This window comes from Coenobita brevimanus, chromosome 8, assembly GCF_032717465.1.
Source record: "Coenobita brevimanus isolate Jiangsu-jjx chromosome 8, ASM3271746v2, whole genome shotgun sequence".
NCBI classification, from domain to species: Eukaryota; Metazoa; Arthropoda; class Malacostraca; order Decapoda; family Coenobitidae; genus Coenobita; species Coenobita brevimanus.
The window spans coordinates 26901353-27045531 of record NC_136961.1 but is presented as its reverse complement, the minus strand read 5'-3'; the positions used below and the strand labels follow the sequence as shown (position 1 = coordinate 27045531).

Genomic DNA, 144179 nt, shown 5'->3' with positions numbered 1-144179 from the left:
CTAACTATCGTTCAATTGCTTTAACATCCTGTATCTCAAAAGTTTTTGAGTCAATTCTTATTAGAAAAATTTTAAAGCATTTTTACTATCACAAACTTCTTTCTGATCATCAGTATGGGTTCCGTCAGGGACGCTCGACTGGTGATCTTCTCACCTACCTTTCAGAATCCTGGTCATCCTCCTTCCGGGACTTTGGCGAAAGCTTTGCCATTGGACTTGACATCTCTAAGGCTTTCAATCGAGTCTGGCATAAATCTTTAATTTCCAAACTGCCCTCTTACGGTTTCTATCCATCTATTTATGCCTTAATCTCTAGCTTCCTTTCTGATCGTTCTATAACCGCTTTTGTAGACGTCCATCGTTCTTCTCCTCAATCTATCAACAGTGGTGTTCCTCAGGGCTCTGTTCTACCACCAATTCTCTTCATTTTATTCATCAATGACCTTCTAAGCTGTACATCTAACCCTATCCACTCATACACTGATGACTCCACCCTTCACCTTTTCATTCGGTTCCCGAATCCCGCAACGTCCATCTCAGCAATTACTTCAGCAAACGAGGGATTAGGCTATGGCACACCTAATGTCTGACTTTGCTCGTATCCCTGACTGGGGTAAAAATAATCTGGTTGTTTTTTATGCATCAAAGACTCAGTTTTTACACCTATCAACCCGACAAAATCTTCCACAGATATACCCACTAACGTTTAATAATATTCAGCTTAATCCTGCATCATCCTTGAACATGCTTGGGGTTTCATTTACTCGGGACTTATCTTGGAAAGATCATATTAAATCTCTTGTAAAATCTGCTTCCAAGAGATTAGGTGTGCTAAGCCGACTCCATTCCTTCTTTACCCCTGCACAATTGTTGGCTTTATACAGGAGTTTTATCCGCCCTTGTGTGGAGTGCAACTCTCATGTGTAGGGAGGCTCCCCACATACAGCTCTTCTCAATAGGGTGGATTCAAAGGCTTTTCGTCTCATTAACTCTCCTCCTCTTACTGACTCCCTACAACCTCTGTCTCTTCGCTACACTGTTGCATCTTTGTCTCTTTTCTATTGCTACTTCAATGTTCACAGCTCCTCTGAACTGTCTGCATGCATTCCTCCACCTCTATGATGGGCGCATAACACCCTTCTAGCAGCAAACTCTCATCCCTTGTCTGTTCAACTCTCTAATGCAAGAGTTAACCGTTACTCCTAGTCCCTCGTTTATGCAACAGCTCAGCTCTGGAACTGTGTTTGTCTGTATTTTCTGCTTCCTATGATCTCCAGTCTTTCAAATGCAGTGTGTCCAGGCATCTCGAAATGATCGGTTCTTGAATTTAGCTCTCTCTTGTATTTTGTTTTTCCCTTGCAAGGAACAATAATAGCGGGCCCACAGCCTATGGTTCCTTCTTCCTCATGTAAAAAAGAAAAAAAAAGAAAAAAAAAGTAGGGGTCAGTCCAGGCATGTCAGGCGCAGAGTATACATTAGTGAAAGCTCCTTTTTCTTTGGACCAACTAACAAACTGTGTGACATCTTTTAATGCAAAATGCCCAATACTTGTGCAGTCTTTGGCTGCCACTCTGTTTATGTAAAAAGAGGAAATTACTACTATAGCCAGTACAGTATTGTAGTTATAATTTATTATTATTATTATTATTATTATTATTATTATTGTTATTACTACTACTACTACTCTTACTATAGCTATTATTGTAGTTATTATTCATTGGGTTATTATTATTGTTATTATTATTATTATTATTATTATTATTATATCTATATACCAAGGCTGCTTCCCCCTACCTATTCTATCATACGCTTTCTCTAAATCCATGAATGCCCAAAACACATCCTTGCCTTTCGCTAAATGCTTTTCAAACTCTTGTCTCATAGCACACACCTGATCCACTCATCCCCTCCCTCTCCTAAAGCCACACTGCTCATCACCAATCACTCTCTCTGTGCCCTCTCTAACTCTCTTAACCCGCGGCGTTCCGTCGACGTACTTCCACGTCCTCACGTTATGTCACTGCCAATCCCGTCGATGTACTTCAACGTCCTGCAATTGCAAGGTTCATAATTTCCACAATTTTCAAAATTCGCGCGAGATTTTCGATTTGCCCACGTACCCAAGCCTCCCCTACCTGCCGCCAGGCGGTCAGCGTCCCAGACCCCGCGTGACCCGCGCTCGCCCTTGTCTCGGTCACTCACCTGCTAGCAGTGACCCAGGTCAGACATGGCGCGGAAAGGTCTCTCAGACGAGGAAATTGCATCCGCCCTGGAAGCCTTCACTGGAGATAGTGATTCTCCACTCGACGATGATGTGGTAGATCACGATTACGTCCAGCCAGAGGAAGAAATAAGTAGCAGTGATGAGGAGGTCCCTTCGCCCCGAAAAACGCGGTATGTGACATACCGTAAGGCAAGGGAAGGCCAGCCTGCTCCCCAACCACGAGCACGGCTATCTCTCCATCCCGAATCTGATGAGGACGAGGATGAGGACGATGAGGATGACGGCGGCTTAGGACGTGATATCGCCGCGTGGTTGGGAAAAGAAAAAATATCACCACGAGGATCAGAAGGTGGGGCGAGAAGACATATAAGGTATGGTGAAAGTCTTTTGTCTGGGGAAGTGGAAAGTGGTGTGGTGGGATTGCTGGGTGAAAGGGAAAGCGTTGTGGCGGCAGCGCGGGGTGAAAGTGAGAGTGGTGTGGGGGTAGTGCGGGGTGAAGGGGCAAGTGATGTGAGGGAGGTAGCACGAGCACGTGGTGCACGTAGGCCTAGGGGAGAGGAGGTGGAGCCACTCCCCAGCACTTCTTTCGCCCCAGAATATTCCCAAACTTCCTCCCCACAGCCCCAGGATGTGGGGAAAGGAAAGAAAGGGAAGGGAAAGGGTAAAGGAAAAGGGAGAGGGAAGAGAAGTGCGAGTGATGAGAGGCGCCGCTCTCCACCTCCCCAACCTCCCCCACCACCCTCACCTCCCCACCCTGACGAAGGGGACGATGGGGACCTGGCTGGAGACGGTGGGGTCACGTGGAACTGGGAAGGTGGGAGTAATTTTACTCCCATCATTCACCCTTTCACTGAGGAGTGGCGGTCTGGTTGCACGGCTCCAGGTGTGCATGCAGGTTCGTCTAGGGTGGATTTTTTCCACTTGTTCTTTGGTGAGGCGTTTGTGGGGCACATAGTTGAACAGACTAATATCTTTTCACAATCACAGCGCCGTGAAAGTGAACATTTGGGAACCACGAGCAGGCATTCCCAACAGTATGACTATCCCGTTACAATTTCAGAGATGTTCCTATTTTTGGCCCTGGTTCTCTTGATGGGTGTGGTAAGGAAAAACCAAATTCCTGCCTACTGGACAACTGACCCAATCATCCTCACACCTTTCTTTGGAAAGGTGATGAGTCGTAACCGATTTCAGTATATTCTCGGCCGCCTCCACTTTTTTGACGCAGAAGATCCAGCCAATGCAAATAACACATATAAAATGAGGAGAATTAGGCTGGTATTTGATCATTTACGGGAAATGTTCCGCTCCTCATTTTATCCCTACAGAGACCTCGTCATAGACGAGAGTCTTGTGTTGTGGAGAGGCAATATTTCCTTTAGGCAGTACATAACCAGCAAGAGACACCGTTTCGGGTTCAAGATCTTTGTTATGTGTGACTGTAAGACTGGTTATGTGCAAGACATAGTCTTGTACACGGGCGCACAGACAGATATAACAGAAGATCGGAGTATAGGACTCTCTGGGGCCGTGGTGAAGACAATGATAGAAGAATACCTTCATCGTGGTCATGTGTTATACCTGGACAACTGGTACACTAGCCCTCTTCTCGCTAGGTTCATCCACCAACACGACACCGGAGTCTGTGGTACAGTCAAGAGAAACCGTCGCCATATGGTCAAGATAGGGAGGAAACTTGACAAGAACGAGGTGGTTTTCTTCCAAGCCAATAACATCCTTGCCACCCTGTGGAACCACAACAGGGAAGTTTGCCTCCTATCAACTGTTCACAGCCCCCTGATGCACCGCACAGACTCCGTGGATCACCGTAGCGAGAGGAGGCGCAACGTATGGAAACCCGAGTCTGTACTGGACTATAATCTGAACATGAGGCAAGTTGATCAGTCAGACTCGATGATTTCAAGTGTTGACTGTGCCAGGACCAAGATGAAGTGGTACAAGAAACTCTTTTTTCCACTTGCTCGACATCACGGTCCTGAACGCCCACTACCTGCATGCAATGACCACCGGAGTATCCGAGACCTTTGAGGGGTTTGTGAGGAAGCTGGCACGTGAAATAATCGCCAAGCATGCCCAGGACAGACCCACACACCGCACCCGCACCCCCATGGCTGCTCAGACTCCCCTACGTCTTGCAGGACGCCACTATCCCAGCGCAATCCCTTCCAACCCAAACCATCGTAAACCTCAGCGTCGCTGCCATGTATGTAAGCACTCGACAGTCAGACCATCCACTCAGAGAAAAGACACAAGGTACGAGTGTGTCGAGTGCAATGTTGCGTTGTGCCTTCAGCCTTGTTTCAAGGAGTATCATAATTTCGTACACTACTGAAACTGTGTGGGAAGGCGAAATGACGCTCATTATATTGGTAAGGCCAGTCAGTAGGTGCTAAGTCAAATATAAAGTTGAAACGGGTGTTATGTTTTCAGGAAAGTAATGTATAAGTTGAGAATTAGTGTAAGTTGAAAGAATTGATATCAAAACTACACCCACTGTGTAAATCTGCGAAAATATGACGCTCAGTATAACACTCTGGTCAGTAAATATGTGATAGCAAGGAAATAAAGTGGAAACGGGTGTAATGTTAGCATGAATAAAACGTATAAGTTGAACAATAGTGTAAGTTGTAATAATTGATGTCACGAGTACACCCACACTCTGGTCAGTAAGTATGTGATAGGAATTATATAATGTGGAATTTGTTGTAATGTTAGTAGTAAGGTATTTTATAAGTTGAATACTAGTGTAAGATGAAACAAATGATATCGCGATAACACTCCCTGTGTAAGTACGCGCTAATATGATGCTCAGTTCCATCGTAAGTTCTGAAATTATGTGATATCAATGATATCAAGTGTAAACATGTGCAATGCTAGTGGAGAATTATTATATAAGTACAAAAATAGGTTGTAAGTTGAAATAGTTGTCATAGCGACTTCACCATGTGTGTTATTATGCGCTATTATTACGCTATATATTTACGTAAGGCCTAAAATAATCTCAAAACAGTTCTTTAAAGTTGAAAAGTGTATAATAATATTAGAAAAGTATTATGTAAGTAGAAAAAACACAATACGAGTTGAAACAACAGTCACGGCGAGTTCACTCACTACGTAAATAAGCGCTAACATTACGCTAAATGTTATCAAAAGGCCTGTGAATACGTAAAAACAGTTCAATAAAATGTAAAATGGTATAATGTTATTGTAGAAGTATTATGTAAGTAAAAAAAATGATATGTATCATGATTTTAGAATGTTAGCGATTCATCGTGACCAAGTTGCCCGATTTTGCTCGTTTCGCACGATGGTACAATGCTTATTTCTGCTCTATTTTTGTATAAAATCCAATATACTCTTTTATCACATGTTTTTATGTTTGTAATAAATACATATCTACTTACTTTCATTGGTTTCCCAGACTTATAATACCATAGAAAACGTTAGAAGCTCAGACCGCCTACGGAGAACACGGGGCCAGGTGGGACCAAGGCATACCTGGTTAGGGTAATTATGGACCCCGGGGAACAATTTCTTTGTCACTGACCATTGTTTCTGACCAAAAGCGAAAGTTTTAGCAAAAAAAAAAAAAAAAAGGGTCGAAAAATGGTCAGGATTGGGGGGTACCAGTGGTCAAAAAGTGGTCGGGACGGGGCGGGTTAATTAACACTCTACCATACACCTTACCTACAACACTCAAAAGACTTATACCTCTAAAGCTAGTACATTCATACTTATCACCCTTGCCTTTATACAATGGGATCACACAAGCACTTGCCCAGTCAATTGGCACCATACCTTTCACAAAGCACACATTCAACAATCTTACTGACCAGTCAACAATAGTCGCTCCACCACCCTTCAGGCATTCCACAGCACACCCATCCATACCTGCAGCTTTCCCTGTTTTGATCTTCTTTACTGCCTCCTGCACTTCCCCCTTCGTGATCAAAGAATCATTCAACTCTCCCAACACATATATTCCTTGCAACCTTCCATCTGCGACAATCTCAGCCACCCTTTCCTCCTCATACATATAACAATCTTTCAAAATACTCGGCCCATCTCTTCCTTACTGCATCCACATCAATTAACATCCTTCCATCCTCTGCTTTCACTCGCTCTTCCTTCCCAGACTCTCCCTTTCACACCCTTTTCACCTCCTTCTAAAACATTTTCTTATTCTGTTGAAAATTCTCAGTCAACTGCCTACCCCACCTCTAGTCTACTGCCACTTTAGCATCATGCACAGCCCTTCTCGCCCTATTCCTCTTTTCCTTATATCTCTCATATGACACCTCATCCTTCCTCTGCAGCCACACTTCATATGCACGTCTCTTCTCAGCCACGGCCATACTTACTTCCTCGCACCACCATTCACTTCCTTTTCTTACACCACCACCCACATATCTCACACCACACACCTCTTCTGCATGCCCCACCACAGCACTCTTAAACAACTGCCATTCCTCCTCCACGCTGCCATTTTCCTGATCTTTCAGTGCGTTCCACTCATCTTTCAATTTCTCCTGATACTCTATCATTTTCTCTCTTTTATCCAACTCACTCACTTTCAAAGCCCCCCTGCCACACCTGACTCTCTTAGCTCTCACCCATCTCTTACCTACTCTTAACTTTCCCTCCACCAGGTAGCGGTCAGACATACCTCCACCCTCCCCTTTCAGAACTCTAACATCCAACAATCTTCCTATTACATTCCTGGACACAACCACATAGTCCATCAATGCTCTATCAAGAACCCTTCCACCCTCCTGTCTCACCCATGTACAGTATACTTATAAATATCTTTCTTCTCAAACAGGGTCTTTCCAATCACCATCTCTCGCTTAAAGCACATCCCTATCATTCGTTTCCCATTTTCATTTCTTCCAGGCGCACCATGCATACCAGCTACACCTTCAACTGCTACCTTTCCCACTCTAGCATTCAGATCTCCTATCATTACCACATTCACATTCGCTCCAAAACTCTGCAGGCACTCATCAACATCATTCCAGAAAGACTCCCTCTCTTCTTCATCCCTTTCACTACCAGGCCCATATGCACTCACAAAGACCCACACTCACATTCAAATTTCGCTTTCATCCACATCAGTCTCGATGACACCTCCTTCCATTCAATCACACACTGCTGTACTTCCGGACTCACTAACAAGGCCACACATTCTATTGCCTTTCCTCTATCAACGCCTGACAATCTTCCATTCACACTTCCAAACATAGACTCATCCTTACCTTTCATATTCGTTCACTCAGAGCTGACACATCCAACTTTCTTCTCACAAACATTCTCCCAATCTCCTCCCTTTTAGCCTCAATCGTACGACATCGACGCACATTCATAGATCCAGTCATCAGGGTACGGGTATAACTCAGTCCCTCTCCCTTTCTCTGGCCTGTCTCTTTTTAGAAACTAAAAACCAGAGGAGGGGATCCTTAGTCCCCTCACCCCGCCCCTTTTAGTTGCCTTTTACGACACGCAAGGAATACGGTGGCAGTATTTTTCCTAACACAACCTGGCCACAGAGTAGTAGTACCACCCCATAGTGCGGCCAGATTGTGTTCTCCCCGCCACAGGGGCGGGTGGATTAGATGCATTCGTGATATGCATTTCAATTTGAGAGAGAGAGAGAGAGAGAGAGAGAGAGAGAGAGAGAGGAAAGATAAGTAATTCTGGCCTTGACCTCAGCACTAATCCTTACACTGTTGCCAACATAATGTTCCTACTCAAATAATGTGTTAGTTTTGGTCCAGTTAAAATGAACTGGCGGATATGCATTTTAAGTTATGCTCTTTTCTTATGTTCTTAACACAGAGAATTTGAAGAATTTTAAAGGCAGTTTACATACATACACATTCACTAAATGATATACTTAACTGGCACCTGTTGTCAGGGATTCATTGTTTCTTTTCCTCCCCCCACACCCTCTCTCTTTTTGTTCCAATCCTTCTCTTCTCCACATAATCCAGTAAATACAGAGAGAGAGAGAGAGAGAGAGAAAGAGAGAGATGTGGTGACATCTGGATACGCTTAAGGCCACGAGAAAGAGAGAGAGAGAGAGAGAGAGAGAGATGCGGTGGCATCTGGACACGCTTAAGGCCATGAGAGAGAGAGAAATCTGGACCACCCGAATCCTACCTGATACGTCACCCCAAGCCTTCCCCAAGCCCCATCTACCTGCTTACACGGGCTGGTTCTCTAACTTTTCTTCTCTGGGGCCTGGGCCTTGGGTAGTTGTAGCTGAGAATGGATGGAGGGAGGAGGAGGGGAGGGGATTTTATGTTGTGTCTGAACACCAAAACATTTTTGGTTTCCTGGTCATGGCATCGGCAAGGCATGGTTACTTTCTTTGGATCCTGAGTATACCTTGCATACAGTATGTTCGGGATAAATCATTCATTTATACAAATCATGTTTCTTTAGATCCCAAACAATTTTTTTGTTTTACATTAGTCTCCCTACTACAGGCACAACAGTTTTTTCATTAAGATAGGAAGTAAATAAACTGCTTAATGCAGTTTACCCACAGGTTTCATTAAGACTCACCTTTGCAAATTCATATACTATTGGATCCTTTTTTAGGTATAAGGATTGAATCACAGAAGCTTTATGCTTTAACACTGGGTAAAAGTTTAATCGGTCCTACTGTAATGCGGAATATATTGGGAGTTCTTTTCGAGCCCTGAATATTAGGATGTTCAAACACAAAGGCGTGTCATATAGAACCATTTTGCCACCATCAAACCCTCCCTTCTCGAAAATGAGGGAACATTCATTACTTTCAGATCATAGTTTTGATCTGGATGATTTAGAGGTTTTAATGACAAATAACGTTAAAACTAGTCTTAGAACAGCGGAAACATTGTTTACATACGACTTAAAGCCTTCACTGAATACCTATGACTCTTAAATCATTTACCCACTGACTCATAGTGATTCGATTCAGCATTTTCATACTGCTCAACCAAGTTTACTTTTTCATTGACATTTGTGTACTAAAAAGATCGACATTTTTACGTCCAGAGTATTGACCTGACCATGCCGGTTCCTTCAGTAGACTGATAACACCCTTACAGTCGCATTACTGATATTGACTATATGAAGGTGTTGGCATGTCCCTGGTTATGGTGCTCCGTTTCAAAGCTACATTGAAGACAGGAAATAGGTACACTACATTTTTGCGTACGGGAGCATCCCTGGGATCCACTGACTGTTCGGTAGTCACTTGCTAACGATTTTCAAAAACTAAGCGCTCAACTCTCGTGGAATATACCCAAGGTCCCGTATGTGGTATTTTGGTACTTCTGTAGAAATGAAGCAGTGACGTCAAGCATATTATTCTTTCCAGTACGCTACACACTTTCCAGTAGTGTCAGATACAGGGGATATGCTTTTCCCCTTGCGGCCTGTTACATTAATTTGGCCTTTAAACCTAGGACGACAGGTGTTCCCTTGTGACAAGTAAAATAGACTGTAATAAGCCAAGGTAATTAGAAAATTAAGTAATTTATCAGTCGCTATAAGGAGCCAAGGTGTCGGTTAGGCCAAGGATGTGAGAGAATCGAGATCATTATGTTAGTATGTGAATGGAACAGTTAACCTTCTCTTATACAGATGTAAAGGAAATTCTCACTACTTTGGACACAATGGTTACCCACAAATTTGACAGCGAAAGGACCTCGTGGACAGAGATGGTTTTTGCCGAATTAACGCAGAACTTCGGCAGAGGCTTTGCAAATCTCAATTATTTGTCAAAAAGCTCAGCCTCCACCAACCAAGCTGTCCTGAAACGAAAGATAGTAAAATCAGCCAGGGTGTTTTGTGGTTTCTTGATTAGATGGTCCCATCCTAGCCTACATTAGGTTCAGTCTTAAGAGGTAGCTGATGGTTTATGGATAATGTAATACAAAAGAGAAAAAAATGCATTTCCAACGACCCTACCTAAGTCTACTAATACCAAATCGGTTCACTTTCCGTCAGTGCGCAGGGAGGCGTGGCTTGTGTGACGTCAGCTGGATTAAGTACCAGAAAACGTATAAAAGGGCAGACTCAAATTAAACATTAATGATAAGGGAAAATGAAGAAGGGGAAGAAGTGCAGACTCGTTTAACCCTATAATATAGCAGTAGGTTCCTTCACACCCCTACACCTTCCCTCACACATTTCAGTCCCTTCCCTCACTTCAGACTGAAAATGTGTCATGGTCTGATGAGTGGAGCAAACATACTGTACACTCACTATCATGGTCAGGAGTCAACTGAGCACTGGGGTTTCATGCCAGAGCCAGTTGACGTCACTCCGATGCTCCGCCCCCTGCCCGAGCTTGGAGCTGTTTTGGAAGGAAGTGATCCAACTTGGGATTAGTAGACTTAGGACTCTACAGTGTGAAGGATTATGTCTACCGTAACTTAGGGCTGTAGACCTCGATTGCAGAAGTAGTATTTGTACCAGCAGCAGCAGCAGCAGTAGTAGTAGCAGTGTAACAATTTCTGTTCCTTTATGTTACCATTTTATTTATTCTTACTTTCGACATAATTAGGATGTAAAAAAGTGTCATGTATGATACTAGTAGAATTTGATTTCAGTTTAATAACATTCTTTATTTGCATAATCCTTCCAAGTCTTCTGTTTTACTGCAGTGATTCTGAATATGTGTTTACATGTCCAATAAATGCCAGACAATTCAATGAGGACTTTACATCGTTTCTTACAATTGGTGACCCTGAAACTACTGTCTACCGTACCACCATAACCAGTCTACAATACAAGGACGTCCCTTTTGGAGACAGTGGCCTTAACATCCTCTGTGATGTCAGCATGGGGCTTCCCTCATCATTTTCATCCCGAAGCCTTTTCGCCAAAAAATTTTTAACCTCATCCACGGCTTGTCGCACCTGTCAGGATGCTTGACTGCAAAGCTAATGAAGCAAAGAATTGTCTGGCATGGCATGAATAAGGACGTCAGCCTGTGAGCCCAATGCTGCATTACCTGCCAACCAGCATGAGAGGATGGCACACGGAGTCAGGGAAAGGAGAGTTTCCCCAACCTAAGTGCCATTTTGGACACTTCCATTTCGACGTTGTTGGTCCCCTGCCACCATCACACAGCTCCTAGTACCTCTTCACCACTACTGAGCGCTCCACATGCAGGCCTGAAGCCATTCCTATTAGGCAAGTCACAGCCCAAGATTGTGCAGCGGCTCTTCTGCATGGCTGGATCAGCCACTTTGGTGTTCCAGACGATATCACCTCTGACTGGAGCCCCATGTTCGTATCCCAGCTATGGACATCTTTAGGAGAGCTAATGGGAACAAACATCCATCACACCACTGCTTACAACCCGGGTGCCAATGGTATGGTTGAACGAACCCATCATATCCTGAAGGCTGCACTGAAGGCACAATGTGTCGGACCTGAGTGGAGGGCTTGGCTCCCCTGGGTCCTACTTGGCATGCGAACATCACCCAAAGAGGAACTTAACGTTTCCCCTGCTGAAATGGTGTTTGGAGAGACTTGCTGTCCCTGGCGAATTTTTTCCACCCACAATCCCTCATATGATGCCTGCCTCGCCGGACTACATTGCACCATTGGCAAATATACACCTTACACACAGGTGTATAGTCAGCCAAAAAAGTCGTGTCTTCTTTCCAAACCCCGCAAATACTTGAACAGGTAAGTCGAAGCAGAAAGGATAGCTTCACAAGTCTGGCAACTGTGTCAGACCAGACGGTGGTGGGGGTGAGTGGTTTGGGGGTGGAGGTAGGGTAATGAAGGATGTGTGTGCTGTAGTTGTTGGCAGTGTAGTCTAGCATTACACCTCACAGTAAAGGTGCTAAATGTGATATTACACGTGATTTAATTCCTGTTAATAATGAAATGTATCGTCAACCAGAAATAATGCCTAGATCGTGTTGCCAACCAAACGTTAAATGAAACGACGAGGTGCAACCCCACCCCCTCTCCACTTTCTTGCCACACCCCCTCCGAAAGGTATCAAGCCACATGACATCGGAATAAAGGACAGAAAGTTGTGTTTTTACAGTATGTTTACCTTCTGAACATGACAGGATATACTGTATATATACCATGTGTGGTGTGGCAGATGTATGCGGTGCCTTCACAGTAATAACAAGAAAAATATTTCGTAAGTGGTTAGTGTTTTGGTAAAGGGGTGAAAGAAACCCATAGATATAAATAAGTCTAATTGCCGCATGGCACTACTTGAGATGCGTTTGCTCGGCTGCCATCTTGGAACGGTCGAGGCAGACGATGTCGCGTTCCTGACAATGGGTAAAGTTGACCATCATTTACCTAGAAATCCTGAACACTGTGCTGCTTTTGAGTATAGAAAGCATCGGAATATATCAAGAGTGACACCGATAGCATGAGCGGCTCAACTGTCTGGTTATGCAAACGTCCCACAGCTGCATCCCTATCCCCCGAAAGGAGGATGGTGGGTTGCAGAAGGGAAATTTAAACCTGCAGTCCACCGAGTTCACGTTTCAGATGAACCAGGAACCACAACCATTACCACCACAACAACAAGCACCACCACAACAACAACCACCACCACAACAACAAACCCCACCACCACCACCACCTCCACCACCACAACAACAACAACCTCCACCACCACAACAACAACAACCTCCACCACCACAACAACAACAACCACCTCCACCACCACAACAACAACAACCTCCACCACCACAACCACCACCACCACCACACCACCACCACCACAACAACAACAACAACAACAACCACCACCACCATCACAACCACCACCACCACCACCACCATAACAACCACCACCACAACAACCACCACCACCACCATAACAACCACCACAACAACAACCACCACCACCACCATAACAACCACCACCACAACAACCACCACCACCACCATAACAACCACCACCACCACCACCACCATAACAACCACCACCACTACCACCACCATAACAACCACCACCACCACCATCACCATCACCACCACCATAACAACAACAGCAACAACAACAACAACCATAACAACAACAACAACCATAATAACAACAACAACTACCACCACAACAGTAACCACCACCACCACCATAACAACCTCCATCACAACAACAGCAACAACCACCACCACCACCAGAACAAACTCCACCACAGCAACAGCAACAACCGCCACCACCACCAGAACAACCTCCACCACAACAGTCACCACTACAACGACAACTACCACCACCACCACCAAAATAACAACCACCACCACCACAACACCACCACCACCACAACAACAATAACAACAACAACAACTACCACCACAACAACATCCACAACCACCACCACCACAACCACCACCACCACATCCACCACCACAACAGCAACAACAACCACAACCATCACAACAACAATCACCACGACAACAACAATCACCATGACAACAACAACCACCACCACCACAACAACAACCACCACCATCACCACAACCACCACCACATCAACCAATACTATCACAATAACCACCACAACAACAACCACAAAAGCAACCACCTCCATCACAACAACCATCACCACAACAACCACCACAATAACAACCACTGTTATACCCACCACCACAACAACCGCCACCACAACAACCACCACCACAACAACCACCACCACAACAACCACCACCACAACAACCACCACCACAACAACCACCACAACAACAACCACCACAACAACAACCACCACCACAACAACCACCACCACAACAAACACCACCACAACCACCACCACCACAACCACCACCACCACCACAACCACCACCACCACCACAACAATGACCACCAACAAAACAATGACCACCAACACATCAGTTACCATCACCACTACAACAACAACAAAAACCACCATCACCATCACCACCACCACAACAAAAATCACCAATATCACCACCACCACCACAACAACAATAACCACCGTCACCACCACCACAACAATAACCACCATCACCAACTTCACCACAACAACATTCATTCTCATAGTCTGAATTCACTCTAAAACAAGCCCCACTATTACATGCTTGACCGTTCAAAGATGGCGGCCGCACAGACGCACCGCTGCTGCACTGAAGAATGGGAGATGCGGCATCTAGTCTTATTTATGTCTATATGGAAACCCAGCCACAGGTGTTACGCAAGGTTATGAAACCAAGATATACACCCACCAACATATAGTCATATCTTCACAGTCATTCAGTTATCTATACTGGGCGACGGGAAATAGAGGGGAGATTCTAGTTATCACTAACAAACGTTGTTTTATATCATAATCGTGGCGTTTCATTATATTCTAAAGATTTGTTATGAAACGTATTCCACCGTTATTCCATCCTCTGAAGTATTCCAAATATCAAAGATGAATTAGACATGACAACCCATGTATATGAAACTGCAGCATATTTTGATTGCATGTAAACTCATGATGATGCATACGTATGTAGACATTTATTGACAAAATAGTGATATAAGCTGACGAAACCCTATTACCCAGTATGTTACGCCCAACAATTTCCACCCGACAGTAATACAGGGCACCCCAAAGCACTCTGACACAGTTGCCAGACTTATGAAGCTATCACTGCTGCTCCGACTTATCTGTTCGAATATTTACGGGGTTCGGAACGAAGACACGACTTTTTTGGCTGACTATACAAGAATTTCCCTACTCGACACCTTCCCAAGTTGTTGCACTCCTGCAAGTATGTCTTTGTAAGAAACGGTGCCCACAAATCACCCCTCACCCGCCCTTACCGCGGCCCGTATGCGGTCTTAGAATATAACACCAAAGCATGTATCTATCTATCTATCTATATATATATACATTTCGTGAGTGAAACAATGCTTATATTGCCTATATTACTGTGTGAAAACCAATATACTCTCGTACTACATATAAATTCGCACCAAATAAATAAATAAATACCGTTTATGAGTGATGTGGAATAGTTAACCTCCAATATAACTCGTTTTCTTTGCATCAAGCTTGATAGAAAACACAGAGAGGTAAGGAGCACTGCTACCTGGATCGAGTATTTTAAACCTCAGTTAAGCGATTTCCCTATGAATTTTCAATGTTTCACACCAAAAGCGGAGGTTTGAGCAAAAAAATTTTTCCCCAAAATTGGTTGGGATTGGGGGGAGTCAGTGGTAAAAATATATATATATATCACCATCATCATCAGCCTTTTGAGTATCCATTGCTGGACTGGCCTATCCCGACCGAAGTCGCGACAATACAGCCAATGTATCTCTACCAAGTGGCTTAGGCTGTCTGACAGAGATAGTATGTAGGGTGGGAAGTCCTTGTAAGTGTAACTGTAGTGTTGGAGTGGCTTTGGATGTGTGTGTAGTCTGTGAACCAAGCGTAATTGGCCAGTGCAAGCTGACTGGGTGCAAGCATACTTTACAGTAAGCGACACTGGTTCAACCACAGCACCCCTTGTGTCCGCCAATGCAGTGTGTGGCCGGGTGAACACACCCATAGTTTATTACCCTAGTGGGGCGCAAACCCTGGTTAACCCGTGTACGAAACGCACACTCTGCCACTGTACCACAGGCTCCATATATATATATATATATATATATATATATATATATATATATATTACAGTATATATATATATATATATATATATATATATATGTATCTATACTGTAAAAAAATATATATATATATATATATATATATATATATATATGTATGTATGTATCTATACTGTAAAATATATATATATATATATATATATATATATATATATATATATATATATATATATATATATATACAGAGAAAGAGAGAGAGGGAGAGAGAGAGAGAGAGAGAGAGAGAGAGAGAGAGAGAGACTGTAGCACCAGTCGAGCAGGGCAGTACTCCCAAGGTGGATGGAAAGCTGATGGCAGGGACAGCGGAAGTTCCCATTTCATCAGCCCTCGGGACTAGGTCCTGACCATCCCCCTTTCCTGAGCTTTTCCAGTGTCTCAGTAACACAGAGAGTAGGCCAGCATGCTCTCCAATACGTTTCTCTATCTACATCGAACTACATGCACAGTACACACCACACTTCCTTTTCAAAATTTGGAAAAAAAAAAAATGGCGTCGAATAACATAGCCTCGGAGTCCCCGGGGGGGGGGGACCATAAATGTCCCCCACCTTCTGACCCTCTCCCAGTGATGACTTAAGATGCCTGGAACCACTGTCTGACTCTCTTCTTCATTTCTGTAAAATTCGTGGCCTTTCCTCTAACTTTCTCTCTGTCAAACACCACCTCTCCTTTAAACCTCACCTTCTTTTCTAACTGAGACTCAGCTGTCTGAGACAACTGACAGAAGACTCTTTTCTGTATCCTCCTACTTTATCTATACTCATTTTAAAGCCAAAGGTGGCTGTTGTGTATATATACGCAACAACTTATCTTGCTCTTGTGTCCCTGAACTCGATTCTTCTGAATTCTCTACACTCTGGCTTCAGCTTTCCTGTCATTCTCTGACTAAATATATCTGTGCTGTTTACTTATCTCCTAACTCTACTGACTATCAAAAATTCTTTGACTATCTTACTTCTACGATGGAACACATTCTACCTATTTCTCCTTTCTCTGAAATCTCCATTTTAGGAGATTTCAATGTTCAAACACTACCTTTGGCTCTCCTCTCCTTTCACTGATCCACCTGCTGAACAAGCCTACACATTTTCTATCTTTAATGACCTAGAGCAGCTTGTACAGCACCCTACCAGTATCCCTGACCGCCTTGGAGAGAACTCCAACATACTAAACCTCTTCCTTACAACTAATCCTTCTGCATACATTGTTAATCTTTTCTCTCTGTTGGGCTCCTCCGATCACAACCTTATCACCTTAACCTGTCCTGTCACTCCGGTACGGCCTGCGGACCCTCCAAAGAAATGTCATCTGTGGCACTTTTGAGCTGCAGATTGGGAGGCCCTCAGGCAGTACGTGTTTCATTTTCCCTGATGATTATTGCTTCCATGGCCGGGAGCCATCTGTGTGTGCATCGCGCACTACGGAGGTTATTCTTTCGGGCATGGAAGCATAGATTCCTTTCTCATATCCTTTGACTAATGCAAGAAAGCCTTGGTTTAATCACACTTGTTCTAATGCTACCCGCTACAAGGAGAGGGCCTATAAAAGGCACCGGAGCCAACTCACCCCTGAATCACATCTTTTATACGTTTCTGCCTGGAATCATGCTAAGGCTGTTCTTCGCTCCGCTAAAAATAATTTAATCCGTACTAAATGCTCTCAACTCTCTAACTCGAATTCTTCCCACTCCTTCTGGCACCTTGCCAAAAACCTTTCTAACAACATTACCTCATCATCCTTCCCTCCTCTTCTCTACTCCGATGTCTCTGTAGCTATTTCTTCTACTGATGAAACAGATCTCTTCGCTCAGACTTTCTCCTCCAATTCCACCTTAGACGATTCCGGTGCTGTTCCTCCATCACTTCCCCCCTCTGACTTCCTAATGGCTGACATTAAAATTTCTTCAGCTGATGTATTTTCTGCCATCACAGACCTTAATATTAATAAGGCATATGGGCCTGAAGGAGTCCCTCACTTTGTTCTCAAGAACTGTGCGTCTGTGCTTACACCCTGCCTAGGTAAACTTTTTTGTCTTTGTCTATCGACTTGCACCTTTCCTTCTTGCTGGAAGTTTACTCTCATCCAGTCAGTCCTAAAGAAGGGTGACCATTCCCAACCCTCTAACTATCGTCCAATTGCTTTAACATCCTGTATCTCAAAAGTGTTTGAGTCTATTCTTAAGAGAAAAATTTTAAAGCATCTTTCCTATCACAACCTTCTTTCTGATCGTCAGTATGGGTTCCGTCAGGGACGCTCCACAGGCTATCTTCTCACCTACCTTTCACACTCCTGATCATCCTCCTTTCGGGGCTTTGGCCAAAGCTTTGTCATTGCGCTTGACATCTCAAAGGCTTTCGATTGAGTCTAGCATAAATCATTAATTTCCAAACTGCCCTCTTATGGTTTCTCTCCTTCTATCTGTGCCTTTATCTCTAGCTTCCTTTCTGGTCGTTCTACTCGTATAGCCTCTGTTGTAGACGGCCATCGTTCTTCTAGGTCTATTTACAGTGGTGTTCCTCAGGGTTCTGAGGCTGTGGCACACCTAATGTCTGACTTGGCTCGTATCCCTGACTGGGTTAAAAATAATCTTGTTGTTTTTAATGCATCAAAGACTCAGTTTTTGCACCTATCAACCCAACAAAATCTTCAACAGATATACCCACTAATGTTTAATAATATTCAGCTTAATCCTGCATCATCCTTGAACATGCTTGGGGCTTCATTCACTCGGAACTTATCTTGGGAAGATCATATTGCACTGAGGTGGTTTGGCCATGTGGAGAGGATGGGGGGTGAAAGACTGACGAAGAGAGTGTATGTGAGTGAGGTGGAGGGGGGAAGAGGGAGGGGGAGGCCGAGGATGAGATGGAGGGATGGGGTGGAGAGGCATGTGAGAGAGGGGGGTGTGAGTTGGGAGCAGGGCAGTGAAATGGCGGGGGACAGGGCGACTTGGAGGCGATTTGTTTGTGGCCACCCCAAACGGGATTGAGGCGTCTGGCAATAGATAGATAGATAGATATTGCATCTCTTGTTAAATCTGCTTCCAAGAGATTGGGTGTGCTGAGCCGACTCCGTTCCTTCTTTACCCCTGCAGAATTCTTGACTCTATGCAGGGGTTTTATCCGCCCATGCTTGGAGTACAACTCTCATATGTGGGGAGGCTCTGCATTTACAGCTCTTCTCAATAGAGTGGAGTCAAAGGTTTTTTGCCTCATTAACTCTCCTCCTCTTACTGACTCCCTTCAACCTCCGTCTCTTCGCCGCACACTTGCATCTTTATCTCTTTTCTATCGCTACTTCAATGGTTACTGCTCCTCTGAACTGTCTGCATGCATTCCTCCACCTCTACGACAAGCCATAGCACCCGTCTAGCAGCAAACTCTCATTCCTTTTCTGTCCAACACTCTAATGCAAGAGTTAACCGTTACTCCCAGTCCTTCATTAATGCAACAAGTCATCTGTGGAACTGTCTCCCTCTGTCTGTATTTCCTACTTCCTATGATCTCCAATCTTTTAGACACAGTGTGTCCAGGCATCTGGAAATGATGGGATCTTGAATTTGGCTCTCTCTTGTACTTTGTTTTTCTCTTCGAAGGAACAGTTTTGCAGGCTCGTTGCTTTTGGTTCCTTCTTCCTCACACACGATATATATATATATATATATATATATATATATATATATATATATATATATATAAAAACATCATCATCATGAGCCGTTTGAGTATCCACTGTAGGACCGGCCCATCCCGACCGAAGTAGGGATGATATAGCCAATGTATCTCTACCAAGTGGTTTAGGCTGTCTAGCAGAGAATGTATGTAGGGTGAGAAGTACTTGTAAGTGTGATTGTAGTGTTGTTGTGGTTTTGGATGTGTGTGTAGTCTGTGAACCAAGTGTAATCGGCTTGCCCAAGCCAACTGGGTGCAAGTATACTTTACAGTATGTGACACTGGTTCAACCACAACACCCCTGGTGTTTTGCAATGCAGTACATGGCCAGGAGAATGCTTCCAAAGTTTAGTACCCTGGCGGAGCGCGAACCCTCGCTCTCCAGTGTACGAGAAAACACACACTTTACCGCTGTACCAAAGAGGCTCCATATATATATATATATATATATATATATATATATATATATATATATATGTGTGTGTGTGTGTGTGTGTCTATATATATATATATATATATATATATATATATATATATATATATATATATATATATCCGGTGTAATAGAGCCAAAGGCATGTCCGGATAGTGGTCCTGTCCGGATATTGGGTCCCAGCCTCCTAGACTTGTACTTATGGACCCTAAATCAGAAAAACACCTATACAACTCCCTCTGGACATGCATTGCACCTTTTTGAGACCCAAATCACACCAATAAGTGACATAAAAGACTGAAATAAATGCAATAGAACCATAAAATGAGGTTTTAGAGGTGAGTTTATACAATATTAAACATTCTGTGTACTTAAAACAAGTCCCTGGCTCCTGGACTGGTAGTTATGGACCCTAACCTAGCCTAACTCAGAAAAACACCTCCCTACTGCACATGCATAGTACCTAAGACACTATTCACACCAATAAGGGACATAAAAGAGTGAAATGAGGTGTTAAAGGTAAGTATGGAAAATACAGTACAATATGAAACATTCTGGGTACTTACAGCAAGTCCCTGGCCATCTCAGTGAATAACCCGCCTCCTCTCAGACTCCGACAGTAAGAAGGAGTTTCTGAAGCACTTGCAGTACACTGTTTATGAAGTCTTGCACTGAACTTAGTCATTTGCACTAAGAATTCCATTCTCTTAACACTGCGCACTCTTGTCTTACTTGCGCTCCATTGTACCTTAATGAAATAAGTGTTGCACTCTGCACTTAAAGTCTTTCCACTCATAAAACCATTTTCGAAACATAACACACTCTAGTTAATTTACGTTACATTGAAAGTCAATTAAATCTTTGTCTTTTCACTCAGAACTCAAATTCCTTAACACTATGCACTGTTTTTTTTTTTTCACTGTACAACACTGTAAATTCCCGTGTGGTCTAATGGAGAAGTTCTAGGCATCTAATCACTGTCAGAGTCTGAGAGTAACTCATGCAGGTGACCTAGGGGTGCATCGCTGAGTCGTAGTGATGGCGTACCCACTGCAGACGACTCTGAAGAGAGGCGCAAAGTCACGTCGAGTGGTGACTCCACCGTGCCTGATGTGCTGGGCTGTGGCTTGGAGCATGAGGGCCTGTCTTGGGGAGGCAATGGAGTGGAGCCAGGGCTGGGCACAGTGGGGGTCACGGGCCTGAAAAAGCTGTCAGTGGTTGACTGACGCAAGGAACGATGATTTTGACGATTAACCCCTTAACCGCGGGGCGTCACTTTCGTGACGCTCGGCTACAATGGATCATACCGCGGGGCGTCACTTTTGTGATTCTGTGTTATTTTGAATTATCCCGGGCTCTCAAGTGGTGGCTTGTATCATATATCAGTACTGCCAATGTTCAACACTAGTCAGCACTCCAAATCTCATCTGTACTCCCATCCATTGTTGACATTTTAGCTATTTTAACCCCTTCCTGACTCCCCTCCCTACCTGCCCTCCATTACCCTCTCCTCTCACCTCCCACGCCGCGCTGCGCTACGGAAATTTCCCCTTCTCTTTCCACAGATTTCATCCATTGAAATAAGGCCTATGCCCTATATTTTTACCCAATAATATATACCAAAAAAAAACAGGTAAGTGATAGTGTTATACTCCAGAAATTGCCTAATTATCACCTGACAACACCTCACGTGCATTCATTCGCTACATTACCACGGTAATTTCCCCTTTGATTTATGCCTTGTAATCGATGTCTGTAATAAAAATATATATCAGAAAGGAAGGGAGAATCCTAATTGACATTTACAGTCACCTGGAACTACCTATTTCTATATTTATTGCCGAGATTTTCTACCTATAAAAAATTAGCATGTAAGTTAGCAGCAGTAAGCCTAAAGTGTCATTGTCAACCCTTCCCTTCTCAGATAATTTACCCCCTTCTTGACTCCCCTCCCTACTTGCCCTCCATTACCCTCTCCTCTCACCTCCCACGCCGCGCTGCGCTACGGAAATTTCCCTCTTCTTTTTCCACAGATTTCATCCATTGAAATAAGCCCTATGCCCAATATTTTTACCCAATAATATATACCAAAAAAAAAACAGGTAAGTGATAGTGTTATACTCCTGAAATTGCCCAATTATCACCTGACAAAACCTCACGTGCATTCATTCGCTACATTACCACGGTAATTTCCCCTTTGATTTATGCCTTGTAATCGATGTCTGTAATAAAAATATATATCAGAAAGGAAGGGAGAATCCTAATTGACATTTACATTCACCTGGAAGTACCTATTTCTTTATTTATTGCCGAGATTTTCTACCTATAAAAAATTAGCCTGTAAGTTAGCAGCAGTCAGCCTAAAGTGTCATTGTCAACCCTTCCCTTCTCAGATAAGCCGCGGCATTTAGTTCCTTGTCCTCCACTGCAGAGACAACATGTCGCACTCGCGCCCCGCCATTCCTGCCGCTTCTGCGCCCATTGCAAAGGGCCCCGTGACCTCTACCCCCAAGAAAAGTGTTGAGGCAAGCAGGAAAGGCCTCAGTGACTCTGCAGTGGCACGAGAACTTGCTGAATTGTCGATGATAATAATGGACAGCGATTTTGACGATTCCGGTGAATCGTGTGATGAGCCGGGTGAACTTATCGCGCCAGAAACAGCGACAACAAGTGCTCCTACCAGTGAATCTGTGTGTAGCTCCAAGGGAAAGGAGCCTTTAGTGCAGGAAGGAAAAGAATTTGGGAAGGGAGTGAAAAGGCGGCGTGTTAGCCCCAGAACAATGCCCCCACGTGACCCAGCCCGCCATGAGTCACGAGATCATTCACCTCCCCGTTCCCCAAGCCCCGCTTTACTCATCTCGTCATCATCGTCGGCTGAGTTATCTCCGGAGTCTTCGTCGTCGGAGTCACCACCAGCATCAACAGTGAAGGCCGGCCGTAGAGGTAGAGGTAGATCTAAGAGAGTGAGAAGTAGTGTAGCTAGTAGGGTAAGGGCTGCTAGTGCTGTACGGCAACCTAGGGTCAGTGCGAGTGACCTTGACCGTGATAAGCCTCCCTCTCAGCCAACCTCCACCACCACCACCACCACCATCCCTCCACCGCCACGCCAGGGAATCCTGGACGCCTTCGCATGGACGGAAGGGTCAGATTTTGTCCCCGAAAACCTGGTTTTCGATGAGAGCTCGTCAGGAGTTCAGCCTGCCTTCACTATGGACGAAAATGCTGAGTGTGTCGACTACCTTTTGGCCTTCCTAGATGACGAAGTCATGCAGCACATATGTGATGAGACTAACAGGTTCGAATCACAACGTGCTGCTAGTGGTACAGGTGCAGCCAAGATGCAACAGTGGACCATGCTGGGAGTGCAGGAGCTGTATGTGTTCTTTGCCCTCATGCTTCTTATGCCACACTCCAAGAAGCATGAGTTGGAAGAATACTGGTCCATGGACCCCTTACTACCCTCACCGACCTTCAACAAGTACATGGCCAGAGATCGCTTCCGGAACATCATGGGAAACCTGCACTTTGCCGACAACGATGTACCTTCCCAAACCAACCCACTCTGGAAGATCCGGGAGATTCTGAACAGAATGAAGGATAAGTTCATGTCATTCTTCCACCCATTTCAGAAGGTTGTCATTGATGAGTCCTTGGTTCTGTTCAGAGGACGTCTTCGGTTTGTCCAGTACATTCCAAGCAAACGCCATCGCTTTGGAATTAAGTTCTTTGTACTGTGCGACTGTAAGACGGGGTACATCCTTGACTTCGTCATATATTCAGCCAGCACTGTCGATCTCGATAAAACACACCCCCTTGGCTTCTCAGGCTGTGTAGTGAAAGTGCTCCTAGAAAAGTATTTTGGTGCGAATCATGTGCTGTATACAGACAACTACTATACAGCACCGAAACTTGCCAAATACCTTTCTGAGCACGGCATTGGCTCCTGCGGCACTGTCAAAAGTAATCGTGCCAACTTCCCCAAATTCCCAGAGGCAGGAAACTTCGCAGCGAGGAGACGTGCACCTACGCAAGTCTGAGAAGATGCTGGCAATACGGTGGCATGACAAGAGAGTCGTGCACATGCTCACCACCGTACATAAGGGGAGATGAGAGACAGTGGGAAGGTCAGACCGTAGGACAGGCGAACCTGTGATGAAACCTGATGCTGTGTTGGACTATAATATAAACATGCGGCTGGTGGACAAGTCCGACATGATGATTGGTGAGATCGACTGCCTCAGGAAGAATACTAGGTGGTACAGGAAAGTTTTTCTGCATCTCATAGATATGACGATGCTGAACGCCTTCATCCTGTACAAGATGAAGGTAAAGCCACCCAAGTCCTTCTCCCTGAGGTTGTTCGCCAGGACTTGTGTCCAGCAGCTGCTGGAAAAATATGGTAAGGTGCAAGCAGCAACTCCAAGGCGCCATCCAGTTACACTTCCCGACCGACTTGAGCAGAGGGCGTATATGGAGCGGCACAGACTTGAGCTAATGCCTGCCACAGGGAAAAGGAAGGCTGCGATTCGCAGGTGTCAGGTATGTGCGCATACCACACGCCGCACACCTGAGCATAAACGCACCTCTTGGCAGTGCGCTGAATGCCAGGTTCCCCTCTGTGTAACCTGCTTCTTCGATTATCACAGCCAGAAGCAGTTCTAACAGTGCAAGTGTGGAAGCAGAATTATTTGGAAATAATGTGTAAATAATGTGTAAATAATGTGTAAATAGCAAGGTGAAAGCAATGGATGTTCAGTTCATATGATTGAACAGTGTACTATAGTTTCATCTTACTGAAAGTGACAGTGAATAACATATTGTAAGTAAAATAGAAGGGTAAATATTGAAAATAGAATAGAAAATGTAAATAGTAATGTAAGTAATTAGTAATATAAGAATATGAGTACAAATAATTTATGTTATAACAGTGAGAGTGAATCCGTTGCTCTCTACGTATTTTACTGACTGAAAAATAGAATGACTTCAGTGACAATAAAATAATACGACTGAATGAAACTTATGGAGAAAGACTCCAGATATATATAAGTGTGATATAGTAATAGAAATATAAAGTGTGAGGGGTTTTATGAATAATAAATGACAGAGTGCCTAGAGCGAACTAGCGCAAGTGCGGCGATCAGACGCGCTCGTAATTTCCATTGCTTTCACACTGTTTTTTTTTTTAGTATGGATCCCAAACTACTTGAAAATGGTAGAATAGTGTTTATAGTGTTTGTATCTGGCTGTGGTAATCATATAACGGGTTGTCGGGAAGTGTAAAGTGGAGACTTAGTTACCCTACTTCAGAGGTCTCCACAAGTCCTACGGAAACTGACGAAGGCTCAACAATCATTCCAGGAGAAAGCTGAAGGTATGTGCTATAAGCATATATAATTTTATTATTCTAGGACTAATAACTGATTTTTAGCAAATATTTTTTGAGAGTCTCTCGGAGCCCAAATAACCCCGCGGGACACGCAAGTAATTGGTAAACAAGCCCGCGGTGTAGGGGTTAATGATGCGCTGCCTGAAAGCGCGCACTTCCTCCATAAGTCCCAAGGGCCCCATCTCATCGCAGTCTGGGTGCTCCAGGTAGTCCAGAATGAACTCTAGGTGTTCCCGGAGTGCGCTCAGCCATGGGATGGCTGGAATAGTGTCACGCTGAGAGGAGTCCGCATCATAGTCGCTGTCCTCGTCAGAATCTTCAAGCTGGGTACTGACACCTGCAACGGAAGCTGTGATCTCGATATCAGACAATGTCTGATACCCAGGATCGCCCTCGTCGTCATCCAACCACTCACGCACTTTGTCCACATCAACATCATCCCCATGCCCACGTAGACGTGCATGGAAGTCATCCACATCAAAACCTAGGAAATCGTGCTCCACATCCGTTCCGAGAAGCAGACAAGACCAACCATTTTCTAGAGTATTGACAGGGATTTCCTTCCATGCACTGGCCCGGTTGTAGATGGCAGACTTGATGTTGTAGCGACGAAGGTTTTCCAAAGTCCTCTCGCCTTGCGTGTCCCGTCCCTCCCTGCACTCATCCTCGTCCTCGAGAACAACCATCACCTCGTCCAGGAACTTCCGGTGGTACAGCCTCTTCATTGCCACGATCACTCCTTGGTCCATTGGTTGGATGAGAGCAGTGGTATTAGGTGGCAGAAATATGCACCTAATGCGGCCATTCTCAGCCACCAAGTCCTTGTTGCATAGGTGGGCAGGTGCACTGTCGAGGAGAAGGAGGGCCTATACCTGGTTGCATGGGATTCCAAGTTTCTCCGTCTGATAATGGATGACCTCCTTGACGAAATGGCGGTGGAACCAATCTTTGAAGATCTGGGCTGTGAACCATGCCTTCAAGGAATGGTACCAAATGACAGGAAGGACATCCATCACCCCACGAAGACACTGGGGCTGCTTTGCACGGCCAACAATAAAGGGCTTGAGCTGGTGCATGCCGTTAGCATTGGCACAACACAAAGCAGATATCCGTTGCTTGCAGAGCTTGCAGCCAGGTACATGCTTCTCCGTCTCCTCGGCCAGAGTGTTCATAGGCAAAGAGTGATAGAATAAGCCAGTTTTGTCAGTGTTGTAGACTTGACTGAGAGTGAGGCCCTCCCTGTCGATCAAGCGCTTCACCTTGTGCGAAAATTCGTCTACTCCATCCTCGTTGGCGTCCAAAGCTTCGCCATGAGACTTATGGTTGGTAAGGCCATGATGTAATTTGAACGCGAAGAGCCAACCTGCAGATGCATTGAAGTCTAGGGCGTCGTGAAGCCTTGCGAACTTCTCAGCAGCAGCCTTCAGCTCCGTGCCACGCACCATCACACCAGCAGCACGTTGCTGTCGATACCAAATCAACGTGGAGCGGTCAACTTCTGCATACTTGGGAGTATACATCACCTTCCTCTCCACGTTGCATTTGCTTTTCGACGAGATATCAGCCGTGTACTGCATGAGTTTGTCGCGGGATCTCTTGATATCAAACAAAGTAGACCGGGCCATGTTGAATTCACGAAGGATGCATGAGGAAGACCATCCCACATCCACCTTGTTCAATATCTCCCTCTTCTTCTCCAGAGTCAGAACAACTCTCTTCCTCTTCTCAGGCGGTCGGGCTATCATCACACATGAGAGCAGCAGGAGAGGCACGAGAGCAGCAGGAGAGCCTGCAGCAGGTAAGGCACCACCACAAAAGTGAGCACGTGGGCGGCCATGACGATGAGTGTGCACACACAACAAGAGACAGGCGGTAAGTGGGGAGGATGCAGGGGCGCTCTAGTGGACGTCGGCGGAATAATGCACCAAAACACAGCTGGCCTGCGCCGCGTGCGCCAATTTCAAATTATGGGCGGGAAAAAGTCAGATTTTTTTTTTAATTTTTGCAGTTTTTGGCCCATTTTGGGAATATTGGATCCCAGGAAGAAAATGTCCGGTTATTGGGGATGTCCGGAAATTGGGCATCCGGATATTACAGGGATTACAGTATATATAATGTGTGTGTGTGTATATATATATCTGCGTACATATCATCATCATCATCATCATTATCAGCCATAACTAGTCCACTGCTGAACAAAGGCCTCCCATAACCTTTTCCACAAATTCCTTGACTGAACCAATCTTTGCCACGTTTTCCCTGCAAATTTCTGTATCTCACCTCTCCATCTCCTGTCTGGCCTTTTTCTACTGCGCTTACATTCTCTTGGTGTCCAGTCAGTCAGCCTCTTGCTCCATTGGTTATCCCTTATTCTTGCTATCTGGCCTGCCCACCTCCATTTCTGTTCTTTTATAACTTCTATAATATCTTTGATTTTAGTCTGCTCTCTCACCCAAGTTGATCTTTTCCTGTTTCTTAAAGATATTCCCAAAATTGATCTTTCGATTGCTCTCTGAGAACGGATTAATTTATTTTCTATTGATTTTGTCAGTTTCCAAGTCTCACAACCATACGTCATAGCTGGAATTATACATTCGTTATATATTTTTCGTTTTATACAAACTGGCAAGCTACTTTTCATAATGTCTATGTTTACCGAAGGCTTTCCATCCAATTGTAATGCGTCTTTTTATTTCGCTATCATGATCTTTCGTTAATTTTAGTATTTGTCCCAAGTAGTTGTACTCCTCAACTTCTTCAAGAATTTCATCACTTATTCTGATGACGCTCTTTGGTGTTTGTTGATTAAACATTAGTTTTACTCCGGTTCATCTTCAGTTCTACTTTCAGACTTTCTCTATTCAGGTCATTTAACATATCTTGTAATGTCTCTGCTGTTTCTGAGATTAGGACAATGTCATCTGCAAATCTTAAATGGTTTAGCTTTTCTCCATCAATGTTCACTCCTTTGTTTTCCCAGTCTAGCTTTCTGAAAATATATTCTAGGCATGCTGTAAATAATTTTGGTGAAATTGTATCTCTCTGACACAGGCCCTTCTCAATCTTAATTTTTTCCGAGTCCTTATGAAATTTAACTGTACCAGTTCCATCTTTATATATGTTTTTCAGCAGGTTTACAATGTTCTCATTCACTCCTTGTTCTCACAATTAATTTATAATTGCTATGTGCTCCACTGAATCAAAAGTCTTTTCGTAATCAACAAAACCAGCACAGTGGTTTATTATATTCTGTAGTTTTCTCAATTAACTGATTCATTGTATGTAGATGATCAATGGTCGAATACCCGCTCGGAATCCTGCCTGTTCATGAGGTTGGTTTTCCTCCAAAATCGTTGTTATTCTGTTCGTAAGGCTGTCTCGTGGAGACTATATATATATATATATATATATATATATATATATATATATATATATATATATATGAGAAGTAAACTGTAGCACCACCTCTCCTCCTCTAAACCTCACCTTCTCTTTCAAATTGAGACTGAGCTGTCTGAGGCAACTGACAGCAAACCCTTTTCTGTGCCCTCCAACTTTCTCTATACTCATTTCAAAGCCAAAGGTGGCTGTTGTGTATATATACGCAATGACTTATCTTGCTCTCGTGTTCCTGAACTTGATTCTTCTGAATTCTCTACACTCTAGCTTCGGCTATCCTGTCATTCTCTGACTAAATATATCTGTCCTGTTAACGTATCACCTAATTCTACTATCAAAAATTCTTCGACTATCTTACTCCTACGATGGAACACATTCTATCCACTTGTCCTTTCTCTGAAATCTCCATTTTAGGAGATTTCAATGTTCACCACCGCCTTTGGCTCTCCTCTCCTTTCACTGATCCACCTGCTGAACAAGCCTACATCTTTTCTATCCTTAATGACCTAGTGCAGCTTGTACAGCACCCTACCCATATCCCTGACCACCTTGGAGAGAGCTCCAACATACTTGACCCCTTCCTAACAACTAATCCTTCTTCTTACACAGTTAATCTTTTTTCTCCGTTGGGCTCCCCCGATCACAGCCTTATCACCATAACCTGTCTTATCGCTCTGGTACGGCCTGCGGACCCTCCAAAGAAATGTCATCTGTGGCACTTTGAAGCTGCAGGTTGGGAGGCCCTCAGGCAGTACGTGTTTCATTTTCCCTGATGATTACTGCTTCCATGGCCGGGAGCCATCTGAGTGTGCATCGCACACTACGGAGGTTATTCTTTCGGGCATGGAAGCATAGATTCCTTTCTCATATCCTTTGACTAATGCAAGAAAGCCTTGGTTTAATCACGCTTGTTCTAATGCTACCCGCTACAAGGAGAGGGCCTATAAAAGGTACCGGAGCCAACTCACCCCTGAATCACATCTTTTATACGTTTCTGCCTGGAATCGTGCTAAGGCTGTTCTTCGATCCGCTAAAAATAATTTCATCCATACTAAATGCTCTCAAATCTCCAACTCGAATTCCTCCCGCTCCTTCTGGCACTTTGCCAGAAATCTTTCTATCAACTTTACCTCATCATCCTTCCATCCTCTTTTCTATGCTGATGTCTCTGTAGCTATTTCTTCTACTGATAAAGCAGATCTCTCCGCTCAGACTTTCTCCTCCATTTCCTCCTTAGACGATTTCGGTGCTGTTCCTCCTTCATTTCCCCCCTCTGACTTCCTCATGGCTGACATTAATATTTCTTCAGTTGATGTATTTACTGCCATCATAGGCATCAATACTAACAAGGCATATGGGCCTGATATAGCCCCTCCCATTGTTCTCAAGAACTGTTGTTCTGTGCTTACACCCTGCCTAGGCAAACTCTTTCGTCTTTGGCTATCAACTTGTACCTTTCCTTCTTGCTGGATGTTTGCTCTCATTCAGCCAGTCCCAAAGAAGGGTGACCATTCCCAACCCTCTAACTATCGTCCAATTGCTTTAACATCCTGTATCTCAAAAGTTTTCGAGTCAATTCTTCATAGAAAAATTTTAAAATATCTTTCTTATCACAACCTTCTTTCTGATCATCAGTATGGGTTCCATGAGGGACGCTCCACAGGCGATCTTCTCACCTACCTTTCAGACTCTTGGTCATCCTCCTTTCGGGACTTTGGTGAAAGCTTTGCCATTGCACTTGACATCTCAAAGGCTTTCGACCGAGTCTGGCACGATTCTTAAATTTCCAGACTGCCCTCTTACAGTTTCTATTCTTCTATCTGTGCCTTCATCTCTAGCTTCCTTTCTGGTCGTTCTATAGCCGCTGTTGTAGACAGCCATTATTCTTCTCCTAGATCTATTAACAGTGGTGTTCCGCAGGGCTCTGTTCTATCAGGAACTCTCTTCCTTTTATTCATCAATGACCTTCTAAGCTGTACATCTAACTCTATCCACTCGTACGCTGATAACTCCACCCTTCACCTGTCCATTCGGTTCCCACAACGTCCATCTCAGCAGTTACTTCAACAAACAAGGGATGAGGCTATGGCACACCTAATGTCTGACTTGGCTCGTATCTCTGACTGGGGTAGAAATAATCTTGTTGTTTTTAATGCATCAAAGACTAAGTTCTAAAACCTATCAACTCGTCAAAATCTTCCACATGTGTACCCACTAACGTTTAATAATACTCAGCTTAATCCTGCATCATCCTTGAACATGCTTGGGGTTTCATTCACTCGGAACTTATCTTGGATAGATCATATTACATCTCTTGTAAAATCTGTGTCTGAGAGATTAGGTGTGCAATGCCGACTCCGTTCCTTTTTACCCTTGTGCAATTGATGACTCAATACATGGGTTTTATCCACCCCTGTGTGGAGTACAACTCTCATGTGTGGGGAGGCTCTCCACATACAGCTCTTCTCAATAAGATGGAGTCAAAGGCTTTTCGTCTTATTAACTCTCCTCCTCTTACTGGCTCCCTTCAATCTCTGTCTCTTCGTGGCACTGTTTCATTTTTATCTCTTTTCTATCGCTACTTCAAAGGTCGCTGCTCCTCAGAACTGTCTGCATGCATTCCTCCACCTCTACGACGGGCACGTAGCACCCGTCAAGCAGCAAACTCTCATCCCTTTTCTGTCCAACTCTCTAATGCAAGAGAACCGTTACCCCAAGTCCTTCATTTTGGAAATGTCTCCGTCTGTCTGTATTTCCTGCTTCCTATGATCTCCAGTCTTTCAAACGCAGTGTTTCTAGGCATATCGAAATGATTGTATCCTGAATTTAGCTCTCTCTTGTATTTTCTTCTCTTAGAAGGAACAGCTTTTGCTGGCTTGTGACCTTTGGTTCCTTCTTCCTAGGATAATATATATATATATATATATATATATATATATATATATATATATATATATATATACAGTATATATATATATATATATATATATATATATATATATATATATATATATATATATATATATATATATATATATATATATATATATATATATATATATATAGAGAGAGAGAGAGAGAGAGAGAGAGAGAGAGAGAGAGAGAGAGAGAGAGTAGACTGTAGCACCAGTCGAGCAGGGCAGTACTCCTGAGGTGGATGGAAAGCTGAAGACAGGGAGAGCTGGAGCTCCCCTTTCATCAGACCTCAGGACTAGTTCCTGAGCATTCCCCTTTGCTGAACTTTATCAGTGTCTCAGTAACACAGAGAGAAGACCATCATGCTCTTCAGTACAAGCTTCTCTAACTATCTACACCAAATTACATGCACAATACACACTACACTTCCTTTTCCAAAATTCAAAAATAAATTATGGTGACCGAACACCCAGCCTGAGAGTCCCTGGGGGGGGGGAACATAAATGCCCCCACCTTCCGCCCCTCTCCCGGTGACGACTGGAACCACTATCTGATTCACTTCTTCATTTCTGCAATATTTGTGGCCTTTCTTCTAACTATTGATCTGTCGAGCACCGCCTCTCCTCCTCTAAACCTCACCTTCTCTTTCTAACTGAGACTGAGCTGTCTGAGGGAACTGACAGCAAACCCTTTTCTGTACCCTCCTACTTTCTCTATACTCATTTCAAAGTCAAAGGTGGCTGTTTTGTATATATACCTAATGACTTATCATACTCTCGTGTTCCTGAACTTAATTCTTCTGAATTCTCTACACTCTGGCTTCGGCTATCCTGTCATTCTCTGACTAAATATATCTGCCCTGTTAACCTATCCCCTAATTCTACAGATTATCGAAAAAATCTTCGACAATCTTTCTTCTACGATGGAATACATTCTATCCATTTCTCCTTTCTCTGAAATCTCCATTCTAGGAGATTTCAGTGTTCACCACCACCTTTGGCTCTCCTCTCCTTTCACTGATCCACCTGGTGAACAAGCCTACGTCTTTTCTATCCTTAATGACCTAGAGCAGCTTGTACAGCACACTACCCGTATCCCTGATCGCCTTGGAAAGAGCTCCAACATAATTGACCAATTCCTTACAACTAATGCTTCTGCTTACACTGTTATTCTTTTCTCTACGTTGGGCTCCTCAGATCATAACCTTATCATCATAACCTGTCCTATCGTTCCGGTACGGCCTGTGGATCCTTCAAAGAAACGTTGTCTGTGGCACTTTGAAGCTGCGGATTGGGAGGCCCTCAGGCAGTACGTCTTTGATTTTCCCTGGAATGATTATTGCTTCCATGGCTGGGAGCCATCTGAGTGTGGATCGCGCATTACGGAGGTTATTCTCTCGGGCATGGAAGCATACATTCCTTTCTCATATCCTTTGACTAATGCAAGAAAGCCTCGGTTTAATCACGCTTGTTCTAATGCTGTCCCTAACAAGGAGATGGCATATAAAAGGTACTAGAGCCAACGCACCCCTGAATCACTTCTTACTTACATTTCTGCCCGGAATCGTGCTAAGTCTGTTCTCCGCTCTGCTAAAAATAATTTCATCCGTACTAAATGCTCTTAACTCTCCAACTCAGATTCCTCCCGCTCCTTCTGGCACCCTGCCAAAAACCTTTCTAACAACTTTACTTCATCATCCTTCCCTCCTCTTTTCTACTCTGATGGTTTTGTAGCCATCTCTTCTGCTGATAAAGCAGATCTCTTCACTCAGACTTTCTCCTCCAATTCCACCTTAGACGATTCCGGTGCTGTTCCTCCTTCACTTCCCCCCTCTGACTTCCTCATGGCTGACATTAAAATTTCTTCAGCTGATGTATTTTCTGCCATCACAGGCCTTAATACTAACAAGGCATATGGGCCTGATGGAGTCCCTCCTGTTGTTCTCAAGAACTGTGCTTCTGTGCTTACACCCTTCCTAGGCAAACTCTTTCGTCTCTATCTATCAACTATGGTCCTTTCGCAGCAAGAAGTCCGTTCAGGGTGTGGCAGAAGTTGGGATTTCCCTGAGTGAGACGTTGCCAATTTGACCACCAATTATCGGATTATCACTCTGTCTCCCTACCTACCCCCATCACACCTGTTTCTCTCTCTCTCTCTCTCTCTCTCTCTCTCTCTCTCTATATATATATATATATATATATATATATATATATATATATTGTATATATTTATTATTTATTTTCATTTTTTTTCCACGCCACTTATGAGGTAAAAGTCTAGGCGCGTTTTATTTTTAAGAGGTTTCCCCTGTAGGCCTAATCCTCTCTCTGATCTTTAATCATAATCTTCTTCGTCATCAGAACTTTCTGTTATATTGACGAGAGAGAGAGAGAGAGAGAACAGGTGGGATGGGGGTAGGTAGGGGCCCAGTGATAATCCGATAATTGGTGGTCAAATTGACAACTCTACGGCGTGGCAACATGGGAAAAAAGCACTGCCATGTGTCATAGAATTCATTCAAATCGTTGTTATAATTCTAAAAAGTGATACTCAATGTACTATATAGCTTCCTTTTCTATATACAGAATATAAAAAAACAATTTCAAATAGCACATAGATGGGAAATAAGAGAGAGAGAGGCATGTACTACGGTTGATTTGGCAGCATCGCTAGAGGTGATTCACCAGGTGGGCCCCACCCTGAACGGACTTCTTGCGGTGAAAGGACCATAGTACCTTTCCTTCTTGCTGGAAGTTTGCTCTCATTCAGCCAGTCCCAAAGAAGGGTGACCATTCCCAACCCTCTAACTAACGTCCAATTGCTTTAAAATCCTGTATCTCAAAAATTTTCGAGTCAATTCCTAATAGAAAAATTTTAAAACATCTTCCCTATCACAACCTTCTTTCTGATCGTCAGTATGGGTTCCGTCAGGGAAGCTCAATTGGCGATCTTTTCACCTACCTTTCAGACGGTCATCCCCCTTTCGGGGCTTTGGCGAAAGCTTTGCCATTGCACTTGACATCTCAAGGGCTTTCGATCGAATCTGGCACAAATCTTTAATTCCAAACTGACCTATTACGGTTTCTATCCTTCTATCTGTGCCTTCATCTCTAGCTTCCTTTCTGGTCGTTCTATAGCCGCTGTTGTAGACGGCCATCGTTGTTCTCCTAGATCTATCAACGAGTGTGTGTGTGTGTGTGTGTATATATATATATATATATATATATATATATATATATATATATATATATACATATATATATATATATATATATATATATATATATATATATATATATATATATATATATATATATGCCATTTTGAAGCTACAAGAAAGACACATACCACTTTCGAAATCGCACAAAAATCCTCAATTATTTTAATTTCATACAGATTCCATGGTTCCCAGTAGTTTTTCTGTAAATCGAGGAAACGATTTTTTATAAGGCAGATTAGTGTAACAGCAGGCTGCGGAAGAAGTAACTGTCTAATGTTGTGCAGTATATTTTGACGATTGCTGAGAGCATCCAAGTTTTGCTTTTTCAAAACAAAGAATACCTTCCTTTTTGCCTTTTTTTTTTTTTTTTTATCTTTTTGACTGAATCCGAGTCAGGCTAATACAATATCCTGATCAAAGAAAGAAACTTTGAATTTCTGATTTCTGATTCGAATCAGAGTGCACAGAGAGATTTGGTGAGAGTAAATTTTGTGAATGAACAAAATGCAAAGTCATTATTAACCTGCTAGGTCCCAAGCCCTATACCTAAAAGTATTACATGAGGAGTATTGGTTCTAGGAAGTGTGAGGGAAAATTTTTGGTGTAATCTAATAAGTTCTTTTTAGTATTTTTAGGTCAGGAAATCAGAGGAAGATGGTGAGCCACATGAGAAAATATTCAACATCGCCTGACTTGCTCGCTCACTCGCTCGAACACGTTCCACACTTTCAGTATAGATATCTATTACATGTTAATCATCTGAATGTAGCAAGAATAACAATAAACCAAGTTATGTGACTGAAGGGATTCGCAAACTGTATTGGGACCAGATATATACCTTACATTACACAGCATTTATAAACATTCATGCTTCTTTGACTCACTCTCAGTTGAATAAAATCGTACAGCATTAGCTAAAACAGAAATCAAGAACTGACCCGACCATAAAAATATTGTCAATTACAGCAGTTTCACATTAATCTTGAACTAGATTTTCGTCCTTTCTTACGACACTTCACATTGCTCAGATACAGAAAAAGACGATGCTAAAGTTCTACCTCCTATCCATAACACTTCTTCGTGACTAGTTTTACTCATATGCCCTTGAAACTGTAGATACGGCACTTTTAGTCTAAGCTAGAGTTGTTGTTATTGTTGTTGTTGATCAAGCCCGCTCTATTTAGCCGAGCAGATCCATCAATGGCAGGCAAGTAGCCGCCCCTGCAAGTCTGACCCATGGAGGGGAAAAAAAATGTGGAAGTTTGCTTCCTGGATGAAGCCACATTTGCGTTTCACCGGCCAGTTAATAGGGAAGCATAGTAAGCTCCACCTTTTTTTTTTTTTTTAGTCATGTGGTTACTAATCAACTATATCAATGGTTTCTTGGGTTACAGGAAGCCATTAGGCTTATCAGTCAGTGTATAGTCACCTGCAGTGGAAAGAAATGCAATAAAAAGGAAAGAAACAGAGAAGTAGAAAGAAAGGAAGGCAGGCAAAGAAATGGAATGATAGACATGAAGAAAGGTATAGGCAGCACTGCATCAAGTGAGTGGATAATGGGCGCCCCTCCTGTACCACCATCCAAGTTAGAGTAAATAGGGTATACCAGTATTATCACTCGCAGGCTCCTATATTCACGCATCTGATTAAAATCGTCTTGTATGAGATGGAATGGAATACTTGAGTTTTTCCAACCATTAAAAAGGGGTACAAAGAAAAGCAAATAGCAAGAGACCTGTTGTTCCTTCCGTGGCTGTTTGGTATAGAGAATGCTATACCTAACATACACTATTATGTCAGTTAAAAAGTTAAAGCCATGGATAGAAAAGCAGGGATACACCCCCTCTCCACCCACCAAACCCTCCAGCTGGAAATAGTGAGAAGTATCACCATGCAGCATAGAAAAGTTGTCATGGAAATTTCATTGGAAATGGGAAAGAAAATCTTGTTCTGTACTATCTACCTGAAAACGAAAATAACATTAAGTCAACAGTATTTACCGTTGTTGTTCTGTGGGTTGTATTATCCAGTCTTTGAAAAAGGGGAAAAAAAGGTTTATATATACAGAAATATTTCATTTAAGAGTTAACACACAAAGGTAAGAATTAGAAGAAAGATACTTACCTAACCAACCTTTAAAGGTTAGTACTGTATAACGGTTTACTACAGTGCAGGGGAATTTGTTCTATATATTGACCATCTGTCTATTTCCAGATGCCTTAATCCTATAAGGAGTGGCCAAAAACAAATCGCCTCCATGTCGCCCTGTTCCCCGCCATTTCACTGGTCTCCTGCCAGCTCACACCTCCTTCTCTCATATATACCTCAAGTCCATCTCTCCAACTCTTCCTTGGCCTCCCCCTCCCTCTCCCAACCTCCACCTCACTCACATATACTCTCCTCATTAGTCTCTTGCTCTTCATCCTCACCACATGGCCAAACCACCTCAGTCTATTTCTCAAACACTTTCCATCATAATCACATTCACAGCACAAAAGCTTCTTAACCTGTCCCATCCCTTTGACATGGTACATATGTGCCCAAATGTTTTGTTACTGTGACTCCCATTGACGTTTATAAATGCCCTGCAATTGCAAGGTCCGTCATTTGCATATTTTTCAAATTTCATGTGTGATTTTTGGTACATATACACAGGACACCTTCCTCTACCTGAGGCCAGATGGGAACAATGCCTTACCCTGCGTGACCCCCCCCCCCGCACACCACTGTCTTGGCAACTCACCTGTTACCAGTGACCTGGCCAGTAAAGACATGTTGCACCACAGTAAGAAGTTCAAAGCGAGAGTGATTCCCCAATCGATGACAATGTGGAGGACAAAGTTTATGTGGTGCCAGAGGAAGAAACGATCACAAATGATGAGGAGGTAACGTCGCCAAGGAAGGTGCGGTATGTTGATGTGTTTGGTGAGTGAAACAATGTTTATATTGCCTATATTACTGTGTGAAAACTAATATACTCCTGTATTACAAATATATTCGTGCCAAACAAATAAATATCTACCTATTCTGAGTGGTTTGGAATAGTTACCTCTCCCATAGAAAACGTTTGCTCTGGAGCTGGGCCCAATAGAAGACAGTACCAGGTGAGGGGAAGGTCACCTGTAACGGGTATTTATAAGCTCAGGTGAGCACTTTCTCTCTGAATTTGCAATGTTTCTCATAAAAAGCAGAGGTTTTAGCCAAAAAAAAAAAACTTTTCGAAAATCTGCCGGGACTGGGGGGAATCAATGGTGAAAAATCTGCCGAGACGCGGTGGGTTAACTTTATCTTTTGTCAGTTTGTCTCTCTGTGTAACTCCACGTGCTCCTCTCAAATAACTCATTTCCACCGCCCTCACTCTTGACTTGTCTACTTCCAACAAGGTTCAAGTTTCACATCTTTTACTTTCATGCTCACTTCCTTGTTTCTTATCACTGCTTTTAAAGAACCAGCAACCTTTCCTTCTTGTTGTACTCTTTCAACCACTTCACCCTTACTTCATCATTTTTTCCTTATGTTTACTTAGCTTCTTCTTAATTTCATTGACTTCCATGTGAAAAGTTCTCTCTAGACTATTTGCTTTTTCAACCAACTTGTAAATTTCCCTTTCAACCAGGTCTGGGTAGAAGTCTTCATCCTGTTTTTTACCTTTGTCTCTACTCTTATCACCTTTTAAAGGCACCTTTCCAAAATATGAATCCATCTTAAAGAAAAGATAATCACTACTTACAGTTGTTGCATCATTTTGTCGTCTGCTCGCATTGGCGTTGTCTAGGTGACATAAGGAATCAGAGCACATTCCTGGATATTGATTTATAGATGTTTACTTACTTTAGGCTACACTTTTTTGCTATTTGCTAGTTATTTTACAATGCTGGATCATCACTTATATTGGCCTAAACAAGCTTGACCCATATATAGATACAGCATAGGTATTCCCAGGGCAGAACTCGGTGATATACGTCCGATTCGTCTGCTCTCTCTCTCTCTCTCTCTCTCTCTCTCTCTCTCTCTCTCTCTCGTGTGTGTGTGTGTGTGTGTGTGTGTGTGTGTGTGTGTGTGTGTATGTGATGTGTGTGTGTGTGTGTGTGTGTGTGTGTGTGTGTGTGTGTGTGAATTCCTTCTAGGCTATTTGATGGATTTGAATGAAACTTCCCAGGTGAGTCTGTTTGGTTACTGGGAAGGTCTGCCACTATATAAAATTTTTCAACCACGGCTTTTAGAGGTGGGGATCAGCTAACTTCATGAAATTGAAAAAAAAAAATCAGAAATACTGAAAGGAGGGCAGACATAACTTTTATATTATAGTAAATGTTGTTCATTGGACTCTAATCCGTAATGTGATATTTGGGGAACATGACCCCTCAATGATTCATGGGGGGGGTCAGCCCCTCTTTCCAAAATAAAAACAATTAGCAATAGAGAAAAGTGAACACAGGGATTTCAACGAAATTTCTCAGCTTAGCTCATCTGGTTCCATGTTTTTTTCACAATTTTAGGAGGGGGGGAGAGCCAGCCTCCAAAACTCATCCGTAATGCACTATTTGAGGAGTATGACCCAGGAATCTCAATCCCCAGTAATTCTTAGGGGGTCAGCACCCCACCCCCCAAAAAAAAAAATAATCAGAATTAGATGAAAGAATTGGATAGAACTTCCCAAGTCAGTTGGTATGGTTACCTTCCATTATGTGCAGTTTTCCAACCATGATTTTTCGGAGGGTCAGCCCTCACATGTAATCAAAAATACCTGTAAAGTGAAAGGATGGTAGATATGGCTTTGATATCTTAGCAGATGTTGTACATTTAACTCTTATTTTTAATGTGATATTCAGGGAGCACAACCCTCCCAGTGGTTCATGGTGGTCAGACTCCTCTCCAAAACTAAAACGACAGGGAATAAGGGAAAAACTTGAATGCCCTCATTTGCTCATCAGATACCTCTTATATTCAATAAATACACGTTATTCACCCACCAAATACTCTTACATAATCTTCCATTCACTTCACCTTATCACCCAATCACCCTAACTAACATATACGATACACTGAACACCACATATCAGAGCCGACTACCGTGTGGGGTGAATGACTCTGGGTCCGTCCTGAATATCCTGAATTATGCCAGTAAATAGGATTGATTAGTCGCTCATTACCATACCACAATGGCCACAGGATTCTAGTTTTACCACAGTTAACCCACCCCATCCCGACCACTTTTCCACCACTGACTCCCCCCAATCCCGACCATTTTTGGAAAAAATTTTTTTGGGCTCAAACCTCCACTTTTGGTGAGAAACATCGAAAATTCATAGAGAAATCGCTCACCTGAGGTTTAAAATATTCGATCCAGGTAGCAATACCTCCTTACCTTACTGGGTTTTCTAACAGGCTGGCACCAAAGAAAACGAGTTCTATGGGAGGGTAACTATTTCACACCATTCATTAACGGTATTTATTTATTTACTTGGTACGAATTTATATTTAGTATGAGAGTATATTGGTTTTCAAACAGTAATATAGGCATTATAAGCATTGTTTCACTCCCTAACTCATCACCATACCTGACCTTTTTTCGCCACATTACCTGATCATCATTTCTGACTGTTTCTTCCTCTAATGCTATGCAAAGTTTGTCCTCCACATTGTCATCGATTGAGGAATCACTCTGGCCCTGAATTTCGTACCGTGGCATGACATGGCTTTACTGGCCAGGTCACTGATAACAGGTGAATTGCTGAGACAGTGGCATGCAGGGGGGGGGAGGAGGTTATGCTTGGTAAGGCATTGTCCCTGCCTGGCATCTTGTAGAGGAAGGTGTCCCGTGTATACGTACCAAAAATCACTCGCAAAAATTGAAAATTGTGCAAATTAGGGACCTTGCAATTTATTCGTGTTTATGTACGTCGACGGGATTGGCAGTGACAAAACGTGTGGACGTTAATTCACGTCGACGGGACGCCGCGGGTTAAAAAGGATACACTGATTGGGTGCCACAATTTGATGATGGATGGAAAGATGAATCTCTCTCTCTCTCTCTCTCTGTCTCTCTCTCTCTCCCTCCCTCTCTCTCTCTCTCTCCAACATTTAAATTTAAACATATAAGTAATACTTCCCTCACAGTACCCTCAAAATCCCTGTGCTGTGCCATAGAATGTGAGATGCACCTAGTGCTGACTTCTAGCAACGAAGGGTCACAGGAGAGTTGGGATGGCCTCAACATGTGTGCAGGTGTAAGTGGGGTACGAGTCTTGCCTGGCAATGCCTGATTTTTGTATGAACCATGGCTTAAAGGTCTGAAGAAGAGGGTGAATTCATCCATAATCAGGGGCACAGCCAGGATTTGTCCAAAGGGGGGGGGGGAACCTGCCCATCTCACTAGTCACCGCATGCTAAAAATTATTCTATATTCGTCTTTCGTTCTAGTATGCGCATAACATTCACTGTTGACACAAGGAAGTGTATAAAATAATATCACTGATATTTCCATGTTATTTCCACGAATGTGCGGAAACAGTGATGGTTGCCCAAGATGCTAGGCGTTTTTTGGAATTTCGACCTCAGAGTCAAAGGGAGGGGGGGGTGGCGTTGTGCCCCCCTCCCCCCCGCCTACGCCACTGCCATAAGTGCTCTGAGGTAGGATGTGACTATGAAGTATGGCTCTCAGGTAACTCTTGATTGTAGAGTAAGTTAGAACGAGGACATTAGTCCATTTCCGATTCTCTTCATTTCGAAAGTCACTCATCTTCCTGAGTTTTAGAGGGAACCTCAGGCATGCTGCTCTAATAAGGTTCTGCTGGAGGATTGTTCCCTGTACATCACCCTTCTAAAACTGTCTGCTTGTATCCCTCCTCCCTTATGGCGTGTTCGGAGCACCCATCTAACCCCACACTCACTCCTTTTTAATCCAGTTCTCTAAAGCAAGAGTTAACCGTTACTCAGTTATTCATGTGTACGATATGAATCAATCCTGGAACTGTCTTCCTTAGTGAGGAATATTTTCGTCTGCCTGTCTTTTAAACTCCTGTGTCAAGATTATCTCGAAATGAGCCAATCTTGAATATGGTTCTTTTGTTAGTGTTGTGTGTTAAGAGAATTGAATATTATCCATTTTCCTGTTGGCATATTGAAATAGGTCTCTTATCCACCAGCTAAAACAAGTAGATAGGCAAGGAACAGGGAAGTGTGGAAGGGGAACCAAGGGGCAGTGAGCAGTACCTGGGTGTGGGGGGCAGTAACCATAATTTAAACGATCCATGCAAGGAGCATTTCTCGTCATGTGGAACATTAATTTTGCATTTGCCATTACCAGGCGCTGACGAGAAGCCTGTACGTGGTGGCACTGTGCACCAAGGATGGAACAGCTTCACAGTTTTCATTCGTTAACGTAAGGGCGGTATTTACTGAAAATACCTTCCCTGCTAAGTCTCACACGCAGCAAGCCTTGGTTCTGAAGGGATAAGAAAACCTGTGTATAAAGCTCACCCACACATTGAAAATGAACTTCGTCCCATTAGTTATTCCTTTCACAAAAGTAGCAGTTTCCCTCAGCAACTTTACCTAGACTAATGCCAGGTGACCGTGTGACACAACCATTAATATAGGTGGTAAGGATATGGAAACTACCTTGAGCTATTTTTTTCTTTATTACAAACTCTGTACAAGAGCTACCGATATGAGAAATATAGGTTTGCATCATTCCATCAAGTGCCAGATTCATTAATTCATTGTTACCGGTATATCATTTGGAAAAAACGTAAATCACAGTGTTCTCCATCACAAATACGAGGACGCCAATCACACATCCCAAGCCAAACACCACGAACATTCCCTGAAAAAAAAAAAAAAAAAGTATTAATACTCTGCAATCTCTCTCTCTCTCTCTCTCTCTCTCTCTCTCTCTCTCTCACTGCTTCCGACATTATTTATCTCCTTTTCACAGCTCATGGCTTCTTTGAAGCCTTCCTTCCGTTCTGCCTTCCAAGTAAATTTTATTCATTTCCGCTACATTTACTCAACCTTCTCTACAGTCACGATCTTTCGGATGAACTCTGCAGTACCTTCTCTTGGCATCGTGGATAATTTACTTCCATATCTCGCTCATCTCCAGTTTTTTACCTCCTTTATCATTTGTCAACATTTCTCAGCCTTAAGCCTTAAACCTCAGGAAATTACTAGTGTTTTATTCTGATTGATGCCGACGATTTTACTCGCAGATGCAAAACCCAAGATGTCAGGGTTAAGAAATTATCTCTTTTTTTTATCCTGGCTAACTTCAAGGGATCTTTTTCGCCATTGAGAAACCTTCCTGAGTCTTTGGGATAAACCCAAAAACAGACTGAACAACCCTGGAGGTAGCACACACGCTAACATAACCCAGTTTTACCTACAACCATTCTTCCCACTTCATACACACTAATGCTACATGCCCAGCCGACTCCTCTGACAAAGGACATTAATATGCTCGCATGCATGCATAGCAGTCCATGTATTTGAAGCTGAAAAATTCTAACATAATCCAAAGTTGGTCACTGAGGAAAGAAGAAAACAAAAAGAATAAAAGTAAACCAGAATGGGATAGGTGTAAAAGCTCACATAATAATATTGGCCACTTTTCTCATAGAGACAATGTGACACAATTATACAGCCTTCCGAACAGTAATTGTATGCCCAAAGATTATGTTGGTAGGCCTGCCAGTCCAAGTATGGGAGAGTCCCAGTTATTAAACAGATACATGCTTTAACTACTGTGGGTCATAGTGTCCATCTTTAGTAATACAGTAAGATAGCGACACATATCAGTAGGTGTAAGTCCATTTCGTGAAAGGCTATGACAATGCCTCATGTTTTTTGTGATGTCTTTATGGGGACTGTAAAACCCATGGGTGATATTTACACTTCCGATTCATGTCCCAGATAAACCTTTAGTAGACTATGTAACTTAATATTTAAATAATACTGTAATACGGTGTATGTCAGTGTTATGTCAGTATGGTCTACAGGCAAAATGCTTCCGAGACAAAAATTGTCAGTCATTACTCACTTTAAATTATACTTAAAATGTCTGATTGGCTCGTATTTAAGATGTTCAGTTTACTCAGTTTGCTCAATATCTACGGCCATTGGTTAATTTAGTATTAACTGAACTTGATTCTTTTCTCTAACCAGAAATGATCAAAACACGGACAGATATTTAACTGAATGTATAAATAAATATTTTACTGAGTTTGGACAGTTTTAGTTGTTTTGCCAAAATAATGCATGATGCAATCTGAAATTGTTGGAATGTCATGCACTGCACTATATCATTCTCAGACATCACTGGTAATGGAATCATTAGTTGGGGTACATAAATGAACATATAGCCATATACTGCATAAACCCTGCAAATCATATGGTGTCAATCTCATTTGTATAGTACTGTTTGATTTTGCTGACTTACATATTTGTTCCTAGCCAAAGCATACAGTCATGCCTTGTATGAACAGAGCAGATAATTTCTGCTATATTTGTGATGAAGTGACATTTGCATCACAAAAGCACAGTATTACCACTGTGATTAAAGAGGCCTGCCACCTATATTTTGCCTGCAAAATAGGAGATCCAGGCAAGTGCTGGACTCCACATTATTAAGAGGCGAGATTTGCCAGTTAGGTAGCCGAAATGTTTCAGGATGTTCCCGATGTTTATTATAAGGTAGCCAGCTCAGGTACGAGTCAGAGTTGCCAGTTTGCCTGCTGTTTGTGAGCGTAGTTATTTCGTAAATTATGCATAAATTTTTCTGCTCTTTTTCTTTATAATGTATTTATATGATTTCTTGTTAAATTACGTAATTAAAGTTCGTATGGTAAATAATTTACAGTGTAATGTAAGGTAAGAAAACTATTGCAATGTTATGGTGTCTCCAAGTTGGTAACTGTGCTCTCTCTCTAGAATACACCTGAAATGTGGAGTAGATCATTCTCGAACAATGTAAACGTATATAATGATGGATAAGAGACTAGAACAAGTTTTAGTCAGGTTTCAGTTCAGTTTGAGTATATTTTCGGTACTTGTGAAAACAGTTAAGTGTTGCTGTCAAGCATTAAATGTAACTGCAGATGATAAAGTTTGTGTATCTTCGGTGCTTGTGGAAACAGTGAAGTTGGAAAGCATTAAGTGTGATTTTCTGGAAAAGAAAGACAGTGAACTTAAGGAGCCAGTGTATATTTCCAACACCTCAGCTGATCTTGTGTACTATACACCTAAAGGCTGAAAATAGGAAGAACAACTCACTGGGCAACGTCCTTCCTGTACAGAACTACTGCTGTTGGAACCTGTGGCAGTGTGGGGTGGGGACGTAACCATATAATTATATGCTGCAACATTTGTACAACAAATCTCCACCAGCGGTGAATTAAGAAAAGGAAATCCTTGTCATTTGCTGTACCAGTGATTTGGATAATACCAACAGATAATTACAGCAAAATACTTCTGTATGGTGCTCCAGTCGGGAAAGCTTTGTGAAAGAAAAGAAAGCAGACTGTACAATTTGCAAACATTTCATTAGTTATTCGCCCAGTACCCCAAGAGGATTGTTTGCCTGTTCCCGAAGCACCAGAATCCTTCTCAATTGAATCAGACCAGGAAAAGGGGAACTACGAAACATCTAGTTCTGAACCATCAAGGTCACTTGACCCAGTTATTGTCCCATCCTCTTCCACTGAACACACTTCATAACATAAGGTGACCTGAATGATCTTGTGAGAAATCTAAAACTGTCCAAGAGCAAGGCAGAGTTGTTGGGCCTGAGACTACACAATGGAATCTCCTGGCAGATGATGTTAGGGTTTTCTTGTCCTGTGACCACCAAAGGAATTTTGTCTAGTTCTTCATGGAAGTTGATCTTGTAGCCTGCAACAACATCGATGGTCTGATGGCAACACTCAGCATCTTTCATTATCCAGCTGAGTGGAGGCTTTTTACTGTCTTATCGATTACGAGTCTTAAAGCTATTTTGATACACATTGACAATGTTTTGCCATCCATTCCAGTAGGTCATGCAGTTGTAAACTTATGACAACATTTAACAACTTATGAGGTGCATTATCTACGATCGACATCAGTGGCATCTTTGCAGTGACTTAAAAATTATCGTCCTTTTGCCTGATTTGCAGATTGGATATATAGAGCATTAGTTTGTGTGTGTGTGTGTGTGTGTGTGTGTGTGTGTGTGTGAATGGGATAGTTGTAGAAAAGGGTCTCGCAACATCAAGAGAGATTGGCTGCTTCAACATTCATTGGAGCCAGGTAGGAAAAATATTCTCTGTTCACCACTTGTGGAATCAAGTAGGATTTTATTACCACCATTGCACATGAAGAACTTTGTAAAAAGCAGTGGACTAAACCCAAGAGGCCTTCAGGTATCTCTGTATGAAATTCCCTTGGTTAAGTCATACAAAAATAAATGAACGTGTTTTTGTTGGTCCTCAGACTCGTGAACGGTCCTCAGACCCGTGAACTTCCCCGAGATGATGCATTTGACAATGCACTGTGTGGGAAAGAAAAGAATATTTGACAATCCTTCATGCTAATAACAAAATGCCTTGCAAAACAATAAGGAAGACAACTACAGGGAGTTGTTGCAAAACCTCCTTATGATATACAGTACAGTAAGCTTGTCTCCAACTTGTCAGTGAATATACATTTTTTGCACTCTCATCTTGATTTCTTTTCGTAAAACTGTGGAGCACTGAGTAACAAGCATGGCGAGCGATTTCGCTGGGACATTGTTGCAATGGAGATATTCATCAAGGCAAATGGAGGCCACCAATTGTTGTGGACTATTGTTGGGCAATGACTAGTAATCAGGGATACTCCATTTTCATGAATACAAGAGACGAACCCATAGGTGCATTGCAGAAGCTGAGTAGTTACTGAACTGTTTACTGATACATAATAACTTTTATATAAATGGCACATCAAATATATTCATGTAAACATATCACTAACAGTTGGAAATACACTGGTTTGAAATTTATGTTTAACACTGTAATGTCGGCATTATGGACATAAATGTGAAATATAAAAGACTGAATATCTTAGATACAGTAGCCAATCAGCTGTTGTCACTGTCATGCTTGAATTCAGCTCATTAAAATCCACAAGAAACAGCAGATATTACCTCCGATGAAGACAATTTTTTAACATCTGTGGAGCACTGTTGTGTGTCACGGCGTTTTAATTCACCCTTGAGCACTTGCAAATGAATGTGACATTAGATATTATTAATTATAATCTGTGTTCCCAGCAGTTCGACAGTTAGCTTGGTTCATGGAACCATGGAGACGTTATACTGCTATTTGGCATCCCTGTGAAGATTATCAAAAGTGTCTAAATCGCATGGCCTACAAGTAACGGTAGTGGCTTTACATATGGAATAAAAAATTACTTTGCTATCAGATATGAGGGTAAGTAGTATGCTGCATCAATGGTTATTATGAGGTCTACGAAAACAGAAAGTTCTAGACTACTGTCAAAAATACCAACCCTATCAAACCTGCCATGTGTGTTGCACTGTGTGCATTTCAGAAACTTTGGCTCCAGGGGGCCGGTACGTTTTCTGGGAGATTGTGCAATGGCTTAAAAAAAAAAAAAAAGTCAGACGGTAATGGGGTCTGATGACATCCTACTTTCAACAGTATACCTTTTGATGTTCCGAGTTTAAATATCTGAAATCATCAGAATATATGAACTGAAAATAATGGTACTGACTAGGAAATGTTGAGGAAACAATATATATAGGCCGTCCTTATCCTGCCGCCTCCCAGCCTATTTTTCACTAATGACCCCCACCAATCCTGGCAGATTTTCGAAGTATTTTTAAATTTTTTTTTTGCTCAAATCTCCGCTTTTTATGAGAAACATTGGAAAATACCAAAAAAGTGCTCACCTGAGCTTACAGGTGAGTTATACAGGTGTCCCTTTGAACACCTGGTACCGTCTTCTCTGGAGACGTGCTACTGCTGTCACGTTTTTCAAGGTAATGGTAACTATTGCAAACCACTCAGAATAGGTACACATTTGTTCATTTGGTACGAATATATATGTAGTACAAGAATATACTGATTTTCACACAATAATATAGGGGATATAAGTGTTGTTTCACACACTGAACATATCAACATACTGCACCTTCCTTGGTGATGTTACCTCCTCATCACTTCTGCTCATTTCCTCCTCTGGCGCCACGTTATCATTGTCTTCCACATCATCATCGATTGGGGAATCATTCTTGCCTTGCATTTCGTCATCAGAGAGACTGTGGCACATGTCTTTACTGGCCAGATCATTGCTAACAGGTGAGTTGCCGAGACAATTGTGTGCAGGGGAGGGGGTGTCACGGAGGGTCAGGCAGTGTCGCCTCCGGGCAGTGGGAAGAGGAAGGTCTCACACATATGCCTACCAAAAATTACACACAAAACATGAAAAATGTGCAATGACGGACCTTGCAATTGCGGAACATACTGGTATGTCGATGGGTGTCAGTGTGAAAAAAAATTCTGACGTATGAAGGCACAATGCATGTGTATACAAAAAGAAGCCATGCATAGTACCTGAATATAGTTTCATGTTATATTTCATTTTAAGAGTACGTGATCAGTGGGGGCACCCATCACCAATCACTCAGTGCAGTGATATTCTATTTCAGGGTAACTTTACACTGAAAACCAAAAGATTTCCTGTAAACCAGGAAATAATTTAAAACGTTCAGTCGTAACCTAATAAACAGCCAACATGTGTTCCCTACATGCCAACAGGTGGGTTGGTGGAGGGTTAGTGCCCCTCCCCGGAAAACAACTAATTAAAATTTCAAACAAAATACCTTAGACCAGGACAGACCAACAGGTTATGACCAAGGACCGGACAAAGGACATGGTACAGATTACAACATGGAATGTAAGGGGTGTGAATGATGAGGGGAAAGAGAGATTGTCCAGGTGCTTGAGGGTCGAAAAGTGGACATATGCAGATTGACTCAGGCTAAATGGGGAGGTAAGAGTGTGAGAGAGAGAGAGATTATGGATGGGGTATATGCGCATGAGTTGATGATAATGGGAGGGCAAAATATTGTGTATTTATTGCTGTGTGCAAGAGATGGAAGATGAATAAAAGAGAATATGGTTCAATTTGTTCAAAGATTGTGAAGGTTGGGTTGAAAGTAGGAGTATAGACATGTGTGTGTGTGTGTGTGTGTGTGTGTGTGTGTGTGTGTGTGTGGATGAGAGAATGAAAATGTATATAATGGATGGAAGAGCATACAGAGGTTGGGGGAGTGGACTTCCTGATCACCACTTGGTGGTGGTGAAAGTCAAGGTACAAATGCAAAGGATGAACAGAAAGAGGGAAGGACAGCAGGAAGTACACCATGCAATGAGGATAGAAAGATTACAAGGGGATGGGAAAAAAAGCAGAGTATAAGAGGGAAGTAGAGAGCGATTGGGTAAATATGATTTGGTGCAGATGGAGGATGTGGAAGGTGAATGCAAGATATTCACAGAAGAAATTTGTGCAGCATGTGAGGTGATGTGTGGGGAGAAGGGAACACGAAAGGGGGTGTAAGGAACAGCATGATGAAATGAAGAGTGAGACAAGCTGTGGCAAAAAAGAAGAAAGCATATAATGAGAGGTTGGGAAGCAGAGGCATGGAGGAAGTTGAGAGACGGAAGAGACAGTTATAAGTAGAGAGGAAGAGAAAGTGAAAAGATTAGTAAGATAGAGTAAAAAGAGAACGGATATGGAATTTGAAAGGTGTGAATGTGAGAAAATGATCTGGGAGGAGTTAAAGAGAGTTAGATAGGGTGATAAAGAAGTTAGTAGGGGAGTGAAAGATAAAAATGGAAGACTGATAGTGGACAATGGCGAATAAGTGAGGTGGTTGTGAAAACACTTTAAGGAACTGTTAAACATAAAGAATGAACGTAATGTGAGTATTAGTGGGTGAGAAATGACTGGGAGAAGGAGAGAAGTGAAAAGGGAGGAAGAGATCAGTATGAATGAAGGAGTGGATGCAGTGAGAGAAGTCAAAATGCACAAAGTCCCAGGAATTGATGGAGTGTGTGGTGAAATGTGAAGCCTGGGGGAGAGGTAGTAGTAGAATGGATATAGAATGTGAAGATTGGCCTGGGAGGTAGGTAGAGTCCTGGAGGATTGGAAGTCAGGTATAATTATTCCCATGTACAAAGGGAAAGGGGAAAATGAAGTGTGCGGTAATCATAGGGTCACTTGTCTTCTTAAACCGCCCCGTCCTGTCAACGTATGGGTACGTTGCAACGATTTGCATTTGCCAGTCCCGGCGACGTACCGGTACGTCGTGCAATTGCAATGTGCATAATTTCGACAATTTTCAAATTTCGCGCTTGATTTGCGGTATGTATCCTCGCATGACCTTCCCCTACCTGCCACCAGGCGGGGACACTCGGCAACCCCACGCGATCCGCACTAACCCGCCACTCGTCCACTCACCTGGTAGCAACGGTCTTGCTCAGACATGGCTAAGAGAGGTCTCTCAGACGGCGAAATTCAAGCCGCCCTGGACGCCTTTACAGGCGACAGTGATTCCCCACTGGACGACGAGGTTGTTAATAAAGATTATGTGCAGCCAGAGGAGGAAGAAACCACCAGCAGTGATGAGGAAGTTCCGACTCCCAGGAAGCGGCAGTATGTGACTTACCGTGCTGCTAGAGAGGGGCAGCAGGCAAAGAAGGCACGTGCAACATCCTATCCCTATCCCCAACGTGATTTGGAACCAGAATTCGAGGACGAGGATGAGGATGATGACGATGACGGAGCCGTGGGACGTGCTGCCACGTGGTATGGACGTGAAGTCATCACTCATCGTGGCCCAGAGCGCACACCGTGTCTGATGAGCAGGTATGGGCCTAGCATTTTGTTTGGGGAGTTAGGAAGTGCCGTGGAGGGAGTGAGGAGTGAAAGGGAAAGTACAGGGAGGATTAGGGAAAGTGGGAGTGACGTGAGTGAGTCATTGCTCTCCCTACGTAGTGTGAGGCGGCATAGTGTATCACGTGGGCGAGTGCGGGTGTGTTCATTATCACGTGGGGTTGTGAGGGAGGGGGAAGGTGGGGAGGAACCACTCCCAAGCACGTCTTATGGTCCCCAGTATCCCCTAACACGTGGTCGAGCTAGGGTGCGTGAGAAAGCACGTGGTGTTGTCATGGAGGAGGAAGGTGGGGAGGAACCACTCCCCAGCAAGTCTTCTGCTCCCCAATATTCCCCTACTTCATCCCCACAGCCCCCTAATGTTCCTCAAGGCCGTAAGGGAAAGGGAAAGGGTAAAGGGAGAGGGAAGAGGAGTGACAGTGGGGAAGCCCTCCACACTCCTTCTCCCCCACCTCCCCAACCAGGATCTCCTCCCCACCTAGACGAAGGCGGTGATGGGGATGATGGGGACGAGGGATTTGTGGCGTGGAATTGGGAGGATGGGAGTGATTTTTCTCCCCTCATTCACCCCTTCACTGAGCAGGGGCACTCTGTCTGCATTGCTCCAGGAATTCGCCGTAATTCCACCAGGTTGGATTTTTTCCACCTGTTTTTTAGTGAGGCATTTGTGGAGCAGATTGTATACCATACCAACCTGTTTGCAAGCACCCAGCGCCTAGAGAGTGAAAGATTGGAAACAAGGAGTAGGCATTCTATCATCTATGATTACCCTGTCCCTCTTCCAGAAATGTTCTTATTTTTTGCCCTGGTCCTTTTGATGGGTATTATACGAAAGAACAGAATTCCTGCTTACTGGACTAGGGACCCTGTTATGTTTACCCCAATATTTGGTCAAGTGATGAGCCGTAATCGGTTTCAACAAATTCTAAGTCGCCTCCATTTCTATGATGCTCATGATCCTGCAAATTCGAACAACACTGATAAAATGAAGCGAATTAGGTTGATCTTTGATCACCTGAGGTAAACCTTTCGTTCCTCATTCTATCCCTATAAAGACCTCGTCATAGACGAGTCTCGTGTTGTGGAGAGGCAATATTTCATTTAGGCAGTATATACCCAGCAAAAGGCACCGTTTAAAGTTCAAGATCTTTGTTATGTGCGACTGTAGGACTGGATACGTGCAAGACATAGTCTTGTACACCGGTGCACAGACAGACATAATAGAAGATCGAAGTATTGGACTGTCGGGAGCAGTGGTAAAGACGATGATAGAAGACTACCTTCATCGTGGTCACATCCTCTACCTGGACAATTGGTACACTAACCCTCTTCTCGCTCGTTATCTTCACACACATGAAACTGGAGTCTGTGGAACCGTGAAGGTGAACCGGCGTCACATCGCCAAGGTAGGGCAGAAACTTGCAAGGAATGAGGTTGTCTTCTTCAAAGCCAACAACATCCTTGCAGCTGTGTGGAATCACAATAGAGAGGTAAGCCTATTGTCAACGGTTCACCGCCCCTTGATGCACCATACTGATTCAGTTGATTACCGTAGCAAGAACAGGCATCGTATTTGGAAACCTGAGTGTGTCATGGACTATAATATAAACATGTGCCTCGTGGACCAGTCAGACTCCATGATATCGACGGTAGAGTGTGCCAGGACCACGATGAAGTGGTATAAGAAACTGTTCTTCACTTGCTAGATATCACTGCTCTGAATTGCCACCACCTTCACGCCACGACAACAGGAGTTCAGGAAACCTTTGAAGGGTTTGTGAGGGAGCTCACAAGAGAAATGTTTGCACGATATGCTGTAGAAAGGCCCCAACATCGCACCCGCACTGCCCCTATTGCACAAACTCTCCTGAGAATATCCGGCCGCCCTTTCCCCACTCCTATCCCTCCCCAGCCAAGCAGACCAAGGCCCCAACGCAGGTGTCACGTGTGCAGCAATTCCCGGGTGAGACTCACGACACAGAGGAAGGACACCCGCTATGAGTGCGTGCAGTGTGACGTGGGTCTCTGTATTCACCCATGTTTCAGCGAATTTCACACGTTGATGCAATTCTGATATGGTGTGAATGCGACAGGACGCTGAAACTATGAGGTAAATGCGACAGACAGACGCTCAGTGAAATTATCAGTCATGTTGATCTCCAAATATTAGTATAAATTGCATACGGGTATAACATAAGTGTAAAAATTGTATGTAAGTGTAAAAATATGCTGTAAGCGGAAACATACATAGCGAGGGTTTTATGATGCGATATTCTGTCGCTCAGTGCAATAAATACGGCCCGTAATTATATAATTATTATTATTGGAAATGCTTACAGGTATAATATAAGTTCAAATTATTGTAAGTGCTGAAATATATTCTAAGTTAAATATTCATAGCGTGTGTATAGAGATGCGATATCCTGACTCTCAGTTGAATGAATAAGGCACGTAATAGTGAAAATAGAAGTCAACAAGTGGTAAAGTGTGTAATATATGTGAAGAATTAGTATATAAGTGTGTGAGTATTATGTTGGTCGAAACATTCATTGCGAGGGTATTTTCATGCCATATTCTCACGCTCACTTGAATAAATAATGCCAGTAAGTATGTACAGTGCAGTATAGGGGTGTAAACGTGTGTACTGTAATGTAAGTGGGAAATTATAATTGGAGTGAATAAATAAAGTAGGTGATGAAACACGAGTGTTTGAGATTGTGGTTGCTACGTGAATATGCGCTAGCATATCGCTAAATGCCCTCGTAATGAATGAAAATAATTGAAAACATTTACAGTGGTGGAGGAAAGGTTCTATGTAAAGGGAAAAATAATAGGAAAGTGATAAAACAATTGGGTATGTTGAAATACGAGTCATAGCGAGTGCGCTTAATAAGCTGATGTGCGCTAGACTTATGCTGCATGTCATCATAATGAATGAAAAACATCTGAAAACACTTACAAACAATTGTAATTGGTAAAATGTCATTGAAACAGAAGTATACAAGTAGAAAAAATGATATGTTGACTGATACAAGAAACTTAGCATATAGCATGTGACGACTCGGACCAAACTCGCTATGCTCGCGCAATGGTACAATGCTTATTTTTCCACATATATGTGTCTGAAATCCATTATATTGTTACTGTTATTGTTTATTAGTTCAAATTCAATAAATATAGAGGTGTTGTGTGTTGTTTCTCCCAGTATTCCTCACCATAGAAAACGGAAGCACCTGGCACGTCCATTACAGAATACGCTACCTGGCTCGGGGGACCTCACCTGTATGGACCACTTATAGACCGCGGTAAGCCCTTTCTTCGTGATCTTCCTTCGTTTCTCAACCTAAGCGGAAGTTTAAGCCAAAAAAAAAATTTTTCCAAAAAGGCTCGGGACTGGGTGATGTCGGAGGGGTGGAAAACCTCGGGACGTGACGAGTTAATGCAATAGGAAAAGTAAATGGTAGGATACTTATTGACAGAGTTAGGGGAATAACTGAAGAATTAGTTGGCGAAGAACTGGGAGGTTTTAGGAAGGGAAGAGGTTGTGTAGATCTGATGGTCATCGTTACTCTTAAGGGGGAAAGTTTGTAGAGAAGGGATAGAAGCTGTATGCAGCCTTCATGGATCTGGAGAAAGCATATGACAGAATGCATAGGCAAGGAATGTGGAAAATATTAAGTATATATGGAGTAAATGGAAAGCTGTTGAATGCTGTGAAGAGTGCTGAGGCTGCAATGCGAATGGATAGTGAACTGCTTGAATTTTTCTATCTGAATTGTGTATTGAGACAGGGATGTCATATCCTCATACTTGTTCAATCTGTATATGGATGGGGTTATAAATGAGTTACCAGTTGGGGCAGTGGATGTTGGAGCTGTGCTAATGAGAGAGGTCAGCATTAGGAAACTTCCTGTAGGCTAGTGTTATTACCTTCTCCAAGAAGGTTATGTTTCACCCCACATTGATTTGTGTGTCTGCCTGGTTGTCCGTTAGCCGGATTACTCAAAAGATTTTGATGAAGTTTTGTGGATGGGTGGGCCATGGCCCAATGAAGAAATTATTAAATTTTGGGCAACATCAGGAGTGTTCTGCACAATACCTCAGAAAGTTAGCAATGAAATTCAGTGAAAAGGTACACCATGGACAAAGAAAGAATTGAAGAAATTTTGAGGTAGATCCGGATCCGGATCCTAAATCCATGGATCTGGATCTGAGATTACTCAAAAAGTGGTGAATGGATATTTGATGAAATTTTGTGGAACAGTGAGCCATGGCCCAGGGAATAAACAATTAAATTTGGGCCGGATCCGGATCCTGATTCGGAGCATCATGCACAATATCTTCAAAAGCCAATGAATTTCAATAAAATTTTGTGAAATGGTGGGCCATGTACCAAGAGAAAATTGATTAAATCTCTAGCGGATCCGGATCCGGATCCTATATCCACGGATCCGGATCCAGAACCTTTTTAATGGCAATGTCATTGGCGGAGGTACACCTCCGGACAGAAATTCGTGATACTCCATAATCTGCCACCAGAGGTCAGGTTAATCACACACGTCTGCCCCCCCCCAACTCCCCCTCCTTCCCCCACCAAAACACTGATCTGTTAGGCGGATGGATCGGAGATATGAAGCTTCGCTCACTCTCACGTCTTGCCGCATGTAATGTTACTTTCATTTATCTTACTATTAGGTGTATTATCAAGTGCATAGATCCGTCTTCAGGTCCATGAGAAGTGATTATATTGAAGTTTTAGCAGATTTCAATCCAATGACCCTAATGTATTGAGTCTGGTTTCCAGATAGTTATCTAACGTGTTCTAAGCGATAGACTAAAATCCAAGTAACAGTTAAAAGTTATATGGCCAGATAAGTCCCTCTCCTGCCTTGTCATGTGGACAGCCACATATACACTCACCTACTTATCCACCTACCCACTCAACCCATCCAACACAACCCATCGACCTCACCCCTGCCACCCACCCAGCCCATCGAACCCTGCTATCCACCCTGCTAACCCACGAATGCCACACACGAAGTTCATCCAACAAAGCCACTCAACTCATTTACTCATTCACTTCTCCACCCTGAACCCATCCAGCCACCCAACCCAACCACCCACTTAGATCATCCTGACCACGTAATCTTCTCAGCCACCCTGGCGACCAACGGTGCCCACTCACCCTGGCGACTCACTTTGCCCACACATCCCGACAACCTATCTTGGCCACCGACCTCTACCACCTACCCTCACCACTCACAAATTCCACCTACCCTTCCCACTCACGAATTCCACCCACCCTGGTCACCCAACAATGCCATCCATCTCATCCATCCACACAACCCTCCCACCTCTCCCTGAACACTCCAAGCTCACCTCACCCTGCCCATCCACCCATCCTGTCCACCCACTCCTCCCACCGACCCACCCGCCCATCCACCCTTTTTACCCAACCCCACTCACTCTGCCACCCCATTCACCCATTTGGACCCGACTTATCCATCAAATTCATCTTATCCAAACGTAACTTACCGACCTCTCCCCGACCACCCACATATCCAGCCACCTACCCACCCAGACCACCAAACGCATCCACTCACTAACACAATTACCCCTACAACCCACCCAAAACCACTCCACACACCACACCCAACAACTGCCCCCTCCCGGAGTCCCACTTCAGCCTGCGTTGAGTGCGGACGTTCTCTGCTCCTCCTGGAGCTTGCTTGTGTATTTCGAAGCTGTTTCTTTGTGTTCGGATTTTTGATATAGTCACCGGCTGCTGTGAGTGTGGGCTGAGTGCTTCGCTAGTGTTCTGTCGAGGCCTTGCCTGGCCCGATGGAGTGTTCGGGTCGGACGCTGGTTCACTCCTGGAAAATGATTTAGCCATGTCTGACGACGATGCCTCTCCTACCGTGAACCACTGGCCTGAACTGCCTGTGCCTGCCACCTCACAGCCCCTTCAGTCTTTGATCACTCATCATGGGATACAGCCTTCCACCCCGTCCACTTCTAACAAGCGGCCTGTGGAGGACTCTCCTGACGGTGAATGTGTGCCTCCTGTCACCAAGACTGCCAAAGGTGACTCATCTGTGCGTGATGTGCCTGTCTGTCTGCCTCCTCAGCTTCTTGCTGGTATTTCTCCCTCTTCCCACTCCCGGCCCTTGTCTCACCGCCCTGCATTTGCCCCGAGAGATGCCTACGTCAAGCTCTGCTTCAGTGGCGACCCTTCCACGGATACGAAGCTGCGATGGTTGTCTTCGGTTAACAGGGCCTTCCAACTACAGCGTGACAAGGCAGAAGTCAAGATGGCTGCAGTCACCTCCCGGTTTGTCTACATTTCTAGACAAAGAGAGGACGTTATTAACAGAGTCTTATCTGGTGAGTTTTGCTCGCTGCCACTCGTTCTTCAGGACTCACCGGAGAGGCCACGTAAGTACCCCAGCTACATCCTCACCCGTTTCCCTGTTGACGTTGACCCAAATCTTGCCAAGAGATATCCTGGAGTGTACTCTGCCCATCGTTTCATGCAGGATGGTTCTCCCATTAACCGGATTGTTGTCGTCTGGAGCCTTCCCGACCCACCTCCATCAGTTATTAGTTTTGACTTCCTCCCCTGTCTTCCACAGTGTGAGGTGCAAAAACTCCATAATGACCAGCCTTGGTGCTACAGATGCTGGGGCGTGGGACACATTTCCCGGTACTGCTCTGCTTCGCCGAAGTGTGCCTGGTGTGCGGCTGGCCACGAATCCAGGACGTGTCCTGTCAAGGGTGAGCCATCACGTCCTGCTGCCTCCGCATCCACCTCAAAACCCCCACCTCCTCGGGACACGTCTCTGTGGAAGTGTCCACGCTGTTTTCAGCCAGGGGTCAACGTGTGGCATGGTTGTGCTCGGCGCCGGGCCCCAGTTCAGGCTGTCACTCCCGGGCCACCCCCACCACCACCTCAGCCTGTTCCTCCCACCAGCACTGCTTCGGCTCCTGACCTGACCCTCCGCAAGGCTGTTGCCTCCCTCATGGCACGATGTACGGCTCTCGAGGACCGCTTTTCTGCTCTTGAAGCCAGGATTGACGGGCTGGTTGCAGCTCATGCCTCTTCGGATAACAAACTCTCCACCTTGGTTGAGGCTCAGCAGTGCATCATCTCCACCGTCACCACCCTCACCGACAAGATGGGTACTATCGCCTCTCACCTTGAAAAACTCTGTGAGTCGTTCCCTTCTGGTTCGTTCTCTAACCCAGGTCGTTCATCTGCCTCCACTCCCCGGTCACCTTCTTTCAAGCATAAGGTTCGCTCCTGATTACCAGCTAGATGTCATCTCCTGGAACGTCTGTGGTATCACCAATTATGCTAAGCTCGCTCAACTCAAGACCTTTGTTTTTCGACACCACCCTAGTGTTATTTTTCTCCAGGAAGCGTTCCCAGGCCGGCCAATTGCCGCTGGGCAAGCTTCCCCCCTTACAGGTTATATTCCGTACGTCCATCTGGTAAGGAATGGCCTGTTGACTTACATACACAGCTCCTTACCACACCGCCTTCTCCGCAACTCCACCGACCCTGACATGACTTTCCAGCTCTTTGAGGTCACACTTGGGGATGGCGTGCTCCAGCTGTGTAATGTCTATTCCGCCCCTGCCAGACTCTCTCTTGAGGCTCTTCCTCCTCCTACAGTGCATGGGGTGGTGTATATGGGAGATTTCAATGCTCGGCATCCTGACTTAGGTGATCGTTCTGGCTCTCACAATCGTAATGGTCTTCATCTCATTTCTTACGTCCGCAGGCATCACCTTGCACGCTGGGATACTGGCGGCGCCACTCACTCCAGGGAGGCACTCTGGATCACGTCATCACGTCCGGCTTGATAGCGTCTCGGGTCCAATGCTCCTCAGTGCCAGCCTTATTCTCTGATCATGTCGCACTTCGATTTCGTTATTCTCTGCCTGCGGCTTCTACTGCTCCTGCTGCTCGTTTGCGCATTACTGTGCCCCCTAAGTATTGTCCGACATACATATCATATATGGCCCAGATGGTACCTACTTTTAATCTTTCTTCACCTGACCAGTTATACTCTGATCTTGTCTCTGCCACTCATGATTTTTACAGGCAGTATGTCTCCCGCCCACATCTGCAGCGCCGCTGTACCGCCCACTCCTGGACGCTTGATGCACGTATACAAGAGGCGAAGAAGAAGGCTGAACGTGATGGGCTCTTGTTTCAAGCCAACCCGAATCCTGGCACACTCCATCGTTATCAAACGTCCAGGGATGCACTAGTCGCACTGCAGGAGTGTGTCCTTACTGAGTCCTGGCAGCGGTTTATGGACAGTATTAACCAACAGACAAGTGTGGCTTCCATGTGGCACCTCATCCGTCGAGTTGTCAAGAAGACGCCCGCCACTGCTCGCCATCACACTCCCGCTGTCTACGCTCAAAACCTTGTCGATGCCTGGTCGGAACAGTCTGCCCCAGCAAGTCTTCCCAACCACATACAAGATGCACTCTCTTCCTGTGCTCCTGCCCGTCAGCTTCGTTTGATGTCTGCTTTGCTGCAGGATGATGATGATGATGCAGCGGAGATAACCGAGTCGGAGCTGCGTCGTGCTCTCTCTCGAGGTAAGGCTTCATCCCCTGGTGATGACGGTATCACCTATGCTGTGCTACGTCTGCTCCAACAAGTTCCTGGTAACCCTTTACTTAAATTGTACAATCTTTGTTTCAGAGACGGTTGTGTACCACAAGCCTGGACCAGCAGTACAATTGTCCCCATCCCCAAGCCTGGCACGGCGAAGTTCAGGCCGATTTCCCTTACTTCTTGTTTCTGCAAGGTGATGGAGAGGATCTTACTCAACCGTCTCATGTACAGGCTTCAGGACCGCCTTTCTCCACATCTGTATGGTTTCCTTCCTCAGCGCAGCACGCACCACTGCCTCGTTGACTTGTATTCTCGCCTCTCCCGGGACAGTGTGGTGGCCTTCGTCGACCTTCAGAGTGCCTTCGATATAGTTAACAGAGACATCATTTTGGATCAACTTGTCAACTTTGGGATAAAGGGTAATCTCTTGCGGTGGATTCGGGGCTATCTCAGTAATAGGACCTCTCGAGTGTTTTTCAGTGGTGTGTACAGTCCTCGACGCAGTTTTCATCTTGGTACGCCACAAGGGGGTGTTCTTAGCCCATTTTTGTTTAATGTACTGATGCATCGGTTGCTCACTTCTCTCCCTAATATTCCTGGAACTACGATTACATGCTATGCCGATGATATTTGTGTTCACTCTTCCTCGCCAAGGGATCTCCAGCAGTTTCTTGACTCCTTCTATGTGGCTTCCTCTCATTGTGGCATTATTCTTTCCCCAGATAAGAGCAGAATATTCTCCTGCCGCCCTCCTCAAGCTCTGCCTGACTTCACCATCGGAAGGACTGTCATTCCCTTGTGTTTCCAGTACCGCTACCTGGGGGCACCTGTTAAGATCTCAGCTGTTCCCCCCGCCAGGCGCCAGGGCCATCCCTTCGTCCGTGACCTGTTGGATCGCCTCCAGCACCGACTCGCACCACTTCAGTGGCTCACCAACAACTCTTCGGGAATCTCCATCCATGTGGCCAGGACAGTCTATATTACTTTCATTCGCTCTGTTGTTGACTATCTCTCCCCTGCCTTGATTCAGCTTTCTAGGACTGCTCTGGAGCCTTTAGAAAAATTTCAGAATAGAGCAATGAGAGTAATTCTGGGCTGTCCCATGTCTACCAGGATAGTGAACATGCAGCGTGAGCTGGGGCTTCCGCCTTTAATAGAAAGAATTTATTCTAATGTCACTCGCCTCACTGTCAAGTGCCTCCATTTCCCACAACTTTCACCCCACTACTCTCAGTTAGTCAGGACTTCTCTGAGACCAAACTCCCCAGTTCCTCCTATTCTGCGCGGTGGACGTGCTCTTATTAAATCTGTTTCCTCTATGCTCCGCAGCCTTAATTTGGATGTTCTTGTTGCAGAAGTACCCCCAACCCCCCCACCCTGGGTGCTGCCTATGCCAGAGGTGAGCTTCACTCCCACCTCCAGGTCTGACCCACCTTATCTACAGCTGCAGCTGGCTCTGGAACACGTGGCAACAGTGACGTCCTCTATCACAGCACCATATCACCTCTATACTGACGGGTCACTGCAATCGGATGGTGCTGCTGGTGGTGCTGTCTACTCACCCGACTTGGAACCACCCCCAGGGGGTTGGGTTGGCCGACGTCTCCATGATCACTCCAGCTCCACACTGTGTGAACTGTTTGCCATTCTGGATGCTGTTAGTCTTGTCTGCCAACGGGGAGTAAATGCTGTCATCATATGCGACTCCAAGCCTGCCCTTCAGTCCCTATCCAGTGTTCGGCCCACACAATCTACAGTTGTTCAACTGATCTTATCTTTTCTGGCTTTACTGCTTCATCGTAACTTGACTGTCATATTTATATGGGTGCCATCTCATGTTGGTTTACGCCACAATACCACAGTCGACAGACTCGCGAAGGAAGCCTGCCGTTTGCCTCCTCGTGGTGATTGTCGCCCTCTCTCCCTGACTTGTTACCTCTCCAGAGTTCGCACCGCTGCTTTCCTCCCTGTGCGACGCCGCAGAGATGCAGAGAGGCCCTACAGCGTGTCCATCAACCATTACGAGTCTGTCTGCCGCCTCAAGTATTCCTACCGTCGCCGGGGTCTCATGGTTCGGAGGCACAATGTCGTCTCTGCTCGTCTGAGGCTGGGCTACCGGCAACAGTGGCAGGTCGCCGGGTTGGAAGGGGAGCCTCCCTTCGCTGAGTGTCGCTTGTGCCACTCGCCTCGCTCCGACACTATAGAGCATTATTGCCTGGAGTGCCCTACCGTTCGACACCTGCTGCCCCAGGGCCAGCCGCTTGATGTGGTGTGTCGACACTTATTAAACCACGAAGTTTTAGAAGAACTCTTGGTGCGTCACCCTCGTTTTGGCGGGTTTAAGTAGCTCACTGTGCCCTGTGTGGCATATACCTCCATGTAATGTTCCTACATGTTTATGAGTTTTGTCTTTATTTGTGTGTGTGTGTATATGTATATGCATATGTATGTATGTGTATATATGTGTATATATGTATATGTGTATATATGTGTATGTGTATGTATGTATATGTATACATATGTCCATAGCTGTTTCCGAGGATTCCATATGTATCATGTTTCACATGTACTGTCTGACGCTGTTGCGTAATAAATTAAATAAATAAAAATAATAATGACCCCCCCCCTCCACCATTACCACTGTCCATCCACCCTGGCGATGCACCGAACTACCACACCCACCAACTCAACATCATCAACTCTAACCACTCACCTAACTGACACACACACACACACACACACACACACACACACACACACACACACACACACACACACACACACACACAGAAACAAAACATGCATAAACAGACAGACAAACATAAACACACACACACACACACACACACACACACACACACACACACAGAAAGAGAGAGAGAGAGAGAGAGAGAGAGAGAGAGAGAGAACATGCATAAACACAGAGAGAGAGAAAAAACATGCATAAACACACACACACACACACACACACACACACACAGTAAGGGCGAGCCCACACGTGTGCTCGAGCTAGTGCTGGCAACATGTAAGCAACACAGTAACGACTCTGCAGCAAATATGTTGAGAACAGCAGCGTCCAGATCATGTTGGCAACATCTTGAAGTCTCAACTGCCTGGTATGGATACACTTATCCCATCGCCTCTCCTGCAAGTCTTCGAAGCTGCACTGAAACATGTTTGCATACATCTGTCCCAATACTGCTGCAAACATGTTCCCGAACATGTTGCCTGCCGTGTTGCCAATATATGTTCGAGAGCACGTGTGGACTCGCCCTAAGAGAAACAAAACACGCACACACACATACACACACACACACACACACACACACACACACACACACACACACAGGGAGAGAGTAGTTCACAACAACTTCACTCACTAATCATCCTCAGTGAAACCCCTGAGGAAGATTGGCCCCACGTCTTACGAATTACTGTTTGATGGTTGACTGTATAATCATTGAACAGTATGAACAGCATGTAATACTGAAATTAGCATAGTTATGATATTTAATATTTTACTATGGCCAATTGGATGGCATATCATGGAATCCTAATGGAAATACATCCAAAATATAGCTGAATTAAAAGGTGTATATCGGAGATACGAGTCATTGTACTGTGCAAGCTGCCATTAGAACTACTAGACACTCACATCATATCCCTCCCATTCACTGTACCCAAATCCTCCCTCCCTCCTTTCCCATCCTTCCGCGTGTGTGTGTGTGTGTGTGTGTGTGTGTGTGTGTGTGCATATATCTGTTCTTATCTAATTGTTCATACCTAATTGTATCTTTACAGGAATGAGTCAAGCTCGTACTGTCCCGTGTATTAAACCATTTTTATCATACATATCGTTAAATTAATGAATAGTTTTGCACGCAGTATTTCATTCGGTAGCGCATTCCACTGATCAATTGCCCTATTTGGGAAACCGAATTTCCTTACGTCTTTCTCACCTCTCTTTTTATGCGTTTTTTTTTTTTTCATTGTCCTCTTGCTGTTGCTTCCCCATAGGTTATATTCTCATTGATGTCTATTCTTTCTTTTCCTGAGATGTATTGATATAGCGTCATCATGTTTCCTCTTCCTTCTCTCTTGTAGTATTGGTAGGTTCAGTTTTTCTAGTCTTTCTTCATAGCTTAGATCCTGTACGCTTGGAACCCATCTTGTACCAGCCCATTGTTCTTTTTCAATCTTATCTATGTGTTTTTTGAGATAATGATTCCAGACCAATGATGCAAATTCGAGGGTTGGTCTGATGAATGAGGTAATTATCTTTCTCGGCATGCCTTCATTTATATATGTGAATGCTATTCTCATATTAGCAAGCAGTGTGTGCATGTTTCGTTCCTTCTCATTTATGTGGTCTGCCGGAGAAAAAGTCTGCTATTGATAATCACTCCTAGGTCCTTCTTCTTTTCTGATATGTGTAGGGTTGAACTTCCTATCTTATACTCCCGATCTGATCCTTTTCCACTTTTACCAAACTTAATTACGTGGCATTTGTCCACACTGACTTCCATTTGACATCTATTGCTCCATTTATAAAGCTTGTTGAATTCTTCTTGTAGCTCTCTGCAAGAGTCTGTAATTCTTTGTATTTTTGCATCATCAGCAAACATATTTAGATAGCATCCCATTCAGATGTTCCTGTTTATATCATTAATATATACTAAAAACATAATTGGTGCCATCACTGAGCCATGTGGAACTCTCCTAGTCACTTCCCTCCATGATGAGTAATTACTCCTTAGTAGTGTTCTCATTTCCCTTTTCTGAGAAAATCCTACATCCAACAGAACAGATTATCTTGGATTCCTCCTTGATGGTACAGCTTCCATAGAAGTCTTTGGTGCGGTATGCCGTCAAATGCTTCCTTAATACCAAAATAGATACCGTCCACCCATCCTTCTCACTTCCGTAGTGTTTCTGCAACTGTATCATAGTAGCTTAATAGATCTGTAACACATGATTTACCTTTTCTAAAACCGAACTGTCTTTCTCTTATCATATTGTATTATTGCAGTTGGTTTACCTAAACTTATCTCATTAGTTTTTCTAGTACCTTGCATACAACACTTGTCACAGCTACTGGTCTATAGTTGAGTGGATTCTGTTTATTCCCTTTCTTGAATAGGGGAACAATGTTTGTGTTTGCATGTATCTGTGTGTGTGTGTGTGTGTGTGTGTGTGTGTGTGTGTGTGTTTATGCGTGTTTTGTTTGTCTTACTGAGTCAATTTCTCTCTCTCTCTCTCTCTCTCTCTCTCTCTCTGTATGCGCCAGTGTGTGTGTGTGTGTGTGTGTGTGTGTGTGTGTGTGTGTGTGTGTGTGTGTATTTATGCGTGTTTTGTTTGTGGTACTGACTAGGAAATGTTGAGGAAACAATATATATAGGCCGTCCTTATCCTGCCGCCTCCCAGCCTATTTTTCACTAATGACCCCCACCAATCCTGGCAGATTTTCGAAGTATTTTTAAATTTTTTTTTTGCTCAAATCTCCGCTTTTTATGAGAAACATTGGAAAATACCAAAAAAGTGCTCACCTGAGCTTACAGGTGAGTTATACAGGTGTCCCTTTGAACACCTGGTACCGTCTTCTCTGGAGACGTGCTACTGCTGTCACGTTTTTCAAGGTAATGGTAACTATTGCAAACCACTCAGAATAGGTACACATTTGTTCATTTGGTACGAATATATATGTAGTACAAGAATATACTGATTTTCACACAATAATATAGGGGATATAAGTGTTGTTTCACACACTGAACATATCAACATACTGCACCTTCCTTGGTGATGTTACCTCCTCATCACTTCTGCTCATTTCCTCCTCTGGCGCCACGTTATCATTGTCTTCCACATCATCATCGATTGGGGAATCATTCTTGCCTTGAATTTCGTCATCAGAGAGACTGTGGCACAACATGTCTTTACTGGCCAGATCATTGCTAACAGGTGAGTTGCCGAGACAATTGTGTGCAGGGGAGGGGGTGTCACGGAGGGTCAGGCAGTGTCGCCTCCGGGCAGTGGGAAGAGGAAGGTCTCACACATATGCCTACCAAAAATTACACACAAAACATGAAAAATGTGCAATGACGGACCTTGCAATTGCGGAACATACTGGTATGTCGATGGGTGTCAGTGTGAAAAAAAATTCTGACGTATGAAGGCACAATGCATGTGTATACAAAAAGAAGCCATGCATAGTACCTGAATATAGTTTCATGTTATATTTCATTTTAAGAGTACGTGATCAGTGGGGGCACCCATCACCAATCACTCAGTGCAGTGATATTCTATTTCAGGGTAACTTTACACTGAAAACCAAAAGATTTCCTGTAAACCAGGAAATAATTTAAAACGTTCAGTCGTAACCTAATAAACAGCCAACATGTGTTCCCTACATGCCAACAGGTGGGTTGGTGGAGGGTTAGTGCCCCTCCCCGGAAAACAACTAATTAAAATTTCAAACAAAATACCTTAGACCAGGACAGACCAACAGGTTATGACCAAGGACCGGACAAAGGACATGGTACAGATTACAACATGGAATGTAAGGGGTGTGAATGATGAGGGGAAAGAAAGATTGTCCAGGTGCTTGAGGGTCGAAAAGTGGACATATGCAGATTGACTCAGGCTAAATGGGGAGGTAAGAGTGTGAGAGAGAGAGAGATTATGGATGGGGTATATGCGCATGAGTTGATGATAATGGGAGGGCAAAATATTGTGTATTTATTGCTGTGTGCAAGAGATGGAAGATGAATAAAAGAGAATATGGTTCAATTTGTTCAAAGATTGTGAAGGTTGGGTTGAAAGTAGGAGTATAGACATGTGTGTGTGTGTGTGTGTGTGTGTGTGTGTGTGGATGAGAGAATGAAAATGTATATAATGGATGGAAGAGCATACAGAGGTTGGGGGAGTGGACTTCCTGATCACCACTTGGTGGTGGTGAAAGTCAAGGTACAAATGCAAAGGATGAACAGAAAGAGGAAAGGACAGCAGGAAGTACACCATGCAATGAGGATAGAAAGATTACAAGGGGATGGGAAAAAAAGCAGAGTATAAGAGGGAAGTAGAGAGCGATTGGGTAAATATGATTTGGTGCAGATGGAGGATGTGGAAGGTGAATGCAAGATATTCACAGAAGAAATTTGTGCAGCATGTGAGGTGATGTGTGGGGAGAAGGGAACACAAAAAGGGGTGTAAGGAACAGCATGATGGAATAAAGAGTGAGACAAGCTGTGGCAAAAAAGAAGAAAGCATATAATGAGAGGTTGGGAAGCAGAGGCATGGAGGAAGTTGAGAGACGGAAGAGACAGTTATAAGTAGAGAGGAAGAGAAAGTGAAAAGATTAGTAAGATAGAGTAAAAAGAGAACGGATATGGAATTTGAAAGGTGTGAATGTGAGAAAATGATCTGGGAGGAGTTAAAGAGAGTTAGATAGGGTGATAAAGAAGTTAGTAGGGGAGTGAAAGATAAAAATGGAAGACTGATAGTGGACAATGGCGAATAAGTGAGGTGGTTGTGAAAACACTTTATGGAACTGTTAAACATAAAGAATGAACGTAATGTGAGTATTAGTGGGTGAGAAATGACTGGGAGAAGGAGAGAAGTGAAAAGGGAGGAAGAGATCAGTATGAATGAAGGAGTGGATGCAGTGAGAGAAGTCAAAATGCACAAAGTCCCAGGAATTGATGGAGTGTGTGGTGAAATGTGAAGCCTGGGGGAGAGGTAGTAGTAGAATGGATATAGAATGTGAAGATTGGCCTGGGAGGTAGGTAGAGTCCTGGAGGATTGGAAGTCAGGTATAATTATTCCCATGTACAAAGGGAAAGGGGAAAATGAAGTGTGCGGTAATCATAGGGTCACTTGTCTTCTTAACCCGCCCAGTCCCGGCCCCTTTTTGACCACTGGTACCCCCCAATCCCGGGCAATTTTTGACCTTTTTTTTTTTGCTAAAACTTTCGCTTTTGGTGAGAAACATCGAAAATTCATAGAGAAATCGCTCACCTGAGGTATGTAAAATACTCATTACAGGTAGGAGAGCCTTCCCTTACTTTACTGGGTTTTCTATCAGGCTGGCGCCAAAGAAAACGAGTTCTATGGGAGGATAACTATTTCACACCACTCATAAACGGTATTTATTTATTTACTGTTACGAATTTATATGTAGTACAAAAGTATATTGGTTTTCAAGCAGTAATATAGGCATTATAAGCATTGTTTCACTCGCTAATACCTGACCTTTTTTTGCCACATTACCTGATCATCATTTCTAACTGTTTCTTGCTCTAATGCTATGTAAAGTTTGTCCTCCACATTGTCATTGATTGGGGAATCACTCTGGCCCTGAATTTCGTACTGTGGCATGACATGGCTATACTGGTCAGGTCACTGATAACAGGTGAATTGCTGAGAAAAGGGCATGCAGGGGGGGGGAGGAGGTCATGCTGGGTAAGGCATTGTCTCTGCCTGGCATCTTGTTGAGGCAGGTGTCCCGTGTATACGTACCAAAAATGACTCGCGAAAATTGAAAATTGTGGAAATTATGAACCTTGCAATTGCAGGACGTTGAAGTACGTCCTCGGGATTAGCTGTGACAAAACGTGAGGACGTGGAAGTACGTCCTCGGGACGGCACGGGTTAAACCGCCCCGTCCTGTCAACGTATGGGTACGTTGCAACGATTTGCATTTGCCAGTCCCGGCGACGTACCGCTACGTCGTGCAATTGCAATGTGCATAATTTCGACAATTTTCAAATTTTGCGCTTGATTTGCGGTATGTATCCTCGCATGACCTTCCCCTACCTGCCACCAGGCGGGGACACTCGGCAACCCCACGCGATCCGCACTAACCCGCCACTCGTCCACTCACCTGGTAGCAACGGTCTTGCTCAGACATGGCTAAGAGAGGTCTCTCAGACGGCGAAATTCAAGCCGCCCTGGACGCCTTTACAGGCGACAGTGATTCCCCACTGGACGACGAGGTTGTTAATAAAGATTATGTGCAGCCAGAGGAGGAAGAAACCACCAGCAGTGATGAGGAAGTTCCGACTCCCAGGAAGCGGCAGTATGTGACTTACCGTGCTGCTAGAGAGGGGCAGCAGGCAAAGAAGGCACGTGCAACATCCTATCCCTATCCCCAACGTGATTTGGAACCAGAATTCGAGGACGAGGATGAGGATGATGACGATGACAGAGCCGTGGGACGTGCTGCCACGTGGTATGGACGTGAAGTCATCACTCATCGTGGCCCAGAGCGCACACCGTGTCTGATGAGCAGGTATGGGCCTAGCATTTTGTTTGGGGAGTTAGGAAGTGCCGTGGAGGGAGTGAGGAGTGAAAGGGAAAGTACAGGGAGGATTAGGGAAAGTGGGAGTGACGTGAGTGAGTCATTGCTCTCCCTACGTAGTGTGAGGCGGCATAGTGTATCACGTGGGCGAGTGCGGGTGTGTTCATTATCACGTGGGGTTGTGAGGGAGGAGGAAGGTGGGGAGGAACCACTCCCCAGCAAGTCTTCTGCTCCCCAATATTCCCCTACTTCATCCCCACAGCCCCCTAATGTTCCTCAAGGCCGTAAGGGAAAGGGAAAGGGTAAAGGGAGAGGGAAGAGGAGTGACAGTGGGGAAGCCCTCCACACTCCTTCTCCCCCACCTCCCCAACCAGGATCTCCTCCCCACCTAGACGAAGGCGGTGATGGGGATGATGGGGACGAGGGATTTGTGGCGTGGAATTGGGAGGATGGGAGTGATTTTTCTCCCCTCATTCACCCCTTCACTGAGCAGGGGCACTCTGTCTGCATTGCTCCAGGAATTCGCCGTAATTCCACCAGGTTGGATTTTTTCCACCTGTTTTTTAGTGAGGCATTTGTGGAGCAGATTGTATACCATACCAACCTGTTTGCAAGCACCCAGCGCCTAGAGAGTGAAAGATTGGAAACAAGGAGTAGGCATTCTATCATCTATGATTACCCTGTCCCTCTTCCAGAAATGTTCTTATTTTTTGCCCTGGTCCTTTTGATGGGTATTATACGAAAGAACAGAATTCCTGCTTACTGGACTAGGGACCCTGTTATGTTTACCCCAATATTTGGTCAAGTGATGAGCCGTAATCGGTTTCAACAAATTCTAAGTCGCCTCCATTTCTATGATGCTCATGATCCTGCAAATTCGAACAACACTGATAAAATGAAGCGAATTAGGTTGATCTTTGATCACCTGAGGTAAACCTTTCGTTCCTCATTCTATCCCTATAAAGACCTTGTCATAGACGAGAGTCTCGTGTTGTGGAGAGGCAATATTTCATTTAGGCAGTATATACCCAGCAAAAGGCACCGTTTAAAGTTCAAGATCTTTGTTATGTGCGACTGTAGGACTGGATACGTGCAAGACATAGTCTTGTACACCGGTGCACAGACAGACATAATAGAAGATCGAAGTATTGGACTGTCGGGAGCAGTGGTAAAGACGATGATAGAAGACTACCTTCATCGTGGTCACATCCTCTACCTGGACAATTGGTACACTAACCCTCTTCTCGCTCGTTATCTTCACACACATGAAACTGGAGTCTGTGGAACCGTGAAGGTGAACCGGCGTCACATCGCCAAGGTAGGGCAGAAACTTGCAAGGAATGAGGTTGTCTTCTTCAAAGCCAACAACATCCTTGCAGCTGTGTGGAATCACAATAGAGAGGTAAGCCTATTGTCAACGGTTCACCGCCCCTTGATGCACCATACTGATTCAGTTGATTACCGTAGCAAGAACAGGCATCGTATTTGGAAACCTGAGTGTGTCATGGACTATAATATAAACATGTGCCTCGTGGACCAGTCAGACTCCATGATATCGACGGTAGAGTGTGCCAGGACCACGATGAAGTGGTATAAGAAACTGTTCTTCACTTGCTAGATATCACTGCTCTGAATTGCCACCACCTTCACGCCACGACAACAGGAGTTCAGGAAACCTTTGAAGGGTTTGTGAGGGAGCTCACAAGAGAAATGTTTGCACGATATGCTGTAGAAAGGCCCCAACATCGCACCCGCACTGCCCCTATTGCACAAACTCTCCTGAGAATATCCGGCCGCCCTTTCCCCACTCCTATCCCTCCCCAGCCAAGCAGACCAAGGCCCCAACGCAGGTGTCACGTGTGCAGCAATTCCCGGGTGAGACTCACGACACAGAGGAAGGACACCCGCTATGAGTGCGTGCAGTGTGACGTGGGTCTCTGTATTCACCCATGTTTCAGCGAATTTCACACGTTGATGCAATTCTGATATGGTGTGAATGCGACAGGACGCTGAAACTATGAGGTAAATGCGACAGACAGACGCTCAGTGAAATTATCAGTCATGTTGATCTCCAAATATTAGTATAAATTGCATACGGGTATAACATAAGTGTAAAAATTGTATGTAAGTGTAAAAATATGCTGTAAGCGGAAACATACATAGCGAGGGTTTTATGATGCGATATTCTGTCGCTCAGTGCAATAAATACGGCCCGTAATTATATAATTATTATTATTGGAAATGCTTACAGGTATAATATAAGTTCAAATTATTGTAAGTGCTGAAATATATTCTAAGTTAAATATTCATAGCGTGTGTATAGAGATGCGATATCCTGACTCTCAGTTGAATGAATAAGGCACGTAATAGTGAAAATAGAAGTCAACAAGTGGTAAAGTGTGTAATATATGTGAAGAATTAGTATATAAGTGTGTGAGTATTATGTTGGTCGAAACATTCATTGCGAGGGTATTTTCATGCCATATTCTCACGCTCACTTGAATAAATAATGCCAGTAAGTATGTACAGTGCAGTATAGGGGTGTAAACGTGTGTACTGTAATGTAAGTGGGAAATTATAATTGGAGTGAATAAATAAAGTAGGTGATGAAACACGAGTGTTTGAGATTGTGGTTGCTACGTGAATATGCGCTAGCATATCGCTAAATGCCCTCGTAATGAATGAAAATAATTGAAAACATTTACAGTGGTGGAGGAAAGGTTCTATGTAAAGGGAAAAATAATAGGAAAGTGATAAAACAATTGGGTATGTTGAAATACGAGTCATAGCGAGTGCGCTTAATAAGCTGATGTGCGCTAGACTTATGCTGCATGTCATCATAATGAATGAAAACATCTGAAAACACTTACAAACAATTGTAATTGGTAAAATGTCATTGAAACAGAAGTATACAAGTAGAAAAAATGATATGTTGACTGATACAAGAAACTTAGCATATAGCATGTGACGACTCGGACCAAACTCGCTATGCTCGCGCAATGGTACAATGCTTATTTTTCCACATATATGTGTCTGAAATCCATTATATTGTTACTGTTATTGTTTATTAGTTCAAATTCAATAAATATAGAGGTGTTGTGTGTTGTTTCTCCCAGTATTCCTCACCATAGAAAACGGAAGCACCTGGCACGTCCATTACAGAATACGCTACCTGGCTCGGGGGACCTCACCTGTATGGACCACTTATAGACCGCGGTAAGCCCTTTCTTCGTGATCTTCCTTCGTTTCTCAACCTAAGCGGAAGTTTAAGCCAAAAAAAAATTTTTCCAAAAAGGCTCGGGACTGGGTGATGTCGGAGGGGTGGAAAACCTCGGGACGTGACGAGTTAATGCAATAGGAAAAGTAAATGGTAGGATACTTATTGACAGAGTTAGGGGAATAACTGAAGAATTAGTTGGCGAAGAACTGGGAGGTTTTAGGAAGGGAAGAGGTTGTGTAGATCTGATGGTCATCGTTACTCTTAAGGGGGAAAGTTTGTAGAGAAGGGATAGAAGCTGTATGCAGCCTTCATGGATCTGGAGAAAGCATATGACAGAATGCATAGGCAAGGAATGTGGAAAATATTAAGTATATATGGAGTAAATGGAAAGCTGTTGAATGCTGTGAAGAGTGCTGAGGCTGCAATGCGAATGGATAGTGAACTGCTTGAATTTTTCTATCTGAATTGTGTATTGAGACAGGGATGTCATATCCTCATACTTGTTCAATCTGTATATGGATGGGGTTATAAATGAGATACCAGTTGGGGCAGTGGATGTTGGAGCTGTGCTAATGAGAGAGGTCAGCATTAGGAAACTTCCTGTAGGCTAGTGTTATTACCTTCTCCAAGAAGGTTATGTTTCACCCCACATTGATTTGTGTGTCTGCCTGGTTGTCCGTTAGCCGGATTACTCAAAAGATTTTGATGAAGTTTTGTGGATGGGTGGGCCATGGCCCAATGAAGAAATTATTAAATTTTGGGCAACATCAGGAGTGTTCTGCACAATACCTCAGAAAGTTAGCAATGAAATTCAGTGAAAAGGTACACCATGGACAAAGAAAGAATTGAAGAAATTTTGAGGTAGATCCGGATCCGGATCCTAAATCCATGGATCTGGATCTGAGATTACTCAAAAAGTGGTGAATGGATATTTGATGAAATTTTGTGGAACAGTGAGCCATGGCCCAGGGAATAAACAATTAAATTTGGGCCGGATCCGGATCCTGATTCGGAGCATCATGCACAATATCTTCAAAAGCCAATGAATTTCAATAAAATTTTGTGAAATGGTGGGCCATGTACCAAGAGAAAATTGATTAAATCTCTAGCGGATCCGGATCCGGATCCTATATCCACGGATCCGGATCCAGAACCTTTTTAATGGCAATGTCATTGGCGGAGGTACACCTCCGGACAGAAATTCGTGATACTCCATAATCTGCCACCAGAGGTCAGGTTAATCACACACGTCTGGGCCCCCAACTCCCCTCCTTCCCCCACCAAAACACTGATCTGTTAGGCGGATGGATCGGAGATATGAAGCTTCGCTCACTCTCACGTCTTGCCGCATGTAATGTTACTTTCATTTATCTTACTATTAGGTGTATTATCAAGTGCATAGATCCGTCTTCAGGTCCATGAGAAGTGATTATATTGAAGTTTTAGCAGATTTCAATCCAATGACCCTAATGTATTGAGTCTGGTTTCCAGATAGTTATCTAACGTGTTCTAAGCGATAGACTAAAATCCAAGTAACAGTTAAAAGTTATATGGCCAGATAAGTCCCTCTCCTGCCTTGTCATGTGGACAGCCACATATACACTCACCTACTTATCCACCTACCCATTCAACCCATCCAACACAACCCATCGACCTCACCCCTGCCACCCACCCAGCCCATCGAACCCTGCTATCCACCCTGCTAACCCACGAATGCCACACACGAAGTTCATCCAACAAAGCCACTCAACTCATTTACTCATTCACTTCTCCACCCTGAACCCATCCAGCCACCCAACCCAACCACCCACTTAGATCATCCTGACCACGTAATCTTCTCAGCCACCCTGGCGACCAACGGTGCCCACTCACCCTGGCGACTCACTTTGCCCACACATCCCGACAACCTATCTTGGCCACCGACCTCTACCACCTACCCTCACCACTCACAAATTCCACCTACCCTTCCCACTCACGAATTCCACCCACCCTGGTCACCCAACAATGCCATCCATCTCATCCATCCACACAACCCTCCCACCTCTCCCTGAACACTCCAAGCTCACCTCACCCTGCCCATCCACCCATCCTGTCCACCCACTCCTCCCACCGACCCACCCGCCCATCCACCCTTTTTACCCAACCCCACTCACTCTGCCACCCCATTCACCCATTTGGACCCGACTTATCCATCAAATTCATCTTATCCAAACGTAACTTACCGACCTCTCCCCGACCACCCACATATCCAGCCACCTACCCACCCAGACCACCAAACGCATCCACTCACTAACACAATTACCCCTACAACCCACCCAAAACCACTCCACACACCACACCCAACAACTGACCCCCCCCGGAGTCCCACTTCAGCCTGCGTTGAGTGCGGACGTTCTCTGCTCCTCCTGGAGCTTGCTTGTGTATTTCGAAGCTGTTTCTTTGTGTTCGGATTTTTGATATAGTCACCGGCTGCTGTGAGTGTGGGCTGAGTGCTTCGCTAGTGTTCTGTCGAGGCCTTGCCTGGCCCGATGGAGTGTTCGGGGTCGGACGCTGGTTCACTCCTGGAAAATGATTTAGCCATGTCTGACGACGATGCCTCTCCTACCGTGAACCACTGGCCTGAACTGCCTGTGCCTGCCACCTCACAGCCCCTTCAGTCTTTGATCACTCATCATGGGATACAGCCTTCCACCCCGTCCACTTCTAACAAGCGGCCTGTGGAGGACTCTCCTGACGGTGAATGTGTGCCTCCTGTCACCAAGACTGCCAAAGGTGACTCATCTGTGCGTGATGTGCCTGTCTGTCTGCCTCCTCAGCTTCTTGCTGTTATTTCTCCCTCTTCCCACTCCCGGCCCTTGTCTCACCGCCCTGCATTTGCCCCGAGAGATGCCTACGTCAAGCTCTGCTTCAGTGGCGACCCTTCCACGGATACGAAGCTGCGATGGTTGTCTTCGGTTAACAGGGCCTTCCAACTACAGCGTGACAAGGCAGAAGTCAAGATGGCTGCAGTCACCTCCCGGTTTGTCTACATTTCTAGACAAAGAGAGGACGTCATTAACAGAGTCTTATCTGGTGAGTTTTGCTCGCTGCCACTCGTTCTTCAGGACTCACCGGAGAGGCCACGTAAGTACCCCAGCTACATCCTCACCCGTTTCCCTGTTGACGTTGACCCAAATCTTGCCAAGAGATATCCTGGAGTGTACTCTGCCCGTCGTTTCATGCAGGATGGTTCTCCCATTAACCGGATTGTTGTCGTCTGGAGCCTTCCCGACCCACCTCCATCAGTTATTAGTTTTGACTTCCTCCCCTGTCTTCCACAGTGTGAGGTGCAAAAACTCCATAATGACCAGCCTTGGTGCTACAGATGCTGGGGCGTGGGACACATTTCCCGGTACTGCTCTGCTTCGCCGAAGTGTGCCTGGTGTGCGGCTGGCCACGAATCCAGGATGTGTCCTGTCAAGGGTGAGCCGTCACGTCCTGCTGCCTCCGCATCCACCTCAAAACCCCCACCTCCTCGGGACACGTCTCTGTGGAAGTGTCCACGCTGTTTTCAGCCAGGGGTCAACGTGTGGCATGGTTGTGCTCGGCGCCGGGCCCCAGTTCGGGCTGTCACTCCCGGGCCACCCCCACCACCACCTCAGCCTGTTCCTCCCACCAGCACTGCTTCGGCTCCTGACCTGACCCTCCGCAAGGCTGTTGCCTCCCTCATGGCACGATGTACGGCTCTCGAGGACCGCTTTTCTGCTCTTGAAGCCAGGATTGACGGGCTGGTTGCAGCTCATGCCTCTTCGGATAACAAACTCTCCACCTTGGTTGAGGCTCAGCAGTGCATCATCTCCACCGTCACCACCCTCACCGACAAGATGGGTACTATCGCCTCTCGCCTTGAAAAACTCTGTGAGTCGTTCCCTTCTGGTTCGTTCTCTAACCCAGGTCGTTCATCTGCCTCCACTCCCCGGTCACCTTCTTTCAAGCATAAGGTTCGCTCCTGATTACCAGCTAGATGTCATCTCCTGGAACGTCTGTGGTATCACCAATTATGCTAAGCTCGCTCAACTCAAGACCTTTGTTTTTCGACACCACCCTAGTGTTATTTTTCTCCAGGAAGCGTTCCCAGGCCGGCCAATTGCCGCTGGGCAAGCTCCCCCCCTTACAGGTTATATTCCGTACGTCCATCTGGTAAGGAATGGCCTGTTGACTTACATACACAGCTCCTTACCACACCGCCTTCTCCGCAACTCCACCGACCCTGACATGACTTTCCAGCTCTTTGAGGTCACACTTGGGGATGGCGTGCTCCAGCTGTGTAATGTCTATTCCGCCCCTGCCAGACTCTCTCTTGAGGCTCTTCCTCCTCCTACAGTGCGTGGGGTGGTGTATATGGGAGATTTCAATGCTCGGCATCCTGACTTAGGTGATCGTTCTGGCTCTCACAATCGTAATGGTCTTCATCTCATTTCTTACGTCCGCAGGCATCACCTTGCACGCTGGGATACTGGCGGCGCCACTCACTCCCGGGGAGGCACTCTGGATCACGTCATCACGTCCGGCTTGATAGCGTCTCGGGTCCAATGCTCCTCAGTGCCAGCCTTATTCTCTGATCATGTCGCACTTCGATTTCGTTATTCTCTGCCTGCGGCTTCTACTGCTCCTGCTGCTCGTTTGCGCATTACTGTGCCCCCTAAGTATTGTCCGACGTACATATCATATATGGCCCAGATGGTACCTACTTTTAATCTTTCTTCACCTGACCAGTTATACTCTGATCTTGTCTCTGCCACTCATGATTTTTACAGGCAGTATGTCTCCCGCCCACATCTGCAGCGCCGCTGTACCGCCCACTCCTGGACGCTTGATGCACGTATACAAGAGGCGAAGAAGAAGGCTGAACGTGATGGGCTCTTGTTTCAAGCCAACCCGAATCCTGGCACACTCCATCGTTATCAAACGTCCAGGGATGCACTAGTCGCACTGCAGGAGTGTGTCCTTACTGAGTCCTGGCAGCGGTTTATGGACAGTATTAACCAACAGACAAGTGTGGCTTCCATGTGGCACCTCATCCGTCGAGTTGTCAAGAAGACGCCCGCCACTGCTCGCCATCACACTCCCGCTGTCTACGCTCAAAACCTTGTCGATGCCTGGTCGGAACAGTCTGCCCCAGCAAGTCTTCCCAACCACATACAAGATGCACTCTCTTCCTGTGCTCCTGCCCGTCAGCTTCGTTTGATGTCTGCTTTGCTGCAGGATGATGATGATGATGCAGAGGAGATAACCGAGTCGGAGCTGCGTCGTGCTCTCTCTCGAGGTAAGGCTTCATCCCCTGGTGATGACGGTATCACCTATGCTGTGCTACGTCTGCTCCAACAAGTTCCTGGTAACCCTTTACTTAAATTGTACAATCTTTGTTTCAGAGACGGTTGTGTACCACAAGCCTGGACCAGCAGTACAATTGTCCCCATCCCCAAGCCTGGCACGGCGAAGTTCAGGCCGATTTCCCTTACTTCTTGTTTCTGCAAGGTGATGGAGAGGATCTTACTCAACCGTCTCATGTACAGGCTTCAGGACCGCCTTTCTCCACATCTGTATGGTTTCCTTCCTCAGCGCAGCACGCACCACTGCCTCGTTGACTTGTATTCTCGCCTCTCCCGGGACAGTGTGGTGGCCTTCGTCGACCTTCAGAGTGCCTTCGATATAGCTAACAGAGACATCATTTTGGATCAACTTGTCAACTTTGGGATAAAGGGTAATCTCTTGCGGTGGATTCGGGGCTATCTCAGTAATAGGACCTCTCGAGTGTTTTTCAGTGGTGTGTACAGTCCTCGACGCAGTTTTCATCTTGGTACGCCACAAGGGGGTGTTCTTAGCCCATTTTTGTTTAATGTACTGATGCATCGGTTGCTCACTTCTCTCCCTAATATTCCTGGAACTACGATTACATGCTATGCCGATGATATTTGTGTTCACTCTTCCTCGCCAAGGGATCTCCAGCGGTTTCTTGACTCCTTCTATGTGGCTTCCTCTCATTGTGGCATTATTCTTTCCCCAGATAAGAGCAGAATATTCTCCTGCCGCCCTCCTCAAGCTCTGCCTGACTTCACCATCGGAGGGACTGTCATTCCCTTGTGTTTCCAGTACCGCTACCTGGGGGCACCTGTTAAGATCTCAGCTGTTCCCTCCGCCAGGCGCCAGGGCCATCCCTTCGTCCGTGACCTGTTGGATCGCCTCCAGCACCGACTCGCACCACTTCAGTGGCTCACCAACAACTCTTCGGGAATCTCCATCCATGTGGCCAGGACAGTCTATATTACTTTCATTCGCTCTGTTGTTGACTATCTCTCCCCTGCCTTGATTCAGCTTTCTAGGACTGCTCTGGAGCCTTTAGAAAAATTTCAGAATAGAGCAATGAGAGTAATTCTGGGCTGTCCCATGTCTACCAGGATAGTGAACATGCAGCGTGAGCTGGGGCTTCCGCCTTTAATAGAAAGAATTTATTCTAATGTCACTCGCCTCACTGTCAAGTGCCTCCATTTCCCACAACTTTCACCCCACTACTCTCAGTTAGTCAGGACTTCTCTGAGACCAAACTCCCCAGTTCCTCCTATTCTGCGCGGTGGACGTGCTCTTATTAAATCTGTTTCCTCTATGCTCCGCAGCCTTAATTTGGATGTTCTTGTTGCAGAAGTACCCCCAACCCCCCACCCTGGGTGCTGCCTATGCCAGAGGTGAGCTTCACTCCCACCTCCAGGTCTGACCCACCTTATCTACAGCTGCAGCTGGCTCTGGAACACGTGGCGACAGTGACGTCCTCTATCACAGCACCATATCACCTCTATACTGACGGGTCACTGCAATCGGATGGTGCTGCTGGTGGTGCTGTCTACTCACCCGACTTGGAACCACCCCCAGGGGGTTGGGTTGGCCGACGTCTCCGTGATCACTCCAGCTCCACACTGTGTGAACTGTTTGCCATTCTGGATGCTGTTAGTCTTGTCTGCCAACGGGGAGTAAATGCTGTCATCATATGCGACTCCAAGCCTGCCCTTCAGTCCCTATCCAGTGTTCGGCCCACACAATCTACAGTTGTTCAACTGATCTTATCTTTTCTGGCTTTACTGCTTCATCGTAACTTGACTGTCATATTTATATGGGTGCCATCTCATGTTGGTTTACGCCACAATACCACAGTCGACAGACTCGCGAAGGAAGCCTGCCGTTTGCCTCCTCGTGGTGATTGTCGCCCTCTCTCCCTGACTTGTTACCTCTCCAGAGTTCGCACCGCTGCTTTCCTCCCTGTGCGACGCCGCAGAGATGCAGAGAGGCCCTACAGCGTGTCCATCAACCATTACGAGTCTGTCTGCCGCCTCAAGTATTCCTACCGTCGCCGGGGTCTCATGGTTCGGAGGCACAATGTCGTCTCTGCTCGTCTGAGGCTGGGCTACCGGCAACAGTGGCAGGTCGCCGGGTTGGAAGGGGAGCCTCCCTTCGCTGAGTGTCGCTTGTGCCACTCGCCTCGCTCCGACACTATAGAGCATTATTGCCTGGAGTGCCCTACCGTTCGACACCTGCTGCCCCAGGGCCAGCCGCTTGATGTGGTGTGTCGACACTTATTAAACCACGAAGTTTTAGAAGAACTCTTGGTGCGTCACCCTCGTTTTGGCGGGTTTAAGTAGCTCACTGTGCCCTGTGTGGCATATACCTCCATGTAATGTTCCTACATGTTTATGAGTTTTGTCTTTATTTGTGTGTGTGTGTGTATATGTATATGCATATGTATGTATGTGTGTATATGTGTATATATGTATATGTGTATATATGTGTATGTGTATGTATGTATATGTATACATATGTCCATAGCTGTTTCCGAGGATTCCATATGTATCATGTTTCACATGTACTGTCTGACGCTGTTGCGTAATAAATTAAATAAATAAAAATAATAATGACCCCCCCCTCCACCATTACCACTGTCCATCCACCCTGACGATGCACCGAACTACCACACCCACCAACTCAACATCATCAACTCTAACCACTCACCTAACTGACACACACACACACACACACACACACACACACTCACACACACACACACACACACACACACACACAGAAACAAAACATGCATAAACAGACAGACAGACATAAACACACACACACACACACACACACACACACAGAAAGAGAGAGAGAGAGAGAGAGAGAGAGAGAGAGAGAGAGAGAGAGAGAGAACATGCATAAACACAGAGAGAGAGAAAAAACATGCATAAACACACACACACACACACACACACACACACACACACAGTAAGGGCGAGCCCACACGTGTGCTCGAGCTAGTGCTGGCAACATGTAAGCAACACAGTAACGACTCTGCAGCAAATATGTTGAGAACAGCAGCGTCCAGATCATGTTGGCAACATCTTGAAGTCTCAACTGCCTGGTATGGATACACTTATCCCATCGCCTCTCCTGCAAGTCTTCGAAGCTGCACTGAAACATGTTTGCATACATCTGTCCCAATACTGCTGCAAACATGTTCCCGAACATGTTGCCTGCCGTGTTGCCAATATATGTTCGAGAGCACGTGTGGACTCGCCCTAAGAGAAACAAAACACGCACACACACATACACACACACACACACACACACACACACACACACACACACAGGGAGAGAGTAGTTCACAACAACTTCACTCACTAATCATCCTCAGTGAAACCCCTGAGGAAGATTGGCCCCACGTCTTACGAATTACTGTTTGATGGTTGACTGTATAATCATTGAACAGTATGAACAGCATGTAATACTGAAATTAGCATAGTTATGATATTTAATATTTTACTATGGCCAATTGGATGGCATATCATGGAATCCTAATGGAAATACATCCAAAATATAGCTGAATTAAAAGGTGTATATCGGAGATACGAGTCATTGTACTGTGCAAGCTGCCATTAGAACTACTAGACACTCACATCATATCCCTCCCATTCACTGTACCCAAATCCTCCCTCCCTCCTTTCCCATCCTTCCGCGTGTGTGTGTGTGTGTGTGTGTGTGTGTGTGTGTGTGTGTGTGTGTGTGTGTGCATATATCTGTTCTTATCTAATTTTTCATACCTAATTGTATCTTTACAGGAATGAGTCAAGCTCGTACTGTCCCGTGTATTAAACCATTTTTATCATACATATCGTTAAATTAATGAATAGTTTTGCACGCAGTATTTCATTCGGTAGCGCATTCCACTGATCAATTGCCCTATTTGGGAAACCGAATTTCCTTACGTCTTTCTCACCTCTCTTTTTATGCGTTTTTTTTTTTTTCATTGTCCTCTTGCTGTTGCTTCCCCATAGGTTATATTCTCATTGATGTCTATTCTTTCTTTTCCTGAGATGTATTGATATAGCGTCATCATGTTTCCTCTTCCTTCTCTCTTGTAGTATTGGTAGGTTCAGTTTTTCTAGTCTTTCTTCATAGCTTAGATCCTGTACGCTTGGAACCCATCTTGTACCAGCCCATTGTTCTTTTTCAATCTTATCTATGTGTTTTTTGAGATAATGATTCCAGACCAATGATGCAAATTCGAGGGTTGGTCTGATGAATGAGGTAATTATCTTTCTCGGCATGCCTTCATTTATATATGTGAATGCTATTCTCATATTAGCAAGCAGTGTGTGCATGTTTCGTTCCTTCTCATTTATGTGGTCTGCCGGAGAAAAAGTCTGCTATTGATAATCACTCCTAGGTCCTTCTTCTTTTCTGATATGTGTAGGGTTGAACTTCCTATCTTATACTCCCGATCTGATCCTTTTCCACTTTTACCAAACTTAATTACGTGGCATTTGTCCACACTGACTTCCATTTGACATCTATTGCTCCATTTATAAAGCTTGTTGAATTCTTCTTGTAGCTCTCTGCAAGAGTCTGTAATTCTTTGTATTTTTGCATCATCAGCAAACATATTTAGATAGCATCCCATTCAGATGTTCCTGTTTATATCATTAATATATACTAAAAACATAATTGGTGCCATCACTGAGCCATGTGGAACTCTCCTAGTCACTTCCTCCATGATGAGTAATTACTCCTTAGTAGTGTTCTCATTTCCCTTTTCTGAGAAAATCCTACATCCAACAGAACAGATTATCTTGGATTCCTCCTTGATGGTACAGCTTCCATAGAAGTCTTTGGTGCGGTATGCCGTCAAATGCTTCCTTAATACCAAAATAGATACCGTCCACCCATCCTTCTCACTTCCGTAGTGTTTCTGCAACTGTATCATAGTAGCTTAATAGATCTGTAACACATGATTTACCTTTTCTAAAACCGAACTGTCTTTCTCTTATCATATTGTATTATTGCAGTTGGTTTACCTAAACTTATCTCATTAGTTTTTCTAGTACCTTGCATACAACACTTGTCACAGCTACTGGTCTATAGTTGAGTGGATTCTGTTTATTCCCTTTCTTGAATAGGGGAACAATGTTTGTGTTTGCATGTATCTGTGTGTGTGTGTGTGTGTGTGTGTGTGTGTGTGTGTGTGTGTGTGTGTGTGTGTGTGTTTATGCGTGTTTTGTTTGTCTTACTGAGTCAATTTCTCTCTCTCTCTCTCTCTCTCTCTCTCTCTCTCTCTCTCTCTCTCTGTATGCGCCAGTGTGTGTGTGTGTGTGTCTGTGTGTGTGTGTGTGTGTGTGTGTGTGTGTATTTATGCGTGTTTTGTTTGTGTCTTACTGAGTCAGTCTCTCTCTCTCTCTCTCTCTCTCTCTCTCTCTCTCTCAAACTCCTTAGGTGGCTGTCAGTACAACACACACACACACACACATTATCGGTTTGTTCTAATGAGTAATGACGTTGCATATGTTTACCTAAAATTTAATATTGTGTCAAAATACAAGTGTAATACATAACCATCTCACATTACGGATTACGTTAACCAATAATCAATACTTATTTGCATAGTCTATGTTTCAGTAATAGTCATGGGGTAGCCATACTCACAGTGATATTTTCGTTAATGTAGAAGATAATCATGTGTTCAGTGGTAGATGCCAGTTAGAGGAGAGGAGGCCGCTGACACCCCCGATCCTCATAGGTACGCTGGTGAGCTGGTCCCAGCAGAGGTTCTTGTTCCTCCAGTTATGACAGTAATTAAAGTTAACATACTGCTAAATAGCGATTTCTTATGAAAAATAGAAACAGCCTATATGGAACTCTCAAAATACATTATGGAGCATATTGTGGGAGCTTTGCAGCTCTCACGCACCAGTCACAGTTGGTCCTTTGTTTCAGTATTGCCAGCCTGACAGTGTGTAATGTTAATGAACATGCTATTAATGTTAGTTCTGTATGCTTATTTACACTTGGAACAACAGAATTCAAAGCAGGATTTCATTCAGTACACAGAATGCCAAATACAGTATGTGTGTATGCGTGTGGGACAATACTTGTGGTGGGGGGGGGGTGGAGTATGATATGAAATGTGTAATAATGGTAATATAGGTGTGTGCATGCATGGGTAAGGACGTCCAAGACTGATATGTAATCTCCGCCTTTAACACTTGATGACACACACCTCAGTATTTATTTAGGTTCTGTTTATAAGCTTGTAGCATGTTACATAATTATATTATTATGATTATGTTTTGGGGTGGCACCTGAAATATCATATAAAGAAAAACACTGAAGTATTATAATACTGTAATATGAAATCCATATAACATGAATAACTATTTCTTCCAGGAGAAAATAATGTTATTTTAATGTTCATTACAAAATTACACTGTAGGAGCATCTGTTTTTAATGTTAGCTTACCGGATTCCCTGCAATCAGTTTATTAAGTAATGCTGTAGTACAGATTTATGCAATATATCCATTATATATTGTATTAACCATGTCATGAAGGCTCACATAATGGACGTTCACGTAAACTACTTCGAACAGGCACCATGTTCAGTTTTTAGTAGTTTGCGAAGTTCACGTATTTTTTGGTGTGGTTAAAAGTCCAGCTGTCCTTTGGTGGCCAAAGTAATTCCTTACAAAATGAGATTGGCCAAGTGTAAAACCAATACCGTGTGTAGCATAGTACAGTAGTCTGAAAATGATCACTGATAATAATATATGATTACTACATAACCCTCCCGAATGACCACACCCAGATTCTTTTTTATTTATTTAATGTTGGGTGACATGGAATGGATATGCGTAAATGACACGATAGCCCACGTGGATTTATTGAATATAACCTAGCCAGTATAAAGTTTCTTGATTAACATGATGTGTGGGTGTATGGTTATCAGGTAAAAGTGAGAACCTACACACACACACACACACACACACACACACACACACACACACACACACACACACACACACACACACACGCGCGCGCGCGCGAGCGTGCAGAAAGAGAGGGAGAGAGAGAGAGAGAGAGAGAGAGAGAGAGAATATATATATAAATATGGTGGGAAATTGTAAGAATTATGCTAAACAGACAGGTTGAAAAACTGATTTGAGAGTGTGGAAGAGCAGTAGGTGGATAAAGGCCAGAGGATAGACATGTGTTAATCGTATGCCTGACACTTCTTTATACGACTTACCAGGTATTTTGTATTCGTAAAATTTAATGATAGAGAACAGATTTTTGGAGGCGATACTGCATATGTATAACTTTACTGACGATATGTACAACAAACATATTTTTATTATGTGTCACTAAACAACTTTAATATTATTAAGAACATTTAGAGATCAATTGATATAGTAATAATACGTCTGGATGAACGCATATTACCAACACTTGCACCACTGCTTATTAAGCCTTACAATCCCCATAAAAAATACTATACAAGTAGTGGACAATGAACTATAACATGAAGACCGGTGGCTTTTCTCGAAGAGTCAGAGATATTAGAAATGAAACTATATGAGCGATGTGTTAATATTCTACTCACGTGCTGATACGACCATAGGAACATCTACGAGGAGGAAAGAAGTGGACACGTCACCGTCAATGTCTGGGGGTGGGTGTGCATCCACAGCATGGGTGACGTCACCAGGATAGAGGGCAGGTTCACTGCTGAAAACTACATTGAAACTTTGCAGGATATTTTCATCCCCTCTGTCCAGGAGCGGAACTATCCGTTTCCTCCCGGCCCTATAATTTTTATTCAGGACCTCTGCCCCATCCACACGGCGAGAAGAGTCTCAGAATGGTTTGGAGGTCGAGAGGACTTGCAGCTGCTCGACTGGCTCAGTAAGGGAGCAGACATGAACTCCTTCAAAATGTGTGGGGGAATATGGTTAACTGTTGGGAGCCTGAGAGGGGTCGGACACCAGATGAACTACTGGTCCACATCCATGCCTAATGGGAACTGCTCAGAAACCAGCAACAACTCATAAGGAACCATGTCACCTCTATGCCAAACAGACTGGGAGGTGAACGAGAAAGAGAGTAGGTTGACTTCCTACTAATGAATGAGTTCCATACAAATCATATATTATTCCATGCAGTATAACTATCTAACAGTAACTTTGATAACTTACTATAACTTATCTGACAATATACAGTAACTGATACGAAACTATCTTATATATTTTGCTCACTGACATGATTTTTATTACGGGTCACTTATACAGGAATTAGTGACGTTTATGTGCATTTCTTAACGTAACTCTCCTGTTACAGTAGCAGGTTCTCTCCATTAAAATATGATGTTTACTTGATTGGCACAATGACAACTCTCTAGACATTTTGCCAACTCGCTACACATCTTGCCACCTTCTGACATGGCCGAGGTGCTGTTTTCCAATCGTGATATAGATTTTTAAAAATTACCCAGGAATAAGTTGGTAAGTGTGTGATCAATAACAAATACCTGTAAACTACTAACAACTGCACTTTCTGTCTGTTCGACGTAGTTTTAAGTGAACGTCCACCATGACCTCACTTACAGTACACTATATAACATATTACTTAACTCAAAGCTACAGTATAACGTAACACACTGATCAAAGGAAATCCGATAATCTAAACTTAAGAAACGCTGCACTTACAACGTATTTAAATGGATGTTATAATACAGTAATTTTTTTTCCTGAAATATTGCTGTTCATGTATTCTGCCACACATAATGCATTTTTCTAATATTTCAGTGTTTGTCTTTATATGGTGTTTCATGTTTCACCCCCGAAACATAATCATATAAAATATAATAATGTAACATGCTACAAACTTATGAAGAGAACATAATAAATACTGAGGTGTGTGAAGCAAAAAATTGCGTATCAGTCTTGGACGTCCGTAGCCACGTATGCACACACCCATATTACCATTATGATACACATTTCATACTCACTATACTCCCCCACCTACACAATACGTATTGTCCCACACCCACACCCACACGCATACACACATACTGTATTTGGCATTCTGTGTACTGAATGAAATCCTGCTTTGAATTCTGTTGTTCCAAGTGTAAATAAGCATACAGAACTAATATTAATAGCATGTTCATTAACATTACACACTGTCAGGCAGGCAATACTGAAACAAGGACCAACTGTGACTGGTGCGTGAGAGCTGCAAAGCTCCCACAATATGCTCCATAATGTACTTTGAGAGTTCCAGATAGGCTATTTCTATTTTTCATAAGAAATCGCTGTTCATCAGTATGTTAACATTAATTATTTATGTAACTTGAGGAACAAGAACCTCTACAGTGACCAGCTCACCAGCGTAACTATGAGGATTGGGGGAGTCAGCGGCCACCTCCCCTCTAACTGGTATCCGCCACTGAACACATGATTACCTTCACCATTAACGAAAATATCACTGTGAGTATGGCTACCCCATGACTATTACTGAAAGATAGACTATGCAAATAAGTACTGATTATTGGTTAACGTAATCCGCAGTGTGAGATGGTTATGTATTGCACTTGTATTTTGACACAATATTAAATTTTAGGTAAACATATTAAATGCAACGTCATTACTCATTAGCACAAACTGATAATGTGTGTGTGTGTGTGTGTGTGTGTGTGTGTGTGTGTGTGTGTGTGTGTGTGTGTGTGTACTGACAGCCATCTGTGGAGTTTGAGAGAGACAGAGAGAGAGAGAGAGAGTTGAGGTGGTGGAGCAGGCTGAATGTTTTCCATTAATGAGGGAGGGGGTATCCTATCTTTGGTGTAGTTTAGTGTAATCAAGTCTATGTAGAGATAATAAAAATAAATAGTTTTTTTTTCCTATTTAGGATACAGGATATCATTGACACCCTAATAACTATACTGTACTGTACGAGGTAATAACTAAGAATGTATAACTGTCGGCAGCTCACTCCCACACTCCCCCCTTCCCCCTACATCGCGCGATTTGTTGGTGAACTTGCCCTCTGTTTCTGAATCACAACTCAACCTGTATCGTGGTTCACGCTACAAGGCAAGAGAATTTTTTTTTTTATATAACTCAGACTTTATAAACTGTATAGTGCACAGCCCATTATCCCAAACAATCAAATAATTCTTATTAGCCTATATCATAGCATAATAAATGGCCAAACAATATAATTCGGAGGATGAAGCTTAGCAATTAGGAAAATTGTCGGGCTTGTACACACACACACACACACACACACACACACACACACACACACACACACACACACACACACACACGGGCGCACGCTGTACCATGTTAGCTAAATCCCGCAACCAGGTGGTCCAGTCGGAACTCTTGCCGAGTGTACGTCCTCCAATGCCATTGCCATTAAAAAGGTTCTGGATCCGGATCCGTGGATATAGAATCCTGATCCGGATCCGCCACAGATTAAATTCTCTCTTGGTCCATGGCCCACCATTTCACAAAATTTCATTGAAAGTCATTGACTTTTGAAGATATTGCGCTGGATACTCCGAATCAGGATCCGGATCCGGCCCATAATTTAAGAGTTTATTCCCTGGGCCATGGCCCACCGTTCCACAAAATTTCATAAAAAATCCGTTCATCACTTTTTGAGTAATCCCGGATCTGGATCTACCTCAAAATTTCTTCAATTCTTTCTTTGTCCATGGTGTACCTTTTGACAGAATTTCATTGGAAACTTTCTGAGATATTCTGCAGGGCACCCCTGATCTGGCCCAAAATTTAATAATTCTCTTCCTCGGGCCATGGCCCACCCGTCCACAAAACGTCATCAAAATCCGTTTATAACTTTTTGAGTAATCTGGCTAACAGACAAACAAACCAATGCGGGGTAAAACATAACCCCCTTGGCGAAGGTAACAACAGTAGCCTACAGGAAGTTTCCAAATGTTGCTCCAACATCCACTGCCCTACCTGGTATCTCCTTTATGACCTGATCCATATACAGACTGAACAACCATGAGGACATGACACATCCCTGTCTCAGTGCACCATTCAGGTAGAAAAATTCACTCAGTTCACTATCCATTCGCATTGCAGCCTTAGCATTCTTCACGGCATTCAACAGCTTTCCATTTACTCCATATATTCTTAATATTTTCCACATTCCTTGCCTATCCACTCTGTCATATGCTTTCTCTAGATCCATGAAGGCTGCATACAGCTTCTATCCCTTCTCTACAAACTTTCCCGCTTAAGACTAAGGATGACCATCTGATCTACACAACCTCTTCCCTTGCTAAAACCTCCCGGTTCTTCACCAACTAATTCTTCTATTATTTCCCTAACTCTGTCAATAAGTATCCTAACATTTGCCTTTCCTATTGCATTAAGAAGACAAATGCCCCAATGATTACCACACACTTCATTTTCCCCTTTTTCTTTGTACATGAGAATAATTATACCTGACTTCCAATCCTCCAGGACTCTACCTACCTCCCAGACCAATCTGCACATCCTCCATATCCATTCTGCTACTACCTCTCCCCCATGCTTCACATTTCACCACACACTCCATCAATTCCTGAGACTTTGTGCATTTTGACTTGTCTCATCTCATCCACTCCTTCCATCATACTGATCTCATCCTCCCTTCTCACCTCCCTCCTTCTCCCAGTCATTTCTCACCCACTAATTCTCACATTACTTTCATTCTCTATGTTTAACAGTTCCTTAAAGTGTTTTCTCAACCAGCTCATTATTCTTCATTCTCCACTATCAGTCTTCCTATTGGGCAGTTTAAGATTTCTCACAATATCATCCAGTTCACCTTATGTTATGGCGTATGTTCAGTGGAAGAGGATGGGGTAAAAACAGAGTCAAGTGACCTTGATGGTTCAGAACTAGATGTTTCGTAGTTCCCCTTGTCCTGGTCTGATTCATTTGAGAATGATTCTGGTGCTTTGGGAACAGGCAAACCATCCCCTTGGTGTACTGGGCGAATAACTGATGAAATGTTTGCAAATTGCACAGTCAGCTTTCTCTCCTTTAACAAAGCTTTCCCGACTGGGTCACCATACAGAAGTATTTTGCTGTAAATATCTGTTGATATTCTCCAAATCACTGGTATAGCAAACGACAAGGATTTCCTTTTCTTAATTCACCACTGGCGGAGATTTCTTGTACAAATGTTGTTGTAGCATATATATTGTTACGTCCCCACCCCACACTGCCACAGGCTCCAACAGCAGTGGTTTAGTACCGAAAGGACGTTGCCCAGTGAGTTGTTCTTATTTTCAGCCTTTAGGTGTATAGTACATAAGATCAGCTGAGGTGTTGTAAATAGACACTGGCTTCTTAAGTTCATTGTCTTTATTTTCCAGAAAATCACACTTAATGCTTTCCGACTTCACTATTTTCACAAGCACCGAAGATACACATATTTTACCAACTGCAGTTATACTTAATGCTTGACAACAACACTTCACTGTTTTTGCAAGTACCGAAAATATACAAACTTCACTGCCCTGACACTGCAGTACACTCCAACTGAACTGAAACCTGACTAAAACATGTTCCAGTCTTATCCATCATTATATACACTTGCATTGTTCGAAAATGATCTACTCCATATGTCTGGTGTATCCTAGAGAGAGAAATACCACAGTTACCAACTCGGAGACAACCAAAACATTGCAAGAGTTTTCTTACCTTACATAACACTGTAAATTATCTATCATACGAACTTTAATTACATAATTTAACAAGCAGTCACATAAATACAACATTATAAAGAAATAGAGCAGAAAAAATAATGCATAACCTACGAAATAACTACGCTCACAAACAGCAGGCAAACTGGCAACTCTGACTCGTACCTGAGCTGGCTACCACAAACATCGGGAAACATCCAGAAACATTTCGGCTACCTAACTGGCAAATCTCGCTTCTTAACAATATGGAGTCCAGCACGTGTCTGGATCTCCTATTTTGCAGGCAAAATATAGGTGGTAGGCCTCTTTAATCACAGTGGTAATACTGTGCTTTTGTGACACAATGTCACTTCATCAAAAATATGGCAGAAATTATCTGCTCTGTTCATACAAGGCATGACTGTGTGCTTTGGCTAGGAAGGAATATGTAAGTCAGCAAAATCAAACAGTAATATACAAATGAGACTGACAACACGTGATTTGCAGGGTTTATACAGTATAAGGCTAAATGGTCAGTGATGTAACCCGACTAATGATTGCATTACCAGTGACGTATGAGAATGATATAGTGCAGTGCATGACACATCAACAATTTCAGACTGCATCATGCATTATTTTGGAAAAATTACTAAAACTGTCCAAACACAGTAAAAATTTATTTATACATTCAGTTAAATATCTGTCCGTGTTTTGATCATTTCTGGTTAGAAAAAAGAATCAAGTTCAGTTAAAACTAAATTAACAAACGCTATTAAGAAGTCAATGGTGGTAGATACTGAGCAAATTGAACATCTTAAAAACGAGCCAATCAGACATTTTAAGCATAATTAGTAAAGATTGACAATTTTTGTCTCGGAAGCATTTTGGCTGCAGACCATACTAACATAACACTGACATACACTGTATTACAGTATTATTTAAATATTAAGTGACATAGTCTACTAAAGGTTTATCTGAGGCATGAATCGGAACATAAAGACATCACAAAAAACATGCGGCATTGTCATAGCCTTTCACGAAATGGACTTACACCTACTGATATGTTTTGCTATCTTATTGTATTACTCAACTAAAGATGGCCACTATGACGCACAGTAATTAAAGCATGTATCTGTCTAATAACATACTAGGATTGGCAGGCCTACCAATATAATCTCGGGGCATACAGTTATTGTTCGGAAGACTGTATCATTGTGTCACATTGTCGCAATGCGAAAAGTGACCAGTATTATTATGTGAGGTTTTACACCTATCCCATTTTGGCTTACTTTTATTCTTTTTGTTTTCTTCTTTCCTCAGTGACCAACTTTGGTTTATGTTAGAATTTTTCACCTTCAGATACATGGACTGCGATGCATGCATGCGAGTACACTAATGTTCTTTGTCAGAGGTGTCGGCTGGGCATGTAGCATTAGTGTGTATGAAGTGGGAAGAATGGTTGTAGGTAAAACTGGGTTATGTCAGCGAAGTTTCATGTGTGCAAATAATATTTTGATTATCTTTAACCATTTTTTTTTTATTTACCTTTGAAAAGTGGAAGTTTTTTCTGGGTCACCCGTATATCTATCTATCTATCTATCTATATCTACATCTATCTATATATATATATATATATATATATATATATATATATATATATATATATATATATCATATTTACCTCGTGTTTTCTCTCCTCCAGCAATGAGGTTTCCCATGAGATGTGGAACTAAATGTTCTCTCATCAGAGAAAACTACTCTCCCCCAGTGGTCCTAGCCTTCCTCCACATAACACTGGACAAACTGGAGCCGTAATTCTCGATGATGCTCCGTAAACCTGGATTGACCACTGGTGTTCAGTGGTGATAGCGCATTTCCTTCATCCACTGCCGTATACTGTAGTCTCTCCAGACACATCCAGATGTAACTGTTCTCTAACTGCCACCACATTGCTGAATGGATGGATTTCAAAATACTCTGTTACGCGCTGATCCTCTTCAGCCGTGGTTTTCCTTACCTGACTTGGTTTAGGGTGATCTCTCAGGTTGCCTTCTGCCTCCCACCTCTTGAGCCAGCCATACACAGTGGTGCGGTGAATGCCAAGTTCTTCTACTATATAGGCTATCGCATGTTGATAGACTACTCCCTCTCATTCCCATCATCCTCCCTTCCAGGGTAAGTTTGTCACCTTGGCGCTGCTCTTTATTTGCTGCCATGATGCGCTGTGATGGTGTCAGTGAGATCTATGGGTCCTTCATCACATCAGTTTATGATGTGACGCAATGAACGAGTCTTCATGGCAGCACGCTCTTATTATCTCAGCTATTGATTCAACATCCCCATCTACTCAGGACCAACATATTTATGATAATTTAATTAATTACTTTCATTAATAAGCATTACAGACTCACGCAATACAGACTGGACTATATTCCATGGTTTTGATGCTTGGTAAAATTACTTGTGTTTCACTGTCTAGAGGAACCATGATACGAAACCATTATGCTACCGCTAGACTTCTCTTGTGTGTTATGATGCCAACTACCATGATTATGAACTGATATTAAAGCACTTTTCGTTCCCCGTAGGTTTTCCTATCACATATTTGAACATAGTCCAATCGTTACTGATGAACGTATTGGTGTTTTTTTTATAACTCAGATTTTCTCGGTCGCAGTATTATTAGGCACAGACTCCTATTTGATGATATCAGTTTATCCAGCCTTATATAAACAACAGTACGCAACATACATGTGTCGGTATAATGTAAGGTTAAATGCCGAACATTCCCCTCTTCTCTATTTCGCCATTTTACAGTTTCTTACCTGGTTCTTCCTACCCTCCATTTCATAAAGCAGTTACTGTATCCTGAACTACATAGAAATACGTGATGGTTGACAAATATATATATATATATATGTATATATATATATATATATATATATATATATATATATATATGTATTATATATATATATATATATATATATATATATATATATATATATGTAGTATGTATATATATATATTGATGCCCGGCAGCAGTACATACGGGTGTAATGACAGGCATGAGGATACGTAATTATTAAAAGTATCCCTCCTATCCACACCATAGTGGGATGAGAAGGGAGGAAGGATCCATGGGAACAATGTGTGGTGTAGAGAGGTATGCCGAGCATGGATTTTACGCCCCTCCAATTGCTATGTTCGACTGGAGCAATCTCGTCATAGTAAACATCCTATGAATTTAACCCCTACACCGCGGGCTTGTTTACCAATGACTTGCGTGTCCCGCGGGGTTATTTGGGCTCCGACAGACTCTCAAAAAATATTTGCCAAAAATCAGTTATTAGTCCTAGAATAATAAAATTACATATGCTTATGGCACATACCTTCAGCTTTCTCCTGGAATGATTGTTGAGCCTTCGTCGGTTACCGTAGGATTTGTGGAGACCTCTGAAGTAGGGTAACGAAGTCTCCACTTTACACTTCCCGACAACCCGTAAAATGATTACCACAGCCATATACAAACACTATAAACACTATTCTACAATTTTCAAGTAGTTTGGGATCCATACTAAAAAAAAAACACTGTGAAAGCAATGGAAATTACGAGCGCGTCTGATCGTCGCACTTGCGCTAGTTTGCTCTAGGCACTCTGTCATTTATTATTCATAAAACCCCTCACACTTTATATTTCTATTTCTATATCACACTTATATATATCTGGAGTCTTTCTCCATAAGTTTCCTTCAGTCGTATTAGTTTATTGTCACTGAAGTCATTCAATTTTTCAGTCAGTAAAATACGTAGAGAGCCACGGATTCACTCTCACTGTTATAACATAAATTATTTGTACTCATATTCTTATATTACTAATTACTTACATTACTATTTACATTTTCTATTCTATTTTCAATATTTACCCTGCTATTTTACTTACACTATGTTATTCACTGTCACTTTCAGTAAGATAAAACTATAATACACTGTTCAATCATATGAACTGAACATCCATTGCTTTCACCTGCTATTTACACATTATTTACACATTACTTACACATTATTTCCAAATAATTCTGCTTCCACACTTGCACTGTTAGAACTGCTTCTGGCTGTGGTAATCGAAGAAGCAGGTAACACAGAGGGGAACCTGGCACTCAGCGCACTGCCAAGAGGTGCGTTTATGCTCAGGTGTGCGGCGTGTGGTATGCGCACATACCTGACACCTGCGAATCGCAGCCTTCCTTTTCCCTGTGGCAGGCATTAGCTCAAGTCTGTGCCGATCCATATACGCCCTCTGCTCAAGTCAGTCGGGAAGTGTTACTGGATGGCGCCTTGGAGTTGCTACTGTTACCCTACTATATCTTTCCAGCAGCTGCTGGACACAAGTCCTTGCGAACAACCTCAGGGAGAAGGACTTGGGTGGCTTTACCTTCATCTTGTACAGGATGAAGGCGTTCAGCATCGTCATATCTATGAGATGCAGAAAAACTTTCCTGTACCACCTAGTAATCTTCCTGAGGCAGTCGATCTCACCAATCATCATGTTGGACTTGTCCACCAGCCGCATGTTGATATTATAGTCCAACACAGCATCAGGTTTCATCACAGGTTCGCCTGTCCTACGGTCGACCTTCCCACTGTCTCTCATCTCCCCCTTATGTACGGTAGTGAGCATGTGCACGACTCTCTTGTCATGCCACCGTATTGCCAGCATCTTCTCACACTTGCGTAGGTGCACGTCTCCTCGCTGCGAGGTTCCTGCCTCTGGGAATTTGGGGAAGTTGGCACGATTACTTTTCACAGTGCCGCAGGAGCCAATGCCATGCTCAGAAAGGTATTTGGCAAGTTTCGGTGCTGTATAGTAGTTGTCTGTATACAGCACATGATTCCCACCAAAATACTTTTCTAGGAGCACTTTCACTACACAGCCTGAGAAGCCAAGGGGGTGTGTTTTATCGAGATCGACAGTGCTGGCTGAATATATGACGAAGTCAAGAATGTACCCCGTCTTACAGTCGCACAGTACAAAGAACTTAATTCCAAAGCGATGGCGTTTGCTTGGAATGTACTGAAGAAACTGAAGACGTCCTCTGAACAAAACCAAGGATTCATCAATGACAACCTTCTGAAATGGGTGGAAGAATGACATGAACTTATCCTTCATTCTGCTCAGAATCTCCCGGATCTTCCAGAGTGGGTCGGTTTGGGAAGGTACATCGTTGTCGGCAAAGTGCAGGTTTCCCATGATGTTCCGGAAGCGATCTCTGGCCATGTACTTATTGAAGGTGGGTGAGGGTAGTAAGGGGTCCATGGACCAGTATTCTTCCAATTCATGCTTCTTGGAGTGTGGCATGAGAAGCATGAGGGCAAAGAACACATACAGCTCCTGCACTCCCAGCATGGACCACTGTTGCATGTTGGCTGCACCTGTACCACTTGCAGCATGTTGTGATTCATACCTGTTGGTCTCATCACATATGTGCTGCATGACTTTGTCATCTAGGAAGGCCAAAAGGTAGTCGACACACTCAGCATTTTCGTCCATAGTGAAGGCAGGCTGAACTCCTGAGGAGCTCTCATCGAAAACAAGATTTTGGGGGACTAAATCTGACCCTTCCATCCACGCGAAGGCGTCCAGGATTCCCTGTCGTGGCGGTGTAGGGCGGGTGGTGGTGGTGGTGGTGGTGGAGGTTGGCTGTGAGGGAGGCTTATCTCTGTCAAGGTCACTCTCACTGACCCTAGGTTGCTGTACAGAACTAGCAGCCCTTACCCTACTAGCTACACTACTTTTCACTCTCCTAGATCTACCTCTACCTCTACGGCCTGCCTTCACTGTTGATGCTGGTGGTGACTCCGACGACGAAGACTCCGGAGGTAACTCAGCTGACGATGATGACGAGATGAGTAAAGCGGGGCTTGGGGAATGGGGAGGTGAATGCACTCGTGACTCATGGCAGGCTGGGTCATGTGGGGGCATTGTTCTGGGGCTAACATGCCGCCTTTTCACTCCCTTCCCAAATTCTTGTCCTTCCTGCACTAAAGGCTCCTTTCCCTTGGAGCTAGACACTGATTCACTTATTGAAGCACTCGTTGTCGCTGTTTCTGGCGTGATAACCTCACCCGGCTCATCACACGATTCACCCGAATCGTCATAGTCACTGTCCATCATTATCATGGACAATTCTGCCAGTTCTCGTGCCACTGCAGAGTCACTGAGGCCTTTCCTGCTTGCCTCACCACTTTTCTTTGGAGTAGAGGTCACGGGGCCCTTTGCAATGGGCGCAGAAGCGGCAGGAATGGCAGGGCATGAGTGCGACATGTTTTCTCTACAGCGGAGGACAAGGAACTAAATGCCGCGGCTTATCTGAGAAGGGAAGGGTTGACAATGACACTTTAGGCTGACTGCTGCTAACTTACAGGCTAATTTTTTATAGGTAGAAAATCTCGGCAATAAATAAAGAAATAGATAGTTCCAGGTGAATGTAAATGTCAGTTAGGATTCTCCCTTCCTTTCTGATATATATTTTTATTACAGACATCGATTACAAGGCATAAATCAAAGGGGAAATTACCGTGGTAATGTAGCGAATGAATGCACGTGAGGTTTTGTCAGGTGATAATTAGCCAATTTCTGGAGTATAACACTATCACTTACCTGTTTTTTTTTGGTATATAGTATTTGGTATAAATATAGGGCATAGGGCTTTTTTCAATGAATGAAATCTGTGGAAAAATCAGGGGGAAATTTCCGTAGCGCAGCGCGGCGTGGGAGGTGAGAGGAGAGGGTAATGGAGGGCAGGTAGGGAGGGGAGTCATGAAGGGGGTAAAATCGCTAAAATGTCAACAATGGATGGGAGTACAGATGAAATTTGGAGTGCTGACTAGTGTTGGACATTGGCAGTACTGATAGATGATACAAGCCACCACTTGAGAGCCCGGCATAATTCAAAATAACACAGAATCACAAAAGTGACGCCCCGCGGTATGATCCATTGTGGCCGAGCGTCACTTTCGTGACGCCCCGCGGTTAAGGGGTTAAGCAAACAACACTGGATCATATCGAAATCCAAACATTTAGTCGATGTTTATAGTTTCTACATGAACATCCTAATATGCAAGGTAGTTAGGCCATATCTGTTGTCACATGGACGTTGATGCGGCAGGGTGCACTGACATAGTGAAATGGAGGGGAGATGAATGGCTGCGGGTTTAGGGTAGCGAGTTTGATCCCTGGTTGACTCACTAGAGCATTGCAGCCCACCTAAACTTATTTTTATATTCTAAATACTTTTGGATCGTTGGCCATACTATACACAAACAATACATCCGTTTATGTAGACACTGGACCTAGCGTATATATGACGAAGAATGTATATACATGCTGAATGGCTGCAATGACTGTACTGCGGGTAATTTAACTGAGGTTGAGATCCCCTATTAACAGGTGGAGCTCTACAAGTGGCGTGCTACCAGACACATAGTGTGGACAATCGCTGCTGTCAGTATCACTTTGCAGTGAAGTAGTTAAACTGCATCGTGTATTCAGTTACGAATCATGATACTAGGGGGATTAGTTAAGGCAGTTTCTTTACCTGAGCAGCCAGTTATTCTCTCTCAGTTGAATTTAATTTCCTGTAACGGAAATTAATTAATTATAAATTTCTTATCGTACTGAGGGAATAATATTAGACGTGCATAAACGATTTACAAAATTTGCATTGCTAGTGATGTTGAACTGGAATGCCTAATCTTATGTCACTTATATATTAGACTAAAGTATTCCAGAGAGTGTGTAATTACCTGACCTCTCATATTAGCCCATTTCGTCAGGAAACTTTGCATCTCGATAGATACCGACACCAGTTAGACAATTATTTGCCTCGGACAGGTTCCGCTGCTTCAAAGGTAAAAGCCATTCGAAACTAACCCCTGAGACACTTCTCTGTATGCTAACATTTTACCGTAAGTTAATCGGTGCTCATTGCTACGTGTTATTCCTACAATAACTGCAATTATATCTAGCTTATTTAGTGCTTGGACATCATCTGTATATATATTACTTCCTGCCACGTAAATACTATATTCAGTGATATACAAGGGACAAAATACTTGTTCCCATCCTTAACTCTTTAGCTAATCACATCCATCCTTGCAAAGGTTGTAGGTTCTGGGTGATCCATTGATAAAATACGAGTGTTTACTACGAAGCAGCTGCCAGATATCGCCAAACACCAGCATATTTGGTTGCACTTTCTTCTTGGCCAACTGTACATATACATTAGAGTACTGTAGCCTCTATCATTAAATTTTATGAATACAAAATACGTGGTAAGTCATATAGAGAAGTGTCAGGCATACGATCAACACATATCTATACTCTGGTCTTTTTCCACGTGTTGCTCTTCCACACTCTAAAATCATTTTTTCAACCTGTCTGTTTAGCATAATTCTAACAATTCCCCACCATATTTATGTACTGTGTGTGTGTGTGTGTGTGTGTGTGTGTGTGTGTGTGTGTGTGTGTGCGTGTAGGTTCTCACTTTTACCTGATTAACCATGCACCCACACATCATGTTAATCAAGAAACTTTATACTGGCTAGGTTATATTCAACAAATCCACGTGGGCTATCGTGTCATTTACGCATATCCATTCCATGTCACCCAACACTAAAATAAATAAATAAAAAGAATCTGGGTGTGGTCATTCGGGAGGGTTATGTAGTAATCATATATTATTATCAGTGATCATTTTCAAACTACTGTTCTCTGCTACACACGGTATTGGTTTTACACTTGGCCAATCTCATTTTGTAAGGAATTGCTTTGGCCACCAAAGGACAGCTGGACTTACAACCACACCAAAAAATACGTGAACTTCGCAAACTACTAAAAACTGAACATGGTGCCTGTTCGAAGTAGTTTATGTGAACGTCCACTATGTGAGCCTTCATGACATAGTTAATACAATATATAATGGATATATTGCATAAATCTGTACTACAGTATTTCTTAATAAACTGATTGCAGGGAATCCGGTAAGCTAACATTAAAAACAGATGCTCCTACAGTGTAATTTTGTAATGAACATTAAAATAACATTTTTTTCTCCCAGAAGAAAGAGTTATATATGTTATATGGATTCTATATTACAGTATCAAAATATTTCAGTGTTATTTATATCGTATTTCATGTTCCACCCACAAAACATAATCATAATAATATAATTATGTAACATGCTACAAGCTTATAAACAGAACCTAAATAAATACTGAGGTGTGTGTCATCAAGTGTTAAAGGCGGAGATTACACATCAGTCTTGGACGTCCTTAGCCATGCATGCACACACCTATATTACCATCATGATACACATTTCATACCATACTCCACCCCCCCCCCACCACAAGTATTGTCCCACACCCACACCCACACGCATACACACATACTGTATTTGGCATTCTGTGTACTGAATGAAATCCTGCTTTGAATTCTGTTGTTCCAAGTGTAAATAAACATACAGAACTAACATTAATAGCATGTTCATTAACATTGCACACTGTCAGGCTGGTAATACTGAAGCAAAGTGCCAAGATTGTGACTGGTGCGTGAGAGCTGCAAAGCTCCGACAATGTGCTCCATAATGCATTTTGAGAGTTCCAGATAGGCTGTTTCTATTTTTCATAAGAAATCGCTGTTCATCAGTATGTTAACATTAATTATTTACATAACTGGAGGAACAAGAACCTCTGCAGTGACCAGCTCACCAGCGTAACTATGAGGATTGGGGGAGTCAGCGGCCACCTCCCCTCTAACTGGTATCCGCCACTGAACACATGATTACCTTAACCATCAACGAAAATATCACTGTGAGTATGGCTACCCCGTGACTATTACTGAAACATATACTGTGCATATAAGCACTGATTATTGGTTAATATAATCCGTAATGTGAGATGGTTATGTATTGCACTTGTATTTTGACACAATATTAAATTTTAGGTAAATTTTATAAATGGAACGTCATTACCCATTAGCACAAACTGATAATGTGTGTGTGTGTGTGTGTGTGTGTGTGTGTGTGTGTGTGTGTGTTTGTGTGTGTGTGTGTGTGTGTGTGTGTGTGTGTGTGTGTGTACCGACAGCCACCTGAGGAGTTTGAGAGAGAGAGAGAGAGACAGAGTTGAGGTGGTGGAGCAGGCTGAATGTTTTCCATTAATGAGGGAGGGGGTATCCTATCTTTGGTGTAGTTTAGTGTAATCAAGTCTATGTAAAGATAATAAAAATAAATATTTTTTTTTTCCTATTTAGGATACAGGATAACATTGACACCTTAATAACTATACTGTATTGTAATAACTAAGAATGTATAACTGTCGGCAGCTCACTCCCATACTCCCCCCTTCCCCCTACATTGCATCATTTGTTGGTGAACTTGCTCTCTGTTTCTGAATCACAACTCAACCTGTATCGTGGTTCACGCTAAAAGGCAAAAGAATTTTTTTTCTTATATAACTCAGACTTTATAAATTGTATAGTGCACAGCCCATTATCCCAAACAATCACATAATTCTTATTAGCTTATATCATAGCTTAATACAATGGCCACATAATATAATTCGAAGGATGAAGCTTAGCGATTCGAACAATTGTCGGGCATGTACACACACACACACACACACACACACACACACACACACACACACACACAACCAACCAAAGCTGTTTTACAGCTATATCAGAAGCAAAACCAAAGTAAAATAATACAATCAATTACGGACGAGGGAATCACTTATACACAAGAGAAAGATATTTGTGAAGCACTAAATAAGAATTTCCAATTAGTTTTTACAAAAGGAAAAAATTTTGAGAGGGACTATGTGGAACATGCATCTTCACACATACTACCAGATATACAAATAGCAGAAAAAGTAATACAGGAGTTAAGTAGATTAGACAGAGGAAAAGCAAGTGGTCCTGATGAAATTTCATGTTGGGTACTACGAGAATGTGCAAAGGAGTTAAGTAAACCATTATTTTTAGTTTTCAAGAAATCCTTGAGTCAAGGTAAACTACCTGATATTTGGAAAAAAGCAAATATTGTCCCCTTATTCAAGAAATGAAATAGACAAAATCCACTCAACTACCGACCAGTATCACTGACCAGTGTTGTAAGCAAGGTATTAGAGAAGCTTATAAGAAAAGCTTGAGTAAATCATCTAGAACACAGTATGATAACAGAAAGACAGTTTGGTTTCAGAAAAGGAAAATCATGTGTTACTAATCTGTTGAGCTATATGACAGAGTAACAGACACAATACAGGAAAGAGAAGGATGGGTGGACAGTATCTATTTAGATTTCAAGAAAGCTTTTGACACAGTACCACACCAAAGACTTTTATGGAAACTGTACCATCAAGGAGGAATTTGAGGCAAACTGTTTTGTTGGATGCAAGACTTTCTCATAAAAAGAGAAATGAGAACAGTACTAAGAGGAAACTACTCATCACGGAAAGAAGTGACTAGTGGAGTACCACAGGGTTCAGTGCTGGCACCAATCATGTTTTTAGTGTATATAAATGATATAAACAGTAACACTGGAAATGAGAGCTATCTGAATATGTTTGCAGATGATGCAAAAATACAAAGGAGAATTACTAACACAGACTCTTGTAAAGAGCTACAAGAAGAATTAAATAAACTTCATGAATGGAGTAGTACATGACAAATGGAATTCAATGTGGACAAGTGTCATGTAATCAAGTTTGGTAAAAGTGGAAAAAGACCTGATTGAGATTATAAGTTAGGAAATAAAACCCTATACACATCAGAAAGAGAGAAAGACCTAGGTGTGGTCATCAATAACAGACTATCTCCGGCTGACCACATCAGCGAGAAGGTACGGAACATGTATACACTGCTTGCAAATATGAGAATAGCATTCACATACATAAATGAAGACATGCTAAGAAGGATAATAACATCATTCATTAGACCAACCCTGGAATATGCATCAGTAGTCTGGAGTCCTCATCTCAAAAAGCACATAGACAAGATTGAAAAAGTTCAAAGGGCCGCTACAAGATGGATACCAAGCTTAAGGGACCTAAGCTACGAAGAAAGACTAAATAAACTGAATCTACCAACACTACAAGAGAGAAGGAAAAGAGGTGACATGATAATGCTATATAAGTGCATATCAGGGAAGGAGAAAATAGACATTAATGATTACTTAACATATGGAGAAGCATCAGCAAGAGGACACTGCAAAAAACTGCATAAGAAGAGAGGTGATAAAGATGTAAGGAAATTCAGTTTCCCAAACAGAGTAATTGATCAATGGAATGCACGACAGAATGAAGTAGTGTGTGCCAAAACAATTCACAAATTTAAGGATATGTACGATAAATATGGTTTAAGACACGGGAGAGTAGTAGCTTGACTCATTCCTGTAAGGATACAATTAGGTAAGAACAATTAGGTAAGAACACACACACACACACACACACACACACACACACACACGGCCGCGTTCTGGTGCCACGTTAGCCAAATCCTGCAACCAGGTGGTCCACTCTTGCCAAGTGTGCGTGCTGTCTGAGCGCTTTCTAGTTTGCAGATGATACTGTCTCACACAACTCTGCCCCCAGTGTTAACACTTCTCACTTTTACACACCAACACTCATTCTCCATTCTCTGTACGTCCCCAAACCAATCTCAGTCTACCCCTCCTCAACACAAACCCAATACACTCTAATCCTTCCATTCTGGCTACTCTTCAATCGTAACCCTAGCCCCAACCAAGCCTCGCATTCAAGGATGCATTACACATCCATTTAATCATAGTCATTTCTGTATCTTTGAGTCTACGAATATCCTCTTCCTTTGTTGCCCAGATCTCACTACCGTACAACATTACACTCGTAACACATGCTGCATACAAATATCCTTTAGCACGGAGGGAGAGCCCTCTCAATGCTAGGAAAGGCATCTCCCTGAACTTCTTCCAAACAATCCTTGTCCTAGCCACACAGCTAGCTGCAGCCCCCCTCCAGCACATTACTTGAATCTGATATAACAAAATTCTTCCACACACTCAAGACATTCACCAGGATGATCAATCCTTTCATGCCTGACATTCTTTACACGCTCTCCCCGACACACCAAACACGAAATCAGCATTATTTCTGTCTACCTCTAATACCATTTCATGTCTTATGCACCCACTTATCACAAATACTGCTCGATATGGAGTTACTTCACATACCCTTGCGGCAAACCGCACATAGAGACTCCCTCTGCCTTGACAGTACTGCCACCAGCCTTAGAGACAGTATCAACACTTTTGTATTATCTGCATTTACTGTCAAACCCTTGTGCCCCATTACGTTTTTCCATTTCCTAAACCTTTCCTCCGCCCCCCTTTCATTCTCAGTAATTAACATCTAGTCATCAGCACACAAAATCTCCCATGGGAATCAGGTCTTGTGAGAGAGCTTCAAGCACCATGACAAACAATAAGGAGCTTAAGACTGACCCCCTGATGAACGTCAACATTCACGGAAAACTAATCACTCAAATCTCTGTTCACTGTCATCTGAGTGCGAGCACCCATATACATAGACATAACCACTCCAACTTGCCAGTCCTCGATACCAAGTTTTCTCATTGCCCATATCACAAAAAACAAACTACAGCTCCCTTTCATTCCTTATGCATTTTCCCTGAAGCTTTCAAACAGTGAATAAGGCATCAGCAGTCCCTTTGCCTGGCATAAACGCGAACTGCATTTCATCAGCATTCACTCTTCCCTAATCACCTTCTAGGACTTCCTCCATTACCTTCATTATCCTGCCCAAAAGTTCTGTCTTTATAACTTCTCTTTACAGGACATCAACTTCCCTTTGTACACATTTACAATCACTCACTTCAGCCAGTCATCTGAGACAACACACATATAATCGTAGTTATCAAATTAGTAAGTAAACCCACTCCTGTATCCCCTGAGGCCTCCTGAGGCCTTCAGCATTTCAGCAGTCAACACAGACACACCTGTCACCTTCCCCAACTGCATCCTGCTTATTGCACTGCTCACAGTAGCAGCATCAATCAAAGGTCACGGGACAAAACACTGGATCTGTTGACTCAGCACCCTCTCTGTTCCAGTCAAACTCCTCATTCAGCAACCTTTTATAATGCCTTCTCTAGATGTCTTTACTCTCGCCAGTGTCCACCACTCCCTTTACTTCATCATTCTTCACATTTTGCTCACTTATATCCCTGTTTTCCCTCCTCATCTGATTTACCACCTTACGTACCGTGTTCTTTTTTTCAATGGAATATGGGTTATTCCAGTAAGTCTTTGAGACTCTGATTTTCCCCTATATGCCTTTTTTCTAGCTCTTTGCTTGGCAGCCATGTATTCCTGTTTGTTACCAATCCTTTTCCATTCCTAGAAAAGCATTCTTTGCTTTTGACTCAGTAATATTCTGTTACTGATGCAATTATGTAAGTTTTAAAAGTGATACAGAAACCATATGCAAGAATGTATAAAAGACAAGAGTGGATAAAAGTATGTATAAAAGATAAAAGCAGCTACAAGAAATTATTATAAGAACAAAAGTGCACACAAGAATGAATAAAAGATAAGAGAGCACAGATGAATATTTAAAAGATAACAAAAGAGGCCACAAGAATGTATAAGGATAAAAGTTGCCACAAGAATATATAAGGATAAAAGTTGCCACAAGAATGTATAAGGATAAAAGTTGCCACAAGAATGTATAGGGATAAAAGTTGCCACAAGAATGTATAAGGATAAAAGTTGCTGCAAGAATGTATAAGGATAAAAGTTGCCACAAGAATGTATAAGGATAAAAGTTGCCATAAGAATGTATAAGGATAAAAGTTGCCACAAGAATGTATAAGGATAAAAGTTGCCACAAGAATGCATGAAAGATAACAAAAGCGGTTACTTGAATTTAACAATGATAACAGATGTCTGTATAAAAGATAACGAAAGCACACATAAAAACGTATAAAAGATAACAAAAGAACAGAAAATTTTTGTAAAGGCCAACAAAAGTGGTCATGAGAATAGTGATATTTAATATGGCATTCAAAAGTTGCAAACGGACTAGGTGAGGGGAGCATGCTTTGAAAAAATGATCACATGCCCTATTGTGACTTATTATTCTCTGATTCTGTAATCCAGTAGGATGGTTTGTTACCCTAAAGTTGCTGAGAGAGAGGACGTTGGTGACGGTGATGGTTCTGGGCGCATTGAGGCAGGACGAGGTGTTAGGCAGCGAGAACTTTACCCATCTGTCATAGAGTCCGAATTCCACCAATGCTCTGCACCTGCAACAAAATTGCTAAGTAGGTTTAATCTATTCGTCGGCAATTTACCCTCAGTGTATGCCCGATGGCCATTTCGTTCGAATTCTAGAGTGTATGTAAATTTACGTGATGAAAAGTCATCAGGTTTCCAAAATATAGATTCCACAAGATGTGATGAATGTGTTAAGAAAAAGAAAACAGGAAAGTAAAAATTCCATCACATAATGTGGAACTCAAACTCAAATCAAAGTTTGTGGGAGTGTTGAGGGGCAGATAAAGGTGCATTTTTAACGACAGGTTAAAAAAGGTCAAGATAACAAGGATAAGACAAAAACTGACCTGGCATGGTCAATTAAAAAATTATTAAAAGTCTGTTTAAACGTAATGGAAATATTGAGGGTGATACAAGAAGAAATGCATTAAATTTTGAGAACACTCGATCAGATGTTAAGGTCACAGGGTTTGGTCAAATTTTAGTCCACATGTTTCTGAATGAACAATGTAACTAAAACACTTTTGATCAGATTTCGACTATAGTCTACTTTGTAGAGGGTTAGATGGCAAGGTCAACTTGAATTGTTTTCATCCGATATAGACCAAATTCAAAGCGGGGGAATCAGGGTTAGGCACGGATAAAGTGATTCGATTTTAGGAAGAATCAGTCAAATGATGAGGTCACAGAAGAGATCAGTAGAAACAATTAAGGGCCAGGCATGCAAGATTTTGTTAAATTTTAAGAGCAATAGGATATGGGGCAAGTCTAAGACTTGGTTCTTAGGCAGATTGGTGGGTGTGGGTTTTGTACTCTCCAAGTACTGCTTCTGATTATGCACTGCTGAATATTTTTTTGTAAGATTTCATCAAGATTTTCTTTTCATCAATAAATTATGATAGGAGTGAAATATACAGAGGAATTTGAAGTACAAAGAAAGTGAATGGGATGGGGGTTTAAAAAGAAGACTGAGGGCTTTTGTGTGAAAACTTCTGGTAGGTGTAGGCAAGGAATATGGACTAGGGAGGTTAAAATAATTCTTGTATGGTATATGATGCATGAATGTCATTTAACCCCATCGTACACAATGATGCGTTTGGCGTCATTAGGGTCTTTCTTCATAAATGCACAGTGATGAATTTTGCATCAGAAAACCATTTAAAAATTCACGCACAAAAAAAAAAATCAGTTGATTTGCATCATTTCTGGAGGCATCATAGCTTGCCCGGCTCTTGTCAAAAGTAATGAGCTAGCAAAAGTGGGTCCCGATACCTGCTACAGTGCATGAAGGTTTTTCAGTACCACACGAACTGTCAGCAGGAAGGTAGCGCACAGTCCCTTGTCTCTTTAGCTCCTCTGTTACCCCTGTCCCGGTCATGCAACATAATTCACTATACCAGTAGTGCTTATGTTTAGACTTGGGGCAGTACTGTGATTAGAGATGGTGTTTGCAATAGGAAATTAGGTGTTTGTGTTCCTGGCTGTTATCAGCCATTGGGCCAGCAAAGATTGTGCTACTGTTTCTAACCCTTGCCCCAGAAGCACACTGCCTCTACCCTGCACCAAATGTGAGCATTCAACAATTAACCCCTAAACAGCAGGCTTGTTTTGACTTGCATGTTCTGCGGGCATATTTGCGTTCCGACAGACTCTAAAAATATTTGCCGAAAATCAGTTATTAGACTTAGAATATTAAAATTATATATGCCTATGGCAAATACCTTCAACTTTCTCCTGGGATGTTTGTCGAGCCTTCGTTGAGTACCATAGAACTTGTGGAGACCTCTGAAGTTGGGTAATGAAGTCTCCACTTTACACTTCCCGACAACCCGTACTATGATTACCACAGCCTGATATTATCACTAGAAACACTATTCTATGATTCTCAAATAGTTTGGAATCCATACTCCAAAAAAAAAAAACTGTGAAAGCAATGAAAATTACGAGCGCGTATGACCTTCCCACTTGCGATCGTTCGCCGCTGGTGTTCTGTCATTTATTACTCATAAAAACACTCACACTTTAGATTTCTATTACTATATAACACTTATATATATCTACAGTCTTTATCCATAAGTTTCCTTCAGTAATAGTAGTTAATTATCACTGTAGGCATTCAATTTATTTTTCGGTAAAATAAGTAGCATTCACTTTCTCGTCCTGTATACTAGCGTTGAGAGTGAATTTGTCACTTTCACCTTCACTTTCATAACTCATAGGATTCATACATGCTAGAGTGAAACTTTCACTTTCATTACTCCTAGTATATATACTCGTATTATATTACTACTCATTTACATTTCTATTTACATTCTCTGTTTTATTTACATTATTTACATTTCTATTTTATTTACACTGTGTTATCACTGTCACTTGCAGTAACTTATAAAACTATTTTCCACTGTTCATTATATATACATTCATTGCTTTCACTTGCTGTTTACACATTATTTACATTTTCACTTGCACTGTTTTACTCACCAGAAAGATCATATTCACTGTCTATCATTTTCATTGACAAATTAGCCAGTTCACGTTCCACAGGAGTCACTTAGCCCTTTACCCCTTTCCACACGAGGTTTAGTAGGGGGTAGAGGTCACAGGGCCCTTTGCATGGGGCAAAAAAGCAGCAGAATTGGACAGGCGCGATTCCGACGTGCTGTCACCTTGAAAGATGACAGTAAACTGAATACAGTGCGCTGGCCTGCCAAGGGGGAGTACACTGCTGCCAATGTCAGCATGGTGACAGCTGCTAATATATACACTATGAAATGATTGGCAGGAAATCTAGACAATACATAATAAATTAGGTAGTTCCAGGTGAATGTAAATATCAATTAGGCTTCTCCCTTCCTTTCTTATATATATTTTTATGACGAGAATAGATTATACAGCATATTTCAAGGGAGAATAAACAGCGAAAATTAGCGAACGAGTGCACATGAGGTGTTGTCAGGTGATAATTAGCCAATTCCAGGTGTATGGGACTATCACTTACCTTATTTCTTTTTTGTATATATTATTTGATATAAGAAGAGAGCATAGGGCTTATTTCAATGGATGAAATCATTGTAAAATTCCAGGGAAGATTTACTTAGCACAGAATACAGTGTGGTGGCCTGCCTAGGGGGAGTGCAATGCTGCCAATGTCAGCTTGGTGATAGCTGCTAATATATATGCTATGAAATGATTGGCAGGAAATCTAGACAATACATAATAAATTAGGTAGTTCCAGGTGAATGTAAATATCACTTAGGCTTCTCCCTTCCTTTCTTATATATATTTTTATTACGAGAATAGATTATACGGCATATTTCAAGGGGAAATAAACAGCGAAAATTAGCGAACGAGTGCACGTGAGGTGTTGTCAGGTGATAATTAGCCAATTCCATGTGTATGGCATTATCACTTACCTTATTTCTTTTTTGTACATATTATTTGGTATAAGAATAGGACATAGAGCTTATTTAAATGGATGAAATCAGTGAAAAATTCCAGGGAAGATTTACTTAGCGTAGCACGGCCAGGCAGGCGAGAGGAGAGGGTAATGGAGGAGAGGTAGGGAGGGGAGTCAAGAACAGGGAGAAATGACTAAATTGTCAACAATGGACGGGAGTACAGATGAGATTGGGAGTGCTGACTACTGTTCGACATTGGCAGTACTGATAGATGATACAAGCCACCACTTGAAAGCCCGGGTGAATTCAAAATAACACAGAATCACAAAAGTGACGCCCCGCGGTATGATCCCTTGCTCCCAAGCATCATGAAACTGACGCCCTGCGGTTAAGGGGTTAAAATAGTGGCAGTGAATCATGTGAATACAGTGTACAATATCTAGTGTGCAAGGAAATGGTGAAACACATGCAGCAGCTTAGGGGGAGCCGGGAAACTGCCATATAGTCACGACATGACGTTGTCATGAATGGAATAATTACCGAGGTGTTGATGAAATCATTGTTTTATACTGATATATCTTTGATGGTGTTATAGTGCAATAAATAGGATTACAGTGCAACGAGTGTACATAACAAAATATTGGCTAGGGCATGTGTCACGTATGTCCTACTGCCATGGCACGCTGATGTCAGGAATGGAATAAAATGGAGGAGTTTTGGGATTGTCATTATTATTGTTATATTTATTCCGTATGCTTGTTGTGTGAAATAAATAAATATGAGTATTATATTGATATATACTGTATTTATCATGTGCTTGTGTGAAATAACGTAAACAATGCATCAAGTCTTCGTAACAAATTATTGTCTGCAAGACGTGAGGTAGTGCACACGTGACCTACAGAGCATGTTCATATACCATAGTGCAGAGAATATAATGTGTATCTCACAAATTGATAGATTGAGTTATGTCTCCTGAAATAAACAACATAAAAAGTGCACCATGTGCTCGTCAGAAAATATCGTCTGCGATACCTGAGATATTGTACATGTGACCTACAGAGCATGTTCTTGTACTGTAGTGGTGAAATATACTGTGTCTCTCATAAACTGATAATTTGATTTTGTCTAATGTGAAAATAATAAAAACGTAAAAAGTCCAGCAGCGTGTCCTCGTAATAAGAATATTGTCTGCTAACCCTGAGTTAGCACACATGTAACGAACATGTACATGACCTACAGAACACATGCATGTACTGTTGTGTGAAAGTATATTGGTTTACTCATAAATTGATAGCTTTGGTTATGTCTAACATGAAAGAAAAGGACACAGTGCACCATGTGGTCGTAATAAAACTATCGTCTGCTAGACCTGAGTTAACACACAGGTAGCGAACTCCTACGTGACCTGCAGAATATGTGCATGTACTGTTGTGTGAAAGTATATTGGTTTACTAATAAATTAATAGATGTTTTTTTGTCTAATGTGAGAAAAAAGGGATACAGTGCACTGTATGCTTGTGATAAAAATATTCTTTTCTAGACCTGACTTAGTGCACAGGTAGTGAACTCCTACGTGAACACGTGCATGTACTGTTGTATGAAAGTATATTGGTGTACTCATAAATTGATAGATTTGGTTATGTCTCATGTGAAAAAAAAAAAAAAAGAAACAGCGCACCACATCCTTATAATGAAAATATCGTCTGCTATACCCGAGTTAGTGCAAAGGTAGTGCTACCTGTCTTGCACACGAGAATTTGTTATGAGCATGCAGTGCACTGTTTACGTTTTTCTTTTTTTCACATGAGACATAACCAAATCTTTCAATTTATGAGAAAAACAATATACTTTCACACAACAGTACATGCATGTGTTCCATAGGTCATGTAGCTGTTCGCTACCTGTGTGCTAACTCAGGTCTAGCCTGCCGCGTGCCAGTGCCATTTTGAAACAGTCTGACTTAATGCTGCGGCCAGTGCCAGTGCCGTTTTAAAATGGTCTAAAATAAAAAACTTCACTGTGACCGCATTTTTCAAGATTCGCGGGTAAAAACTGGCAGGTATGAGGGTAACTGTTCCTCTACCATCCCCCAGGTTGTCAAGGCCATACATGCACTTGCCCCCCCCTTTACGCTTGCTTTGCCTCATTCTGCCTGTGTGCCTCACCCAGTGCTGTACATAGTGAAGGCATTTTGTAAATATTTTCATGTAAGTGTAAGTTGTAAGTAGTTTCTTGTAAGTGTCAGGACTATATAGTGAAATCAAGTTGTAAAAACTTTCTTGTAAGTGCCAAGACTTTTTCGTAATGAAGTCAGGTTGTACCTATCTTCAAGTAAGTGTAAGATAATGCATTCACAGCAAGAAAGACACGCAAATTGTGATAGATGCTGAAGTTATAAGTGATTAGAAAAGTGTATTGAACATTGCTATACCTTCCCAGCATAAATACCTGAGTATACCTTACATAGAAAAGGTCTTTCTCTCACGGACGTGGTGAGCGTGAGAGAGCAGCTATACCTGTACACGAGTATGCAGGACTCAATAAAACTCATTTTTGAGCCTCAATGAGCATTTTAATGGCGAAATTCGTTGTTTCCACGTCAAAATCTATCATTTTAGCCAAAAAAAGGTCAAAAAATGGCCGGCACTGGGGTGACCCAGAGGGCCAAAAATAGCCGGCACGTGGCAGGCTAGCAGACGATAATTTAATTACGAGCATGCAGTGCACTGTTTACGTTTTTTTTTTTCTTATGAGACATAAGCAAATCTATCAATTTATGAGGAAAACAACATACTTTCACACAACAGTACATGCACGTGTTCCATAGGTCACGTAGGTGTTCGCTACCTGTGTGCTAACTCAGGTCTAGCAGATGATGTTTGTCAAGGACATCCTTGTATATCATGAATCCTTTGCATTATGCCATTGTCAAGCAAAGTTCTTGGCTGGCAGTGAATACAATATATTGATTGCTTTATTTCAGCACACAACCCTAGCACAACAAAGTTGTTCTCCAGTTTTCTTGCTACAAAACGAATTTGACACTTGCAGTGGGGGTTGGCACCAAAGCAGTGGCAGAAGCTCCCAGACAAGATTGAGATGGAGAGTGAGAGTGATAGCGACAGGTCAGGGGTGGAGGAATGAATTGAGATCCCGCCCCCCTGCTTTCCAGTGGAGCTGCCCCGGTGTCTTCCAATGATGGGGTAAACACCACCATCGGTGGTGGGACCGATTGCGGAGCACTCGTTACCTTTAGGACGTATCAGTCCTAGTGCTGTCTTCTTCCACTCTCCATCTCCAGGCTTCTCTCACCTCTTTGCCGAGCCAGTGTCACCAGAAGCTGGGCCATCATGTGTGTTGCCGGCCCCTCCACCCAAGTCTGCTGTGCAGGATGATATGGTGACATCTTCGCTGCCAGGCCGAGGAGAATGGTGTCCCCAGAGCCATCTGTCTTGTCCTCAGCCTTGTCCAAGCCGTCCCCTCCTAGACTAGGCTCCCATGGTCTGCTGCCTGGCAACAGGGGATGGCCAAGGGGTTGGAGGGCAGGATGAAGGGTGTCAGAAGGCCGACCCAGTGTCTCTGCCATCACCGTCGCCGAAGATGATCCCAGGTGGAGTAGTGGCCCATTCACACCGAACAACAGCCCATTCACTGGCTCCCCAGGAATCAAGGTGGATATCCCAACAACTCTGTTGCAGTTTTTCCAGATCTTCTTCAGTCGCAAGTTGTTGTCCTATCTGACCGTGGAGACCAACCAGTATGCCACATTCCTGGAAACTCAGTTGGATGCTTGGTTCTCCTGCAATGAAGAGGAGATGGCCATGTCTCTAGGGTTATGCCTATTCATGGGGGATGTGCACATCCCAACCATCAGGCACTAATGGAGGAGCAACGACCTGCACGGCTGAGTTGTCCCCGGGGTACATCTAGAACCTCGAGGTCTACACTGGGGTGTAGCGGACCCTCAAGAACACCATGAGGGGCCTTGTGGAACCACTGAAGGACCAGGGCTACAAGTTGTTCATGGACAACTACTTCAATTCTGTAGCCCTGTGCGAACAACTTTCCACTGCAGGCATCTATGTGTGTGGGATCCTACGGATGCCTAGAGGAGTGCCACACCAGCTGCAGGCCATTGCCAGGGCTAAGAGCCTGTCCGAGAGGAGCATGTTATACAGGCATAAGGACAATGTGCTCATGTTGCTGTGGAAGGACAAGCACATCGTCAACATAGTCTCCACTTTCCACAACACCGACACTATTCCAAAGAGGGTTTGAGGGAAGCTGCGGGGTCATGATGGGAGGACAACCTATGCAGAGAAGGTTGTCAACATGGCCGTCATTGTGGAGGACTACAGCAGGTACATGGGTTGAGTGGATCATTTCGATCAGATGATCCAGTACTACCCCATCCAACAGCGAACCGTCAATTGGATGAAGAAGATCACCTATTTCTTCTATGTGGCACACTTTAATGTGTTCGCCTTGTACAAGAAGTACAGACGCAGGACAGTAACTCTTCTCGAATTTGTGGAGCAGATCATCTATGATCTTCTGCATTTCCGTGAAGAGGATTGGCCCGCATCTGGTCATGTAATCCACCATGCCCCAGACCTTCCAACCTGATGGCCAGCACCACAAAGACCTGGCACCAGGAGGCGCTGGTACCAGCACCAGGACAGGTGCAACCACAACCACCACCACCACTGCCTGCAGGAGGACCACAATGGGTGCCAGCACTGCCACAAGCACTGCCTGCAGGAGGACCACCACGGGTGCCAGCACCAGCTCCACCTGCATGAGGACCACCACGGGTGCCAGCAATGCCACCAACTCCAGTTGCTGGTCCGTCGGGAGAACCCGTGCCTGGGCCTGCAGCTGCCCTTCATGCACAGCAGGACCAGGAAGCGACAGGGCAACCGACCAAGAGTCGTATTGTGATTGACGATGGTGTCAGGTTGGACCACACTCTGGCCCACCAGCGGGTGAGGATCCCCAATGGGAAGAGGCTCAGGTGTACCCTGTGCTTCAGGTTGGAAGTGAGGAAGGACACAAGAAACATGTGTCCTGTATGTGATGTGCAGCTTTGCATGGGTGATTGTTTTGAGCAGCACCTTGCTGACCGATATCTTCAATAGTGGAGCACACACACACACACACACACACACACACACACACACACACACACACATATATACAGACACCCCCCACACACAGATACACACACATACTCAAACACTCTCACCCACACCCACACACAGTACAAAACTCCTCACATCTGGTTCTGCAGGAACAGCATCGCCACTGGAGCAAGTAAGTGATTTATTTATTTTTTTCAACTATTTACCTATCTTTATATCAGTATATTTATACATATATATATATATATATATATATATATATATATATATATATAGATATATTTGTTATTTACATAAACACAAATGGCAGGGAAATAAGTACAGTTTCAGTTTCAGTTGCTAGCAACAGGTGTAGTGTTCATGTGTGGTTTCTGAGAGGACTATAAAGAAAACCGGATATAATTTTACAATAGTAATTGGAATAAAACCAAGAAATGCATACCTAGCAAGCATAAAAATGTTTGTGCGCTATGGGAAAATACCATAAGTGACCATGGCTTACGGCGGTTCAGCGTGTGGGTGGGTACACCGTAGTTTTTTGCATGTTTCTCGATAACTATGAGGTGTAGGAGAACTCTGATTATATCCTGTGAAAGCTCCTGAAAATCTGCATAAGATGATGAAATAAAAGCATGACACTGCAGAGAGAAGTTTATCGCTAGAGCTCCCCGAATAAAAACTGTTGTCTGTCAGAAAAAGGTTTTACTTTTTCGCTTATTACTCGAATACCATACCTAGTATCAAAGTGCCAACCAGACCATTCGAAAGCTAATAAAATTCTCTTCCAAACTGTGAATAACATGTAGAGGTATGTTAGGAAACATTCAAACTATGATGTTGGGAAGTGAGATGAATGTTCCCAAATGTTTATTCACACTGCCCTAATGTATGTATAGTGTGTTTTTTGTGTTTTTTTTCTTTTTTTGGTAACCGTGTAGAACAAACATCGACGAATAGGAATATGTAAGTTTTGTGGCAAAATAAATATATTTGGGTGGCGAAAATAAGCCGAGAATGCACTTTTTTGGAGTGTGCAGTGGGTGGGTAGGAGAGGAGAAGGCCGATGTGTTGTGGAACAAGAAACTTATTGAAACTTACTGTGAGTGAGAGGTTTAATTAATTTACTTTGCTTTTGATGTCAGCATTCTTTGAAAATATTGCTTAGTTCCTTATATTTGCTGCCTCTGGTCAATAACCACATTAACTTATTGTAGTCACTATAATCACCGCACAGGTGGTCCAATTGGCAATGGTCGGAAAAGAAAGCTCAGATTACTGCTCATTGACTGTATGAGAATCATTATGGCAAACAATCAGTTTTTGCTAAGTCTCAATCTTCCACAAGGCGATGGTCTGTAAGACCCAAATTATAGGTCCGAATAGACAAGGACAGGAAAAAAAAAAAAAAATCATCCAAAAGTGTGACTAGCCCCTGTCTTAAGCCTGGGCTCTTCCAACTGTTGGCCAAAGATGCTAACCACTGCGCCACTGGCTCCTCCATTAGTGAAAAGAGGGAGGAGATGCAAGGTACGCGAGGGTCAGTGTGGAAGGAGGGTGTAAGCATAACTGGGAAGGGTAAGATGCTAATTTTTACATGACCCCAAATTCATAAGTCACAAAATTTAGTTATGATATTGACGACATTTCAGTTACATTTATCCAACTAAATCTATGAAGGTAATGTACTAGTGGCTCAACATTAAAATCTATAAGTTATACTTCGCTACCTCACGCCACCTGTGAAAAACAACTGATTGAACTGATTGTGTTGTGTGCTGTCACTGACACATTTCAGTTGTCTGATATCGGGTTATTAATTCTAAGCTGAACTGCATACTTCTGATACACAGCTTCTCATTACATCCAGATGTATTGAAAGTGATAATTAGCATATGTTATTATCTTCGTTATTACTTAAGAAGCTATAACAAATTTGTTTACTTTCACCTAAAACTCACTAGGCCTACTCAGATTGCTGGAATGCCTGCCTGATGAACTGGTGGGAACGGATGGCAGGGAGTATTATGTCTGGTTTTGCCCAGGGTCAATCAAAGTCCGTGACTAACTCGCCAGTTGTGAAACAGACGATGATGCCTACAAAGGAGTGCATCCACAGCTGTTATTGCTGACAGGACAGGTTGCTGAGATTAAGCTGGGATCGAAGGTCAAGTGGAGACGAAAGATTGACAGTGTACGTGGGTGGCTTACTAGTAAGAAAAAGGTCAGGTATGTTGGAGCTCTCTCCAATGCAGTCATGGGCAGTGATAATGAGTTTTACAAGCTGTTTGTTTTAAGGCTGGAAAAGAAGTGGGACTGCGCATTAGTTGGATAAGTTAATGGAGAAATGAGCCAAAGGTAGTGGCAATCACTAAGCTTAAAATAAAGGAGAAATTCGTCTAAAGTGTGAAAATAACGTTTTGCATTCTCCAGATATGATAAGAGATTTTTAGATAGGCAGCTGAGTTAAAAAAAAAAAATACTAATGGACAAATTACACACACACACACACACACACACACACACACACACATATATATATATATATATATATATATATATATATATATATATATATATATATATACACACAGTAGACCCTGTTAATCCGCGGAATTTGCATCCTCGGATTTAAGTTTCCGCGGATCAAACTTATTTTAATACCGCACTATGCACTGTAGCTTAATTTGAAATTGGCCCAAAATGCACACTTCTTTTATTGCTACAGTTAGCATACTCTCACAGTGCTTCCACTTTTCGGGTAATTACCCTATTTTAGGGTAATCAAGCCTATGTTGGGGTAGAATTTGGGGTAATGAGTTTTTAAGGTAACTGGGCAAAGTTTGGGGTAAGATTATAGAATCTAGGGTAATCAGACACATTCACATTCCTTTAGAACAACACTTACCTGCAAAGAAGCTTCAGCTCTAAGGAGAGAACCGAGTTCCAGTACTTCATTAAATAGCATGTTGCACCTATTTGGAAACTGGAGTTCTGCCTTCCATCTCTGGATTACTGTTAAATTAATAGTAGCATAATACACTCTTTGTTCTATGAAATATGCATGCAACCATAATATGAAAACTTCTGTCTTTACTTGCATGGTAGATTGGGTATAAGGACTTCCGGTTTTATTGCTGTGAACGAGACACAACAGTGTATTTCACAAAGAAAAATGTTTCGTTTCTGTTGCTGTAGAACAGCCATTAAGTCTTACAAATGAAATGTGTTCCCATTAGTATCACTGATTAACAGAGGTGTCATGAAGAAAAATTAAGCTTCACATTCATTGTCACGGGTTATGTCATTCTTCATATGGAGTTTCTGTTGATACCAAAATGTTGCAGTATCTTTTTCCTACAAACATGTTCAGTATTGTTTTTTGTTATTTTTATGGAAATGCCTAAATATTAACATGAAGGTAACTTTGACTTACATAATACTGTTCTTATGCAGTTCCATTATTTGTCAGCCAATAATAATAATAATAATAATAGAAAAATAGAAATCATTTCTCTCTCTCTCTCTCTCTCGAATTGCTGAATGAAGTAATGATTTAGGGTAATCTAGGGTAATTCACAGAACTGTCTGGGGTAAAGAAAATTTTTGTTGTGGAAGCACTGTACCCACACTCACGGACCAGTGTTGCCACTCCTTGGGTTTTTCTACTAGATCTTGGGTTTTTTGCTTCGACCTTGGAGTCTTGGAGTTTTTTCCTAAGAATCTAATAAATCTTGGAGTTTTTGTTATGTGTATCAAAACAAAATATTTTGATGTGAATACTGTAATAATATAGTGCTGTATATCATTAAACGTAAAAATCTGTATGCTTAATCAATTGGAAAGGAAAACAATTATGTTCGGTGACGATAAAATATGAGTCATGGACTTGTTTTTCATCACTGAAGTTCAACGAGGTATGGCCGGGAGTGGACACGTACACACGACTGTACTGACTCTGGACAGGTTCAGTTCGCGGCCAGTATCTGGGAAACACTGCGTTTTTAACGACAGCCGTTCAGTTTGCTGTAGATCGCGGAGGTGTATACATGTCGCATGGTAAGGATCAAGCCAATTGAAGAACAATGACTTGGAGAATCCTAGCTGCAGTGGTGATAAAACTCCACCAAAAAAGAGAAGAAAGTTGTGGTACCACCAACCATTTAATAGTGAGTGGTTAACTGACCCTGAGTTAAAAGACTGGATTAAGCAGGATCCAAATGATAAATATGTTGTACATTGCAAGGTTTGTGATTCGAAGTTGAAGAATTGCAACAGAACTGGGTTAATGAACCACAAAGCTACACCTAAGCATGTGAAAAACTATGAATCAAAGAAAAATGTGTGAATATTCAACAATTCATGAAGAAACCAGTGGAAGATTCGCAGAATAAAGTGCATAATGCAGAGTTATTGTTGTCTGCATATATGGCAGAACATGGAATGGCATTTTCCCAAGCAGATCATCTAATTGAGGTAATGAAAAGGATGTTTCCCGAATGTGACACTGCCAAGAAAATGACTATGAAAAAAACAAAGGCCTCATATGTGATGCAGGATGGACTAGCATGGGAAGAACGCAAAGAAATTGCAGAAATCTGCAAGAAGAATAAGTTTTCTTTAATTATTGACGAAAGCACCGACGTATCAGTGGCCCAGATACTTGCAGTCATGGTAAGATACTTTGACAAAAACAAGTGCAAAGTGACAGATGCGTTATTAGACATTCTGGAAGTTGAAGATGCCAGTGCAGAGGGTCTGTACATGGCTGTAAAAAAACTGTTTCAAAGCAAAGACATACCACTTACAAACATTATTGGTTTTGCCAGCGATAATTGCTCTACAATGATGGGTGTACGCAATGGATTTCAGGCACTCTTGAAGAGAGATATACCATCTGTATTCATTCTTGGTTGTGTATGCCATTCTTTCGCACTGTGTGCTAACCATGCATGTGCGCATTTGCCGTCCTTCCTTGAAACCTTCCTCAAGGACGTTTGCTGTTACCTTTCACGAAGTAGTAAGCGTCAGCATCAATTTGAACTGATTCAAGAGGTCGTTCAGAGTCCCAAGCATAAGATGATAAAACTTTCACAGACTCGGTGGTTATCAAGAGGTCAAGTAATATCACGAGTGCTGGAGCAGTGGGATGCCCTCCTGCTATTTTTTCAATCGGAATCTACTTCAGATCAAGTTGATGGGGCATCACAAATATATAAAACTATGGCAAATCGGGGAACTAGACACATGTTGTTATTCCTGAACTACATTCTTGGAAAAGTGGATAAAATGAACAAAGAATTCCAAGCAGAATACTTTAGGCTTAGCACACTGTACTCTTCGATTGCTGATGAATATCGAAGCATCCTTAGTATGTTTGTTAACCATGAAGTGTTAGAGAGTCAAAAGCTGTCTGTGATTAACCCTCATGATGTATCAGTATACCTTGACATGGACAGTATAAATCTCGGTGGAAGATGTCAATCTCTGCTACTGAAAGAACCACTTGGTGAAAGTAAAAAAAGGTTCCTTGTTGACTGTCAGAAAGTTTTAGTAGAACTGTGTGCGCAGATAAAGAAGAGATTTCCCCTAGAAGAAGATGGTGTCCTAGCACAGCTTACTATTATTGACCCAAAAGTTGCTCTATCTCCGCTGCAAAATGCTAAATCAATTGTACAATTGGCTGTTCATTTCCCCACACTCGTGAAAGAGCCAGACCTTGATGACTTACAAGAGCAGTGGCAAGATCTGTTGCATGCCAAGGCTAGTCTTCGAAATTTGAACCTGTCACCAACCTCTTTTTGGCAAGAATTACTTGAAGTAAAAGATGGAAACAATGAAGCAAAGTTTTCTACTATTGCAACATTCATGCGAGATTTATTGGCCTTGCCACATTCATCTGCCGCAGTTGAGCGGATGTTTTCTAAGATAAACATTGTTAAAACCAAGCATTCTAACAGGTTATTAACCGAAACTGTTGCAAACCGTATGCTTGCAAAGCAAGCAGTCGCTCGGCAGGGAGGGTCTTGCTGCAATTGGAATCCATCTAAATCTCTACTAAGTGACATGAAAAGTGGAAAATGTCACATGCGCTATATAGAGAGGTGTTCCAAGTCAGAAGTGGCAACTCTGCACCCAGAAGATGCCAGCAGTGATTCGGAAGAACTTCCACTACAAGTATACATGCATTAAATACGTACTGTACTGTATAAATCCCAGGTAAGACGTTGAAAGTATATACATATTTTCGAGACTTTAACACAAGGTAAATGTTCGGGTACGGTGAGAATGAACATCTTGGGTTTTTTAGGTCAATCTTGGAGTTTTCTGAGGTGCAATCTTGGATCTTTTTAAATTCTGGAGTGGCAACACTGTCACGGACATTCCCGCCACTCCCCCAGTCTTATTGTAAACACCAGTCGGTTGGCTACTTTCGTTGACGTCGTCCTTCTCGTGTATACAACTCTACTGTACTTTTATTGTGTAAGTGAAAAATGGCTCCCAAGAAACAAGTAAAGGATAAAAGCAATCCTTCTAAATCAAACAGAGAGTGTAAGGTGTTATCATTGGCAGAGAAAATAGAGATTTTAGATATGCTGAAAAGTGGAATGTCGTTGACTGAAGTCGGGCGCAAAGGCGGTAAAAATGAATCTAGCATTCAAACACTGAAGCACAAAGAAACAGAAATTCGTAGAAGTGTTACTGCTGATCCAACAACGGCAAAAATGCTCTCTAGGTGAGGGATAAAGTGCTTGCAAAGACAGAGAAAGCGCTAAGCGTGTGGCTACAGGACGTGACACAGAAACATGTCCCACTTGATGGGAAAATTTTGAGGGATTTTTTTTTTTTTTTTTTTTTTGCCTATCAACCATTGGGGCCGAAGCCCCTGGTTATTAAGGCCGGATATATATATATATATATATATATATATATATATATATATATATATATATATATATGTATATACATTTAAACATGTATACATATATATACAAACATATATATACACACACACACACACACACACACACACACACACACACACACTTCCATGCATACATACAGACACACTTTCATGCAAACGTACATATATATATATATATATATATATATATATATATATATATATATATATATATATATATATATATATATATATATATATATATTTTATTTATTTTTTTGGTATTTTTATTTTTTAAATTTTTTCTTGGCTTTATATTTTTATACCTTATATTATAAAGAAAAACTAATCTAAAGACCCTAAAACTAATCACCTAACAGACAAATCGCTAACCTATACTAAATCCTACAGAGACAAATAGCTAGGCTTTAAACTAATGATAAAAATACCTTGACTAACAGAGCACCATCGACTGCAGATATGTTATGCCTTTCTACATGACATACCTGCACTCATCACCTGGTGACTGTCAGTCGAGGCACAACATAATATAGGGAACATCGATATATGAAAGGGAACCAGACAAGTCAGGAACATTTCCATATACGTCAGCTGTCGTCCCTAATTAGAATAACTTAAGCAGGATAGTATAATGTATTTACATAATTTATACAATAAGTGAAGAACCTCTCCCAGCAGACCACCATCGACTGCAAGTGCCCAATACCTTCCTATATTGCACACTGGCACTCATCAGCTGGTGACTGTCAGGCGAGGAACTTGGCTTAATGTAGGGGACATCTATATTAGAAATAGATCACTGGGAGGAGGAACTATTTAAAATATGTCAACTGTCAACCCTAATTAATATTACAATATATACATATTTACCGTTGATAAAAACCATAACCACACAGTAAAAAAGTCACATCACTCTGATCAGTCCGGTCTCTCTCAAGAAAGCCATCAATTTATCAGTCATAACAATGTCCCCATCACCCAGGATGGTGGAAAGGGTGAAGGGGACGTCTGCTGCGCCGCAGTAATTTATAAGTGAAGCACGTTCACGAATAAATCGCCGACAACGCAGGATGATATGACTGATAGATAACACCGGATCACAGATGTCACAGTGCGGTGGGAAGCGTCTTTCCATATAAGGTTTCATATGTGTTAAAATGGTGGCATTGAGCCGTAACCGTGCCAACACTTTTTCTTCCAGGCGACTGGGGGGATTGGCGGTGTCCCAGTAGCCCAGGTACGGTTTACAGGTCGGAATATTTAGTCTGGTCCACTGACCTTGCCACAGAAGATTTATTGATTTCTTTCCGAGAGAGAGACTCGACCGTAGATCACGAGGAACGTCCCAAGTCTCCTCGAGCTCTACAGCTCGAGGAGAAAAGCGCTAAGCCTCTATCAGCACTACAGCGAGGGAGTTGAGGGTGAACAGAATGAATTTAAGGCAAGAAAAGGATGGCTTGCTAGTTACGTGAAGCAGTACAGTTTGAAGAACTTAAAGATCACTGGTGAATCGACGAATGTTGCTGCAGCTAAGGTATTCCCACATGAATTTAAGACGTTCATAGAAGATAAGGGATACCTCCCTGAACAAGTTTTCAACCGTGATGAGATCTCTTTATTTTGGAAGATGCCCAATCGTACTTACATTCATAAGAGTGCTAAGCAAGCACCAGGATTCAAGGCATATAAAGATCGTTTGACTCTGGTGTTGTGTTGTAATGTAGCAGGCTATGTGATGAAGCCAGAAGTAGTCTATCGTGGTAACAATCCCCGGGCCCTTAAGAACAAAAACAAAAATTGCTTGCCAGAGTTCTGGCAACACAATCCAAAGGCTTGGGTAACAGCTATTTTATTCTTCGAATGTATTCATAAGTGTTTCATTCCTGAAGCAAAGAAATACCTGGAGGAGAAAATTTAATGATTACCATTCAAGGTCCTTCTCATAACAGATAATGCTCCTGGGCATCCCCAGTCAGTCTGCTTCGCCGATGAGAAGGTGGAAGATATGTTTCTTCCTCCTATCACCACAGCGTTATTGCAGCCGCTTGATCAAGGAATAATAAAGTGCATTAAGGCCACATGTACCCACCTCACCTTCGGGAGACTACGTGCTGCACTGGATACTGACCCTGACTGCAACATCACAGTGGAAGAAGTTCACAATTGCATGTGCAATTATGCTTATTGTTTAGGCTGTAGATAGCGTAAAGCCCGAGACAGTCAGTGCATGTTGGAAACCATTATGGGGTGAGGTAGTGATCGATTTTAAGGGCTTCCCCATTATTGATAAAGAAATCAAGGATATCTTGAATGTTGCAAGGGATGCTGGTGGGTAAGGCTTCTCTGACATGAGAGAGGAGGGAGTAGAGGAACACATAGAAGGGCAGGGAGCATCCCTTTGCAACGAGGAACTCACTGATATGCTGAAATCATCATCATCAACTGATCATGATGATAACGGTGAAGACTTAGAAGAGGCAGAACCAGCATCTTGGACACTTGAGGAATTTGCAGCAGTTTTTCAGCAGGCTCAGGTGTTAAAGGATGTGATCCTGGAATACGATCCTTCGATGGAACGAAGCATTCGTGTCACAAGAGGAATAACAACCTGCCTTCAACATCTGCAGCATGTGTTTGATGATGCCAAGAAAAAGAAGAAACCGCTTCCTATAACAAAGTTTTCTGCCAAAACATCAATGAAGCGACAACCATCAACACTTGAAGATCCTCAGCCCTCGACCTGCAAAGCAGACATTACTGCGCCTCCTGCAAAGTGTCAACGTCTGTGTCTTGATTCAGATTCTTCCGACGTACATGAACCTTCTGGCGTCCTATCAGAGGGGTCAGACTAGACTCACTGCTTACCTACAGTGCCGCCAAATATCTCGTTGCCACACCACATTGGCACTGTAGGAGCTGCACTACAATCATCGTCGTCATTATACAGCAATCATCGTCATCTATACAGCAATCATCATCATTGTACGAGGTTATGAAGAGAAAACAAAGTCTTTTGATAAGTGTTAATATGTATTTGTAATATTTTAAGTATGTTTTTACTTTTTCAGGGATGTCGTTAGCTAATGTGAAAATAACATGCCATTTTGTGATTACTTGAGTATCTGCGGAATTTGCCTCTATTAGTTTTTCTTTTATTACCCTGTTGCCAAAACTTTTTGAAAACCCATCGTGTGTGTGTGTGTGTGTGTGTGTATATATATATATATATATATATATATATATATATGTGGCGTGTTGCTAGGTGATAATAAGCCCATTCCAGGCATATGGCAGTATCAATTATCTTTTCTCTTTCTTTTATGTATTATTATGTATAAGAATAGGGCATAGGGCACATTTTAATCGATAAAATGAATGGAAAAATCCGTCCAGGATTTGTGTAGCACAGCACAGCTGGACAGGCGGGAGGAGAGGGTAATGGAAAGGAGGTAAGGAGGCGAGTCAAGGACAGGGGAAAAATGACTAAATTGTCAACAGTGGACAGGAGTGCAGATGACACTGGCAGATCTGAGTATAGCTGGACACTGGTAGTACTGATAGATGATACTAGCCATCACTTGAAAGCCCAAGTGAATTCAAAATAACACAGAATAACAAAAGTGACACCCCGCGGTATGATCCCTTGCTCCCGAGCGTCACGAAAGTGATGCCCCGCGGTTAAGGGGTTAAGCATTACTTAAGTTTTACTCTGATACATCTTCAGTCCTGCTTTAAGACTTTCTCATTTCAGGTCATTTACCATTTCTTGCAATGCCTCCACTGTTTCTGAGATTAGGACAATGTCATCTGCAAATCTTAAATGGTTTAGCTTTTCTTCATCTATGTTCACTCCTTTGTTTTCCCAATTTGGCTTTATGAAAAAACTTTCTTGGGATGCTGTAAATAATTTTGGTGAAACAGTACCTCCCTGATGCACGCCCTCCTCAATCTTAATTCTTTCTGAGTCCTCATATAATTTAACTGTAGCCGTTCTATATGTTCTCGAGCAGTTTTAGAATGTTCTCATTCACTCCTTGTTCTCGCAATGAATTTATGATTGATATGTGCTCCACTGAATCAAAAGCCTTTTCGTAATCAACAAAATCTAAGCACAGTGGTTTATTATATATATATATATATATATATATGGTGGTGGGTTAGTGCCCCACCCTGTAAAAAGAACTAACTAAACAAACGAATAAACCGCCTCAGAACAGGACGGACCATACGTCGACAACTAAGGAACAGACAGAGGACATTCTGAGGGTGAGGACATGGAATGTGAGAGTCTGAGGGTGAGGACATGGAATGTGAGAGGAGTGAATGATGAAGTGAAAGAGAGAGCGATTGTGCAGGTGCTTGAGGATGCAAGAGTGGATGTATGTGGAGTGACAAACTAAATGGAAAGGTGAATGGGTGAGAGAATGGGAATACGGTTTAGGTATATGTGCAGGAGTTAATGAGAATGAGAGGGGCAAGAGAGGGAGTATGTATAATGATAAGCAAGAAGTGGAAGGAGAATATAAAAGAGTATGGAACACTGGGTGCAAGGATTGTATGGGTGAGGATGAAAGTAGGGATACAAACGTGGGCGATTGTGTGTGCGTATGCTCCGACAGAGGACCAAGTGGCATGAGTGAATGGTGAGTTTTGGGTGAGTGTAGAAGCATGTATGGACAACTTTAAGAGGAGTGAGAGAGAGTTTTTGATTGGAGACATGAATGACAAAGTTGAGAATGTACGAGTGGATGGAGTGGTTGGTCAGTGGGGTGTGCCAGCTGAAGTAGATGGGAATGGCAGTGCTTTGTTGGATATCTGTGCTGGTAAGGGATTAACAATAGCTAACACCTACTTTCGGCATAAGATGATCCACAGGTAAACATGGAGAGTTATGAAGAGGATGGATGGTGAACTTGTTGAACGAAAGGCAATGATAGACTGTGTGTGTGTGGATGAGCGAATGAGAAGACAAGTGGTGGATGCAAGAGTGTCGAGAGGGTGGGGGAATGGAATCTCGGACCATCACTTAGTGATGGCCAAGGTAAGGCTGCAAAGAAAATGGTTGAGCAGACGAGGGGGAAGACAGGAGGAAATAGTTCCTGTGAGAAGAGTGGAGAAATTGCAAGACAGTGAGAAAATGGCAGAGTATAAGAGCATAGTGGAAGAAAGATTGGGAAGGTATGAGTTAGAGCAAATGGAAGGGGTGGAAGACATATGTAAGATATTCACGGAAGAGATAGGCGCAGCGTGTGAGGTGATTTGTGGAGTGAGGAGGAGATTTAGGGGTGTGCAAGGGACAGCATGGTGGAATGATGAGGTGAAACGAGCTGTGAAACAAAAGAAGAAGGCATATAGTGAATGGCTAGCGAATAGAGGTAGGGGAGAAGATGAGAGAGAGAAGAGAGAGGTATATGTGAGCAGCAGAAGGGAGGTGAAGAGATTGGTGAAGGAGAGTAAGAAGTAAGTGGATGAAGAGTTTGGGAGGAATCTGAGTGTGAAATGGAGGGAGAGTAAGAAATTGTTTTGGAAGGAGGTAAAGAAAGTAAGGCAGTGTGAAAGGGGTAATAGTAGGGGAGTGAAAGATAGGAATAATAGATTGTTGGTGGAGAAGAGAGAGAAATTGAGGAGATAGAAGGAGCACCTTGAGGATTTGTTTAATGTAGAGAGTGAGAGCAGTGTGAGTATAAGTGGTTGGGGAATGGCTGGGAGAAGGAGAGATGAAAGGAGGGCAGAAGAGATCAGTAGGACGGAAATAGTGGAAGTAATGAAGAAGATCAAGATGGGAAAGCCCCAGGAATTGATGGAGTGTGTGGTGACATGCTGAGGTACGGGTGTGAGATTGTAGTGGAGTGGATATGGAAGTTATGTAGATTGGCTTGGGAAGAGGGAAGGGTTCTGGAGGACTGGAAGTCAGGTATAATTGTTCCTTTATACAAAGGAAAAGGGGAGTGAGAAGTATGTAATAACCATAGGGGTATTTGCCTTCTTAGTGCGACTGGAAAAATATATGGTAGAATACTCATTGATAGGGTTAGGCATATAACAGAGGAGCTAGTTGGAGAACAAGGGGGATTTAGGAAGGGAAAAGGCTGTGTAGATCAGATATTTGTTCTAAGATGTTTAGTGGAGAAGTGTCTAGAGAAGGGAAAGAAAGTGTATGCTGCCTTCATGGACTTGGAGAAAGCTTATGACAGAATAGAGAGACAAGGTATATGGAAGGTATTGAGAATATATGGAGTGGAGGGGAAATTGTTGAGTGCTGTGAAAAGTATGTACGAAGGAGCTAGGGCTACGGTGCGAGTGGATGGTGAGCTGAGTGAGTTCTTTGATCTCCATGTGGGACTGAAACAGGGCTGTGTGATGTCCCCATGGCTGTTTAATATATACGTGGATGGGGTTGTAAAGGAGGTGCAATTTAGGGCAGTGGATGTGGGGGTGGCTCTAATGAATGAGGGTGAGATTTGGAAGATTGCGGTGTTGTTGTTTGCTGATGATACAGTATTGTTGAGAGAAGATGAATGAGAGTTGCGAGGTTTGGTGAATGAATATGGGACAGTGTGTAGGAAGAGGAATCTGAAAGTTAATGTAAACAAGAGTAAAGTTATGGTGTTTGGGAGGAATGAAGTTACAGAATGCACAGTGAGGTTGGATGACGAGGATATGGAGAATGTGAATGCATTCAAGTACTTGGGTACTGTGATGAGTAAGGATGGAACTTTGGGGGATGAAGTGCGTGAAAGGGTACAGCAGAGAAGAAAGGTAGTTGGTTCACTGAAAGCAGTGATGATAAATAGGGAGGTGAGTACGGAAGTTAAGAAGTCACTGCATGATAGTATTGTGATCTCCACCCTGATGTATGGAAGCGAGGCATGGACCTTTGCAAGAGAGGAACAAGTCAAGAGTGAGAGCAGTGGAAATGAGTTACTTGAGAGGAGCGTGTGGAGTGACATGGAGGGACAGGTTGATGAACAAAGAAGTGAATGAACGTCGTGGGGTGGATGTGGATGTGGTTGAGAAGATTAGGAGAAATATACTGAGGTGGTTTGGACATATGGAGAGAATGGAGAATGATGCTGACTAAGAGGGTGTATGTAGGTGAGGTGGAGGGAGGGAAAGGGAGGGGAAGACCGAGGATGAGGTGAAGGGATGGAGTTGAGAGATATATGAGGGAAGGAGGAGTGAGTTGGGAGGAGGGTAGTCTAAATGGTGGGTGACGGAGCAACTTCGAGGCGTTTTGTCTGCGGCCACCCTTTGCCAGATTAGGGCGTCGGGCTATAGATAGATAGACAGATATATATATATATATCTATATATATATCTGTATCTATCTACTCTATCTATCTATATAATATATATATATATATATATATATATATATATATATATATATATATATATATATATATATATATATATATAGGCTATATGTAGCCTCTGTGGTACAGTGATACAGTGTGCGTTTTCATATACTGAAGAATGAGAGTTCGCGCCCCGCCAGGGTAATAAACTTTGGGAGCATTCTTCTGGCCAAGTACTGCATTGGCGGACACATGGGGTGCTGTGGTTCAACCAGTGTCGCGTACTATAAGCTATGCTTGCACCCAATCGGCTTGTGCGGGCCGATTACACTTTGTTCACAGACTACAAACACATCCAAAGCCACTCCAACACAGCAATTACACTTACAAGCATTTCTCACCCTACATACACTCTCTGCTAGACAGCCTAAGCCACTTGGTAGAAATACATTGGCTGTATCGTCCCCACTTTGGTAGGGATAGGCCTGTCTTGCAATGGACACTCAAACGGCTCATGAGATGAGAGATATATATATATATATATATATATATATATATATATATATATATATATATATATATATATATATATATATATATATATATATATATATATATATTTATTACAGGAATTTTGTATAACCATTGATTTCATGAAATCCTTAGGGACAGTTAGTTTCGACATTAAAGATTGTACAAGATGTCCCAGGACTTGGTGTAATAACTTTAGGAGGTGGGTCTTGAAGTCGTTCTGAGAAATAAAATTAATGCTCTATGAATTATGCGGAATCGTTGTGATTAATGTATTATGGATATAATTTAATGACGGTTACGGGATTTTTTTTTTTTCCATTTCCCTTCTGCTTCTGAGCAATTTACTGTTTCTCATTACATTTTTTTTCTTTGCTCGTCATAGAGTACTTGTTTATTACTGCTTGCTAGTTTCGGTAAAAATAAAGCAATGCTGAGTCGAAAGGCTGGCAGCAAAGGTTGAAAATTGAAAGTTTTATCGGTATCTTCATTTATATTTAAGTACCCTTTACTCCACAGACACTGCAAATCCGATATATGTTCGCACAATATTTGTGTCTTAGAATAATCACAGGAATTGCACCCTGAATTTAATAGGTCAATTCCTGGGACACCTGTATATTCTCTTGTTCTACAGCATTTCCTCGTACTTTACCCTTCATCAACGACAGGAGTTAAAGGACTGTTCTTCTGTGCTATCATGGCCAGTTGGTAGGGTAGGTAAGTGTCCCTTCCAAGGTAGAAGTCGCATTTACCTGTTCAGGAAGAGACCGATTTTGTACTTCAATTAAATAATTTCAGGCTTAAAATGGTGCTGGAAATGGGCACCTTTGCGCAGTTGCACTAATAAAGCTGGGCGGCTCAGTTGTCTGGTTATGCAAACGCCCCTCAGCTCCTTCCTTATCCCCTGAAGGGGGGATGGTGGACTGCAGGAGGGTGACAACTTCAGCCTGCAGTCTACTGGGTTCACATAGCTCAACAAATGAACCTGGGGTTACAGAAAGTACTATTACTACTACTACTACTACTGCTGCCACTACTAATACTACCATTAATACTAATATCATTGCTAATACTACTACTAACTGTAAAGCTTAAAACAGAGGCTCTGATTTTGCTAAAAGAAAACGATCTCTGACTCATTCAACACCATACTAACATTTACAGACTTATTGTTGTTTTCGTGAAAGGATAATATTTAGTCCAGGTTAGACGCTTCCTATTGAAGGAGTGAAAATTATTCTGTTAACCTATTCAGTACTGTCACATTATTATTATTATTATTATTATTATTATTATTATTGTTGTTGTTGTTGTTGTTGTTGTTAAAATTATTATTGTTATTAAAATTATTATTAGAGCGAATTTGCAGGAGGAAGGAGGCGAGGTAGGCCATGGAAAAGATGGAGGGATATGATGGATGAGTGTGTGAGGAGGAGAGGTATGGAAGTTGGTGAAGCTAGGGGAGTCACAAGAGATCGAGCTGGCTGGATGAATGTTGTGAGAAGTGCATGATCAAGGATCTGGAATCCCTCTTTAACGTGGCAGCGTTCGAACTGACTCTATCGGATACGTTTATGTGAAGATACGATATATGGAGGTAGTTTTAGGCGTATCAGATAGAACCAGGATTCCTGGAGCTTGAGTGATGAGTGAATGGAAGTGTGGTCCATTGGACTGGGCAAATTTGGGCTGTCTGGACGTCGCAACTCACCCAGCCCTAGGGTGGGAAACGAGGTCTCGATGATGATGATGATGATGATGATGATTACTACTACTACTACTGCTACTACTACTACTACTACTACTGCTGCTGCTGCTGCTGCTGCTGCTATTTGGTTTTAGCTTTTCCTCTTAAACCCAGGTGACAACATCTGAATTTTTCAGTCATGGCGTGCTATAATATATATCTATCAATCTGTCTATCTATTGCCAGACGTCTTAATCCTGTAAGGGGTGGCCACAAATAAATCACTTTTATGTAGCCCTTTCCCCCGCCATTTCACTGCCCTCCCCCCAGCTCACATTCCCCTCCCTCATAGACCTCTCCTCTCCATTCCCCCATCTCATCCTCGGTCTCCCCTTCCCTCCCCTCCCCTTCCACCTCACTCACATACACTCTTCTCTTTAGTTTCCCGCTCTCCATCCTCTCCATATGGCCAAACCACCTCGATGCATTTCTCCTAACGCAGTCAATCATATCCACATTCGTCATCCATAAAAATAATTTTTTGTAAAACATCAGTCAATCACACGCCTTTCTTCATAATGAATCTCCTGAAATTTCGTTAAATATAATGTGCCACAGCAAAGGAAAAATTGCTGTTGGCTTTAGGAAGACGATGGTCACTTCATATCTATATTTCCAAACATGTTGGAAAGACGAAAACGTTTATCCATCCACCCATCCATCTATTTGTCTATTTATGTACTTCTATATATGAATCAAACACCGGTGATCGTTAACAGCATGATTTCTTCACTGAATTTGGGTACCTGAAGCACTTCTATGTTTTTTGGATCATTGAAATACTCTCTGAATAAGTAGCAAGTTAACATACGAGATTTTTCTTATCTTAGCTATAAATCTGTAAAATAACCTGTCACTGAGAAGTCTTCAGCCATCATATTCCAAAAGTTGACGTCGATATCAAAGATGGCATGGGTGCCGGCCCTCACCAACTTGTCCATACTACCTGGCAACTCGCTAAACGTTTTGAAGGTCACTCTATCTGTGTCCAACAGGTCCCCAAGCTCGCGAAATATTCCAGATTCCACGGCCTGCAAGGGAGGCATTCAGTTAAACAGCTTTGCATTATTCAAACATACTAATATGTCCCTGGCAATATTGTTTATTCAGTAGTATGTCGAAGGTCACTAGTTTCTTTAGTTAGGATGCTTAACTAACTACTAATGTTTAAATGTGTCATTATAAAATCATACACAGCATACTCTCAGAGGCACAAATATCTCCCAGTTATTATCTGAAGAAAATTTACAACTCATGAAGCACAACGAAAATCCCTTTTCAGCTTATGGATCTGGAATGATTCAACGTTTCCGCTATGTATTTATCAGACCTAGGGGAGTTGCTTGTTTCTCAGACTGTACACTCCTAAAATTGTTATAATAATATCCATTAAGGATCTCCAAAATTTCTATCACCCGCCTCCTGTAACCGTGAATGTCGCTGAAACCTTTCAGTACTATGACCTACCATCTTCGTCGCTCCCACCACAGCTCCACACCGCTAACCACCTTTGCCATCTTCATACTGTTCTAAATATTCAGCACCTCGTGTACCTGCATTTCACGAACCTACTTGGTTTTCATTTACATGCGATTATCACCTGGCCATAACAAACCTTATCATCATAGGTCAGCCTCTTGTTTCCTGATTTCCAACAAATACTAGTATACGTAGCTTACTTGACATACCTGATATAATTTTATCATCAGCTGTTTCATACTTAGCCTCTTCGTTGTGCTTCTTGTCTTCCTCGGCTCTTTATTTTCCGTTCTGTATTTTTCTTGCAACCCATTTGTATTTCGGTATTTTAATATTTTCACTTTATAACTAGTTCCATCTTAATGACGCTCACTATCAGGTTCACAAGTAAAGCATAGTTTTTTTTTTTTTTCCTAGCTTATTAGGACGAGCATATTGTTAATTTCACTCAGTAGAGGTATACTGTAGTGAGGCCTATATTGTACATGAGGGCAGTTGCCTGAGATGCACTTAACCGTGGCATCAGTCAGTGCTCAGTGCTCGATGAACTTCCATCTATCCAGGTTCGTCCAATTGTTACACAGACTCATACACAGGCACACAAGACAGAGAATTTCCGTCATGTGTGCTATTTATTCATCTTGTAGATATTTTTGTATCCATGTTTGGGTGGCTTGCTGACGATTTCAAGAGACCAACCTTTGTATCACTTTGTGTCACTGAGATTATGCTACTGTGTATTGTGTTCCCTCAGTATACATGTGAAATACTGGTGCTAGAAAGGAAGCATCTCGATTATCTTTCCTTGATAGATTACACTGCACTTATTCATTTAGTCTAAGTTTAAGTGATTAAAAATAACTCACATTCTCTACACTCTACAAATGCTGTAAATGGATGCAAGTAATACAAGTTACTGAAGAGCAAAGACGTAAGTGAACAAGACATTTTTGCGTTTTTAATACAGTTAACGAATATTATGCACGTATCATTCAGGAATTATCATGAAGACTGGCATTTTCGAGCTGTGGACTGGGAGGCCCTCAGGCAGGATTTCTTTGATTTTCCCTGTAATGATTATTGCTTCCATGGCCGGAAGCCATCTGAGTGTGCTTTTGCGCATTGCGGAAGTTATTCTCTCGGGCATGGAAGCATACATTCCCTTCTCATATCCTTTGACTAATGTAAGAAAGCCTTGATTTAATCACTCTTGTTTTAATGCTGTTCACTACAAGGAGAGGGCCTATAAAAGGTACCAGAGCCAACCCACCCCTGAATCACATCATGTGTATGTGTGTGCCCGGCCCGGAATCGTGCTAAGTCTGTTCTTCGCTCTGCCAAAAATAATTTCATCCGTACTAAATTCTCTCAACTCTCCAAGTTGTATTCTTCCCACTCCTTCTAGCACCTTGCCAAAATCCTTTCTAACAACTTTACCTTATCATCCTTCTCTTATCTTTTGTACTCTGTTGGCTCTGATAAAGCAAATCTCTTTGCTCAGACTTTCTCCTTCAATTTCACCTTAGACGATTCCGGTGCTGTTCCTCCATCACTTCCCTCCTCTGACTTCCTCATAGCTGACATTAAAATATTTTTCAGCAGGTGTTTTTTCTGCCATCACTGGCCTTAGTGAAAACAAAGCACATGGGCCTGATGGGATTCCTCCTCTTCTTCTCAAGAACTGTGATTCTGTGCTTACACACTGCCTAGGCAAACTTTTTCGCCTTTGTCAACTTGTACCTATCCTTCTTTTTGCTGGAAGTTTGCTCACATTCAGCCAGTCCAAAAGAAGAGTGACCATTCCCAGCCCTCTAACTATCGACCAATTGCTTTAACATCATGTGTCTCAGAAGTTTTTGTGTCAATTCTTAACAGAAAATTCTTAAAGTATCTTTCCTATCACAACTTCTTTCTGATCGTCAGTATGGATTCTGTCATGGATGCTCCACTGGCGATCTTCTCACCTACCTTTGAAACTCCTTGTCATCCTCCTTTTGGGCCTTTGGCGAAAGCTTTGCCATTGCACTTGACATCTCTAAGGCTTTCGATCGAGTCTGGCATAAATCTATAATTTCCAAACTGCCGTGTTACAGTTTCTATCCTTCTATCTGTGCCTTCATCTATAGCTTCCTTTCTGGTCGTTCTGTAGCCGCTGTTGTAGACGTTCATCGTTCTTCTAGACCTATCAACAGTGGTTTTCCTCAGGGTTCTGTCCTATCACCAACTCTCTTCCTTTTATTCATCACTGACCTAAGCTGTACATCTAACCCTATCCACCCGTACGCTGATGATTCCACCATTCACCTTTCCATTCGGTTCTCGCATCGTCCATCTCAGCAGTTACTTCAACAAACAAGGGATGAAGCTATGGCACACCTAATGTCAGGCTTGACTCGTATCTCTGAGTGGGGTAAAAATAATCTTGTTGTTTTTAATGCATAGAAAACTTAGTTTTTACACCTATCAACCGAACACAATCTTCCACAGGAGTACCCACTGTTTAATAATATCCAGCTCAATGCTGCATCATCCTTGAACATACTTGGGATTTCATCCACTCAGGACTTATCTTGGAAAGATCATATTGCATCTGTTGTAAAATCTGCTTGCAAGAGATTGGGCGTGCTAAGCCGACTCCGTACCTTCTTTACCACTGCACTACTGTTGACTTTATACCTGGGTAATATTCGTCCGTGTGTAGCGTACCACTCTCATGTATGGGGAGGCTCCCCACATACAGCTCTTCTTAATAGGGTAGAGTCAAAGGCTTATCGACTCATCAGCTCTCCTCGTCTTACTGGCTCCCTTCAACCTCTGTCTTTTCGCCACACTGTCGCCTCTTTATCTCTTTCCTATCGATACTTCAATGGTCACTGCTCCTCTGAACTGTCTGCTTGCTTCCCTCCACCTCTACGACGGGTGCGTAACACCCGTCTAGCAACAAACTCTCATCCCTTTTCTGTCCAGCTCTCTAATGCAAGAGTTAACCGTTACTCCCAGTCCTTCATTTATGCAACAGGTCAACTAAGGAACTATCTCCCTCTGTCCTCATTTCCTACTTCCTATGATCACCAGTCTTTCAAACGCAGTGTGTCCAGGAATCTCGAAATAACGGATCTTCAATTTGGCTCTTTTTTATTGTTTTTGTTTTTTCTTGGACGGAACGGTTTGCGGGCTCCTGGCCTTTGGTTTCTTCTTTCTTGCATTAAAAAAAAAAAAAAAACATTCCAGTGAGCAATTATCACTTACCTCCTTCACCCTTTTTTCTCCCACTACATTGTGTGGGAAGGATCCAGAAACAGGAAAAGAGAAGTATAAATATAGAAAGACCTACAGAGTGTTCAATAAAAATGAACCACACATCCATTTACTAACCATTAAAGCTTTTAATATTTTAACTCCGTCTCACAAACCAAGCGGTCCACACAAAATGAAGCGTCATAATACGTGTGGTGTGGAGGCATTCAGTTAATTGCATAACAGTTCATATATATATATATATATATATATATATATATATATATATATATATATATATATATATATATATATATATATATATATATAGTGTATATATATATATTTTTGACATAAAGTGTGGTCTGTTGGGCTGAACACAAGATCCGTCTCCTCTCATGCTGGAGATCATTTCAAATCAATCTCACCCCACACCTTAAATGCATTCTAAGCTTAAGAGACAGAGTGCTTCACTGAGATGGTTGTTCTTGTGTCTGGTGGTTCTGTACGCTGCATTTTACACTTATGGGGGTCCAGAAAAAAAATTGCACGTGTAAAATCTGGGAAAAGTGTCTTGAGATACCAGGCTCAGGTGCTGTATATACATAGTAAATTACACTCAGTCGGCCCAGAACTAAAGTTATAAGGGCGTGGCAACGAGATGTTAAGAGCACCGAGAACATTAACACAAAGAACAAAAAGAAACAGAGGAAAATAATCCCTTTGGGAAAGGTTTAATAAGGTGTAGCCCTCATCATGTGCACCTCTTTACATAACTCATCCGATATATACCATAAAAACAGATCCATCCTTTTCTATCGTTCATCAGTTATTTTGCCTATCTCATTTCACTGCTTATTCACATACTACCTGTTATTCATTCTACATCTTTCTGGCCTTCCACTCGCCTCCAGCCTCTCAGTTCACATAATTTTAATTATAAAATACATTATTCACTACTTCATTAACAACCATTTTCCTTATGTTATTTTTTAAGGGTCTGACTCGGAGCACAGGCTTAACAGCCAGATCTCTGAGACCCAACAGACGTCCTACGTTTACCAGACGTCGTTTACATGTCATGTGACCATATTATCTAAGAATCCTCTTTCCTGTCCTTTCCAAAATAATCTTCCTTAATCCATATCTTTTAGGAATGTTTACATTCCGTTTTATGTCCAAACTAAACACCCCACTTACTGTACTGTATATTACTTAGCTGTTCTCACTCATGATTTTATACTCATGCCATTGCTGATCTCACACTCATACATTAGTTTGGGCACTAATGCACTTTCATGCACTTCGCTTCCAGCCTATGCACTCAGACGTCTGCTCGGTATCTGGGCTCCAGCTACCTTCCTTGCCCGGACACTTTTTTTTTTTTTCAAATATTTACCTCTTCTTTTTCATGTATCTACTGTAAGCATCCACTACATCCAGCCTTCCCCATTATCAGCACAGAATACTGTGTGCCAGCTTCTCTCTCTCTCTCTCGCTCTCTCTCTCTTTCTCTCTCTCAACAACAAAGAACACTTTCAACAGCTCACCCTCATCAACGCTTAGTTTTAATCTTTTCTCCCCACAAACATACAATACCGGTACGCTAAAGCAGTACACATCGCTGATATTTCACCACCGTCAAGTAACGCAGCATCACCTGCATACATCACAGGTCAAATATTCCATGCTTATTAATATATCACCAACATCATAAATGGAGAATCTCTGCGAAAATGGATGACTGACATATACAAAAAAACTGCAAGCTTTAGTTATATGATTCAAACACTTCAGCATTAGTAATACTTGCCCGAAAATATGGAATATTTACAGAATCTGCTACAATAATTATCCCCACATCAGTGTCATCCAGGACGTCCCTAAGCGTTTCGTAGGGCTGATCGATGTGCCTGACGGCCAGGAGGGACATGAGGTTGCCGGTGTAACTCTGTGTCAGCACCATCATCATCATCATCCACACCCCCTGCACCACTCGCTCCCACCACCACCACCCAATGGTTTTCGTCACGTCTGTTTCGGGAGATTGAAATACAGTTTTTTATCGTCATTTTCGAAATCTTCCTCTGCCTGTTCTGACTGTTTGAAACAAGGCGAGTTATAAAAAGGGTGAGACAACACACCTTTAACAAACCTTTCATTAACAATTAAGTTCATCTCAGTATATACGATACATTTAAGTGTTTAGTGCCTCTTTCTGTGTGTGTAGGGAGGAAGGAGTTTCTGGACATTATCCTGCTACTGAGACAGACTACACTGAGGCAGGATGTGACTATGTGAGTACACGAGTAGCACGAAAATAGGTCCATGGAGTAAATAGGTCTCTGGGATAAATAAGTCCATGGTGGTAACAGGTCCATATGGGAAAACAGGTCCATGGGGAATATGTCACTAGGCAAAACGGATTGATAGGAATGTAAAGCCAGTGGGCTAAGACAAGTCCGTCCAGGAAAGAGGTCCATAGGAGAAAACAGAAATGTGAAGGAAAATAAAAGAGGCTGTTTATATATAGTACACACAGTACAGCGGTGATCATGTGGAGTGGTATGTGAGTATAGTTCTGTTATTTTATTAACTGTAGAGAGATCTGTGAACTTTTCAGCAAACCTAACCTAACCCCACCCAGGACAAGGCTCGGGCACTTAACTCGATCACCACATAGTGCACTACCAGACACCTGTTGCCACCAGAGCAAAATTTTGTAATTTATCAAATTTTGTTGCTCATAATTATTATATTAAAGTATTTTGGTTTAAATAAATTCTAACACAAGGTTAGGTTTGGTACTAACGTGAAAATAAAAATAGATGTCATCTGTGAACAACAGCCTTCGCCCGATGGGCGAGGAGCTTGCGTGGCTGCCATGGCAACCCCCCAAATCTCGTGAATGTGAGGCAGTCCACCACAAAAATTTGGATATCATAATGCATACGCTTTTCATTCCGTTACTAAACACAAAGGCATTTGCTATTCATGACTGCTGAACAGTACTTCGCCATGAATATGTCCTAAAATAACTGATGGAGTGATGAGTTTAGCTTTTAAAATGCGTACAAAGATATTTTATAAATTGTGGAGGTCTATGAGCCTATCTGGTGCGAGGCGAGTACGTTCATGGTTGGTTCTTCCACACAACAATACTAGTCCAGTTGACACTCCTATGTATCCCATGGTCAACGTAGAAATGTTCCTTCCCACGAAGTTTTATTACGGTACCTCACACAGGACGGAGTAGGGCGAGGTATTGTTTTTGGTCAACTTCTTTGTTGCCTGATGGAACTGAAGGAATCTGCAAGAATGTTCGTCAGTTCCATATGTTTGTCTGTCTGTTTGTTTGTCTCCTCTCTCCAGGTCAAAAAATATATATATATATATATATATATATATATATATATATATATATATATATATATATATATATATATATATATATATATATATAGATAGATAGATATAGATATAGATATAGATATATATCTATATATATATACACTGTATATATATATATATATATATATATATATATATATATATATATATATATATATAGATATATATATATATATATATATATATATATATATATATATATATATATATATATGTGTGTGTGTGTGTGTGTGTGTGTGTATATACTGTATATATAAACCCTGGAAGTCTTCTGATTTTCATCAAAATGGGGCAAAGACTGTGGGCTGGATGAGGGGTTCAAACCTCGCTATTGCCGTGGGTCTAGAAATCATCGCGATCCAGTGCCCGGCCCAGGAACCATATATATATATATATATATATATATATATATATATATATATATATATATATATATATATATATATATATATATATTTCATATTTCGAAGACAGAAACGTCTGGAGCACCTGGCAATACAATTTTTAGCTTCCTAAACCTGTTCTGTGGTTTGCAATGAAGTGAGAAAAAATTCACCAAATGACTGCCTACAATGCCAGCTTCATTTGTTTGTTTCTTTGTTCCTTTGTTTGTTTCTTGTTTGCAACATTACAGAAAAACTGCTGAATGAAATTGCATGAAACTTTATGACTGTGTGGACACTGGCCCCAAAAGGAACTGACTGAATTTTGGAGGTAATCGAGTTACCCTGAAAGGTCAAAATCAAGCTCAGAGATTTTCAGTGGGATATAACTTGAATCCGGTTGAAAACAGATTTTTACTATTATCAACATACAGGAGCTCCCTAATGGGCTTTTATTTGGCACCAAGACCTGATCTTGAGTGACCTTGAAAGGTCAAACTCAAGGATCACGGATTTTAAGGAGGCTAAAACTCGAAACTGGTTACAGGTAGATATTTACTATTATCAACAGATAGGAAGTCCCATATGAGTTTTTATTGGGACCATGACCTTTGACCTTAAGTGACCTTGAAAGGTCAAACTCAAGGTCACGGATGTTCAGGGGACTATAACTCGAAACTGGTTATGATTAGTATTGTCAGAGAAGTTCCATTTCATTTGAGCCATTACCTTGTTTACCGACACTATATGACAATACCAATTCATCATTTAACAGCAATAAAATAACTGCTTTCGGGCGAGGTTTGTTCTGCCGGCACTTGTTGTTGATGTGTACTCATATGGGGTACTAAAACAAATATATCTTGGTTGCTCAACTGACATTTTTGAGCAACTCAGGTAATTAGCTTGATTCACAGTGGCTGCTGGCCACCATCTTGGAAATTGAACTTTTTAACCACATGTCAAAGAGTGATGTGTAATACCTCATTTCTATTATTTTTTTTTTTTTTTTTTTTTAATGCAGAATCCATTTCTGATGCTATTTTATCAGCTGAAGTTCAGATACAGGAGTTAAGGTCAGGTCAAGGTAAAATTTGACATTTCAGTAAACCGAAACCGAGATTTATGCAGCAACAGGTACCTTAGAGTATCAACTTTTGAATGTAAAAGGATATTCGCCAAAAACTGTCATTGGATTTTGGTCCTTGCGTAGAGAGTAACAAGATCAGTTTTTGGATGGCTCTGACACTCTCAATTTCGGAGGTGATTCTGGTGCGAGACAGGACGAATATCCACACCACAGCTGCTTCAGTGAGCAATGCAGGTCAAGTGTCTTACATCATGAAGAGAGAGAGGACTTCCTGGACTTCAAGGGTCTAACATCAGCAGTCACCATTAGGAGGGCAGCACACAAACAGTTCTCGCAGGCATCCCAGATTATAGCTTCGGGGTCGTACAAGGAGGGATACCTACTGAAGAACGACTTTTCTATGGAGGAAACAGATAAGCAGGCTGTTCATGTACGTCTGCAGCCTGGGTCCAAGCAATATAAAAGGGATTTGTTTAACTTATATAAGCTCCTTTGCAACTAAAGTACAGTGGTGTACGAGCTCTGAAGAAGGGAAAATTAAAAGACCTTGAGAGTATGCTGAGGTATATGGACACACAAACTAATAAAGATTGGTGGAGTGACCTCATACAGAAACAGAAGTTCCTAAAGGAGGATGCGCTGGAAGATGAAGGAGGTACTGAAACAGATGATGACACACAGGACTACGTGGACGAGAGCAGAGATGGTGGTGGTGGCAAGGAGCCAGATGCCACCACATAACCGTTCACACCCATGCCTCAGTATGGACCTCTTCGTTGCCGACCTTGGACTTTTATGGACTACTCGATTGGATTACACCCACAGTGTGGAAACCTACAGTTTCTTTCTACAGTTTCACTTTCTTCATTTTGGTGAGTAGCTACCGGTACTGGTAACTGACACAAGCCTAATGTCAGAAAATGGCATCCAGGTTTGCAGACTTCTATGAAAGACCATAACTTTCAAAACTGTCATAATTTTCTTATATTCTACACGTTTCTCAGTTTAATTAGGCACAAAAAACAACACTGTAGCTTGTAAACTGACTTACTTATGAATATTTTTATTTATTTCCAAATAATTTAGTTACCCATGAAAATCTATGGTATTTATTAAAATATCTGTGTAAAAATTTAACACAGAAGACAATTGCTTGATATACATAATTGGTGCAAATATCAATTCTGTAGGTAAAAAAGAAATCAAGTTATGGTTTATAGGAGTTCTCAAACTTTGAAGCCATTTTCTGACATTTTGTTTTTGGTCTATTCGCCCCTTCTCGCACTGGGCTCTTCCAATAGTCAAAGTGGAAATGTCCATCCCAATGAACTTCTCTTGTTGATCTGCATTCATATTGGTCCTTAAGCTAACTTAGCTTGGTTGCATTCAGAATAACTGGGTCACATGTAAAACTTTCAAAGTTTCAGCGTTCAGTGTAGACTCCTATGAAGGGAAGCTTCTTCCTAAATAATGTTCATGTGATGCATGACATGAATTTATGCAAATTTTCTGACAAAACAACAAATTTTCAGCATATTATGTTATTGTAGTTTGCTGTTGATGAGGTTGGATTTCCTTGAAACGTCACTGAAATAAATTGTGAACATGGCCCCAGTCCATCGCCTCCTTGTCCTGGTCTTCAGTTTTATATATATATATATATATATATATATATATATATATATATATATATATATATATTGTTACATAGCCTATGATTTCATCATCCTTTGTGTAATTTTAACACACAGTATGCTGCATGTTTGATCACGAGCGTGTTCTGCCTCCGTCCCCCCCTTCTACCGTTGTAGTAGAGTAAGTCGTCCTTTCTGTTGTTCAGAGCGGGATTGTCAACTCTTTGTCCCCATGGCTTCATTTGCGCGTCCTTCTTACAAGTTGTATCAAGCTCTGCTGGCCCCTATATAATGAGCTCAGTCTCTGCATTATTGCCACTTAGATTTGCTCCTCATTTTGTTCACATCTCTGTCCTCCCCTGTACAGTTATTATTGAGGGCTCAGGAAGTCTCCAACCATCTAGCAGCTGTGTAATTTGAGTATAAGTGTTGTTGCATTTTGTTCTTGTACTGTATAGCATAAGTTGTTAATTTGTAGGCCTAGTAAGGTTCTTTTGTGATTGATGTAGGGTTTCATGTCAGCCAATTGTTAATAAGAGTTTGTATCTGTAATAATTTATCTTGCATTAACTGAGCATTATCCAGTGTATTTTCATTTTATCAGGGCTGACTTAGATAAGTTTTCTCTTGCTGATTTCGTGTTGGTAGAGGCTATTGCAGTTAACCATATATTTAACCTGTTTTTTTGCCATTACATTATCCTTATGAGTCCTGAATGTTTTGTTGTTAGTTTGAGCATTAAACCTTAACTTGTAATTTTACCTAACTCTTTTGTTTTGAACCTGGAACTTTACGGGACAGTAGTGATTTTTTAGTATTCTCACTTGGAGTGTACATTATCTTTCTCTGTTCCGTAACATAAATTTGGCGACCTCTCATCAGGATATTCAGGATATTATCATAAGGATATTGCTTGATATTTTGTGACTATTGCTTATTCATGATGTCTACTATTACTACACTTGATGAAGCCAAAGATTTTTTGTCAAATGTGCAAACAGTGTGTGATGTAGAAAACAGAACAAAGAATGAACTTAAGCTTGTTGCTCAACAATTGGGAATTGCTGTTCGCTCTCATCATTCTAAAGATCAAATTGTTGACATGATTAATGAAAGCTTGTTTAATGTAACTCCTCCAAATGAGCAAACGCAGATTGAATTAGCTAAGTTACAGCTAGCCCTGCAGGAGGCTCAGGCTAAGGAGGCGGAGTCTCGTGCTAAGGAGGCTGAATTTCAGGCCCGTTCTAAGGAGGCTGAGGCACAAGTTGAAATTGCTAGGATTCAGGCAGACCATGCGTATCACATGAAACAAGGTGGAACTGGATCATCTAGCTCTGATGATTTTGATGTGGCTAAAAATGTTAAACTTGTCCCTCCTTTTAATGAATCTGATTTAACAAAGTATTTTCAGTTGTTTGAGAGGGTAGCTGCAGGTTTTAATTGGCCCAAAAAGTATTGGCCAGTACTCCTTCAAACTGTTCTCACCGGTAAAGCTCAAGTAACTTATGCATCTTTGCCTCAGGATCAATCTGATAATTATGATGTAGTTAAGAGCTTGATTCTTAAGGCCTATGAGCTTGTTCCTGAAGCTTATAGAGTAAAATTTAGGACAACTTACAAGCAAGATAAGCAATCCCATGTTGAGTATGCAAAAATCAAAGAAGATCTGTTAGAGCAGTGGTTAAATTCTAAGAATGTGGATTCTGATTTTGACAAATTTAAGCAGATGATTTTGCTGGAGGACTTCAAGAGGTGTGTTAATAAAGATGTAAGCCTATATCTTGATGAGAGAAGAATAGATAATTTGTCTGATGCTGCAGTTTTAGCTGATGAATATGTTCTCACTCACAAGAGATATTCTAAGGAAAAAGGGAAAGCTGAGAGTAAGTACGTTGCCTCTACTCAGAGTACAGGTAACAGGAAAGAGAATAAAGATGATGTTTCTCAGGAAGTAAATACCAGCTTCACCTCTAGATTTCAGAAAAGTAAATGTACTTATTGTAGTAAGCTTGGTCATACTACGGAGAAATGTTTCAGGAGACAGCGTGATGTGAACAAAAAGAAGTCTTTAAATATTCAGTCAATTGGTCTAATGTCCACTCTTGAGAGTTACCAGAATTCTTTAACTGAGTTAACTGAACCTGCTTTGAGGGATAACTTAAATTCTCATGATGGAGTTCCTCTTTTGAGCAGTAACGTGGGTGACACTCTCAAGAGTTCATGTGCTAATTTCCTGTCTGATGGTTTTGTCAGTCCTCTGGACAGTAATGACAGGAAATCAGTTAAAATATATCGTGACACAGGTGCTTGCCAATCCCTTATGCTGACCAGTGTTCTAGGCTCTAATGTTAATTCCTCTGATGAAATTGTAATCTTACAATGTGTAGGGAATAATTACTTCTCTGTCCCTCTGTGCAGAGTGAATTTAGAGTCTGGTTTTGTTAATGGTTCCGTTATGGTTGGGTTGGTTGAGACACTCCCAATGTCAGGTGTAACT

General features: G+C 42.5%; 1 protein-coding gene across 1 annotated transcript; it reads right to left on the bottom strand.

Moving 5' to 3' along the window:
• Positions 1-42671: 42671 nt before the first annotated feature.
• On the bottom strand, positions 42672-132007 carry LOC145407155 (ionotropic receptor 93a-like). Its single transcript, XM_080278180.1, has 5 exons — positions 132002-132007; positions 131299-131479; positions 129354-129453; positions 105305-105434; positions 42672-42761 (listed from the first exon to the last, which is right to left on the bottom strand). The coding sequence occupies exons 1-5, from the start codon at positions 132005-132007 to the stop codon at positions 42672-42674; spliced, it is 507 nt and encodes a 168-aa protein (XP_080134306.1).
• Positions 132008-144179: the final 12172 nt, after the last annotated feature.

Excerpts from the sequence above, each read along its gene's own strand:
- LOC145407155 (XM_080278180.1), bottom strand. Across the intron at positions 105,435-129,353 it reads ACTCCTGTCGTTGATGAAGG|GTGCAGAGCATTGGTGGAAT; the intron begins GTAAAGTACGAG and ends ATTTTGTTGCAG. Across the intron at positions 42,762-105,304 it reads TCTCTCTCAGCAACTTTAGG|GGAATGTTCGTGGTGTTTGG; the intron begins GTAACAAACCAT and ends TTTTTTTTTCAG.